The sequence below is a fragment of the Thermobia domestica genome, chromosome 12 (genome assembly GCF_964235325.1).
Source record: "Thermobia domestica chromosome 12, izTheDome1.hap1.1, whole genome shotgun sequence".
Classification (NCBI taxonomy): domain Eukaryota; kingdom Metazoa; phylum Arthropoda; class Insecta; order Zygentoma; family Lepismatidae; genus Thermobia; species Thermobia domestica.
Genome location: NC_137465.1, coordinates 101,311,984 through 101,435,576, shown reverse-complemented (window position 1 = coordinate 101,435,576; position 123,593 = coordinate 101,311,984). Strand labels below are relative to the sequence as shown.

The 123,593-nt window shown below is 35.5% G+C and overlaps 1 protein-coding gene across 1 annotated transcript; it reads left to right on the top strand.

The window, feature by feature from the left end:
* The first annotated feature begins 23,022 nt into the window (after nt 1-23,022).
* TfIIFalpha (transcription factor IIFalpha) lies at nt 23,023-76,663 on the top strand. Its single transcript, XM_081733872.1, has 12 exons — nt 23,023-23,359; nt 27,753-27,796; nt 28,011-28,145; nt 31,140-31,274; nt 34,910-35,080; nt 41,708-41,844; nt 42,408-42,524; nt 43,000-43,120; nt 52,477-52,709; nt 54,464-54,548; nt 67,666-67,830; nt 76,157-76,663. Exons 1-12 carry the CDS (start codon nt 23,345-23,347, stop codon nt 76,359-76,361), a joined length of 1,563 nt encoding a protein of 520 aa, XP_081589998.1. The 5' UTR covers nt 23,023-23,344; the 3' UTR covers nt 76,362-76,663.
* The last annotated feature ends 46,930 nt before the right edge of the window (nt 76,664-123,593 follow it).

Here is a 123,593-nt window from a genome sequence, read left to right as displayed (position 1 = left end):
TCTTTCTCAGGAGACAAAGCAGTAAGTAAGACTATCAGGTCAGTATCAGATCCTACAACAATAACTTTTGAAGCAGTTTTCAACTGTTGAATGGCCGTCATTACAATGTCAACATCTGCGTCTTCCTCTGCTGTAATTACAGTCAATCCCCGTTTCACGAGTTCAGACCCCAGAGCCAACGATAATCTCTTCTTATTGTTTCTATTACCTAAGAACTTGTCTTTTCCCGTGGCACAGATTGTGTTTTGACAAAAAATTATGTCTTGTGAAGATTTTTTCGCCGCTCTCCTGTTTTGTTCTTCATTTTTCGTGGTAGGCTCACTAGGGTAACCATCAAAAACAACGATAGATTTTTGATCATATTTATTAAGAACATGTGTACAATAGTTCTCTAAGACAGCTCCAAAGGTACAATTTTTTGGCCATGGCAGATGGTGAAGAAGAAACCCTCCGTCTACAATATATGTTGCATCCTTTACATCTAGTTCTTCGATGACTCCTTCTTCAAAAACTTTCATCAAGGATGATTTTGTACCTTTTCGAAGAGAAACTTCGTCAAACAGAGCTGGTGGGCGTACTGCCAATTCATATTCGTAATATGTCTTTAGTTTGCTGGCGCACAGGCACACAATATCCGATTAAAAAGCTGTTGAGAATTGATATTGACTTCTTTCGATCTTACTCTTGCTGACTTCTGTGCTGCCTGTGTCTTCACCTTTTTTGTGCAGTTTGAGTTCTTGGAAATTTTTACATTTAATTTTGTTCATGGTAGACAAACCGACATCGTATGCTTGATCACAGTTTATTGAATCATCACAAACAAACCCAGTGGCCAAAGAGACCAGTTCACCAGACAACTTTGTAAAAGGATTGTGTTCTTGTAACCAAGCTGTAAACTTCTGTAAGTCTGAAAAGTCTTTCTTCTTTCTGGATTCTCGTAGTTACACGTGCTGTTCGCTAAACTGCATTGCTGTTCCGAAAAAATCTTCTACAGCCTCATGGACTTTGAGAAAGAATGGTGTTCCAAGTACCCATTTTGAAAGAGTATTGTCAGTAATGCCACGGCCATGTGTCAGTCCTCCAACAGATTTCATGGGTCGCATCAAATCTTGTTCTATGCACATATCAGACCACGTTCCTGACCAGTACTTGCCTTTCCGCCTAATAGTGAAGAATCCTTTCTCCTTAAAAAGGACTAGTTATTGATTTGTGAGTTTTGATTCAAGTTTGCACATCTCTTGTGCATACAAGTGGGCGGATTTAGCATAGGGGAGATGTCCGGCAGCATGAAAATATGGGAGAATTTGAATTGTTGTATTCATATGTAAATCCCAGTTTCTGATCTTTCTGCAAAGATAAACAGCATTATAAGGTCAATTCACCTAAGGAGATTAACCCACAGCTTAATTGTTCTGCTTGAAGTTCTAATCTCCTGCAAGAAATCGTTAAATTTGCTCAAAGCTTCTTTAACAGCTGGTTCTTCTAGAACATCTTCTTCATTAAAACTCTTTTCAAGAAGATCTTTAGAAATATTTTCCAAATATGCAAGATAGCCATTTATTTCAGGAAAACTGCTCTTCATCACTTTAACAATCGCACAAGCAGAAAGGCTATATGCACGGACAGCTCTTGCGTATGCGTGACTATTCAAGTGTGGTTCACAGTCAGTTTACCGTAAACTGTAGCCCATAGGTCTTCCAAACCACTCCCCTCCATTATCTTTCCAATAACACCCATAAAAGACATTAATAGATGGAATCCTCCTAGCCTCAGAATAATTTTTGACACTTCACTGTTGGGATTTGCTGACGCTACAATTTCAGCCGCCTTTAAAAACAATGGTTGATCGAACGTAACAATACAGGCACGGCGTTGCTTCTGACATTGTTCTGCAGCATAACTGAGAGCAGAGAAAATTGTTGATGGATTGCTAGGATCCATGTTTATAAAGGAAATTCCTAATATATATGTATCCTCACAATCTTCTCTTCTACTCATTACGGAGGTCATGAATCCATATCACCCAGGCTGCATATCTGCGCCTGCAATCCACAAAACATTCATTGGAAATATGGGGTGTACCGTTCGACATTCAATTCCTCTGGTAACTTTCAAGTCATTAAAATCTTCCACAAAAATATTGGAGAGCCCACTATGGTGACTTTTTTTGGCATACGAAAGAATACGAATAGTTTCAGGATTAAATGTTCCTAACGGAGTTCGTTTCACCTCCACTTCTGTTTTAACACATTTACTTAGTGTTATGCATTTTATCCCTCCATGATATTTGAGGCGAAAATTTGAGCCCGCTCGTCTTCAAACTTACCTCGCTACATGGCTAATTTTAAGAGTAACCCCCACAATATATACACCGTTGGAAAGATAATTTTATGCTCTTTAAGATTTATTTGAAACATTTTTCCATATCACAACTCACTAAGGAAATATAAGAGGAAAAACAAAATGGCGCGGGCGATTTTTTTCATTTTTTACTCTTTAGGTTAAAATTGCCAAGAAACCATTAGGTTTATGAAAAACTTTAAGGAATACAAAATTGTAGAGCACATTTCACAGATTACGAGAAAAAAAGAAGCATGTCAATATGTCCATTAGTTTTGATGATATGGCCTTTTTTCTAAAACGCCCATTTTTTAACTTTGAGGGGGCGTGGTGGGGAAAGCTCCAGGGGGAGGGGCGGGGACTTTTGGGAAAATGTTCCTTTCATAGTGGTCTATCACTTGGGAGAAAATCAGCTTTACCCAAATTTTTTCCGAACTTTGATGTTTTTTGACCTTCATTGACTGGGCTATTGCCCTTTATACACTATAGGATAGATCCTAGGAAATATGTTACGATTTGTCCTAGAGTCAAAATCTCAACGTGTATGGTATCAGATCGCATGTCATTTCCTCTGTTCTTAAAGATCCTATGAGATTTCTCTTGTTTAGAGCACGCTCTATTTCGCAAAGAAAATTCGTAAGATTTTGACTTAAGCGACAGCGGGTGAGAAAAAGTGAAAAGAAAACAAATGAAACAAACAACTATGCGGTATGTTTTGCTAAATTATCTTCTGATCGCGCAGGTTTACTTTCGTTGCACCGCTCGAAATAATTATTGAAGAATTATAATTTGTCACTGATATCCTAAATGATTTGCGCTGAGCGACATGAAAATATATCATATGGCATAGATTCAAGGGGACCATTAAAAGCAATTATTGAAAAACTACAATTCTTTTACGGTTTGCCTATAAATACGGCGTCCGAATGTATATAAGAAAAACACATACTAACCTGTGCCAGGTGGTCAGTGAAAAGCCCAAATACTATCTGACCGAATCAAAACAGGTCGAAACGAGGGGGTGGGTCCGAAGGAAGCAGGCGCGTTCGCAAAAGTAGTGAAAACGAGTAGGTTTTGTCAATGTTGCAAGTTTGAATAGCACTTGTCATGGTATTATGCTAGTAGCGCTCCACTTGTAGACATGAATTGCAGCTTCTGTAAACTGTGCAGAAATAATCGGTGGTGGAAAATGTATCACCGGTCATCTTTTATATGCACTAACTTAGGTAAATGTTTCACTAAAGGGGTCCAGGAGAACGTAAAAAATACAAAATTTACAGAAGAAATAGAAGATACAAGTACTTAAACCTATCACACCCTAACCAAATCTAACTTAATAAAACTAAACGAACCTAACATTAATAGAAAAAAGCGAAATTATCATTTTTTGGAATTAATGCTGGACCCCTATACTAATATAATCTAACATAACCAAACCTAACCTAACCGTAACTAACCTAAACTAATGTGAACAGAAACTACCGAATTTGCAACATTTCTTAGAAAAAAATAGCTGGATCCCTTCTGCTAAACATTGTCCGTCACTTGCTTTAACCGTAGTAAAACACTTTTGATGATTTTACACTGATAAACCTACACTTGTAAACGTAAAATGTAGGTGTGTTACTTTGTATTTAATTCTATTGCTTGCAGAAATTTGTTCTTTATAAATATATCTTTTAGGAAAGTATTGAATTTTACCTATAAATCTTCTAAGATATGGTACACCAAAACTACACAAGCACCCTGCTGATTTTTATGCTTCTTTTTAGAGGTATCCAATTTAACAGTATAGCGCCTCATTAATATAAGTAGGAGGCAGTGTAGTTAGAATAGGAACTCATCAATTTTGTATTTTTTATTAATTTTGTATTTCATAGTATTTAAAATCGTCATTCGGTCAGACAGGAAAACACGTGTATGGCACAAAACGATGTGATTTCCTGCTAGACATGTCAAAACATTTTTCCGAAGATAAATCCTAAGATATTTCATAGGATTTATTTCGTAGTGTACAGAGACCAAAGAACAAAAGTGTAAGAAGAGATTAGATTCAATACTCAGGAACATCATAAAATTCCGTCTGCAAAATTGTGTGACCAGATTATTTAATAACAAATAAATAGAAACGATAATATTAATCATAATAATGAATAATTAGGTTTGTTTTGTAGAAGTTACATTGAAATTGGGGATTATTGAACAACTTATATTTTTAATTTCATAGATGCCATTAAATGCATGTTATTGCTCGTAGAAAATGAAAGACAGGAGATACTGCAAGTAAATGTTATGACGTTTAAAGAAATAGGCAAGTGTAATATCAATTGCTTTGAATTGCAATTAAAATGCGATTTCTTTAGCTTTGTTAACTCCACGGGAAGACAAATAATCAATACGTACCCACGGAAAGGGAAATATTATACGGTAGCATTTTTTTCTATGAACCAGTAATACATACAAAAACTTTACATTTCCAAATGAAACTACATACATTAAGGTATCACTTCAAAAAAGTGGGGCCTAGTTACCGCGTATTGGGCTTCCTAATCGCCGGCCTGAGTCCACGTCTCATATAGCCACGTTGCTGAAGAGGCGATAAACTAAAATTCAATCAAATTGAAGAGAACAATGTCTGGAATATAATTATATATATATATATATATATATATATATATATATATATATATATATACAGTATAACCTCGTTAACAGGAACTCGCTTAAGCCGAACACTCGGTTAGGACGAACAAAATTTCGGTCCCGGCATCGCTGTACGTTATCTTATAGGAAGTTTTATCGGTTAACACGAATTTCGGTTAGCACTAATTACGAACTAATTTTTAGTCCCTTGAGTCAGTAAAGGTTTTCATTTAACACGAACTTTCAATCCTTTTTTTGTTTGTTTGTTTGTTTGTTTCTTTTTAGATCATTTTTCTTATTTCAGATTTCACTCCAGATCGGTTTTTGTCATACAGTATTTATACAGACGAAAATTACCTTGTAAATAAGAGAAAAACCAGAAACAAGTATCTTTCCTCTCTTATGAGTGTTCATTCTGTCTTCCGTCAAGCGCTGAACATGCAGGTGGTTGGCAGACGAGCTGCTGGCGACAGCTCGAAACAAAACATCTCTCCCCTGTAACTCCAAACTGGTGACAGCAGTCATAAATACCTTTCCGTTACTAGCGGTACCCAACCTGCTAGCGGAGTTATCAATTTTATAACGTGACCTGGATTTTCTGCGCGGAAACTTTTTTTTTTAATCTTCGAAGATATAAAAATAAACTTACTGTAGTGTTTTCCCTTTTCAGAGGATGGTACCGAGACTGAAACTAGTCTCGATCTTAACTCGAATTTGAGACCGAGTTGTGCTTTTCGAAATCGAGACTAGACCGAAACTCTGTCTTGTCTCGATATAATTCTGTGGATGGTATCAAAACGGAGAATAGTCTTGGTCTCGTCTCGAATTTGCAACTGAGAGGAGACCGGGACTACTCAGTCTCGTCTCGATACCATCTCTAGTGTTTTCTATGACATACATAATAAACTGTAGTGGTATGTATAGTCTGTATACTGTATACTCATTCCGTTCAGTAGATACTTTTGTTTTCCTTTTCTTTGACACGTTTTCACTTTGCACTGGCTGTAACGGAGGCTCTAATACAACAGGGGGAGTCACATGTGCTTCTTGGTTAATAGACACTTCAGGCTGTTTACAGTCGGGCGAGAGGTCAGATGACAGGGTCGTTGCAGTAGTGGGAATCATCTTGGAGGTAGCATGAGGGGCACTGCCCTCTTTACTCTGCTTCTCGGATACAGCTGACTGAAGAGATTCACTTTTGAGGGGCAACTGGGGAAAATTCCTCTCATCCTGTAAATTAGGAACCGAAGGGGAGGGGGTGCTCTCTAGAACCATTGGTTGGGCAGTAGAAACCGTTGGCAACTGTAAATCGGGTGAAGAAGGGCAATAACTAGGAGTTTTCGGCATCTTACCACTGAAAAGTTCAGTCATCTTAAATGCAGTGGGAGCTGAAGTAGATATCACCTGTGGTTTAACTTTCCGTGGACAGGCACTTGCGACGTGGTTCGGGGCCAAACAAATAAAGCAGGTAGGCGGTTGACCTTGATACATGACACTAGCACGACACCCACGAACCACAATTTTAGAGGGAATATGTTTCCCTAAAATCATTTGAATGAGTCTATTGCCATTATAAACTGGAAATGGTAACGTACTGGACCACAGTTCCTCCGTGATATGTATCACTTGTCCATAGGGGCGAAGCACTGCACTAAGTTCATCATTAGTGATTTCCATGGGGAGATCCAATATGCGTACACGGGTATATTGTATACTTGCACTGGACAACTGTACTTGACTTATTGTGCCATTTTCATGCTCAAAATTCATGGTTTCCGGGTGCTGACGAAGAAAGGTGTCCACGTGATCTTGACATTTAAACTTGATGTACAAACTATAATCCTCATTATGAAGTTGAATCGCTGCAATATCCTGAATATGTAATTGCAATTCGGTAGTTAACCAAGCCTGTATCCTGGCTACACTGGGCCTGATAGTACGCGTCATCTTGTCAAATGCAATTCGAACTGTATTTTTACGTAAAGCATTCATTGTAAGTGGTACAAAACTATCGTAGAGTGACACAACAACTAAGATTCACTAAACAAAACTATTCAGAAATCCGGGTTAGGTACACTGACAGACACACTACTGAAATTGTATCAAACACAAAGGCCGTCAAGGCGAACGTATAACCTAGTTACAGCGGAGCTCACACACGAGGTGCACTAAACCGCGTCTCACAACGAACTGCGTCTGAGCCACCGCCGCCCCTTTGACCAATAAAGTAGCCATTTGTAACTACAAGTATAATATTAATTCACCATATGTTTATAATGCATAAAACAATAGAAATGTTCAAATCAGATGTAAAATTTTTCAATGTTCCATGTTAACTAGCAACAGAATGTAACCTACTCCGCAAATATAGTGATATCACGAGTTATAATATTGTTGCCATAATCGTTGTCTAAAAATATCCTTGACGCTTCGTGTCTATATCTGTGGACAATGTGCGAATTAGAAAGGGTGTGAAGAGGAAATCCCCTTTGGGAATACTTGATGTATGGTATAAACAACATGGAACACTGAAAGGTTTACAACTGATTTGAACATTTCTGTTGTTTCATCCATTATAAATATATGGTGAATTAACCTTTTACTTCTAGTTATAAATGGCTACTTTATTGGTTAAAGCAAAAAACAAAAACAAAATTTACGCGAGCGGGAATTAAACCCGGGACACTTTGCACAAAGCCGTAGATGCTCCTCACTCTCCCACGTCGACATTTGGTAACTTTATATGTCGTATCATATATGCGGCAAGTCGGTAACTTTAAGACGCTTTTTCGCCGTTATTTTTGGCTATTGCGCTCTCCCAGTTTGCAAAAGTAAAACTTTAAATTTCACTACAACCTCGCGCAAGATGGTCCCGAAATTCATTTACCAAAGTCTGCTTTCTCTTTGTAAGAGTAGTATCTGAAGTTGGTTAACCATAAATATACAGGGTGGTAGGTAACTCCACCGACAAACTTTGGGAGGTGGTTCCTTATATGAAATGAAAGAAAAAAGTTCTGATAAACATAGGTCGAAAAATGTCTCCTTTCAGAGTTATGAACCTCCGAAAATTTGAAAAATCATGTTTCGAAACGCCCTACCTTAGAAACTATGGGACCTATCTCAAGCGGTTTAAGGAATTACACAGGAACTAGTATGCGATCTATCTAAATATCCATATTTTATCATCCTCCGTTATCGGCGAAATGAACGCGCCATTAATACTTAAAGGAGTATCCCTATACCTCAACTTCCATTTTACAGTTCGTTTTGCCGATAACGGACCACGGTAGAACATAGATATTTAGATAGAGCGCATACAATTCCTTAAACCGCTTGGGATCGGTCCTGTAGTTTCTAAGGCAGAGCGTTTCGAAACGTGAATTTTCGAATTTTCGGCGGTTCATAACTCTGAAAGGAGACGTTTTTTGTCGCATGTTTATAAGATTTTTTTCTTTCATTTCATATAAGGAATCACCTCCCAAAGTTTGTCGGTGGAGTTACCTACCACCCTGTACAGTCTTCATCACCAGATCAAAGTTTCAAAACCGTAACTTCTCGTACGAAAGACGAGAAGTAGTAATAAGATAACGTGATGAATCACCAAACGAATATTTAATGACATCACACATACACACACAGACATATGAATATATACATAGATACATACATATACAGGGTGTTTTGTAATTCCTATTACAGCGCTTAGGGGTTGGAAGTAGATACGAAAACAAACGAAAAAATTTATTACACCGAAATTGAAAGCTACGTCCTTTCAAGCTACGAGCGCGGAAAAATGCAGAAAATTGAACTTTGAACATCAATAGCGCAAAGACTAATAATATTATATGAAAGGTGAGGTGAATTTCAGAGGAAACCACACCTGTGCAGTCAGGAAATACGAAGTTCAAGAGTATGGGGAAAGTACATACAGTATTTCGCAAATTATGTCAAGGTCTCATAGATAATTGTGGATTGAATGGAGCAAGACTTACTGAAATGTTGCGTAATTTCCCGATCATCCTGAATGTATTTTTCGGAACCATAAGTATATTTTTCTCTGAAATTCACCAAACCGTTTCTTCTAACACTATTACCCTTTGACGCTATTAATGCTCAAAGTTCAATTTTCTGCACTTTCCCCGCGCTGATAACTCGGAAAGATGCCGCTTTCGACTTTGGTGCATATAGAAATTATTAAACAGAGTATATAGAATGTAGGATTGAAACCCATTTTATCCAGTGTATAGACTAACTGAGCCTCAATAGGGGTCTATAGACCCTATAGCCCTCCCCTTAGATCCGCGCCTGTATCTATATCTATCTATCTATCTATCTATCTATCTATCTATCTATCTATCAATATTTATATAGGTATATATATATGTGTGTGTGTGTGTTTGTGTATGTGTATGTATGTGTGTGTGTGGTTATGTATGTGTGCGTGTAACAAGGGATGGAGCGTATACTCACCTAAAAAATTAGCATTACATCACTGATCATCACTGTATCCCTTAGCCTTGGCGCACAATCGTGGGACATTAAACTAGATACTTAATTTCATTTCAAAGCATATTAGTAGTGTTCTTCCTCCAAAACTAAAGGGAAATGTAGTATTGAACATCGGTAATACCGTACGCCATAGGTGTCGACTACATGGGTATGGCCTTGGCTCCGAGACTCAAGCATCCGTTGGAAATTTTCAATGTGTGCTCATAAAACTAGTATCGAAATAACATTTTCATGACATTGACAAAAACTTAGTGCATGTGACCGCAAGTTTCATTTCATGGGCGGATGCTTATACATTGAATAATTGTTTATTAATATAACTTTTAGCCTCCTTAGGTATACGGCACATAGAGAATTGAACGATATAACATTATACTACAACAATAAATTTATATTATAAAATTGAAAGTGACTATTTTTGTGACTCCTAATCTCTTGAACCAGCCGACCGATCTCGATCAAATTTTCAACATGGATAAGGTTTGGGCCTGAGAGTGTTTTCATTTAAGTTTGACGGTAAAACTTAGGACAGGGAAAAGGGGGAGTTATAAAATAATAAATAAAACTTAATAATTCTTGAACCAAACGACCAATCTCGATCAAATTTTTAACATAGATGAGGTTCAAGCCTGAAATGTTATCTGTGAGTTCACTTCGACGGAGCAATGTAGGGAAAAAGGAGGATGGGGAGATTTACAAAAATCAATATAAATAAAAATAAAAATTACTAAGTTTGTGACAATAACTCTTGAACCGATCTCAATCAAATGTTTAACATGTGTGAGGTTCGGTTCTGGAAAGTTTTTTAGAGTTTGTTTCACTTTGATGGTAGAACCTAGGGGAGGGGAAGAGAGGGGAAGATATAAATAAAATAAGTAAAAGTTAATAACTTTTGAAACATCCGACCGTTCTTGATCAGACTTTCAACATAGATGCTGTTCAGGCCTGGAGCGATTTTTTATCATTTTACTTTGACGGTGCAACGTAAGGGAGGGGGAGGAGGGAGATATATGTATGTAAAAAAATTAAAGTGCTGTCTTTGTGACTTCATCACTCTTGAACCAGCCAATCACTGGAGGTGAACGCTCTACCACTGAGCCCCCGCCATAGTTTTCCAGTTCGCTGAGTTGATTACTGATACTTCCGATATCTTTTACGACCAAATTCAGCCTCGTAACTTGGGGAGAGGGAGATATATAATAATCAGTGGGGGCTAGTGTTAGTGTTGCAGCGTTAGGCAACGACCAAAGTATTTCAAGAAAAAAATATTATCAATAGTAGTGAAGAACAGAAAAAAATACTTTTTAATACTCGCATATATACACTTTAAATAACATATTTTTTACTTCTGTAACTGTCCGTTCCGTTAATCCGTTTTAAAAAGCGAAAAATAATCCGTCACAGAGTCTCTAATTTATATTGTGTTGCAGCGAGCATACAACGACCAGATTCCTTCAGGGCGGCAATTGGAGCAAATGTTAAGTCTCCTTTCCCCTATCTCACAAGGAACCCTAGGTATCTATCAGAGCCCGATTTTCATGAAACTTTGCATATAGAGAGAGTATCTCGGGAAACTCACACAGCCAAAATTGTAGCTGCAGAGTACAAGACGTTGAGACACTAGGGCCCAAGAAAGATCAAAAGTGGAACGTTAGTACATTAAGGACATGGTGAGAAAATGCACGTTTTTCTTTAAAACTAATCATTGTAGCGACACGAAATGAGCATACATGGATACCAGATGGTCGATATGATCGTCTAAAAGTTATAAAAAGAGTATCCGCCATCTTGAAAGAAGCCATGTTACTGGTGTGATTGGTGTAAATGAGAAGAGGGTCATCCGATGCATTAATTTTAATGTAAATAGTCACAAAAACCTGTTGGTGAAGTCTGTTGTTGGATTACATTATTCCTGTGCTTCTGGTAGAGTGGTTTAGGTACAAGATAAGCAAAGTGTATCTCATGACACTCGACCAGATGCAGGGTATGGAGCGCTATAAATGGACTGATATGACGTTCTGATTTCTGTTCGAATTAGGCCAAGTCTAATAAAAAGTTACTAGTTAATGTCAACCATGACATCATTATGAAGATTGAACCCGTCATATCAGCACATCACACCAATTACATGCTGACTGTGACACAAATGATGTGCTAAAGTTACATTTTGCTCGGTTTTCTAGTTCCACTGATCCCACTCATAGCGCTCCATAATCTGCATCTGCTTGAGTGTCATAAGGTACACTTTGCTCATCTTGTACTTAAAGCACAGGAATAATGTAACACCACAACAGACTTCACCAACAGACCAGAGAAACAGGAATAATTTAATCCAACTACAGACTTCATCTACAGGTTTTTGTGGCTATTTACGTTAAAATTAATGCATCGGATGACCCTCTTCTCATTTACACCAATCACACCAGTTTCAACATGGCCTCTTTTAAAATGGCGGATATTCTTTTTATAACTTTTAACAGATCATATCGACCATCTCGTATCCATGTATGCTCATTTCGTGTCGCTAAAATGATTAGTTTTAAAGAAAAACGTGCATTTTCTCACCATGTCCTTAATGTACTGACGTTCCAGTTTTGATCTTTCTCGGGCCCTAGTGTCCCAACGTCTTGGACTCTGCAGCTACAATTTTGGCTGTGCGAGTTTCCCGAGGTACTCTCTCTATATACAAAGTTTCATGAAAATCGGGCTCTGATAGATACCTAGGGTTCCTTGTCAGAAGTTAAAGGGACAGGTCGTTGCAGTGCTTCTGCAACACAGCATGGTTTCCAGTGAACGAGAAGGTTTTTCGCGCTAAATAAGATTTCTCAATTTTCTTTCACTAGTAATTACAAATGGAATTTATTTTTATGCATTCATATTTTTAAATTACGGGATCATATTGAAGCAAATCAATATAATGACAATTAAAAAAAAGTGATTGCCGAATTGCAAAATAAGAAAGAAAATATCTAGTAGAGAAGAAAACAAATGAAAGTAGACCCGCATTTACAATTTAATTCTTAGCTTATATTGATAATGAAGGCTTCTTCTACAATAATTTGTGAATCAAATATTAATAAGTCTGTATGTAGAATCGCTACCCCCTCTGTGGATAGTATTTTAGTATAAACATATTTCATTTATAAAATAAGTATATTTGATACTCTTGATAATTTCCACAAAAACACTGTATGATGGGGAACGCCTCATTGAATTTGGGACTAGTTAGCAATGCTCAGGGGCGTAGCTACGAGGGGGGGGTCCACCGGGTCCGGACCTCCGAAAATTTCGAAACTTGACTAACATTTGTAGGCTTTCCTAACGAACTACACTTGTTTAAAGGAGCAGTTCGACTTAGAAATGCATTTTTTACAATTTATTTCCATTTGTAGAGTTGAAAATTCTAAAAGGAATGGTGTTTGTTTGATCGCGATACGTTCAGTCGTTAGCGAGTAACAGAGGAAGAAAGATTTTGTGATGACGTCATAGGTGGGCAAGAAGCGAGAGCAGGCTTACATACTTCACAGTGCCAAGCATTTCGTTTGTGAGAGGTGCGGTGGCACGTCCTAAGTGCGGTTTCCTTTTTCAGAACTGATTGCAAAGACTTACAAATATCATCTGCATGTAGAAAATGATATCTGATGGTGGGCTGTACAAACTTTTTTATAATATTATAAAACGTATCCTGTAAAGCATGAGTTCAGCGTTAAAAAAAAAAAAATCGAAACCAATATGTAAATAGATGGCGGACGAGATTGCTTTAACTCCTAAGTACCTTTTCTTTAATCATTCTTCCGATTCTCAAACATAAGTATGTTCATTTTCACGTTTTGTTGCAATTTTTAACGCTGACCCTATAATTTTGTGGTTCAAGGTATGTACAGGAGCGTAACATATGAGGCAAAAATGAAATAACATCTGTAAAGTTTGCCAGAATACGAAAAACACTTCACCGGTTAAATTTCTTTTATTCTCATAGCTGTCCGCGGAACAACTCTCATCACCCGTTTCATCATCATTGTCACATGATACAGAGAAATTAAACGATGGTTCAATGTCTTGAGGAACAGTCATCGTCACTGATTCCTTCTACAAGCCGGTATATTTCACTCCCTAATTCACATTGTATAGCTTATTTCTAAAGCAGTATCTTTAGAATCATAAGTGACATCGTCTCTATTACCCTCTAATGTCTCGTCTTGACTACAACCATCAATTGCGTCTTGTACAATATTTGTGCGTTGGTAACTGGACATAGATCGGTACTTGTTCAATGGCTCGGATTTTAAACCTTTTAAGAATATACTTGGAACAGCATTCTTTCTCAGTTTGCGTGTAAATAATTCTCCTGGCATTAGCCAGAAGTGGATCTAGACGCTAAAAGCTCAGGGGGGGGGGGAGTCAGAACCCAGACTATGATATGTATATCATGTTTACTAAAAACTTTCAAAAATATCTAAATAATAGCTTAAATTAATTTTGTCACTCAAAAACTGGGGTGCCTAGGCCCCCGGCCCCAGCCTAGATCCGCCACTGGCATTAACTTTTCTTTCAGCAAACTTGACTTCTCGAAGGCCGGCTCTTCAAGATGTTTGGAACACGGGTGATTTTATTTGGTACATTTTTTTCCCATTGATTTTCTTGGGCCATAATTTATATCGATCTGATGATTTCTCACGACTTAGAAACACAAGAAAAGATACTTTACGTCCTCAGCTTCAATTGCACAAGAATTACAACCGAAAACACAGCAGGTGTTAGGCATTTCTACTTCATTTCACAGACACAGCACGCGCTGTACTAACACGTGTTTTCTACTTCACACTAGTGTTTCTTTCAGAAAAAAAATCCGGGGGGGGGGGGAAGGGACACTTAGTATTCGGAGAGGCACATTATTTTTACACAGTATTATTATATTTCTTACATTATAGACGTATTATTTTGGTCTCCTCCGGGGGAATCTCTCAGAGCTCCGGGAGACAGTGCCACTTTAAAAACATTGTCTGGAAGAAACATTGTTTCGCACAACAAACGTAATTACTGCTCTCTACTCTTTTTTTATACTAATGCTATAGGAAAAACAACTAACAAAGACTTCCCTCAAGAATTCAACACACAGCAAGACTGCTAACAAATCCAAAACACAATCTATTAAATCCAATGCACTATTAAAGGTTTATCAGCTGCGTACAAGGGAGTGGTTGCTGACTCACATTGAGTTTCTCACGTATCCCACCAATGACGTCACGATTTACGATTCATCAAAAACAAATGCCTGTAGAAGCTGAACGAGACGGCCTATCAAGATATAAAAAAATACGGGTCTCTTATTTTTGTTTCTCTTTCTATTGCACCAAACTTGTTTTTAAGTCGAACTGCTCCTTTAACAGAGCAATGGTTGATGTAGGCTAAATATTTTATTTTACGCCTCAACATGTACTCTTTCTTTTCTTATAAAAAGGGGGGCGCGGTGGCTCAGTGGTAGAGCGTTCACCTCTGGTGCTTGGGGTCCCGGGTTCGATCCCAGCCCCCGCCAAGTGAACTTTGTGGTGGACAAACACCGTGCTCGTGGGTTTTCTCGGGGTTCTCCCGTTTCCTCCCACTTTCTTCATTCCACCATTTTCACTCATCTCTCATCATCACCGTCTCCTTTAGCCTAACCGGCATAACCGTGGGACGTAAAACTCACAGATTTCATTTTTTCTTATAAAAATAATCGTTCTATCATTTTTTCTAAAAATATAGGTGACAGTAATTAAGAATTACTTAGTGTGTTTTCGGGTGCAGTATAAGACAGGTTTCATATTATGTAGACGTATTGGACCTCCGTCAAATACTTCGGACCTTTCCCAGTTAACATTTCTGGGTGTAGAACTGGCAGTGCTGTTTGTTTTATTTTCTTTGATTTTTGGCTTCTGTTACATGCGGATCCTTCATCTGGCGGGTTTCGAGGTTTCCTTTCCAGAACATATCACATGTTTCGCCTCATGTGGAAGTATATTGTGTTCATCGTGCATTGCGTAACAACCAGACAGATGATTTAGAATGTAGTTTTTTTTACGCACATGTGTGTGTGTTGATGTATGAATATGTCACATTCGGAATTCATATACCAGCACCTCTTTTGTATCAGCTGGTTTGGTTTTATTGAGTGTGCTTTAATTCTGTAAATAACCTACAAATTCTGAATGAATTGTATACCATGACTTCTGTAAATAACTTACAAAAACATTGACCAGCCTTCAACTGAGGAAAAATTTACAATTAAGCCTTAGACAAAACAAGCAAAGGGCAATTCAGGAAAGTGTTCGAAAAAAAAAAAACAGTTTAAATTTACAGGATATCTTATGGCACTAGTGTTGTTTGCACCAGATACATTTTCTCAATTTATTTTAAATTTTCCTGGACAAACTGTGAATAAAGTGTGTTCAATGTACATTTTTGTATAACACTAATATCTGCTACGAATTCTCTTCAGTCAACGCTGAAGAGGAATTCGGATCACTGTCAGGGACTGGGTTTTGCTAGAATGAATCGTTCGCAATAATCTAGAAAAAATATTTAGTGAATCTACAAAGCTTCTGAAATTAATATTAACTGTACCTATGGCGTCAGCAAAAGAAGGAAAGTTTTTTTTTTCCACATGAGAAAGAATGGACACTTTCAAAGAATTTAATGTCCCAAGAAAGGTTATCATCATTGGTTATGCTTTCCATCGAAACAGACCTGACACTAAGAATAACAGAGTTCAACCAGCATGTATTAGACAGATTTGCTCCAATCAAAGAAAGGATAATAAACTTACTAATTAATTAAGGTGATTAATCGGATAAAATGTTCTGCATTTTTATTTTTTAAAAACAGAATTTTATTTAATTTAACATGTCACATAGCATTTGCATCTAAATTTATGCTGATTAGTTAATGAGTCAACTTTATATTTTCTGTCTCTTATTGTTCGTACTGCAACACCCGAAACCACAATCCACCGGCCGCCACTGATAATAATGATCAAAAATGACCAAATATTAGTGTCGAATCCACAGTTTTCGGCGTCGCTAAGGTGAACAGTGATACCTCCGATCCCGTTTAAATGCAAATTCAGCATCGCAACTTGGGGGAGGAACAAGATATATAAAATTATCGAAAATTACCATTATCAATGTAGAACTCATGGTTTTCGAGTTCATTGAGATGAACAATGACATTTCCGATGCCGTACCTCGCAACATGGGGTAGAAGGAGATATATATAAGTTTATTGAAAATGGCCGATATTAGTGCCGAATCCATAGTTTTTGGGGTCTCTGAGACGAACAGAGACTCTTCTGATGTCGTTTAAATTCAAATTCAGCCCCGCAACTTGGGGTGGAGGAGGGGAGAGAAATATAAAAATAATCGAAAATGACCGATATCAGATAGCGCTTACTAATAGTAAAAAGTGACTGACTAACGGAATATATTATTATTATTATTATTATTATTATTATTATTATTATTATTATTATTTTAAGTTTAACGCAACGAAGTGGGTAATTGATGCTAGTAATCCATATTCACAAGTGAGGCTTCAAATAACTTGGAGTTTGATGCCGTTATTTTGTATTTCCAAAGTCAAAAATATTTATATAAATTGAATTTACACAGAAGACAACGACAGTTTAATCGTTTTCAGTTTTCACTCAAATTATTCTAAAATATTAAGAGGTTTGATTATAATAATTATTATTATTTTAATTTTCTCCCTCTCTCTTTTTTAGTCAATATTGCTAAATAATCATCATCTTCATAATAGCTATTCTGCCATTATTGGCAGGTTACTTGCTGCAACTGAGAAGCTTCGACGTTCGGTGGTCCTCAGCTAGTCTCTTCGTCTTGACGTAGCAGTTTTCTGTTTTAATACCTTCCTTCAATAGTCTCCTTCGCTTCCTCCCTCTCTTTCCTTCCACAATACCCTCCAGCACGTCCCTCATAATACAGTTCCTCCCCAGCCAATATCATAACCAGTTCCCCTTCCTCCTCTTAACAATATCTAATATTCTTCTTTTTTTCCTACTGCTAATTTTTTAAACACCTTCTGATTCGTTGTCCGTTCAACACAGCTAATTCTCTCCTTTTTTCTCCATGCCCATGTATTGAAAGCCTGCATTTTTTAAATCCCTTTTGCGTAATGTCAATGTTTCTGCCTCATAGAGTACATATTGGAATCAATAAAACAAAATCTCAATATTTAATTGGAAGTTTGTCTAATACAAGGATTAGCTAATCGTGGTTGAAAAGAAAAACCTGACGCCTTTAGAGTGTAAAAATAATTTTGCAATTCGTGGTATTTCAATAAACTGTGCCGTCTGATTTTCTTTCATGCGTCTCAGAGGTAGCCTCCCCAGTTTGGGAACTAGTGGAGTGTTGGATCTGTTAAAAAGTTTAAACAGATTCCGAAACGTTGTGATTTAGGCATATCTTATAAGTAGTGAAGCGTGGGCACCCATCAAAAAAATAAAGGTCATCAGCTGTGTTGTAGACTATCATCATGCTTACACGACGTTAAATTATATTACATTTAGAAACATACATTGTATTCCCGTTACTATTGGCACAGTGTAGAGATTATTATTCCTTATATCCATAGTAAAATTTACCTATGAAAAGCTTGAGATTTCTTAAATGCAAGACTAGCAAGACTCTTGCATGCAAGACCAAGACCAAGACCAAGACTGGGTGTGCAAGACCAAGACCAAGACCAAGACCACCCGGGTCTTAGTCTTGGTCTTGCATTTGCTCATCACTAGGCAAACATCGTGCTTGTGGATTTTTTCGGGGTTCTCCCGTTTCCTCCACTTTCTTCATTCCATCTTTTCATTCATTTCTCATCATCACCGTCCCCTTTAGCCTAACCGGCATAACCGTGGGACGTAAAACAAAGATTTCATTTTCTTTTGGTACTTTTGTATTTTTATTGCCTTTACTTGAAACATGAAACTACTTTCGACAGTAGTTCCACTACCATATTAGCCTATGTTCCAAGAATGATACCTTCCTTGCTTTGGTAGCAGTAAAAGTCTCAACTATATTATCAGAATCCAGTGTATGCTATTTCATTTTCGATAGAAAGAATGGCTAGATTCGTGAATTTTTCCTGACTCGTTGTGGAACGCAAGTGTGATTTTATCAATTTCATTTTGGTGAAAAAGCTTTCACACGATGCGACAGACACGGGCAGTGTTATCAAAATCTGAAGAGCGGTTGCCAAACTTTAGTAAATTTCAAGCCCCATTGAAGATACATATTTCAGAATAACTTGTGGTGAAAAGTCAAATTGTTCTTTAGCTTTCTGAGCACACCGTAGTGAACGGATTAAATCCTTACAATCCTGAAATAATAATAGGCCATCCAGATCATTCGAGTAGAACAAAGCCAAATCAGAGCAACATGCTTTTAGCCTTTCCTCGCTCTCACCCTTCGGCCTGTGCAGTCACATTTCATTCTTTGCTTCTCCAGGCATGCATCTCCTTCTACTGTGTGTACCCACAGTTGTTTCATGCCCTGCAACTTCTTTCAGCTGTGGATATGATTACCTTGCCCAGCTCAAGTCTCCAGATATTAATGGTGTTAACCAGGCTCTGTAACTGAATAAGAGTTTGATTGAAACTCATATCCTGAGACTGAAGGCATTTTTGGATCCGATCAATATAGAGAGATTTTCAGACCAGAAATATAGTTAAGCGATGAAGTTAAATGACTGGATGCTTGCAAGAAGAAAAGCATCCCTTCTAGTATCAAGCGTTTCAATCGAAGTGTCACGCAGATCTTCCAACAGATCAATTACTTAATCCAATTGAGTAGAAAGTGCCTTTAAAGTTTCTGCTTTTGAACTCCATCTAGTGTCATTTTCACGTTTCAGACCAATCTTTACATGATTTTGCAGCACATTCCATCGGTGGGTAGATCTAGAGAAGAATACCAACAAACGTTCCATTGTTACCAACAAAGTCACCGCCAGAACGTTAACGTGCGCAGCATGTAAGCCACAAGGTTCAATGAATTGTTGTTACAAGGAATGAAACTGGCCAAAGGACTTATATTCCGTATCAAAGTTTGAACTCCAGACTATTGTTCGGCCATTGTAGCCTGATTATCACAAGACTGGCCTCTGGAATCTTAATACCGTGCCTATCACATTGAAGTTTCTTCAGTATTTCAGCAGAAATACTCTCAGCAATCTTTCCTTCGACAGAAATGAAATCAATAAATGCTCCCCGAACTTGAAGAGAATCACGTTGTATGTCAACAAATCGAATGATTTGTAACGTTCCATATAACAACATTCAGGAGTTGACTTAAATATAATGCTGAAGTATTTTGATTATTTGAACCAGTGGCGTATTTACGATTTTGTTTCGAAGGGGGCTTTGCCTGAAAATGTGAAAATTCAGCAAGATATTTCATATACTTTACTATAGTAAGTAAGATTTCGGGGGGGACTGCCCCCCGAAAGCTCTGAAGCCCCCTAAATACGCCACTGATTTGAACACTTGTTTTCCTATTGAACATTTTCTTCACTCTAAATTTGTGGGCTGAAATGTAAATTCATACACCAAAAAACAAGAGCAGAAATGAGGAAACCAACTAAGCAAAAGGGGTTCGCTCGCTGAAAATTCGAATTGTAAAGGACAAAAGAATAAAGACACCAGGAAAACAAGTGAATCAGCGACTATAGCGTCTGTACCAAAGAGCTTTTAATTAGGAATAGAATCCTAGTACCATAATAAAGCATTATATACGTTGATCCCTTCTTTCTACCCTTCTCTTGAACAGATATATGAATAAATAAATAAATAAATAAATAAATAAATAAATAAATAAACAGTGATAGTTTAGGAAGCAGGCTAGCAGACGGGGCCCCATTACTTGCATCATAAGACTTTAGAATGTAAATTAACACAACATACTTTGACTTTCATTATATTTTAATCTACACTCAGCTTTTCCTTTAAATTTCTCTGAGGTTATTGAACAGAATGAAACTTATTTTATTCATATTTTAATCCACATACATTTTTTCATTTAAATTTTTTTGGGGCCCCAAGAGAGTAAAACTTTTATTTTATTTATTTTTCATCTTCATTTTTTAAAATTTTCTTGGGGGCCCCAAGAAAGTGAAACGTCTGTTTTATTTTTTCGCCTCCATCCAGCCTTTCCCTTTAAAATTCTTTGGGAGCCCCCAAGATTATGAAACATTTACTTTGTTTTTCACCTATATTCAGAGCTTTTTCCTTTAAATTTCTTTAGGAGCCTTCAAGATAATGACATTTTTATTTTATTTATTTTTAATCTTCAGTTTTTTCTTTAAATTTCTTTCGGGTCCCCAAGAGAGTGAGGCCCGAAGCTTAGTTTGTTTAGCTTATACGGAAATCCAGCACTGATTAGGTTTATTAGACAGATATTTCTGTTGTTTCATCCGTTATTTGGAGGGGGCACCGCTTGCCCCGCCCTTATGCCGCCACTGATGCACTGTACACATAGGTCTATTAAGCCTGTTATAGACGAACAAATATTCCATCATATATTGTATCAAATATTTCATCAAAGTGGAATTTGAACATGTATGATACCAAGTTGTATGCAACTTTTGGGTTGGTTACAACATTTGATACAACTGTTCTAATACTGCTTGTAGACGATCCAAGAAAGCTTGAACAAGACTCTTGTTCAAGACCATTCAAGACTATTTGATGAAAAAGGCATCAGCACTGACGTCATTTTTCTCTTGAAATCAATAGTTTCGTTCAAGAAATTTCGTTTCGGTCCTGTTCTAAACAATCCAATTCAAGAGCATTCAATAGCCAATCAGCGTTCGAGTTTGAGTGCAGGAAAATACAAAACAAGTAAGATGGGGTCGTGAGACAGAGTTGAAGTTGAATAAATATCTTTTCGTTACTCTTTTCCATAATTATATGATATTCCAAGTGTGTATTATGATAAACAAAGCTAATATTTGCGCCGGAAGATATTGTTAGTATTTTTTGTTGATAATATTCACGATTTATATAGTTATAATCCTTGCATGCCCATAACTTTTTGAAATTTTGAGGCAATGAGAAGTATAAGTATTAATTTGAGAATTTAATATACAAGAATACCGGGTGTAGATTAAGAAAGAAGAGTCCATTAAATAAAAAAATATATAACTGATTTTTCTTGATTTAATAAGACGTTTTGTACTGTTATTAATCTCTGATAATATCAAATAATTGCGTACAGATTAATAATATGCTCACAAACTGAAGTATCCTGGAAATGATTACATGTTATCCTACTGTAATCTAAGTATTTTATCACGAAATCCACACGTAGTATTTGAGAAGTTATTTCTTAAGGTAGAGGTTGCTTTCACGTGTGCAGATTAATTTTACTAGTGCTTTCCCGTAAGGTACAAATGTGGATCCTATCATATGCTACATACAAGACTGTGCAAAAATAATAATAAATAAATAAATAAAATCGAGATGCTATTTAACAGTGTCGGGGCAGGAGCATTGAAGGGAGTCCACGGGAGAGTAGTCCGTACGGAGCAGGCGCGTCATCGACTGAGGTTATAGTACAAGAATAAGAATAATGTATAAATTAGAATACCGGTAGTGCAACAAACCCTTGACATCGTATTCACTCATTTGAACTGAACTATAGCTCTTGTAATGATTTGATACTGGTAACATTAAACTTCTAAACATAAAATACTGGTTTCCTACATTATGCAGACATGTTTCGACAATGGGAATTATTACGGTATCTCAGATAATCCTGCTTCATACACACTCACACATTTTAACAGTAAAAATTACTATTCGTTTGACGGGTTATTCTTAACCAGTACCAAAACAGGGATAAATTTGTGAAGAAAGTCTGATGCAGATATGGGCGGTAAGTCCTGTAGCTGAAAAATATTATCATTGTTTCGTTTGGTTTTCTGTGATTTCAGCCTTTTCTTTATCAGTCCTAGATGCAAAGCATAAATAACATCAAAATGCAGTCATTGCCTCGTGATACACACAATTTTAAGAAACTTCGATTTTTTCTTTCTGAGTATGGTTCTGTCATCAGCACGCCATTTGCAGAATCATATTTTTTTAAAGAAAAAAAAGGTTAGTATAAGGAACGATTTTATACCTAAGCAGCACTTTACTTTTTTTAACGTCACCTAACCTAACTCGCATTTAACGTAAAAGGGACATACTACTTAGTGAAAATTCGATGGGATTGCTGCAAAATCAATTGACCTGTTTTCTAAATTATTTAATATAATCTATTAAATTACAAATGCCTGCAGAAAGTTAAGAAAAATATGCTAATATTATAGCTATTCATGCGCAGGTCTGAACTAAATCACTACGCAGTTTCGCTTTCATTTGTTTTCATAGTTACAGTCTCTTGTTTTGGACTGCCATCTATTAACAAGAATATAAAACAGATTCAATACCTCTATGATCGTGTAAAAATTGTTTCAAATCCGTTCGAGACTCTTGTTCAAGTGTCTCGAACAATACTCCTTTGAACGTGTAAATTTGAGGTATTGAATGGTCTTGTTCAATCTTTCTTGGATCGTCTACAAGCAGCATAAAATAACATATTTCATGGAGTGATGATAGTCAAATCGAGTAGAAAATCGGTACCAGAGAATCGAGTATTTTAACGAATCGAATCGAATCGATTCTCATGCTCGATTGTACCCATGGTTAATGGTAAAGTGATATAAGTCACTTCAGAATTGACAACAGCGAGAGGTGGCTTTATATGTACTTTTATTTTATGATTAGTTGTTTATTTATATTCTGAACTGACAGATCGATAAGAAGATGAGCAGTAACCAGGTACTGTTATTAGTAAAAGTAAATAATTCTATATACAATGCTTTAGTAGTATTTTAAATGCAAAATATGTCTTCTGAAATTTCTTGAAGTATTGTGTTTGTGTACTAACATCAGAATGAAACGTTACAGTGGTAGGACATATTATCAAATGGTGATCGAAGCACAATTTGATGCTATCTCATATTATGATGGCATCTTTATATTCAAGAAATATGAACTTTCCTTACCAGGAAATGCACTCTTGCTGCTTTAGAAAGTGTTTCTTGACGGAGCTAAATTAATATGTGCAGATTGACTTTCCGGGAGCTGAGTATAAATACCGTATGTGGACATGGCGTAGAAACTATAGTGCATAAATCACGTACTAACCTGTGCTAGGTTGTCACACAAACCATGAACGCTAACCGAGTCAGGATAGGTGTTTTTGTAGGGAACTGGCGCGTCAGCGACAAGGGGTACGTCTAAACGAAAAAAGTGGAAAAACACTTCATATGGCATAATAACACATGTCTTGCATGTGATATAGTTTTGTAACGCTTGTATAGTAACTGAACATTGCCTTGACATAACACTTCACTTTATCATGTCTTATGAAGTATTACTTGGTAAAAAAAGCACGCTTTTTTCGTCTTTCTACTTGGCTTGTGTATAGCCCGCTCCCCCCCCCCCCAGTTCTTTGTCACCGGAACGAAGTCGCTACTACTACTACTTCTTATATCTAGAACAGAACCCAACCAACTCCTGCGGGGCTTCTAACCCGTTCCTACTACTAGTATTGCTACTACTACCGCTACTACTACTTATACTAAAGCCTCCTTATCACAAGATTTACATCTAAAATCCTTATAACATGCGATTCCGATTCATTATGAACTAATATGAATCGTTAGAATCACTATGATTCGTTAAAAATTCCCCGGGGGGAGCTGGCTATACTACTTTATTATACATGTGAGAGGTAAAATCGATATATTTTGATTACTTATACAACCAAGTTAAGTGCCGGAGGATAGGTTCAGAGGTGTGAAAATTACGTAAAATTTAAAGGAAAGGAAAGGCGAATTGGTTGTTTTTCATGAAATTCATGCTAACCATAGAAGTGTCGTGTGGTACTTTCAAGTGTTAGAAGCTGCGTGCATTTGGTACTATTTTGAATGGTGACATGCTCTCAGACATATGGTCTAATGAGGGAATTAATTCCCAGCATTCAAAAATGGTAATTGCATGTGACGGATATGACTTTTCGATTTTGAGTTTTATAACAACCAATGTTCGTGATTATTACGTTAGAGTTATTAGATTATGTGGAGCGACATGGTTTATTGAAAATGAGTAGAAAATGTTGCCCGATAGAGAAGGTATCTAACCTAGTGTTCTAGCGACATCCTCATTTACATGCATATTCATCATCACTGACGGACGCTCTCTCGCTACCGCTTGGGGTCCTGCTGCGCTCCTGCCCTGATCAGATTAGATAGCATTCGTGTTTTTTAATAGCCACCTAGCTTAGATTGACTTTTATATATATATATATACGGTAGGTTTTAGAGCATATTTGCAGACGTAGTATTTGTACACAGAACTGTAAAGTGTTCTTGAAGTTAACACTCTGATGTTATGCAGGGAATTTCCTCATAAATTATAATAATTTCATGTTTTTCTCCGTAAAAACACTGAATATATTTTGTGATACTAAGGGCTACAGTTTTGTGAATTGCAGTAACATATTTTTACTGTAGATTTTGCAAATTTATACACCCGTGTTTTTGTGCAGTATGAAGTATTTTTTCACAGTCCTCGTCTATGCGTTTACACGCCGCCGTTGACGCGCCTACTTCCTAAGGATCCAGCACCGTGCGAGCACCTTTGCCGCGCTTCAGCTCTTACTCGGGTTAGATAGTACTCTCCTATTCAGTGCGCGTCTAGCACGAGTTTAGGGCTTAACTAAAAGTTACATTTTTTCAAGTTGATCTCTAAAAGTTACTTTTTTGGGAGGTAAAGTGATTTTTTCGTGTGATTTATGTTTTGCATTGGCAGTTTTCTAAGAAAAGTATAAAAATAAATGGGAAAAGGCAGAAACTTGTTACACATTACTCTTCTAAAAGCTTCAGCACTTGCTGCCACATGTGAAACAGTTAGCTTTATTCTCACTTCAGCTTTTATTCTTTCTAAAGCACAGTGGATGGTTGTTGGATGCTTAAGCTTTCAAGGTGGGGTTGAGAACCCTTCTGTGTCTATTCTTTCTTCTATCATAATAGTCCTTTAGTTTTCTCGTAATAGTTAACGCACCGCTCAACGTTCTGTGTGTGTGTTTGTGTGGTTCATCATGTTCGTCTTGTGTTATGCTTCTTGTATGTTCTTCTAAAGAGTAGGTGATGAATTTGAATATTTCATGGCTTTGAGAATTCTCAGTGCTAAGTTAAATATTAATGTCTGGGATGAAGAAATTCGGAAATAGGCCAGAACTGGTTCCACTTACTCAGAAGCTTCTTACATCTGCTAAGTCTGCTTACCATAACTACAAAGCATACTTAGAAAACCTATAAAAGGAGGAAGCTCAACAAGAAGAAGTAAAGAAGGAAAAATGAAACAAAGAGAGAGATGATGGAGAAATTGACAAAGGAAAAAAGGGACATGATGAGATTTTGATCACTGTTTTGTGTGCTTTTGGTCACTTTTTCGTGTGCTTTTGGTCACTTTTTAACTATTTACAAGAGACCAGACCTCTATGAACCCTGCGAGTTGGTTTGTGTTCTTGGTTTGGTTCGTATTAACAATATCGATTTTATGGCGAATATCCCACAAGCTGTATTTATACTCAGCCCTGGTTAAGTGCCGTAGAGTGCGTCTAGAAATATGATACCTAAGCAAACCGAATCGAAACTACAAAGCTGAACCCAACAAACTAACCTAAATTGAGTCTTAACATGTTGGAGTTCGTCTTCATCACAAAAGCCCCCAGACCTTCTGAAGTTAATTTTCACTGACAATGTAGTGAAACTGTGCTGAGGAATAATTGGGAATAAATTTTGCATTTTGCCGCTGAGCGTCTTTAATAAGTCACACTGTCACTCCTCCATTTTTATAGGAAGCTTTTTCATGTGTGGTGGATTTAAATTAGAAGTTATCGTTTCTTTTTTCATTATTTCTGCAGATAAAGTGAGACGTGGATTCCTAGCTTTATTGTGCGTCATTACACAATATAGAGCAAGAATTTCACCAGAAACAGTTAGTCCTTATCATCAGATATTACATAAAACATTCATTTTCGTGTGTTAAACAGAAGACGATCAGCAGTTTCAGAAGGAAAAGCCTATATCATACAGTGGATGAAGTTTTAACGTCAACAACTCTCAACATGAGACACAAACTTAGGAACAACAATGACAGCATCTTTTAGATGCTGGGATGTTGTATTTTACTGGCTGATTATCAAACTGAAGCTTCTGAGTGGTACAATTCATAAAATATGTGGCAGATTAGTTTTACATAGAGATGTTCAGTACTTTGCTTCGGTACCGTTATTTCTGGCTTTGTAGGCGGAGTTCGATACTTCTTAAGTTAAGTATCTTCACAATTTCCTTGTGATCCTGAGTCAGCAGGAGAGTTATGTCGCCTGCCGAGAATTATGTGCTTTAAGTACATATGAGAACCATTCGGGTAAACATAGTTTTACATATAAGTTAGATACTTGTTTTTGTTTATGATATACACTCATGAGCGTTACTGTCACGTCTTGGAATTTTTCAATACGTCAATCCAGTTCTTTCTTAGTGATGCCATTTGGCATGCTGTGTAGGGTACAATCAAAACTCCTATTTGTCTATATCTTTGTTTATTAGTGAATAGTAGACACATTGGAGCCGGAACGTGTAACGTGACCTTATAATCTAGCTCTCTTTGAAGTAAGTGAAGTTAGTTTAATTGGTTAAATGCCTATTGTGTGCCTGCATGGTGTCTTTCTGCCAACTTCACTAGATTCAAATCTCAATGTTGCATGAAGATGTAAAGCAAAATCAATCACTCTGTCAATAGATGCGTAGATAACAGTTTTCTGGACTCTCTTTTTATTCTGCTTACAGTGTCATAAATCTATTTTTATGTATAAAATGTATGTCAATGTAAAAATAAGACTATTTCTCTATTTTCGCTTTTATAGTCCTTGCTAGTGCCACGTGGCCCTAAGGGAGAGCACAAAGAATTTAATTTCACAGTCATTCACTTTCATTAATCATCTGTCTTCTTTAACCTAAGAACGTAACCTTCGGACGTTAAAATGAAAAATGTCATTTCTTGTTTTTATCTGTAAAGTATGTTAGAGTGAAACTAACAAATTTTCCTCGTGAAATAGAAAGAAATTCTTTGTTAATTTGGTCCATGTATTTGTTTTCAGGCCAGTGCTTCTGCTGTACAGGAGTATCCAATACGAGTGCCTAAGTAAGTATTGAAGCAGTATTCTGGATTAGAACTTTTCTTCTTTTGTTTTATTAAGATTTTAATCACGTTAAGATTAAATGCCTTTGTATAAAATCATTTGAGCTTAAATTATATATTGTAGATAGTTTGTGAGTTTTTTGAAGCTACACAATTGTTCTGTTTTACCATTTGGGATTCGCAGTTTGATAATTATACTATTTATTTATTGATACAGGAATCCAAAGAAGAAGTATCATGTAATGCGTTTTAATTCCACTTTAAATGTTGACTTTTCAAAATGGAATCAAGTGAAAATGGAAAGAGAGAACAACTTAAAAGAGTTCAGAGGAACAGATGAAGAGATGCCTAAGTAAGTAATGTATGCTTTTAACCTTCATATATATATATATATATATATATATATATATATATATATATATATCTATATATATATATATATATATATGTAAAATAGCACATACAGATGGTTAGAAAAATAATGGAAACACCTGAAGAAAATGCCTAATTAATACGGCATAGTGCCACAGTTAGCATACAGAACAGCTCTAATGCGTCGTGGAGTGGAGGCGTATATGTTATGAATGACTTCCAGAAAAATATTGTACCATTCTTCATGCAGTGCAGTAGTCAGTTCTGCCAGAGGAGTTAGACTCCAAACAGATTTTGAGGTCTGGAAATTAGACTGTCAAAGAGAGGTGTTCATGAAACCACACCTCAACAGCTTCTGCAGCGTGATTTTTCATTTATTTATTTTTGTTATCTTGGAAAATTGGTTGGAAATAACCTCTGAACGTGGTTACCTAAAATGCCCGTATAATCACTAACAGAAATGCATCATGTGTACGCAATCTCAGGACCCACTGAATTGCGCTCCACAGCATTACAAAACTGTCGCCAAGTTTCACAGTAGAGAAAAGACACTTCGAAACATAAGCTTCTTTAGGCTTCCGTCATACATAAATATTGCCTGTTATTAAAATAGCGTGAAGAGGGACCCGTCGGCGGTCCACTTCGCACTTTCTCTGCACCATTTTCGTCACGCCAAAACTTTGTTAGTGATGATGACCAGTGGTTTGGAAATAACAGTCCGATCATGGATGTTCTAGTTATGTAACTTGCATTAGATTTTGCTTGTCATAAGAATGTTCCAGTCTCTGATTGAGTTCCGCAGTCACTTTTGCTGCTTACACTTTACATTTGATGATAATCAATGTTCGGTGATCCTGGTCACAGAGGCTTCCGCCCACTATTGATCTTTCGCTGATATTTTGCCATAAGTTCTGTAGAATCATCATTATCTTGGCCTTGTTCCTGTCGAAATACCTAACACGCTAATCACCTTAGATACACTTGCACCAACTAACCGCGCGCCCAACTTTACACTCATCAACTGCCAGACGCTGCACACACATTTCCGTATCACACATTTTTCATGTTGCAAACTTCAGATGTTTCCATTGTTTCGACATCCATTTATATGTGTACAACTGAAATACGTATAATCGTAAAATTTCGCCTTTATCTCATTTTTATTTTATTTTATTTTATGCACATTGTAGTGTTTTTTGCGCTTACATCGGTATAGCAGGTCAGTGTCTGCCACCATGCCAAGCTTGATCCCTGGATGAGTTCGGTGTATTTTTTTTTTTTCTTTTCTAAAATATGACCCAATATTTGACCGAACTCGGAACGAAAAGCCTGTTCAGCATATTTCATACGGTTAGATAGCAGGGTAAGGTCAACCAATGTGTCAAGTTTGATCCTGATCGGATGAGTGCAGTTGAAAAATCAAATATATATATATATATATATATATATATATATATGTGTGTGTGTGTGTGTGTGTGTGTTAACAAACATATTATGATTTTACGTTCTGTTTAACGTTATGCACTAAAGTATGTGTCAATTGTACATATTTATCGATTTTCGCCTTGCATCGACCGATGAAGAGAGCAGCAGCGGCTCCCAAAATGATGTCACTGAAATAAGCATTGGCAGTATAAGCTTAGTCATCACATCATTTAGTTAAAGATTTGCCATGTGCCACACAATTTCTATATTTCCAAGATTATTTAAGTACTTGTATATAAGTCCGATAGTTATTTTACTCCCTTTCACTTACATTCACATAGTAGCTGTCGAACAGTAAAATCAAGAATGCTTGTACAGGGTATCTATCGGTCACGAAAGTCACGAATGGCACGAAAAAGTCACGAAATCAGAAAACGGTCAGGAAAGTTTCGAAATTTAGCTTTTGGGTCACTTTTTTTTTTTTTTTTTTTTTTTTTTTTTAACTACAAATGTAAGTGCAGATTGGAAAATTTTGTTCTATAAAACGTCAAAATTCACCACCAAAAATGTCTGTGGTCGGCTTTAGACGCTACCAAATCGCAAGCAAAGTACGTCTCTATCGCATGGATGAAAATTCGGCCTAATTCGCTCTTGAAAATGTTAGGAAATTTTATGATTTGGTAAAGAAAAGGTCACGAAATTTCATTTTGGAATTTTAGTAGACACCCTGATTTAATTTCTATACTCTGTGTTCTCTGTCACCTTAAGAAAGCACGACGATTAAGCAATATCTTTTGGTTTCATGATTTCCTGTTGCAGGTTAGTATAATGTGGCTCCACTGGAAATATAACACTGGATTCAAAATAAAAGTGAGTGCTTCTGCAGGAAAAATGAAATAGCAATAAAGCGTTATTATTTTCTCATTAATGTTGTAATTTCAAAGCAAAAATTGTAGATAGATACGAAAGTTTCATGTACTGCAGTATTAATTCCCTGCTTTTTGTATTCTTTATCGAACGCCTTGGAATGTTTTGTTTTTGAATATTACATCAACGAAGAGTGTATTACTACAAATATATGCTCCACGATTGCGTCAGCATGGAATATAATGCTGATCCATTTATTGTCCTATAAGACAGTGTCTTTACGTGAGAATATGTCAGTTTCTTCGTTTTCTATTTAGTACTTGGCAGGAATGGTTATTACATTTCCTTTAGTATGTGTAGTTTTAAACCTGAGAACCTAATTCGCATTTTTTCACATTGCTTAACAGTAGACCTTAAACTGTTGAGTAACGTAATAAGTGTGTAATACTAGTACTTAGCGATTACTGCCATGTTTAGTGCAGTGAGACGGGGATAGAAAGTCAAACTTAAAAGACAAAATAAAATGTTCCTTGGAAGAAAATAAATCACGACTGAGATTTACACTAATTAAATAATTTCAGGGTTTGGATAAAATATAAATTATCAATCTATTTCGCTATAACAATAATTTGATAATAACCATAGATTAATTCTTATATTAAAGTACTGAATTTTGTTAAAGGTATGGAGCAGGAAGTGAATATGGAAGAGAACAACGAGAGGAGGCACGTAGAAAGAAACATGGAATTATCACGAAATCATACCGAGTAGAGGACCAGCCGTGGATATTGAAAGTTGGAGGTAAAATGGGAAAGAAGTATGTATTAACTAGTGGATATATATATAGTTTTTTTAAGAAATAAGTAAATAAATTAATAAATAACTTCTCAGAGCACGTTAACTTAAATTATTATGTACATAAGGTTTAAGTAAAGGAGGAATCCATATTTACTGTTGTCCTCACTTATTATTATTAAAACTAGAGACAGTTTGATAACTTGCATTATAAATAATAATAATTATAATGAAGCAAGAAAAAAAAATGATGATGCGAAATAGTTGTCTCTTGTTCGTTTCCATCTTTTTCTATACAGTATTCACATTCTGTCAAAGCCTAATACTTCTTCCTTAGTATCAAGATTTCAAAAACATATAATTGGAAATTAAGCTCGCACGAATGTAATATTCGACAAGTTCAAAAATTAAGCTGCTGTTTTGCAGTTCAATAGTAAATTGTGTTTTAGGATATATGCTATTGAAATCATCTAGGAGTGCCTGTAGTCCTTATTCTTTTAATTTTAAAACTTTTGTCACCAGCAAATCTTTAATACTTAACTAATTTCAATTGATCTTTTTGTAAAATGTACATTCAAAATGGTTCATAGGTCGAACCGGAACCGGTCATGCCGAAATTGGAGATAGGGGACTACCCGTAGCCAACTTGAAAGTCTGTAAATTTAATATTCAAAAGTAAGGTAATGTTCGGAGACATAAATCGAGTATTTTGATTTATTGTTGTAGGTCAATGGATTTGCTATTCCGGAAATTCACGGTGTACCAGATTCAAAGCTATTGAGTTATGTCGACTACGTCGATAGAAGGCAATTTTATCTGTTCTGTATTTACCAGAACGCATATATTCATTTTTAGTTTCTGACTCTTATTAATAGTATGCTTAAATTTTTTGATCTGGTAGTAACGTATCCAGTTAACCCTTTTTCTGTCAGAAAGTTGGGTGTTTCGTACTCTAGTTCTAAATGAAATTCCAATCTTATGCACTTCGGGTAAACCATAAAGGTTAGAAGTCGGGACTGTCTTTGCGAAGGTACCTACATCCAAGAATAATTGTTTAAGTGTAAATAGCGTCCTATTTTTCTTTGCTAAGAAGTATGTGTACTTAATCAACACTTCATAATCCAAACCAACTTTAATCCTTTCTGAAAGGAATAAAGATAGTTAAAATACGTATTTTATATATATATATATGTATATATATATATATATATATATATATATATATATATTCCTTTAAATAAGGCCGTGTTTTGCGACTGAGGAATTTGTGCACAAACTTTTACACTTGAATTCTAGAGTTCCTTGTACTCAACTATGAGATGTTCAATTTCATTTTTACTTGCACGTTGTCAGTAAACTATTTCTCTTACACTCTTCATCTCGTTGACACACTGAATTTTGTTGCAACATTAGCCTTCCTACAGTTCTTCATTTCTTTATCGAAACCATCTCCAGTGGAATATATAAACACTGTATGTTATAAATATCAATCTTAGTTTGTTGCCATTCGTGCACTTTGATTTAAATAATGTTACCTCAACATTTACCTACAAAATGCAAAATTCTTTATTTTTTTTACCTTCTACCTATGATGATACATGTAGGTAAGATCGTCAGTTCTGAGAAATAGTCTAAACGCTATGCCATCTTACCCGTCTAAGTAGCGAAACATCAAATCTGAGCCTTAGTTCCTAATTTACAAACAACTACATTTACCCAACTAATAGGTTTTTGAGTTGAAGCGATGAGAAGGAATTCTCTTTCTTTTTCGTCATTTGTTATAGATTTTCTGCAAGTGGTGGGGAAGGGCATGATGGCTCAGTGGTAGAGCATTGACCTCTGGTGCATGGAGTTCCTGATTCGATTCCCATCCAAATTAGTTCATGGTGTTCATCATGTCTGTAGTTTTTTTCGAGTACTCCCGTTTCCTCCCACATTCTCATTCCACCAATTCCTACATTATTATTCACTTGCTTTACTCATCCGTCTCCCTTAGCCTAAACTGACTCGTGGGACGTTAAACTGAAAGATTTCATTATTTTTCGTTTCAAGTGGTTTCTTCGAAGACATGATGAAAACAAAGAGGATCTTCCATAGCTCAAAGAATTAATCTGAATTGGACTACCAATTGTCTTGTAATGTAGAGTATGATTAGCAAGACTCAATGGCGCCCTATCTATTCATAGAGTCGCCAACAGTAGGTATAAGAAGTAGTACACTCTTTCTTCCTTTGACCTATTGTCCTTCCCGAAGCATAACAGCAATAAAATGTACTGAACGGATTTCTAAGAAATGAAAAAGATTACGTATACAGGCAAATATATAGCTGATATCCAAGATACAGAGATATATTAGCAGCATAGGAATAACGTTGCCTCAGTGCAATGAAGTTCCAAGATTCATAGGAGCCTACTTCCAGGGTAACCAGTAATATCTGTCTAATGGGAAAACGCATATTGTACGAAAAGAGGTCCAAGTTAACACGTTATAGTGTATTAGTAAAGGTGGACTATTTGCAGACTACATTTAGCTCAATGTATTATCTTAATTTGCTTGATTTTTGCTTTTTTTTTTTTTTTTTTTTTTTATAACTATAAGGAAAAATTTGCATTACACAGAATTTCAAATGGGAAAGAACTAAAAGGAAGTAATATTACCAAAAATAAACGAATACTGTACATACTTTTTTATATCATCATAAACATTGCTCCTTTACTGTTTGCATATTTCCTGCAAATTAAGAGAATCACTAATTGTATGACAATTAATCTCCATAGAGTATAATTACTGTTCATTGTTGAATTAACAGCAACCAGGCCTGCTCTCGATCATGCCTGCCTCTTGTTTCACTGGATGATCACCTGCATATCTGCATCAACTTTACAAAGGGTTCTTGTAAGCCTGCTGGATGTCTTCACTAAATACACTCTTGTACAAGACATGTATTAAACATTCGGGTGAAATACCATCGACAACAGCAGCATGACTTTGTCGTCGTCGTCGTGGGCTAGGTGTCGAGATGTCTCTATTCGGTAAAACAAATGTGTGACACAGCAGTCAAACACACGGCCTTGACAGGGTCAGTATTGAAACACACTTTCTCTGGTCCTAATTTGTGTAGTTCAGTTGCGTTTTCACTGCCAAACTGATCGGAACCAATCAAGCGAAACCAAGGTATATTTTGTTAAAGCTCTTTTGGGTAATTGATAGTCGTCGTTGCAGACTTCGTGACATGAATACTTTTCGAGCAGTCTTATATGAATGATTCCTACCTAGTGTTTGGCGTTAAAAATTTGTATTGTCAAGAATATCTCGTCTTGTTAAGCATCGATACACTTACAGAATATCTAGAATGCTCAGTCCTTTGAGGACGTTTAGGACTGCCTAAAGTTTTGGAGAATGTTACTAGTTTTATGTTAATGATATATTGTCGCTTTTATGTATCCCACTAACTTCGTTAACATGCTTGTTCCTTTTATTTAGTATTACTGATAGCGTTTTATTTTGGCTCCAACTAAGAACCGCGATGTTTAAACTTCATGATTATCATAAGTACTTGGTGAGTGTGATAAGATTTTTTTTTTTTTTTTATTTATTAAGAAAATGTACTTTGGTATATTAAATACTTATTTCGTTGTGTTTTGATTTGTTTTGCAGGTTTAAAGGCATACGGGAAGGAGGAGTATCGGAGAATGCTGCGTTCTATATATTTACTCATGCCCCAGATGGTGCTATAGAAGCATTTTCTCTTGACGAATGGTACAATTTCCAGCCAATTCAACGCTACAAGGCTTTGTCAGCTGAAGAGGCTGAAGAAGAGTTTGGAAGGTGATGTAGGAATTTTCTCTTTACATCAAGTAGTTACTTTTAAATACTTCCGTGTCTTTTTTGGTGGTGTTTCTAAAAATTCCAGTTAATCCAGTGAAAAATCTCGTTTCCGTCCTCAAATCAACAACTACATGCTAATCATATTTGAATTCGAAATCAGTCTCCTTCACTTTAGTTCTTTTTAACGTGTTGTTAATGCCTTACAAAAAGCAACTGAACTGAATTTATCGTGAAACAAGTGTTAACATCCGCGAACCTCATTGGCTGAGAGACGTCATATAACCTAATGACGTAGTATGATATCATGGTGTTAATGTCCTCTTGATCTTTGCAGGGGTGCCTTGACTTAGTCTTAAATTTTGTTAGAGGTACATAGGATCATCCTTTAAATTTTTGAAATTGCTAAATCTAAAAATTTGGTGTGGTATTATGAGACCGTGATATATATCTCTGTAAGTTTTATTGGGTCTACCTCTTTCCCTTGTATGAAAAAATAAATAAATAGAAAATTCAAATATCCAAGGTTTTTAACTTAATTTTTCCTCTTTGGCCCTTATCAAGTGAGATGAATATGTAGTTTAGGAAAGGGGCCCCTTGTCTTCCATAGGACATGGTTCCATTGATAATCCCTCCTAAATTTTAGGACGTGTGCATAAGACCACTCCGTAAGTTCGGGAAATGTTAGACAAAATTTACTAAATGTTTTGCAGGATTTCAATATATACTTCGGTAAATTTTATTGGTCCTGCTTGTCACTTTCTCTGAGTAAAAGATTGCCAGCAATATACATAATCAATGCAATACTCCCCATGTGGTTGGTTTTTGTCGTAATTTATCTTCCTTGATGAACTTTTATTGCATTACATGAGGTACATAGATCAGTTTTCTTTTATACATCATCCTTTTCCTTTAGCCTAAAGGTCATAATCGTGGAATGTTAAACTGAAAGATTTCACTTCATTTCTTTCATAGAATACGGGTACTTTGATGCATCCCTCTTAAATTTTGAAAGGGGTGTGTTTTGGTCCACTTTGAATTTGGAAATTGTCAAAAGCAGAAGTTGGTAAATTTTATCTAGAACCTAAATAGATATCTGTGTAAATTTGCTTGGTTCACCTTTTATCCTTTAATGATTAAAAAATGTAAAAAATATACATATACAGCACTTAATATTGGCGAGAATTTTCAACTTTCGGGGAAAATTTGAATTAGCATGTGGCGGGATGTTGAAAGTAGTGTCCGAAGTTCACTAAGATGAGGCTTCCTCGTAATATATGATCATATGGATGAGTATATTGGTTTCTTCTCTTGTATAGGGCAGGGGTACCATGACACATTTCCTTTAAAATTTTGCAAGATGTTTATTGTCCCACCCCTAAATTACAGAAATTGTTAAAATAAAAAAAAAAAAAAAATAAAATAAAAAAAAAATTGATATGGTAGTATAGGATCGAAGAATGCACCTTTTTAAGTTTAATTATTTATCTCGTTCCTTCTATGGGTAAAAAATTAGCAAAAAATCAAGTTTTGAAGGTTTTTGACTTATCCTTTTTCGTTAATGTCTTATCATGTTATATGGTTTAGTAGTGAGTTTAATTCTCTTTCGTAAGACATGGGTATAATGATGCACCTCTTTTAAATTTCAGGCAGGGTATACTGAAAGTTGTCAAAAAAAATATTGGTAAATGTTCTCTGGGATTCGAATATACTTCTGCAAAATTGGGTGGAACTACTTGTCCTCTTAGTAAGATCAAAAACCACGGTAATTGGAACAAAGCAGTCTGTGTCAAATATAAAAGTGGGAGGGGAGAAAATAGAACAAGTGAATAGTTTTCGATATTAGTAGTATTCTTAGTAATGACATGAAGTGCGAACGTGAAATAAAAGCAAGGATAGGAATGGCGAAAGAAGCCTTTTGGGGGGAAGAAAAGTTTGTTTTGTGGGACCTTGAATAAAGAGTTGAGAGACTTGTAACATCGCAATGCAACGGTATTTGTAGATTGGGAAACACTTGGCAATATTCTGTGTTGTGTTGCTTTTCCTTACTCTGCATAAACGTAATAACCAAGACGTAAAACACAATTTATATTTTTAACATGGGTCGCCACTTCTTATCAAAATAAGAAAACTTACCAAGGAACTAATTTTCCTTCAATCATTCACGTGTTTAGGTTCGTTGCTTCTTAACTTGAGTTGTTATAATTTCGTCGCCACAGGATACCTTATATTAAATCTGAACCATAATTATTGTAAAAATTAAAATAATAATAATAATAATAGTAATAATAATAATAATATATTACAGTCATTTCTGAAGGACAACAAGTATTCTATTTATTCGGTACTTCTTAAGGTGGGTCATGGTAATAAGTGGAAATTCGATTCAGGTGAATCCTAAACATAATGATCCAATTCGAAATTTTTCATTTCCCAAAAACAAGACTAACTTGAAGGCCTTTTTAGGGCTTGTTGGATGAAGAAAACGTTTTGTCTGTAACTTTTCAGAGTTAACATCACCTTTGTACGACCTATTAAAGAAAGTAAAGAAATTTCAATGGACACTTGAAGCTTTAGAATCTTTCGACAAATTGAGAGTCATCTTGAATTCACCTCCTGCGCTATCTCAGCCAGAGTTTAATCTAACATTCCATATCTATATTGATGCCACTGCCCAAAATCTCGCTTGTTATATAGCACAACATCCTGAAGAATAAGAAGAAATGTATATGATTGATTACGCCAGCAGACGTGTTAAAGGCCATGAGATGTCGTTATCAATATTTCAGTTAGAGTTACTGGCAGTGTTATTTTTCCACGAGCAGTTTCCGTATTATCTATTAGGAAGGAAAGCTATCATACATTGTGATAATGCCGAAGTAAAACATGCTCTGACTCTAAAGAACTTGGATCCTCGCACGACCCGCATGATTCTAAAACTGCAGAGATTTGACTTGGAGTTTGTACATTTACCAGGATTTGAGAACAGATTCGCGGACATTTTGAGCAGATATCTACCGGATGTCAAAGAAAAGGAACCTCAAATATACCGAGTAAATTTCATGTCACAAGAAGATGATGATACAGATAGAGAAAAGGATTTATGTTGTTGTAATGCCGAGGTCACAGATAATGATGACGTTTCGTTAATGAAGTTTCATCAAACGCAAAAGTTTTTTTCACTAAAATTTTAAAACAATGAAGTTTTTCGAACAAAATATTTCAATTTTTTATTTAATGCAAACTAAAATTTGAAAATAATTTTTCAAAATTAACTTTTCAGTGGGCACAAAAGATTTTCTGATGAAAATTTCAAACTAAAAGCTTCCTGCTCCTAAATTTGGGAATTTTCAAAAGTAGAAGTTGGTAATTGTTTAAATATTGTGGTGGTTAAACATGTGTCTTTCAATGGTAAAAGTTGCCAAAATTCAAAATCAAGGAGTTTGGCCTATTTTATCATCCTAACACTAAATGTTAGGGACAGTTCATAGTCTAAGGTCCTTAGTCAAATCTGATTGGATAATCCCCGCTTCTGATTAAAAGTGTCACACTTTAAGGATTCTGAAGTCTAAGGTCATGGTGATAAAACGTTATCTTTGGTGTAATCTGATCGATTGATTCTAATTGTTACTTTGAACCTTAGGATTTTCAGTTACGACTCATGGTGTAAGGCCATTGTAGTCGAAGAACTGAAAACCGGTTATTTTATTAATCGGATAATTGAAAACTGGATAAAATTCACGGTTAGTCGTAAAATGTTTTCTTGTAATATTTCTGCTTGGTAATGTTTGTTCTGTCAAAAAATGTAAAAAAGTTTTTATAATTACAGAAGAAATTTCATTTGACAGTCTTTTAAAATTTTTTGTTCTCTGACGGTTAGATTTTTTAAGTTTTTCGTTTGAAATTTTTCAGTTTAAATTTTAGTTCGAAAATTTTTGTTTTAAAATTTGTTTCGAGAATTTGAATGTTTTGTTTAAAAAATGTTGCTTTAAAATTTTATTTAAAATTATTTACACAGGATGAACAAGTCCTGGGGTCCCTCTCAAAATCTAACAACTAAAGTCGATAAATAAGAACTTTAAATGTACTTGATTGAACTCTTAAAACTTACCTAACAATATCAAGGTTTAAGACCATACACATCTAATCCGGTCTTAAATTAAGACATACACTTCACTTCCCAAAATTTAGGAATAGAATTTAATAGTATTCTTATGACAATGTATAACGATAAATGATCCTGTGAAGAAGGCCCACCAAATTTTTATAACGACAAGGTAACGATAATCACATAAAACATTTTTGTTTATTGCTGTTGAACAGTACCTTTTATCTTGGCACATAATCACTAAAATAACACACCTCAAAAGATTACGTGCGCATCCCTTCCTTAAAGATGGTTCTGGAATAATAATTTATTGATTATTCGTCGTCATGACAACGTAAGAACACAAAACTCACCAAAATTAACATATTAGAATCAATTTTGATTCTATTTCTTTTTTATCGTATCATCTTCTTCTAACTAGTTAGTGCATATTTTAAAATTACACATTGCCCAGAAGTATAATAAAAGATATTTAGAATTACATTGAAAATACAAAGATATTGTTACAAAAGTTATGCATTTAAACATGTTTATCAATTTTACAGTTCGTATAAGCGACTTGGAGGATCACTGATTGATCACATTCATTTGAACTGTATTATCGACTCTGATTAATAAGCTTTACAAAAAATTGTGTGAGAAAATTTTCAAACAAGAAATAATCAAACAAGTCAAACTAAAATTTAAAAGAATTAAACGAAACCTTTCAAACAAAAAGAGTGTTTTCTGCAATTTTAAAATCTTCCAATTTAAAATCTAAAGTTTTTTTTCTTTTTTTTTTTCAGAGCAATGATTAACAAGCAGAAATATAATAAGTAAACGTTTCATAGTTAATCGTTAAACTTTAGCCGGTTTCCAATTATTTGATTAACAAAATAAACAGTTTTAAACTATTCGACTACATGAATAGCCATAGGTTTTGAGTCGTGACTGCAAATGCTAAAAATCAGAGTAAATACGTGTTAGGATAACCAGTCAGATTGCCCTAAAGATAAATTTCCACCAATGACAGTCTACAATCTCTAAGGTTCAAAGCGTGACATGGTTAATCGGTAGCAGAGATCAACCATCAGATTGCATTAAGGACCTTAGACTTTGAATTATTCGTAAGATTCAAAGTGTTAAGATAAGTCAAACTTTTTCAAATTTGAATTTTGACAGTTCTTATCTATGAAAGAATATATGCTGAACAATATAATTTTAAGTATATACCCGAGTACTAGAGAACAGTTGCCAATTTTTACTTTTGACAATTCTCATATCAATGGTGGGAATTTTTTAGTTTCAAAATTTTTTGTACTCACTGAAAAATCAGTTTCAGAAATTTTGTTTTCAAATTGTAGTTTAAAAATATTTACTTTGAAAAAAACAATCAGAACCTTTGTTTTAAAACTTATTTAAAAAATTGTAGTTTCAAATTTTCATTTAAAATTATGTTTTCATTCTGTAAATTTTATCAACTTTCTTAGCGTTCTAATTTGTATGTAGATGGTTTCAGGAATTGAATTGACTCACGTTAATAGTGTAACAATTAATCAAAATCCATTTCGAGTAAATTTTCAACTAGCATTATCAAATTTGTGTATTCTGATTAATTTTCTATTCAGAAAAGCTAGCTTTTGTTTATTTCGTTTGAATTTGATATCTGTTTTTATCATTAAGTGTGGGTAAGAGGGAGCTTAAGATATAACTTGAAATCCGAATCACAAGTACTTCTTGGCTAGACCGTACTCAGAGGGCTTAACTCACAGAAGAACACATGCTGGCCACCTTGCGCCTTCTAGCATGTGCTGGAATTTAATTTTATTATTAAATATAATTGTGATACAAATATACTTTAAGTCAAATATTCTATTATACACTGTATTACGGTGGTGGTATTTTGTTTCATTTCTTCTTAGTTTAATGCCGATTTTCAGCACCTAAGCCACAGGAGACCTCAACTTAGAGCTTAGCATGTGAAAATATTTACTTTGTGATATTTATTGCTTCATTTATTTTTAGTTTAACACCAATTTTCAGCCTTGGGCATATAAGATGTAGACATACAGCTTAACATGTTTCGGAATAGGTTCTTCTACCGAAGGTCGAACCGGGGTTTGAACACAAAGGCGAGAAGACTGTCTAATTAGACACGAGGAAACTAAGTTTTAAATTATTCTAAATAAGAAATTCTGTTAATACAGCGTAAATTTATAGAAAAATATAAATATAGAAAGTAGTCACAAACTTCCGTCAATTCTCTCCTGCCATTAATCATGTAATAAATTACAATAGTACGCATGATTTCGAATTTCTCATTTCTGTTTCTCATTTAGAAGCCTTCGATGCTCGTTTGTTAATTTACTTACATATCTTCTACGGAATTATAAACATCTATTATTATAGAAATGATTAGACTTTGCTGAGGGAAAATTTTACAAAAACTATCAAGAGACTGAGAAAAATAATAGAAAATAATTTATGGTACGTTGAAATAGTAACTTAGATCAGAATGTAGAATCTTTCCTGTTTTTTCTCAGGAGGAACAAGGTAATGAACTACTTCTCGTTTATGATGAGACGACGTCTCCGGAATGAGGAAGAAGCAGATGGCGAAGATGGAGAAGAAGGAATTGGAAAAGGAAAAGAAAGGAAAGGAAAAGGAAAAGCTGCCAAAGGTGACAGAAATATCTATTATTTTTGTGAGTTAGTTGTTTCTAAAATAAATTATCCTTTCGTGCATATAAAAATCAAAATGGCATACTTTAATGTTCCGTAGTACTTCAATATTTTTAGTTGTCTCAGGACTTTGTAGTCCTTTGAATTTGTATTACATGCGGTTCAAGATTTCGATGTACATATGCATACGTATAAAACGTGTATGGAGAAACTCGTACGAGGCTTGTAGTGTTTTGCTTGGAAAGTCGTTCAAGGTAATAGACCACTGAGTAGACTAGAAGAAAATTGGGAGATGATTGAAAACAAGATCTTCGGCAAATATTATACCAAACGCAGTAGATACATGACAGGATCCAGTGCAGTTCTTTTGTTTCTGCGATGATGAACATCGAATTACTTAAATCATAGAGTTATTGTTTTATGTATCGAAATTTTATTTTCAATTTTGACAGTCATGCATAACATAAGACAATAATTTCAGTAGATATGCTAAAAGAAAAAGTTCACTAGTAATAGTATTTATGAGTTGTCATAAATGACTACAATGAAACTTCTGTTCCAGGCGACTTAACGATATCTGAAATGGACGAGTGGGTTGATTCAGATGATGATGATTCTGAAAGTGAAAACGACAATAAAGAAGACGATGACGATAAGCCAAAGAAGAAGGGGAAGAAAGGTAGTATAATTTTACTTTACTGAAGAGTTATTCACAAATACAACTTTTTTAGGAGGCCTTTAATGAACTTTCTCACCCAGAAAACAAGAAACTCTTGTCCATAATTACAGAAATTGCATCGTTCAGAGTAGAAGTTAGTGTAAAATTTCATAATTATTACTATTCGCGGCCCATGGCGTGAGCTATCTTTCGGAGGCAGTAGAGTATTTGAAATAAATAGAGTAACGGGAAGTATGTAGAGTAAAATGAAGTTAATAACTACATAAAAATAAAAGTTTAAAAGGATAACTTCATGTCAATTAATGAAATTCTAGAGCGCAGGACACGGGACGAAATATCTATTAAGAATAATTACATTAAAAGTGGACCAGGGTGCCTCCGAGGCACCCCTTGGGCTTTCTAGGGTTAAAGAATTTCGTTTTGTAGTTACGAAGGAACGACTACCGATATTAATTTATTATTACTTGTAATTTAGGACAGGAAGCGACTAAGAAAAAGAAGAAAAAGAATGCATCAGATGATGAAGCTTTTGAAGAAAGTGATGACGGAGATGAAGAGGGGCGTGAAGTAGACTACATATCAGATTCATCAGACAGGTGAGCAATGTAATCCAGACATTTGTGGTAGGTTATTAGGTGGGTTATAGGGTGCATTAATTAAAACATAATACTGGGTTTACAAATGACAAGGGACTGGGTTCAGTGTTGACCTCGGAAATATTTATCTGTATAGAGTTTTTAAAGTGACAATATAATGGAGAATTTGAATAGGATTAAACCAGGCATGTGCAAGTTGGAACAGGGTATGGGCAAATCAACGAAAACTGACGTCGAATCGTACGAGATAATGTATGACATTTTCATAAGAATTGAGTAGCCATATTCAATGGAATAACTCTTCGTCGTACACTAACATCACAGAGATACAAAAACTGTTTATAACAAAACCAAACCAAGATATTTAATTATTAAAGAAAGAAAAAAAAAAAAAAAAAAACTACTGACTTACCATTTTAGTGGAAAACTTGACCCCTCAAATTCTGAACCAGCTTCTCAATGTTTGATGGTACACTGGATGTTGTTCCCGCACGGAGATTGTTTTCAAGATGCCTTCAGGATCAATTATTCTTGCCCTCTCTTTGGATTTAACCCACTTCATGCACGAGAAGAATTGCTCAGATAGATACGTGCTGCCAACAGTATCATCATCCTCATGTTGAAAGTAGACAAGTTAGTCACTTCTTGGATAGAAAGTTTATCACGAAAAATCTTGTGGGCAGGTATCTTTAGATACTCCTTTTTAAAGCACGTCCTCGTGAAGTTCAATAAGTTACATAATAAATTGTCAGGAGCACTATTCACGTCAATCCTGAATAGTGGTGAGAAAGTACTGAAATCAACTTCGTCTTTACGGAAGTCGCTAAATCTGTCATTAACTTAAGCATATCTGCTAATGATTCTGCGTAGAACGCAAAATTACAGAATAATTTACGCGAGATTGCAACAAGGTGAGAAACGGACAGATATTTTTTATTTCTCATGTGATTTTCCTACAGATTAAGTGTTCGCATGTCCGTAAAGTACATGAGTTAATCTTGTATGTGCAACTTTTGAGTTCAGATCATTTAAGTGCCAGGTAATATCCACAAGGAACGCAAGAGCACACGGACACTACGCATCAGCTAATTGTGTGATAGATTTTCCTTTCATGTCCATGAGAAGTGCCACCTCATTTATCAAATTATAGGAACTCTGTAGCATCTTCTTCCTTAGTCACTGTACTTCTCAATAGTACATGAAATCCTTCTCCGTTCCCAGTTCTTTTACATATGCTTTGAATTGGCAGTGATAGAGAACTTTATACGTCATAAGTTGACACAATACACCACTCTATTCATGACGTGGGCATATTGAAGTATTTCGGAACAAAGTTTATGCTGGTGTAAAGTACAGTGGAGAAAATGCATACGTTATTGATGTCAATTTTTCTGCCTAATAACTCTTCCGTTATTTTCTTTACAACCTCTACATGTAGTTCAGTCATTGAAGGAGCTCCATTAGTCGATATTCCACATGGTTTTTCCCATTTCAGCTGAAATTCGTCAGGTACATATTTCACCTGGAAGATATCTTCCACAGCAGTACTGCCTTTCATAGGTTGCAAGACGAGCATTTCTTCTGTGTAGTGGAAGTGTTTATGCACACCTCTTATAAAAGTAACGAACTGAGTTGTGTCCTTGACATCACAGCTTTTATCCAAAGTTATTGATAATTCTTCGAAAGCATTGATGTCTGATACAGTATCGTCTGCCATGTTATCTTTGCGCCTATAAATTGTCTAGCGTGACAAACTGCTTTGTTCAAACAAGCTGCTTTTATCTGGACACAAATCATCTTGACCGCCACTAAACATGGTTTCTCAAAGGTACCGTCAGAATATTACTTGCATTGCTTAGCAATTTTTTCACTTACAATAATACTACCCTGGACAATTTCGTTAACATTACCGTTTTGTCTTTTAAAAAACAGTTGGTAACCCACATTTCTTCCGTTTCTTTTTTCTTTTCTTTCCCTTTTCCTTTTTTGATATTTTTTATTATTTCGTTTTCGCGAAGCTGTCCTTGCAAATCATCAAATCTTGAATGTTCTGAAGTGTAATTGCTTTTAATGTTATACTTCCACAGTAGTGCTGAACTTTCCTGCCAAATAAGGCAAACTGACTTAACCTCTCTCATTAACGAAAAAGTAATCGTGAGTTCGTCTCTCATTAACGAAAAAGTAATCGTGAGTTCGTTTTTATTGAAACACTTTCCTTTTCTTTATGTGACGATAACATTATTAACTAGGGCCTAACAAGGTGACATCACACAGCATTACACGATACCAAACAGGGAAGTAACAGACAACAATAAACATACTTACACACACGAGAAAACAAAACCAACTACAAATAAAAGGTCACCTTGCTCCGAACTGGACGCGTGAGCTTCACTTATGCAATGATTGAAGTACAAAGCCAAGTAGGAAAGGTGGAGATAAAGAGAAAGGTTGGTTTCTGTATTGTTTTCTCAGTGCCCAAGTTCCACACTGCACAATTGAGTGTTGGAAAAGTGCAATTCAGTTTAAGAAATACATTTTTAATAACGAGTTAGGCGGACTGTATAATAGAGTTCAGTAAGCCGGCAGTTTGGCGTGGCTGGCTTAAACTAATGTATTTCTGATACAGCGATAGCAGTATTTTGTAGAATACCATATTTGTATCATAAATGAAAGTAAATCAAAAATATGTTTTTTTTTTTTTTTTTTTTTTTTTTTATGAAAAATACGGAACTTAACAAACTTTTATATTTTTAATGAATCCTGTATCAGTTTCTTTGAATAAATGCTACTGAAGTAGTCTTATTGGTAATATATATTTTTTCACGATGTATTCGAAGATTGCCTTCTTCGAGACACAGACTCTATGGATTTTTCTTTTCTGTTCATAGTTTTCGAAGTTTAAAAAAAAAAAAAAAAAGTATTTTAGGGTCATAAGACCTGTTTATTTATATATAGGATATCCACGTTTTATTTAAGTAGAATCGCATTGCAATTTGCTACACAAAATCTTAGAAATACGATGCACCTATGGTCATAACTTATTACCGAAGTGAGCAATTTCTCCAACAGAAAATAGTATGTCATTGTCTCCCTTCATGACAAGATTATTTACTTTCGATCTCACATAAAACTCAAGTGATGAATGTCTCCTCAGAAACCTGAGTTTTCCGTTTAGGCGTCTGGTAAGTTCTCTGAACATAGTTACTACAGACTAAAATCATATTACTTGAGATTGGCTGTCGAATTTACGACAAAGAGACTTTGTCAGTTCAGCATTTTATTCCATCTGCAGAGAAAGACCCTCAATTGGGCTTTAAAATACAAGACCCGAACGTGCTTTCTGAAACTAGATAACTAGCAAAAACTGAGATTTCAACAGTACCCTCTTCCATGCTCTTCTATTTCTTCATAGTTTTCATAGCGTAGACCCAGAAATATATATTTGTTTCCCTACCCTCTCGCTGTATTGCATTGAAATATTGCAATTCCCTTCCCGCTCACCTGGCGTGGAGCTTTGCGGAACTCCAACATCTCTTTGCATGGGGCACTGAGAATTCTTATCCTCTTTTACTCAGCTTACGTGGAGCTTTGTGAAAACCCTTCCCTAGGCTGCCTGAGCCTTGGTACACCGTTTTTTACCCTCATTACTTAGTGGATTTTATATTGATCTTAGTGAATCTCTGTTCTATTGTTTTATAACAGAAATTTTTTATAATAATATAATATAAACATCGGCGTTGTAAGAATATAAGGTTCTGTGTCCTAACTATAAAGCATATTATGTAATTGAGTTTTTGCGTTGCAGTTTATTCAACAGTACGATTTTGATTTTTTTGGGTATATTTCAGACGTGTTTGTAACGAGTTTTAGCTTTCGACTTCTCATTTTTTCTGTGTCCGAAAAGTTTCCATTGACTGTCTAGTATGTTCTTTGAATTATTGCGTTATTAACAACTGTTTCTGCTGTCTGAATGAGTTTGTGAGTCTCAGCTCTAGACCTGTCGTTGAGTCTCAGCTCTAGCTTGTCAGGTATGCAAAGAACGGCTAAAATTTCAATATTAAAAGTAGGGCACTTTATAAAGCTTATTTGGGAATAAATAACTTCACATTAAATCAGCAGTACAGAATGAGAATGCTAAAGAACAGTGTTTATTATGTAGTTGGAAACATCTTAAAGTAGTGTTTCATCATTAAGATATACGATTACAGGAAAAATTATGTGTTTTCATAGTGACATAAATGTGCTAAAATATTAGTTTAAAGAATCGGGGCAGTATTTTATGTTCTCTAAATGGGCCAATCCCGATTACTCGGAACTGATGGTCACCCTAGGTATGCTGAAGTTACCGCATAAATCTTCACTGTTATGATTTCCAAATTAAAAGTTTGCAACTGTGGGTAACATTGTCTCTTGCGAATATATACACTAATATTGTCTTTCGAGGATGCAGCTTCATTAAATTCTCGCTATTCGTATGCAGTTAGTTATTTGTTTGCTTCTTAAATATTATTTAGAAAAATACAAAACTGTTATTGAAGAATTTACCTTCATATGTGTTACCTGTTCGACAGTGCATGACAATAAAACTCACAAATTTTCTTATTCACTTCTACAAATGTATGCTTAAATTTTCTTTAATCATAGTATTTGGGGAGAAATAGAGATTTTATGCAATATATAACCTGTGATGTATCAGGATATTGGTACATGGTATTGGTACAAACCTCGTCAGTAGCAAATAATAGTCCCAATGGCATAGAGGACAGTGATACTTGTTTTACATTATTGGTTCATTTGATCCTGGGCAGGTAAAATAGTATCCATATTCCAATGAAGTAAGCCAAGAAACCAAAATTCTTGTAATCATAATCCAATTGTTAAATATGTTTTATTTACCACTTGTGGTAACTTTTATTGCTTTACTTATTCCACACACACACACGAAAATATTTGTTTCCAGGTTCCATGCCAGTTCCACGTAAAAGTGTGGATTGGTTAACTTACGGGGGAGTTACACAAATAAGGATACGTAATTTTCAAGTACGAACTGGAGGGTGGGATTTTTGTCAGAGTAAAAGTATACTTTCCCTCCAATGAGTATGACTTAGGTAACAGATTATTGCGAATCCTATACTTGAACACAGTTACAGCAATGTTTACATTTAATTTCCATTGAAGTTACGCGATGTTTCCTTCATGCTTTCCTCGTATTGAGACTCCGTTACCGTATCCCGTTTGAACTCTAGTAAAGTTTCGATTGATTAACTACGGAGAGGTTACATCAAAATGAATAATAGCAGCGGAGAAGTAAATGTAAGAAAAAACACGTAACAGATTATCTAATAGTGACCTCATAACGCAGAGCTTTTGACCCTGACCGATCATTTCGTTCTTTCTTTGCATTTATCAGAAATATTTCTAATAATGAAAATTATTAAATACATTAAATGTACAATACCTTTTTACAAATATTTGAATATTTGATAAGTTTTTTGCTTAGTTATGAAATACAAATAATTCACGTATTTTAAATAATTAATCTGATTTTTTAATGTAAAAGAAATTGGATAAACATATATGCGTGGACTAACGAGTATTTCCTTATCTTCATCTATGGGAGATTTTAGAAAAACTACACATAAGTGATAATATTTTGGAAATAAATTTATTTTTAATGCGTCTGTTCTTCTGGTGCTATAAAAATTTTTTATATATTTACCTGTTAATATTTTTATACTACTCTGTTTCAGCTACTACCTAAGTATTAGGATATGAAGATTATTATATGCATGTTCTTCAACATGAAAATATGTTGAGGTTTTCAGGTTTCACAACTATATTGCAAGTACGTGGATTGTAAATAAAGTGCTTACAACATAATTAGTATAGACATGCTGTTGAACTTTGCATTGACAATCACATTACAGGCCATCGATATAATCTACGTTCTCCTGCACTATTTAAGTACATGGTGGTTGTCCTATGCTGTTGGTGAGATTGTTTTGTTGATCTCTTGATCTCTGTGGTGTATAGCCTTACAACGCATAGCATGGACGGGATATCTGGAAACCTAATGCCTTGTGTAAGATGATCTTACGAGTCTGGTGAATATGATGGATGTTTTAAGATTTCTGAATGTCACCTTGCTAACAATTGTATCACAGCCTCCATATGATGATTTGTTATGCAAACTGTAAGATCCTCAGGAAGCCTATACGTTTGCGACGGATACCAAACGCATTTAATGCTCGAAGAAACTCAGTACGTTGCGTTGATAATTCACCTACAGGTAAAGCATTATTATGCTAGTCATGGCGAACCTTGTTGGCACCATTGACTCTTTAATTTTGGCTCATATGCCTGTATCCAGATTTCGTCAATCGCAACAATCCTTCCCAGGACTTATCCTCTTCGATGCAACAGTGTCGATACTTCTGCACTTCAGTAAAGTGATGGAGATCCCAGTCTTCGGAATTTTCCACATGCGCAGTCTCTCCTTCTGCATATGCCTTATGGTTTGATGATTTGCTCATCTTCTACTGATACCTCTGCGATAGTTGAGTGACGATCAGTATCAAGGAAACCTCGCACTAATTCCAGTTGCTCCTTCGTGACAAAAAGATTACTGCTACGGTCCTATCGTGTAACCGTTGGATATGGTAGCTCATCGTTGCCTCGGTCACTTGAATTTTTATCCAAGAACGCTCTTCAAGTTGGGTAAAGATGCTTTAGAATTCTTACATAAAACTGACATTTCATCCACACACAGTACCACAGCTGCTCGCTTAATTGATTGCTTTCGACCCTGCACATCTTGAAAGTGGTTCGAATTGCCAATGTCTAGACCATTTTCGCGCACGAGCATGCTCATTGTTGCGTTCTGACAGTGTTTACAGTATTTTATTTATATCCTACGTACATAAAATGCTACGAGCGATTATGTTACGTTTTAGTGTTCCTCTTTTTCTTTTATTTTTCTTCTTCTTCTTCTTCTTCTTATTATTATTATTATACTATGTAACAAAATTTAAGTTTTTTCTTCCTTGTTCCTGGGGCAAATATGTTATATCCTAATTGCTTGTGACTAGTAAATTGGAAAACCTCTATTATTCGACTGAAAGTTTGCTTTTGTTATTTTTGTGGTGGTAATTGAGAAAGTAATGCCAATAGCACAGCCGAAGCACAGAATTCAGCAGAAGTGGATCTAGTTCCCAAAATGACAACAGATGGCACTGACTAAAATGCGTTGAAATTAGTTACGATGTATCAAGCCTGTTTGAATTACCTATAACCTAAATGAATGGCACCTCTTTAAAGACAGTTCATCTAGAAGCCGGAAGCTGAGCTGCCACATAATGGGAATAAATTGTCTTCCTTCCCTCTAGCTTACTCAGGCAATACAATGCAGTACCATTAAGACTGCGATAAACATTGCATTACGAAGAACATAGTGGGAGGCTATTGTGGATTTCAAAATTGTCATTTTTGGTGGGTCTACAGGCAGGCTGCACAAAATTCTGCTGTCATCTGTGCCTTTGAACAGCAGAGATACGACTTCTTACTACCGTAAGAGACACTGGGCACCACGGACTTAGTTTTCTTAGTGGAAGCACAGTGTCAAGTGGGAACCATCGCTGAATTCAAATAAGGTGCTATTTATCGTTATCCTGAAATTGAGTCCCATGATACAATTTGTAACAGCACTTGGTAAAAACTCAACAGGCCTTTCGTACTTTCGAGGCTTTTCTCCGAAGCTGTCGGGAGACAAAGGTCAAAGGCTGGTGTGTTCGTTGGATCCGAAATCAAGAAATTAATGAAGCGCAAAACATTCCCATCAAAACTCAGACCCACTGAAAAAAAATGCCTGGGACAACCTTGTTGCAATGATTTATGGCTTTCTGGGTAATCACAAGGCAAAAAATTACAAATATCTTGTTGAGGCACTATTAAGGAACTATCGCAAGATAAGGTTGCAGGATATAGGAAGTTACACATCCCAGATGTTCATCTTGAGAAATTCAACGAAAATATGGGAACATTCTCTGAGGAACAAGAAGAACACTTTCATCAAGATATCCTGCATTTTGAACAACGATACTAAGGATCATATAATAAACATAGGATGGGAGATTATGTTTGGGGATTAATACGTGAAAGTGGTGTGCTTTACGAGCGTAAGTGTAGTATCTAAGCTTTTATCTGATGATGTTCAGAAGATCGTTCATGTTGAGTCATATGTATTTTTTTTTTTAAATCTTTTTTTTCTTTTGTAAGTCAATAATATTATTCTTGACGTACGTGGAGAAAGGTTACTTCTATTCATTATTTATTTTTCAAAAGCAAACAATTGTTCACCTTCTACATCTTTATTCTTATGTTTCTGTACCTCAGTTTAAATATATGTACATTTTGAGTCATATCTGTGATCTTTTATTTTGTGTCAATCAACAGTATTCTGCACATTGCACAATGTTCGTTTTCTAAATTTCGTTGTCGTCCCCATAATAGCGAACTTTGATCTAATAAATCGGTCATTTCTTTACATCCTCAATACATGCTTCTAGAAAATAACACTATAAACTACCTAGGAGCAAGTTATGCTTTGCATATTATTATTTTACTTGCATCTTTATTCAGTGTACTATGTATATACAATACTAGCAGCGTTCACCCCGCTTCGCTGCGGTCACCCCGGAACGCAATAAACTTTGTTACTTAGATAATTTTTACTTTTTCGCTTTCAAGTGATATGATAAAAACCATAGAAGATTGCAGTAAATCTTAACATTATATCGCCTGTCATTTATGTTAACCCGCCCCGCTTCGCTGCGGTCATCCCGGTGCTGGCATATTGTAAAAGTGTCTGTAAAAATAAGCAAATCAATTAAAAAATTTTAAACAGAAGATTCAAGCTATTTTCCGCTGTATATCGCCTGTCATTTATGTTAACCCGCCGAGTGACACGGTCATGCGGGTTGCATATAAATACGTTTATTTTTACCTATGATGAACTAATAACAAAGGATTTGTACGTTATGGACACTTGAATGGTCAATTATCTCAAGACACTGGTAATTAAAAATTAAAGTGATATGATAAAAACCATCTAGGGTCCAAATCCTAATAACCCCCCAAAAATGAAAGAAATTGGTTCAGCCGTATTAGCGTGATGAGCGGACAAAGGATTTTGTACGTTCTCTTTTATATATATAGATTAGTGCTATAGTGGGCTTCTGGCTGTTTTAGCACTAAAACAAGCTAAATAAATTAAGAATCCAATAAATTATTATTATTATTATTATTATTATTATTATTATTATTATTATTATTATTATTATTATTATTATTATTAGTGAATCAGATCATGAAGAGAAAGTAGGTAAAGAAATGAAGAGTGTAGCCGAGGAAGATGCTCTGAGGAAATTGCTGACATCAGATGAAGAGGAAGAGGAGGAACAACAGAAAGAGGAAAGTGAAGTTGAGGACAACAAAGAGAACTCTCCAAGTAGAGAAAAGGATGAGAAGAAACAGAAGGACAAGAAAAAGCCAAAGAAAAAGAAAAAGGATGACGGAAGTGTTCTGAATGGTGAGTCTATTTCAGAAATGTAAATGAAAACTACTTTTTAGAAATTCATTCACTAGTATCTTATACTTTCAAAAGCCTTGTACTGATAATTTTGAATTTGTATAAATCAAAATTAATATCCTAAAGCTCTGTTTACTGTATGGTCGTAATTCCAATTTGCTAAAAGCTTTCAACATTAGGTTGTTTTCTTCTGGCGGATGGATTGTCTTCCTTCCAGTTATTTTCATATCCAAGTAAAGAAAACCTGTGTGCTTTTGAAATCAGTACAAGAGAGGTAAGTAAAACGTGAAGAAATTGAAATTATTAACTGCTTGCTAATTGCATATTGAATAAAACTATAAACTACTATCTGTTGCGTACAAAGAGTGAAAAAATGACTGATTGGACCAGGACTCGAACCCAGGACCTCCGGCATGCCGTGTCGATGCGTTAATCACTACGCCACCCAGTCGGCTTCCCAGAACACCCACTCACTCTCTCATTCAGGAGGTCGGTGCTCTCCACTCGGACCACGTGGGTTGTACTACAGACCCCTGCTACGATTGGACAATTCCTCTGTGTCCATATATTAAGCAGCTATGACAGTTGTGCTTTCATATAGATATTAATGAAATAGGAAACAACCGATTTTTTAACATACCATATCCTCTGTAGATGTGAATCCAATAACGTACAAAGAGTGAAAAAGTGACTGACTCTATAGAGGATATGGTATGTTAAAAAATCGTTAGTTTCCTATTTCATTAATATCTATATGAAAGCACAACTGTCATAGCTGCTTAATATATGGACACAGGGATTATCCAATCGTAGCAGGGGTCTGTGGTACAACCCACGTGGTCCGAATGGAGAGCACCGACCTCGAGAATGAGAGAGTGAGTGGCTGTTCTGAGAAGCGGACTGGGTAGCGTAGTGGTTAACAAATCAGCATTTTTCACTCTTTGTGCGTTATTGAATACACATCTATAGAGGATATGGAGTGTTAAAAAAAATGATTGTTTCCTCGTTCATTAACATCTGTATTATCTGTTGATTCAGTAAGTAAGATTTTTATATTCTGTCCATGTTCAATTTTATAACTGACGTTTCAAAGGCATCTGACTGCGTTTATCATTAAAGTTGTACTAATGTACTCATCAGCAGTTATTGCAACTCTGATGGTTATGGCAATCAGATGTCTTTGAGACCTTAGTTCTAATAAAGTTAAACACGGGTAGAATATCAAAAGTCTTATTTATTGAATTACAAACATCTCTGTGAAAATAATGGGAAATATATTATGTCTTAAAGTTTGTGTAAAGAATTGAAAATCTGATAAATGAAGAGTTGACAAGGGCTTACTTTGTATCAAATATTGCAATAATTCATCTTTGCATTGATCGAATATAGTTAAATTAAGTAATGGAATATGAATGTTCTTTTGTTTGTTGTTTCGTTTTGATTTGATTTTCTTGGAAAAGAGACGTCGAAAGTGAAATGGAATATTCACAAATAAATGTAGTGTAATTTCAGTTGCATGAAATTGAACATTTAGAGTTAGTTACATACAGTTTGTGTTTCTATAGGACTAATGTCGGTAAATTTAACATAAATTCTAATTTGGCTTTTAGTGTTCTCTTAATCATATTTGAGCAAGATTGATATAAGTATTATAACAAAAATGGAATATAGTATAACCTTTTATATTATACAAAGGAAACCTAATTCTCTCTGTTGGGTTACGGTTGACAATATATTTGCATTTTTGTTTGCAGAATCGTCTTCAGATTATAGTTCAAGTAGCTCGGATTCCGAAAACGAAACTGCGAAGAAGAACGGCAAGAACAAAGATTCCAGCAGGTAAATATCTGAAAAAAAAATTAAATATTTAGAAAATATTTCACTCAGTAGAAATCAAAAATTTATTTTACTCTAGTAACGTCGCAAAAGAATGGCTCAGTGATAGAGTATTCACTTCTGGTGCATGGGGTCCCTGGTTCGATCCCAGCTCGCGCCCAGTGAACTTTGTGGTGGACAAACACCGTATGCATGGGTTTCCACGGAATTTTTCTGTTTTCTCTCACTTTCTTCATTTCATTATTTCATTCGTTTCTCATTATCACCGTCTCCTTTAGTTTGCCCGGCATAACCGTGGAACGCAAAACTGAGTTCATTTCATTCTTTTCACAAAAGAAATGAAAATCTCTAATACTACTTGTCGTTTTGTATGTTGATAGTGAACTAGTACCAGTCTCCAATAAAGACGAAGCTGAAGAATTTCTAGAAGAATTGTAAAGTTACAGTTCAAGGTCACTTTCAGAGATGTCGCTTATTTTTTAGGTACACAAATAGACAAACAGAGCAATGAGGATGTTAAAATAAGTCGACTTCACACAAGATCCTACAAGTTTGGAAAGTGCAGAGCTGTTAAAACTCCTGTGTTAAAAATACCAAATTCATTTTTTTTTTTAAAAAAGAAAAAAAACAGTGTTTCTTCGTTATCGTCAGGCAGTAGGAGCACCTATGTCTGCACCATGTTGAAACTAGACCAAATTTAACTTTTAGCATAGATGCTTTCTCAAAATTACTAGAAAGAGGCGTTCTAAAACTCAAGAAAACATTTCGCTGTTTAGCAGGAACTATTAGTTTAGATATACTGTATTGCTAAGTGTGTGAGAGAGGACTTGTGGAGTATTGTAGTGGCTCAGACTTTAGTGATTGTAAGAAAACAGGATGCTCAACTACAGGAGTGGTTGTGCTATATATAAAAGATGCAGTTTGTTGGATTAGTCAAAGACAAAGTATGGTTACTACGTCGACTATAGAAGCAGAATTAAACACAGCGAAAGAAGTAATCTGTTTAAAGAATTGTTTTCGGAAATTTTAAATTTAAATTAAATAGCATTTAAGGTGCCAACTTCGCAGCCATGAAATTGTCAAAAAAATTCTGAATTTCATACGAGAACGAAACACGTACAAATAAAGCAGTTCCGTGTTCGAGTAAAAGTTACACATGGAGAGTTAGGTGTACAGCAGCGGTTAACAAAGTAAAGTGTTGATAGTGACGTTTTCTGTGTTCGAAGCGAAGTATTAACTAAGCTTTTGAAGCCCTTCTGTTGACGTTATATAGTTAGTTGACGAGACTACCGCTATAGGGAATGAGATGTTACAGTTAGACATAAGAACGCATACACACACAGAAAGATACATACAAAGATAGAATTTAAATGACGGTACAGTAGTTCTGATCAAGAATTTAAATGGCGGTACAGTAGTTCTGATCACAAGAGGAGGGTATAAAAATATCGAGTAAAAAGATATTATTAAGGGGTTTTAGTAGTGTATGGATGCGAAGAAAGAAGACTTCAAGTTGGAAAAACAAAGAAAGAAAATAAATAAATAAACTAGTAATTTATGGATAGCACTAGAAAAATGTGCTGGAGGAAAACTGAATTGTAATGTGCCTGTGAACGTTTGCCATTGAGATGGTTTCATACGTATTATACTGTTGTGGGAACTGGATAATAAGGTAAGAGTAGACTGCTAAATTAGTTGTTAAGTTACATTCAATCGTTGACTTTTTGCCAACAAATTGACAACGATGATATAAATCCATCTCCTTGTGTTGCTAAGCAGATGTGTAACAAACCTATATATGTTTTATCTACTGCACGTAGCCCGAGAAATATTTTATTTGTTTTAAGGATGGGTCAAGATGCATAATTCTTTGTTCCACCAGTGTAGCTGTTTACAATGAAATGATGCTATTTTAAACCATCAGCGCAAATTTCAAAATAACTTTGAAGGGGGGAGGGTTCGGGTATATTTGTTACGTTGTCAAGATATCCAGATCCTAGCGCCCCCTTCAGTATCAACTAGAGATGCAAAAAAGCCGGATTTTTTTTTGAATCGATGGTTTTTTCACATAAAAAGCCTGCTTTTTTGGGAAAAAAACGAGAATTTGGGAAATTTGGGCTTTTTTCATTTTCATGATTGTTCTTTCTAAATAGCTTTCTTATAATATATTCTATAGTTAGATAAGAATTCCATGACCTAAATGCCAAATTTCGCTCTGAAATTCACCATCAAGATGGATGGAACACATGTTTTACGGATTAAAGCTAACATGAAGAATGTAGTATTCGAGGGCAATTTTAGAGGCTATTTAGCTTTATTTTAACTTTTGAGTTATCGACATTTTTTTTTCTTCGCTAGATCATTTTAGTTTGTCATCCGTGTTTCATTTCTAAGAGTTAGTACTCTAGCTTCTAGCGCAAAAGTTAAACTTATGGTTTTCTATATATCCGTCAAAACGTACTTTCACATTTCTGTAGCTGTGCAATGATTTAGCAATGATTTTCCGGATACAACTTTGAATACCAATTTATACAAATAATCAGTAGCGGATTTAAAAGTACTTTGGGAGGAGTTTCTATGATTGTTTCGTTTTCTAAAGTCTTAATTTTATTTGGGAGGTGCTTGAAGTTTGAGTGTAGGCATAACTAATATTTCATTTCGTTTATATGTTTAGCAATAATCTTTCGAATACACCCTTGAAGATCATTTTATACTGAAAATCAGTGGCGGATTTAGAAAAGTATTTTGGGAGGAGTTTTTCTTACTGATGTTTAGTTTTTCTAAACATTCGTAATTTTTATTTGACGGGAGCTTAAGGTTTATGAGCAAAGGCATAACTAATAAATATTTCGTTTGTTTTAGACATTCCGTAACTTTGGGGAGCAGGCTTCAGTCCGAAAGACCGCCCCCCTAACCTTTGCAAAACCGTCACTGCTGGTAATTAGTAATAATAACGTTTTAAACACAATAAGATTGGAAGTCGGCCAACTCACAGTACACGCACTATTTCTACATTCACAGATGGAATGAAGAAAAGCTTTGTCAGAATGGTCGAATGCTGGATTGAATCTCGGACTTCCCGATAGAAGCGCAAAAGCTAACCACTCAAGTCATGTTTGTTGTGCAGTTGTATTTAGCTTAACTTAAATTTATTCCGTAGTCCTTTTTTGTGGGGGGGAGGGGGAGGTCCGTAATGATATGTTGAATCCCTCTTGTTAAAAATTCAGAAAACTTGAGGATTGGGTAAACCGTGATGGTGGTTATATAAAACTTAACTGTAGAATTTCAAGAATATACAGAACCAAAAGCTCTAGATGTGCAGCCTTTGAGTGTATCATATAAATCTAAGTATTTCTCTTATGTTTTAATTTTATTTTGTTTCAAAAAGAGGATATGGAATGTTTTGAAGTAAAAATACTACATAAAATTTTGCTAATTATTTGTGTACTTTTTAAAAGAAGTGTTTACTTTTAGGGTTGGCTGGTTTACACCAGCTGTTTTTTATATAACTGGTTTAAACCAAAAAATAAAACGAACGAAAAATGCGAATCGTGTGAACTTCATGGTGACGTTTCCACATATCAAGCCATCTGCATTAGTTTTATTTCCTTTTTACCTTTTAATCAAGGTGTCCCATGTTCAATTCCCGGTTGAACCACAACTCTTCTTTTATGCGTAAACCAAGTAGCGGTTTGGATGTCACTTTAAGCGAAAGTCTTCTCCTTGATAACCTCGGTATTACGTAAGGATGTTAAACCTAAACATACGAAACGAAACCAAACTGTATATTTCTGCATGCCTGAATGCCTGTTGTTTTATAAAGAAGCCAAGGTTGCTTAAATATATTGATAGAAATTGGCAAAATTTATCGATTGCCTACGTAGCTTCCAACATTAGCTTGCACTGGACTTTCCATGATATCTACATACTAAATTTGTAATTTAATACCTCAGTTTTAGCGTACTGATTATGATACGTTGACCTTTAAATTTTACAGGCGATTTTCCTGTTATTGTTTTACATTTAAAGTAATGACGGGATTTTCTCGATGGCTAGGGCGGGAGTTTCTCAATTAAAGAAATTTACTGACCGGACTTCTTTAAGCTTATGGGACCTCTTCCAGCATAACCCCGTTGTTGCATAATAACACCAAGGCGAAACAAACTTATTTCTGTGAATATGTAATATAAATACATAAAGCAAAACATCTAAATAATAAAAAAAAACTGGTTTAAATAAAAAAAAACTGGTTTAAACTTCCCCCAATAAACTGGTTTTTGGCATTTTCAAAAACAACCATGGTTCTTTCCAACCCTGCTTACTTTTGTATACAGGTGGTTAAAAAATTCTTATTATATACATTGGTTAATCCTTTGGAATTCATAATGTAAATATGTTGAAGTAGAATTGTTTGAAATATCTTTTCGAAATTCATGGTTTATTTTCGAGGTTTTATATTATTATCAGCAATTAAATGACTTTTTGTGTTATAGAGAAGCGAAAGAAAGTCTGCTTTATCAATTTAAAGCAGGTTTTTGAGAAAAAACCGAGTTTTTTTTTCTTCCAAAAAAGCCGTTTTTCCCGAGCCCTTGCATGTCTAGTATCAACATCCATGCTGTAAACCAGTAGTTCTCAACCTTTTCGAGGCTAACGCCCTCTTCAGTGAATGCGATTGTCCTAAGCGCCTCCCTCCCCCTCTGTCATCGCAATCCAATCCAGGGTTAACGTAAGGCTGAACGTATCACACGAAACAGTCTAAGAACCAGAAAATGGCTTCAATCTTTAAAATCAGCCTTGGATAATATATATATATATATATATATATATATATATATATAATATGAGCGGCTTGAACAAACATAAATATATGCCAGATTTTCTAACTTTCGAGTGAGCTGTTGACCATTCCCATGCAATTCAATGCAAGGAGACATATAAAACAAGTTTGTCCTGCCTTCTGCAGGTACATTTTCGAAACAAAACTATCTACATGCTTTTCTGGGGTTCGATCACAACCCATACCACCCAGTAACTCAATTTCACCGGAGTTGTGCTTACCATTATGTTCGCCTGAGCCACTCTATATCTCACAGCACACCACTCTACTACTATCCATTTCCCAATTGTTCAGAAGAAAACGCCCTTTTTCCTCCTGATGTGAGAACAGATTGGCACATTGTTCCTATGGTTATAAGCAATATCAATACTGATTGTTCATTATTGAAAACTGATAATTTATCCATTTTTTGTTCCTCAGCAGTAGTAAATCTTTAGCTGCTGATTGGAAAATAATAATGAATTTTTTGATAATTTGTAAACTGCATGAAGATTTTAGTCCAATAATAACAAAAAGGTCTAACAGATCATTAACGAGTTGACTGCCAGAGCGAAATCGTGTAAGGTACATCGTGGGGCCACTTTTATTGGAGGAAAATATATATCAAAATGCTCAAATAATTTCTGCGAAAAAAAATTCAGGAGCCGGAAACCAAGGATGCCAACCATATTTCTGAGGCCAGAGAATGTATTTCACCATTTAAAACTTATGTGCTTGTGCATCACCGGCGATCCACACGGCTTCAGAAACGTATGCAAAGCCTGTGGCTCCGCAAAGTACACCCACTGTGAATCACCGGTGAGGCACATAGCGGTCAACGTGTTAAATCGCAAACCCCTCCTAAATAGTCTGTCGCCCCTTTTTGTTCCAGCGATCCCTTTGGAGACGAGAACACCCCTGGGGGTCATAGTGCCCACGTTGAGAGCTACTACTGTGAACTAATCTTAAATCCAGTACCTAGGAGAATCATAAACGTAAACTAGAAGAGGCATCTTTGTATTACTTCTAGAGAAAATTGTCCCATCAAAGGGTTGAATTAAGAAAATGGGTGCTTAAATGGAGTTGAAGATTAGTGTTTCATTATTAAATAATCACCCTATCAGTTAATTTAGTTATTTATATGAATTGTCTTCGTTATTAAACACACATCTAATACAAACTATTTTATGTTAAATAGATCTATACTAAATAGATATTGATTGTCTTTTATGACAGAACCCAACAAAACACTTTTCAAGAAATGTTGAAATTATCACTTACAAAAATTTACGCGGAACAAAGACATATGTACTGATTTCAACACCGTCTTTGTTTTGGAACTAAGCAGGATCGCTTTGGACCTCAGAACACTTTCTTTCAGGAGCTCCTCCGTGGCTAAGCGGTTAGCGTACGCGCCCTTGGCGCGGGAAACCCGGGTTCGATTCCCGGCGGGAGCTCATGTGGTTCGGATTCCACGTTAATCAGTAGGTCCACGTCTCATATAGCCTCGCTGCTGCAAAGGGACGTTAAACTCAAAATCAACTCAACTCACATTCTTTCCGATTGTATAAGGTACAACTATATTGGCGTTTACTATAGAAATGTCGGAGGACCTAAAAAATTATACCATTCCGCACAATACTACTGGACCTTTAAAGTAATTATCATTGGCAAAAAGCTTCATCATGTGTTGATTGGAAAAAAAGCAAAAATAAAACTAAACGTCAGCCTCCTTCAATGCACCAGCTTTTGTGTTTCCGAAATAATTAATAATATAATGTATTATTTGGTGATGGTAGTAGTAATATTTCAGTGCGGTGCTTAAATGATATATCATAATACAGCTGCGCAAATTCACTGTGATTTTATAATAATAGATTGATTTCTTATATTAAAGTTCCTACAGTGTTTAATAAAGGGAAGACTATGGAAATTGTTTACCTGTTTATGCAGTAATTTAATTTAATTTATCGAGACAATCGTTTTTGTTTATTATCTGCAACCATAGGCCTTACCTGAGACGCTGGTAGGAATCCAGAATTTACTCCATTTCTTACACAGCTCTTTACTTTTATTTGGTATGTAATGTTTCATATGTAATTTACATAGTGGTTTTTAAATTACTTTGAACAATATTTGGAAGAACTATGTAACAGAATCACGTAGCGCCTAACATCAATTTGACTTTATGCGCGCCGCCTGTACGTTATAATTAATTTTAAAAAACTTTAAAATTTAATGAAAAAAAATAATAAAAATTAACCTTTTCGGTGTATATAATTCACTTATTAGTTATAGCTTGCCCAAAACAAAAGAGAAACAAAAGAAACTGCAAATAAACTGAAGTTATATTTTCATAACTACGTATCAGAAACCAGGTTCTTGAGTTTTGACGGCTAACCTCTCTTCATGGAACTAAATAAATTTGTAATTAATTTAAGCAATCTAAAAGAAATATTCAATTCATGAAAAAATGTATTCTTGTTAATAAATTAACGCAAACCATCGTTTAATTAAGTTATTTGTTTATTGTTTATTTCTTTCTCAAAAAATAAAGAAATAACGTAAATTTCCGAATCTTTGCTCAGCATATTGCATAACGAATTACTTGGAAACTACACACTTGAACAATATATCATTTCCATTTTTCTGATTTAAATTATATAGCTTTACATCAATTAATTAAACAAAACATTTTTAGGAAGTTTGTATTTAAACAACCTGTATTTACCAGTGGATGGTTAATTTCAACACATTGTATATTAATCTATAATGAATCTTATTCAAAGTATATTTTTTTTCTCAATTATGTTAGTAAGTTGCTACAGATACAATGAAACAAAGCTGGTATTTTATGATAGCTAATATTTCATAATTCCCTTTATCTCAGTAATGTTAGCAAGTATCCTCGGATGCAATGAAACAAATCTAGTATCTCGTATATGGTAGTTAATATTTCGTAATTCCATACGAAGGAAGGGAAAAAAAAAAACTTCTGACATGAAGACTACAATACCGTAAGAGTAACAAATATTTACGTTCAACCATTCCTTCAATACCCAACTGTAGCAGAGATGATGATGATCATCATCTAACGACAAAGAATATTATAAGCAGCTCCGCCATCACGTAAACTTCTAGCACGTAACTGATTGGGATTCTCTTTTAATACATTCAACCTAACGTATACTTTGAAAACAATAATGAAAATGTTCCTCCATTATGAAATAATGCATATTTACAGATGAAATTATGAAGATAAACACATGCATCTCGCCCAGAATTTTATATATATATATAAAGGACACCAATCGTCTTTAATATTGATATTACTATCTGAATTCAAATATACACTGCTCCACAAAACTTAAGCAACCCGAGAGAACGTAGTATAAGCGACGTGTGGGGCCCACTCAACACTGGTTAGTGGCATGCACATACACAGAGACGCGTCAAAGACGAACACACGTTCTATTGCATAAGCAACACCGTTTCAAGCGCGGTGAACAAATTATGCCATGAGGCGTACACCACAGCCTAGTAGTGTCCGAGGCTCCAAGCATTGTGTTAGTGGTTCTTGTGTGGGGTACACACCTTGCAATGACTGATAGACGACATTTGAGTGACTTTGACCGCGGGCGAATAATTGGGCGGTTGGAATTGGGTCGATCGCAAGTGGAAGTGGCGCAGGAATTCAACGTGAACAAAAGCGTTGTGTCAAGGCTGTGGAGTCGCTTCCAAAATGGAGATGAAGTCAGTAGACGTCATGGAGGAGGCCGTCCGAAGAAGACGTCGGCCGTCGATGACGCATTTCTCACAATTTCTGCCAAACGTAACCGGCAAGAGTCACGCTCTCAACTGGCCAATGAGTTGTTTCAGGCTACATAACAACGCGTGAGTCGTGAAACTGTTCGTCGTCGGCTCAACAGAGCAGGACTCTATGCAGGAAGGCCTGTGCTGTGTGCGCCATTGAAAGTGGAGCACAAACGTGCGCGTTACACATGGTGTCAGGAACATGTTGCATGGAGGAACACCAGTGGGCGCGTGTCATGTTCTCCGATGAGTCGAGATTCAGTTTGTCGTATGATTCTGGTCGGACTTTAGTGTGGAGAGAGCCAGGAACACGCTATCATTCAAACTTCATTGCTGAACGGCCTTCCTATGGCGGTGGTTCCATTATGGTTTGGGGTGGAATTATGCTGAATGGGAAAATGGACCTCCATATTGTGCAACATGGCACTTTAACAGCACAACGGTACCGGGATGAAATTCTGAATGCACATGTGCGCAATTTCCGCGGAGCATTTGGCCCAGACTTCCTGTTCATGGATGACAATGCCCGCCCACACCGTGCACATCTTGTTTCCGACTATTTGGAGAGCGAAGACATTACGCGTATTGCATAGCCTGCATATTCCCTGGACTTGAATCCCATCAAGCATGTGTTGGATGCTCTTGGACGGCGAATAGTGCAGTACAGTCCACCACCAGGCACTCTCCCTGACCTGGGAGCAGCTCTCCTGGAGGAGTGGCAACATCTGCCACAAGACTTGATCAACACTCTGATTTGCAGCATGGAGGCCAGATGTCGTGCCTATAGCTGTTCGTGGTGGTCACATACGAGCATGTGGGCCATATTGACTGAATATGCCCTCGCACAATCCAGCTTCACATGTTGAGGTATTGTTGTGCTGAACTTTTTGGTTACTCTGTACATCCTAACTGTATTGTTGGTCTTCACTTGTGTTGCATTGTGCATCTAGACCGTCGGTTTCTTCATTATACTTGGTGCAGTGATGGTGTCGTTTTATTTTCTGCCACTTTCTTCGAGTTGCTTAAGTTTTGTGGAGCAGTGTATATAGATCAATGCTCCTATGGACACTCGACTACTTTTTTTTTTTTTTTTTTGTTCATTTTCTAACAAAATATTAATTTGCTCTACAATTCACATCTGTTGGTACTACACAAGAGAAACTAATAGACATAAAGCGAAATTTGGCTAAAGATATATATATATAAGATCAGTTTTAATCAATTTGTCACTGGTGATTTCCTGAATATTGAAAAACAACACTGAAATATCGTTGTTATTACTAAGGCAATTATCGTGACTACTTGCTACATGGAATTGAAAATTAATCAATTAATATCGTACAAACTTATTATTGTGGATTAGGTATCTTGTCAAGCATATTTGATTTTTATGTATGCGAGAAAAGTGCATACTATTCTGGTCATTTTGCTGTTTTGTGGTCATTGTTGATTAATAGATCGTGACGAGAGGCGGCACGAATTAATGATGCATTATAGATACCATTATGCCATGCATTCTTACTAAGTTACCGTAGATATGAAAGCGAACCTTGAGAACAAAATTTTAACTGGGTTCTGGAGCAACGAGAATATTACAACAGCATTTATGCATCCTCTTATGCACTGCAGAAAACGTTCTAATTATTTGTTATCTGGATGAACCAAAAGTTTTAGAGCAATCTGTGCTTATAAATCGTGTTCCTTATGCTCCCATAAACCAATACTGAATGCTTCTTTTTCACTAAACTTTATTTTCCGGAACATGTTCCAAAATTCAAAGCACCGCATTCATCGTCATTATTGCATTGTTTTGTTTTCTAAAAAAAAAGTTGCACTAAGCATATTAATCATAATCCGCTTAGAAACATAATTCGCGATAATTTTACACACCTGATATTTCAATGGTCATTTTACCAAATAAGAAATTTAATACAGAACGTACCATTGTAATAACGATTTACTTATACAAACAATGAAGTATAAATTCTCAAAATATTTACTTGCAATTTTATAAAACAACACGCCACTTACATACTGTGTATTCGTCCGCGTTTCCCCTTTTCTAATATTATCAACAACTTTTTCTTTTGTGGACAGAATCTACGAAATGTAAAGCGTGCCACACAGTTTTAAAAAGCACGGAAAAGCACGTACAGAATGAAAAGAGCCACACTTATACTAAAAGTTAATTAAAGAAATAACAGTATTTTTTTTCTGAAGAATTCTTTTATAAATATTAAAGCGTATGGATATTTCTGAGGTTCCTGAAATTATTTATGCAATTGTAAAGTGTACGTAGGCGTAGAAAGTAATTTTCCACCGTTATGCAGTAGGTTAATTACACATCGAAAACACAAAAGCAAGAAAACATATAGTAACATAACAAATTACCAACTCACAATATGTTTGTTCAGGTCTACTTTAATCACTTCAAACGAAAGGAGCTTTATACCTGAAATACTATATCTGGATCCTTCCCCTTAGAATTGTGCAGCCTTTAATATAATTTGAGGTCCGTTGCAAAGCAAATTAGTAGAAATGTAATGTAACGGTAAATTATTCCGTTACAGCTAGAAGATAGTAAAAAAGTTGTTGCCGTTCTTGACGTCCCATTAGTCTTGCGCTCACAGAAAAGAACGAAATGACGCCCTGCCAAGCAATCGGGAGTTAATTTGACCATCGCCCTTCAGTTATATAGGCACGATGCACACGTACAGCAGTCATAATTCGTTCAATATCGAAGGGAAACGGCGGTGTGTTCGCGTGTGATTGTTGTACACCGTATGACTAAAGTGGGCCTATCAGCTGCCGCATCAAGTCGCCGCATATGCCAGGCGTTTGGATAGAATTCACGAAAAACTCAAGGTGGTGTATCCATGGAATGAATGTCTGTCGGCACAACATAACAATCAAAAAGTTACTGGGAACCGTGAGCTGGTTCGCACTGGGTCAGAGGTCCCGGGACTTTACTAAATCGGGGATGGCCGCTGTGAAGTCCTTGGGCAGCTACTTGGCGTATGCCCTTTGTTTAATTCTGTAGCGAATTAGACGAATATGTTGGCTGTATCGACACACGGAGAAAACTCCTAGAGTTGAGGTGCTCCAGGTGCGAGCTGGGTTGACCAACTGGTCAATGTTGGCAGATCATTTTAACATGTGATCAGGTTATACCACCTGTATGGGTATGCAACTTAAATGTTAAAAGAATTTGCGGTAATTCACAGTTCACTGGCCACAATGTAGACTAAGACGACGATAGTTCCATCGTAAGAACTTTAAGATAAAAACTGGCTGAACAATATTGCTAGGCGACAATGCGGCTAGGTCGCATCTGTCATGCTAAGTATTACCATAAGTAATTGAAGAAAACACTTAATTTAGCTCCAAACAATCATATAACGTAGTCTTTGCATATTAATGGGTAAGGAAGAGACACTGAAGTATTCAAGTAATTGAAATACGATTTTCATACGTATAGTTCAGTAAATGAATGTTGTCTTTTTGACTCACTAAAATCTTCTCACCGCGAAACAGCATTTCACATATATGTATTTGTGAACGAGGAAAGACTTTATTGTTCTAATTCATGGGAGAGAAATCGGGTTGTTAGCAGTTCCCATTGAAGAAAAGAAATTATTTACGTCGTAAAAATGAAGTATAAATCAAAGAATAGTTTCTGTCTTTCCAAAATATACATAGCGTCCACAAAAATTACTTATATAACCTGGTGACGGTTATACTGTACTTGCACGACAATGCGAAGCTACATGTGGCAAAGCGGATTCCGGAGATCCTTCAGCAACTTGGCTAGGAGACACTCTGCCATGCACAATATTCACCAAACCTTCTGCCAACAGATTACCACCGGTTTAATTCCCTCGACAACCACCTCCGTCGGAGATCGTTCGCAAATAAGGAAGACCTACGGAACACACTCACGGACTTCTTTGCATCTGTGACTACCGAGTTTTATCACCAAGGTATTGTGCAGCTGCAGAAACATTAGCAAAAGGTGTTTTGTACTGATGGAGATTACTTCGAAACCTAAAGGTTCCTACCATGTACTGTATTGCTCTTTGTTTATCACTACTTTAGAACGGCAAGAACTTTTTTTGGTTATCTTGTATTTCAAACATGTGTAAGTGGAAAATCTACATACTCCTTCACTAATAAAAATATGTTTAAAAATATTTCGTTCCGAAAATCTCTTCTCGTGTTGATTGATGTTTCTGGACTAGATTTTTTAAATATGTGTCACTTTTTTCCAGTGAAGAAGAATATGTGTTTTCCACTAACATCAGTTTGAACATAGCTATTTCAAACAGTTTTTAATTAGTTAAAAATCCATTGTGTAAATTCAAGATCAAGTATGAAAGGTATGGGCTGTAGCCACAAGGCTAAGCATGAGAGCAATTAGATGACGATAATTTATGAGAATATTAATTCTTGTCCGTCATAAGTATGAATTAAGTTAATTAATTTTGTTTTCAGTACGAATAATTCTAGATCAGCGACGCCAGTGGTTCCTGAGAATTCAGAAGATAGGAAGAGAGGAGCATCAGAAGCTCTAGGATCGGAACCAACTCCTTCTAAAAAGCCCCGTCTTGAAAACTTTTCTTCTGCCGCTAGTTCTACATACTTGCCATACGGAGCTGCGTGAGTATTTTTGTTAATAAATTTGACTTTTCTGATACAGTTTGTATACAGGACGCAACTATTATGTGAATAGAAATGAGTACTTTCCTTTTTTAATTGGAAAGGGTAACCTTATTAATTAACTATACATATTATAACTGTGTGTATTGAAGTGTTTTAAAGTGCATACACTAATTACTGTATTGCTGCTAAATTGCAAATATTAGCTTTTTAATTTGATATATCTCGGCTTCTAATTAACGTACCGAACTAAGACTTACGGCATTGCAAAGCCGTTGTTTGAAGCATTTCTTAGATATATAAATTAATGGGATGTACTAAAAATAATTTTCGAAAATTCGAATTTGAATTTTCAAATTCGAATTTCTCAAAAAAGGGCAATTTTAAATTTGTAAAAAAAAAAAAAAAAAAAAAAATCTTATGTGTAGGGTAGGCCTTTATAAAGATACAGTAAAAATATAATTTTGGGATCGTTGTGAGATCGAGAGATACAGACTTCGAAGGAAATTGTGCGAATAAAGAAAAAATGCCTTACATTCGCATAGTGTCCACTGAACTTTCCTTGCGCTGTAACATTTGGTAATCATTCAAACTACTCAACTGTAGCACAGGATGCTGGATGTTGAAGAAAAGGAGAAGGGCTTAGTCACTGTATACGTTCTATCACGGAGTACAAAGGCATGGAGCCTTCGTGTCCCTAGAATTTCGTGAATATCTTCAAACGTTTTTTGAGAAATACATCAGTAGCAGCATATTCTGAATGAGTAACAAATAGGGACTCAATCCCTGATATACTCTTCTTTGCCCAATCATAAAGTTGTAATGGTTCCAAGATTTGATCTGAGAATGGATGCTGGAAGCTTGCTTTTCTTGCCAGTTTCTTCACTGCCTCCTATACCATCGCAGGGACTTTTACCATAGGCTTTGGCAAAAAAGTGCCACTAAACCATCCGGAAAGGAGAAAATTTTCTCAGGGGCAGTACTGTGTTTGCTTCGAAGAAATTCCACAATCTTCTTCTGAAAAGAGTAAAATGCCACAGTATTATGCTCAAGACAGTCAGATATTATACGCGTAACCAAGTTATAGTGGTCATTTTTGTTACCTTTGGTATTCCAGTGAAATGATTGTGCTTCATGTTGTACAATAGTCATAATTTTCCACGAAGTCACAAACAACAAATTCACTTTCAGAAATTTTTCCTTTAACATGGTTGAAAAATGAATGTTGTTGCTTTGCTATGACGTCATGATAAATTTCATTTAATTTTTGACAAAATAGCTCAATAAATTCTTATTATGGCTCCTGAAGTGTTCTTAATGTATATCTATCAACAGACAACCATTGACGGAAAATCAGTTTTGATTAAATTTTCCTCTAGGGCGTCTTCCAGCAGAGTTTTGATGACGTCAGTTCTTTGGCAAGAACAACAAGTTCCTATAGAACAGTCCTCAGACTTCATGAGATGTAGGCAGGCCTTGTAAGTTATGGAACCACTGAGTTGATTTTGAGTTTAACGTCCCGTTCAGCAGCGAGCCTATATGACATGGACCTACTGATTAACGTGGAATCTGAACCACATGAGCTCCCGCTGGGAATCAAATCCATTATGGAACCATTGGTGAGAATTTGTAACTTGGCATTTTCTATCATTAACTTCACGTTTTGATGTGTCGTGCGAGCGCAAACAGTGTGCTCCAGCTAACACATTTTTTCGGGCTAAGTTTTGCAAATTTGGAAAAGTCTATGCTCATATAAGGATACTGCTATATCTCCCGCAAATTACACAAAAGACGTTTAGAAATTTTTAACTTTCTTTCCACTACTGTCTCTTACTGAAAGACAGTCTTTTATGCCTGGCATAATCCTAGAAATGTCAGCAATTCGGAATTCTTTGACGGCCTGGGCGTTTTCTAGTGAAAGAACTTCAGCCGGTTCGTTTCTATTATTTGTATCTCGCGATCCCATCACGATTCCAAAATTATAATTTGACTGATCGTCATAAAGACCTAACTTACATGTAAGATTTTTTTCACAAATTTAAAATTGTCCTTTTTGGAGAAATTCGAATTTTCGAAACAAAAAATTTAGCATACCCCCATTGATTTACATATCCGGAAAAGGTTTAAAACAACGACTTTGCAATGACGTAAGTTTTAGTTTGGTACGTTAATTAGGAGCCGAGATATGTCAAATTAAAAATGCTAATATATGCAATGTTTGGACCAAAATTGGAAATTTCAAACCATAAAATTTCGGAAAACTAGTCAACCTAGAATGTTGAAATTTGATATTTTTCAATCTTGCTATGATATCTTCGTGACGTAAAAATCATCAAATCCGAAAATGTGAGGGGGGAAAAATGTGCTTTTTTGTGTTGATTTTATATGGAATGACCCTGTTGTTCTGACCTTTACATTTAATATATGGATTAAAACGCTAACAGTGAGCGTATTGACATCTACCGTTCACATAATAATGAATTAATGATATTTTCGCATATGTTTTGGCATTTAGTATAAATTCAGGTACTACTTAGTGCTGTTAATGCTGGACTAGTACTCTCAAAACGTTGGACTTACCTCATGAACAAATCATGTTATCTCCATCTCCTTCCGAAAAAGGGAAATGAAAGCTACTTTAGAGCCTATTCTGCAACATCTGCCGGAGGTATACTTTGAAAAAGAGGACTTACTTTTATTAAGAGGACTTCTTCCGAGAGAGAGAGAAGGGGGGGAGGTACAGTGCTATGTTGGGGCTTCATGGGAATTTAATATTTACGGTTAGTGCAATATGTCATTAAATATTGTCACACTGCAAGGTGATAAAATCAGGAAGTGAAGTTACATAATCCTTACTAAAAGTTCGGAATATCATGAGAAGGAAGCAACAAAATAAAATTCCACTAACTTTTTAAAAGAAATGAGTATACCGGTTATATGATTATACGAACTTGATTGTGTCACACTGACATAAATCTGGAAATATATACTATTGGAGAAGACATAAACAACAAATCTGAATATCACTAAGTAGGAGATGGACAATCATTTACACAATACCTGAATACCTTCAATCTCCTATGGTATTGTGCACTTTTGTGTGATCATGTGTCGCTCCTATATATTCATGCTGATTTATGTAAGAAGCAGAATAAATTAAACTTGCACGTTATTGCATATTACATGTGAAAGATGAAAGATATCGTTTTCAACATACCCTACATATAGTGTAATATAACACTAAGATTGCAAATAATGCATCTCTTGATGTAAATTGTACTTACCTTTGCGCTAATTTTCATTAAAATGGAAAGGTTTCGGTATTTCTTAATACCTTAATCTGTTCGGATTAGGTTCATTTTTCTTCTTTTCGTGTTCCTTAATCTTCAGTTATGTGTTCTCTTCCGTCATATTAGTTATTTTTAAGAGCATCAAATGTAATGTGTGTAGACTTTTTAATAGAGTTTATTTTAAATTACCATGTGTTATTCCTTTATTGTTAAATTTAAATTTACATTCCTCACATTCTCATTTTTTCCGTAATCACATTAAGGAACTTCGTAAATCACTTAAGGAGGGATGTCCGTATTTAGGATAAAAATTTTCGATTTTTGAAAAGTATCATTTTCAGAATCTACAGTCTTTGACGTTTTACTGCGGGAAGTTTCGTGTTCATATGACATCAGATTCCCTTCGAGAAGTGCAAATTATTATGCACTTCCGTTGTATTTTTAGGCTTAAATATATCAATTTTCAGTTTTGTCGTTCATTCCAGGTTGTTTGATCATCCTACTTTTCTGTAATGATGTAGTAAATATATTTTTGCTTTGTCATTCCGAAAAGAACACATAAATCGTGTTGCTTACTGTTATTTACTGTTCTGCGTTCACAGTTCTTTGTTTTCCTTATAAGTCTGTGTTAGTAAACTTAGTGCCAAAGAAGTTGATAGTTTACACGTATATTATGGGAAAGCAATCAATGAAAAAACGTTGGCAACCTTCAGGAGATGAAGAAAGTAGTGTGGGCAAACTTTCATAAATATTCAACTGACGAGAAACCAACTCATATGCTTTGTCCCAAAAGAAAAAAATTTGGTGTGGTTACAACAGATCTCAAGCAACTGGAGAGCATTATAAACATAAGCATTCATTGCCTTCTCAGTGACAGATGCTATCAAACCTATCTACAGAGATCTTGCGGATCCCGCCCTTTTAGAAAAATGTTTGCATGAGAAAACACAGAACCCCAATGAAAGTTTCAATGCACTGATATGGCAACGATGCCCCAAAACTACATTTGTGGGATCTAATATCATACAAATTGCAGTGTATGATGCTGTTCTGTGTTTTAATAGTGGCTATGAAGCAAGAACTGGTGTTCTGGAAAAGATGGGTATGTCAAACGGTAAATACACTTTCAAACTTTTGCAAGATATGGACAGAAAGCGTAAAACAAAATCTAAATTTGCAATTCTGAAGCTTACCAAGGAATCAAGAATGAGGTAAAGAAGGTGTAGGAAAGCTGAAGAAGAAACAGCCGAAGACGAAGAATATGGTTATGGTGCTTTCTGAATATTGTGATCCGCCTTATTGATGAAAATCCATTGTAAATTTTAAACTTTTAATGTATCAAAATTGCATTTTTGGACATTCATGTACCATTTTCTCACAAACTATTAATGCTAAAGTAGCCAAATTTTGCACAAATTTTACTTATATGTACCTCTAATTACTGAACTATAATTAAAGCATAGTTCCTTTATTTCTCCCAATTACTGTTTGGTGAATATAGAAAATCTCATTAATAAAATTCTTCGAATTTTTTAAAAAAATAATCATTAGTTTGTATGTAACATAGAAAAATAATCCTAGTTCGGTAGCATTACCTGCTAGTGTAGGGTGCGTGGTGTAAAATTAAACGAATCCCTTCAGTAGTTTCCAAGAAAAAAGTGCAAACACTTTTCGAGCTGTGCTAAAAATCTGAGCCCATGCCATATGCATAAAAAGCAAGACAGAGGAGAAAAATTAACACAGAGATGTTGAACTTCTATACACATCTACCGACCAAAAATTAAACTTCCGCAAGCAATAGCAAAGTGTGGGTTGGCAAATTTCTCGTAAGAGACCAAAACACGAACATCCCCCCTTAAGCATCATCAAACTCAAACCTTTTCTGTGTTCCCTACATTTAAAGACGAGGTCTCGGGTTCGATTGAAGGTGCAAGAGCATTGAACGCATTATAGTGGTTCATATTCCACTATAAACTGTAGTCCCGTCCTATATTGCCGTTGTGTTGAGTTGTACCGTTGTGTAAATAAAAAAAATAATTTTTTTCGTATTTACTATTTTCTGATTTTTTTTTATTTCAATAGTTTTTCTTTGCAGTTCTTTTCTTAAAGCAATAATGGACATGAATAATTCTTCCTCTTTTAAAAGAAAAAATCCTGTTATTAATTGTGCTTTGTATTGCTTGGGTTTTCCATATAAGCATAATTAGTACCCTTGTATTCCTTTCACTTCTATGTAGTTCTTCTGGTATGATAAGTGAACCAACGAAATCATTCTCTGGTGGTTATTATATACATATTTGGCCACTTCGTTCAAGTGCTACATCGCTGACTTTCTGAGTACTAGATCGCTGACATTGACATTGACCTTAGTCTTTCAGTTATAATAATAATAAGAAACCGATCTATATAGACGACATCTTACAAGGAACACTTTATTTCGTTGTATGTTTATAAGGTAACATTCTCCAAAATTCATTCGAGGATGCTAAGTGCAGCTGTGCTTTGTTGCACTAATACAGCTTCACAAATTGAAATTTCACAGTAGTATGATACAGTACGATGTAAATCTGGAGCCACCCTGTTACTTTTGAAATTACTGATTGATTTTAAAAAATTGAAATTACAGGATGCTCAGTCTGGGGTAAAAGTAACATACTGCGATCTTGAATTGAGCTTGAATTTTTTAATTGTGAAAAGAATCTTGTGATAACAATTCTAGCTAAAATTCATCAAGAAAGCCAAAAACCAATAGGGCAAAATTCTTTCTAAATCTATTTAATCATTTATTAATTTATTTTTTTAAAAGGGAAATTTACTGCTGTATGTTAACCATTATTGTACGGATGATTGTGCTGAAAACATCGATTGAGCATCACGTTGAATTCGACGTGAGAGCGCTGGGAGCAACACCAAGATCAGTGAAACAATTTAAAGCATGTTACCCGGATGGGTCCCGTAACTGACCACGAGAACTGCGTCCGAAGTCTGTAACAATATGGAGACTGTCACTGGTGCGGAAAGAGCTAAGTGCTTGTTTTAGTTTGAAGAAACGAAGTCAGCAACGACTATATAACATAAGTTTCGCACACAATACGGCAAGGAACCACCCAGCACACGAACAGTGTACAAATGGCACCAGGCATTTGTTGAAACAGGTTGTTCTGTGCAACACACAAAGGCTCTATGGCGTTCACTCGTGACTGAGATGTAGTGGAAACAGTTAGGGAGGGTTTTGTCCGCAGTTCTCGAAAATCTACACGACGTGCATCACAAGAAACTGGTATCCCTCGGACTACTGACGTGTATTGCGTAGACGTTTGTCCATGAAGCCATACAGACTGTCCTTGGTTCAAGCACTGAGTGAAGCGGATAAACATACCCGATATGAATTCTGTGTTACCATGTTGGATCGCAGTAGTGGTAATGAGTCATTCTTGAATAATGTATTCAGTGACGAATCAACTTTTCACCTTTCTGGTCGAGTCAACACACACAATTATCGTATTTGGAGCACGGAAAATCCACATGTGCACGTGGAGCTGGTTCGTGACAGCCCCAAAGTGAATGTGTTTTGCGCTGTTTTCAGAGCAAAGGTGTATGGACCATTCTCCTTTGCTGAGAGCACCATCATCGGCATCGCCTATCTTGATATACTCCAGAACTTCCTTGTTCCGCACTTAGATGAAGATGACCACGATGGCTACTTATGGTGGCAACAAGATGGCTTCCCGCCGCACTACCTGATAGACGTAAGGGAATTTCTTGATCAGCGTTTCCCAGATAAGTGGATAGGTTGTGGTGGACCAATTGTCTGGCCACCACGGTCTCTAGACCAGATTACACGCCATACTCCCACAGATTGACTTCTTTCTGTGGGAGTTAGTGACAGATAAGGTGTACACCTTCCCCTACCTGATAATGTTAATGAACTGAAATATCGCATCACAACAGCCATCGCGGATGTTACCCCCGAAATGCTGGCAGGAAATAGACTTTCGTTGGGATGTGTCCAGGATGACCGCAGGTGCACACATTGAGCCATAATGGATTTGTCATTAAAAAAAACTAACTTGAAGTGTTTTGCAGTATAATGAAATATAAACCAAGTCTAATGTGATTCCAGTTATAAACCCTATAGTATCAGCAGCGTGTGAGTTTTGTGGTGTGTGATGGAAGAGTTCAAGATGATCAAGCGGCCCTCTGCATATGAAATAAGATCTGTAATGCAGTTGCTGACTGTAAGAAATGTGACACTGGCAAAAATTCATCGCCAAATGTGAAGTGTACAGTCCAAACCCCATAAATGATAGTTAAGTTCGTAATTGGGTGAGACGGATTAAGGAAGGGTGGGAGAGCGTTAATAATGAACCACAATCGGGCCAGCCCTCTGTTGTGCGTGCATAGAGATCAAGATTTCTGAAAACAAAATGTTCACCATTTGCATTCTATCAGGGAATGTTCCTTTAGCTTCGCATTCTGTTCTCTACAAAATTGTGTCGGAATGTTTGGTCTCTCACGCGAAAAACTTTTATGACATGTTTCAACATCAACTGAAATTGTGTTGAAACTTAAATTTAGCTTAAGATACGTAGAATCTCCTAAAGAGATAATATACTCCAAATGTTTATTATTATTATTATTATTATTATTATTATTATTATTATTATTATTATTATTATTATTATTATTATTATTATTATTATTATTATTATTATTAATAATAATAATAATAATAATAATAATAATAATAATAATAATAATAATAAAACGTTCCTTGTATTTCTGGTAGAAAGGTGAACGAAACTTAAAATGTATTTCTTGTCAGTCCTATTGAATTTGGATTATTATTACTTAGTTCCATAAGATTCTACTGTATATTATCCTCCTCATTTTTTCTTTCTTTCTTCCTCCCCGATAGTATTTCCCACGCAATGCTACATTTTTTTTTTTTTTAATATACTTGAAACTTACTATTAGTATTAATCATTATTTGTATCTTATTAGTTAAAGATCAGTGAAACTCTATTTGTTTATAGGGAGTCTGGTATCACCGAAGATGCTGTTCGCCGCTACTTAATGAGAAAGCCAATGAGCACTACAGAGTTGTTGCAGAAGTTCAAGAGCAAAAAGACAGGACTGACTTCGGACCAACTTGTGAATGTGATGACACAGATTTTGAAAAAAATTAATCCCGTACAACAGACAATCAAAGGCAAAATGTACCTATCACTGAAATCCTAGTCAATTGGATTTCTTTTATTTGTTTTTAGTTGGAACTTCAATCTTTTTGATGCTATATTGTCATACGAAATATTGTACACGCATAAATCGGAAGGAGAAACTTTCTGCAAAGACTGTTATTATAATTTTATAATATACAGAGTAGTCTGTTACAAGATTCTGATGTATTTATACGCAGTCTGTGCCATTAGAAAACAATTTGTATAGAAGTTAAAATCCGATACTTGTCTCTATTCCTTCAGTATGTAAATATATGCATTTTGTGTAGATATTTATCACAGAAATAACACGAGTTCCATTTCTTTCTTTTTTAAATTTATTTTTGTACATTAGCTTAAAATATGAAAATCCTCGGGTCCAGTCGTAGTATGTAATTAACGTGCAGTTAATGTAAATATGTATTGATGTTCGTGGAAAAGCCCTCAAGTTAGTCGTTCAAAATCGGCATTTGTTACCCTCTACAACATTGCTGGATACCTATCTTGTTTCTGCATTGTTGCAACGGGTAGCGTCAAAATAACAGAACTGAAGATGATTTTTCGTTTATGGACTTAAGCTGGGATTCTTATGTAAGTAGAAGATACGTATATTCATACACCTTTTACAAGAAGGTAGTGAAATCATGATTGATCCTCAGTAGTCTATAACAGGGTTGGCAATTTAGCTTATATCAAGTTAGATTTAGCTTATTTGGAAACTAGTCAGTGGCTAATCGCTTATAGCTTTGAAGGGTTATGTGACTAGGTCTGTATCACATTAATTCTTCCTTCTGTGTACTGCAATTCTCCGTTACATTTTGTCGTACTTTTCTTGTTAATTTATTATATTTGCACATTACTTTATACAGATAACGGCCATATGCCGTATCGGTGCCTTAATATGCCTCATGAATGCAGGTAAAAGAGGAAACAAGTGAGTGAAGTGAGAGAAACATTAATTGTTTGCACTTCTCTACCAGTACCCGACCTTTCGCATTCCTTTTGTAACTATTAATTTGGTATGTTACGTATCTGGTTATATTCTCATGTGCGTTCATCATTCGAAAATGAAAGAAAGATACTATTACTTTTCAAAAAATACACGTTTTATTGTCCTTGGATTCTAAGATCAAACTCTACCTTTTGAAAAAATGAATTACTTTACATCTTAGTTGTAAATTTTGCACTTTTCAGCCATCTTGTGCAATTAAATCTGTATAGTTACAGTAGTTCTTGCTACTTTTTCAACAGAATTCGGTAACTCTCAGAGACATTCTAACATTCTGTAAAATGTAATCTTGCAAGGCTGGAAAATGTAAATTTAACGGGATACGGACAAAATCTCGCGGCCGAAGCAGCGCAGCCCAAAATGCAGCTTAATAAAAATTCAGTGTAGTATAACAATATCTGCTGCTTTTCTTATAAGTAAAAAGAAAAAAGGAAGGAAGAGCTTGGTGTGGTGAGAGTAGGGGCGCCAAATTCTAATTCGCCCCGGGCGCCGAAATCTCTAGCTACGGCTCTGTATATATATATATATATATATATATATATATATATATATATATATATATATATATATACCACTCCTCCCTTTTGTTGTGCCGACAAAGTGAAATTATAAAAGACATCCTAGGCTCGAAACTCATATATGTTGAAAATTTGATTGAGATCGGTAGGATGGCTCAAGAGGTATAATGTAACAAACATAATCATTTAATTTTTATATATATAGATTTCCAAAGCATGCATTAGAATTTTTCTTGTCATTATTTTAATGTAATTATGTGTTATTACTAAATATATACATATAGTAATATATAGAACATTCTACATTGAAGAAATCGTCGTGAAGAGGTTTTATCCTGACGACATTTCTTCCCAGGCGACACTACGTCTCGCTTAATTTGGACCAGGCGAGATTCTGTGTCGGGAGATCATTACAGCGAGGTTTTGGTCAGGCGAGATTTTGGGTATGGCGATATTTTAAGGCGCGAGATTTTGGCCAGCCTAGATTTTGTCCCGCAAGGTTTTGGGCGGCGAGGTTTTGGCCGCGAGGTTTGGTACCCAAACCAAATTTAATAATCTTGGAAAACCAGGTTCATCCTTTTCTTAAAGGTATTGACGAAAACTCATGGAACTTCTTTTTTAAAGGAAAATATGCCTATTAAAGTTTAATTGTTTCGAAACAACACTGACGGCATTTTGGAGGTTATTCCTGACAAAAAGGTATAAAGGATACTGTGTGTTGAAGTGCTTCTTTCGACGCTATGACCAACCAAAAATTTGTCGCAAAAATACGTTAACAGCTATAACTCCAAAACGACAGTCGGATAAAAGAGAAAATTCGTTACTTTTTCTATCATAGGTTTCATGTACAATTGAAAGTGCATGTTGAATGCAGACGAAATCTTCTTAGGTAAGGAGGTGATCAGAGGACAAAATCTTCCCTGTCAACATTTGATTCTTGTTCTTTTTTTTTCTTAACAGAGCCTATCAATATAACATTCAATGGATTATTTTTTAAAATTCGGAGTATGTTCATGTTGAAGTCAGTGAAAAGTCCATTCCTATTGCGTATTCTCTTCTGTAGAACGAAATTCAAGAGACTTACAGCGAGTTTAGTGAAGCGTCGCATTACTGTGCCAGGAAAGCTTGAAGTTGTGTCCTACAGTATTTGTAATGTACATCAAAACTGTTGCTACTACACTGTTACTGAAGTATTTGGTGTAAACATAAGAATTCGATTGATTTGTTTATTTACTAACGACAATCTATTTTGCACAAAGATGATCAAGACTTAGGCCCATATTCATAAGCACTCCTTGAACTGTCCCTTGACTTGATTTCAAGGCTTCCTCGGATAAGTGTTCCTTGAAGTTCAAGGACTAGTTGAAAAAAAGTCATATTTATAAACCTTCCTTGGCTGTTCCTTATCGAAGGTTGATTTCAAGGTAGAGTCAAGGAAAGACGTCATAGAAGTGATGAGGTCATAGCCAGTAGTCAATAAGCACTCGTAAAATAAAACAAGTACGAAATTCGGATTTTGTAAATTATTCCTTTCAAACTGCTATGCTTCCTCAATGTTTTGTTGCTTGCAACCTTCCATTCTTGTTTAATATTTTAATGTATTATGCCAGTGCTTGCACTTAATATGATACGCCCGAATGAACAAGCAGAAACTTATCAACAAAATGTGCATCTACGATTGGAGTCTTTAAATATTTAAGTAATATTTAAATAAGTTAAGCAGAAGCCTAGTAAAGCGAACACTGTTACATAAGCACCCCGGACAAAAAATTAGTTACCTCCGCGCGAGAGCAAGGCTGTGTCGGCAAACAGGTACAGATGGCGTATTTGTTGAATCACATGGCCAAACGTGCTTACACTGCCTCGAGGCGATCAGAGGGCATTACTGTGTAGTGACACAGAACCGATCGAAGCGGTGTGTGTGCGGCAAGATGAGGAAGAGCGCGGACGTGGCGGAGTGGCAAAAAGGGGCAATCGTGTTTGGCCGTGTCCATGGTCACACAGGGATGGAAGTTGCCCGATTTGTTGGTGTTTCGCGGCGGACTGTTCAACGTGTCTACAAGCAGTGTTGTAACACACGTGGCCATGAAACATGACGCCAGAACTGTGGTTGGAAAAAGATCCTCACAGATCGGGCCCGAAGACGGGTTGCCAGGCTTGTGAATCGAAATCGCTTCCAAACCCGCCAGGAATTACTGCAGTCCGTGAATGCAGGCCCAGTCCAACCTGTCAGCGAGAAAACATTGCGACGGGAACTGCATGCAATGAACATATGGAGTCGGGTACCTCGCAAAAGGCCACTGCACACACATGCACATAAAGTTGCTCGTCTGCAGTGGGCCAATAATCATCAAACATGGGCAGTAGCAGACTGGTGCGGTGTCATATGGTCTGACGAATCACGATTTTGCCTGTATTCGAATGACGCCCGGCGTCGTGTTCACCGACGGCCACATGAAGCATTTCACCCGCAGTGTGTTTGTCAGATGCAGGCCGGGGGTGGGTCTGTCATGTTCTGGGGGTGTTTTTCGTACTATGGGGTAGGCCCACTCATTGAGGTGTGGACGAGCAGGTGTTGCCCTCCAGTCACTTTCTTCGCGATGACTTTGCTGTAGACATTTCCATTTTTCAAGACGACAACAGCAGGATTCACAGAGCTGGATCCATATGTGACTGGTTTGAGGAACACTCAGTACCCTACCACACCTTGAATGGCCCGCAAAATCGCCGAACTTCAACCCAACTGAGCATCTGTGGGACCAGTTGGAACCAGAGATGGCCATTTTGCACTGGGCTCGCTCGCGCTCACCTGTCGCAACTGGGCTCGCGCTCACTTCTCTCAACTGAGCTCGCGCTCATCTATCTGGACTGGGCTCGCGCTCGCCAGTCTCAACTGGACTCATGATCACGTCTCCCAACTGGGCTCGCGCTCACTCGCGCTTGCACTCACTAATCTTATCTGGGCTCGCACTAACTCGGGCTCGCTCTCACCTGTCTCAACTGGACTCGCGATCACTTCTCCCAACTGGGCTAGCGCTCGCACACACTGACCTTATCTGTGCTCGCGTTCACTTCTCTCCACTAGGCTTGCACTCACCCGGGCTCGCGCTCATTCGTGCTCGGGCTCAGTTCCCTCAATTGGGCTCGCGCTCACGTATTTCATTGGGGCTCGAGCTCACTTCTCTGAGTTGGGCTCGCACTGACTTGTTTCATTGAGACTTGGACTCAATTATTAAGCACGAGCCCAGTTGAGCGCAAGAGCCATACTCGCGAGCTTGTACACCTTAATGGGCTGATTAATGGCGTATGCCCCCTCCAATTTCAACTCCTGATGGAGTTTTTACAATTATTCGGAGTTTTCTAACTTCTCCTATTTTTGCGGCAGCCCAAACCATTATCTAAATCGATTTTTGGTAAAATAATGTGAATCACTTTTATATCGATTTTCATTGCAAAATATACGTGGATAGAGCTATCATTTAGTTATAAAATAACGTTTTTTCTTATCTCATAGAAATATCTGACACGTTAATACTAAACTTCGTTAAAACAGCGATTTTAACAAAATGAACTGGTCCTACAAGTCGTAGGTTGTTTATGCAGCTGAAAATTGAAATACTGTTGATTGATTAATTGATTATCTTTCACCGTCCTCTTTCTTCAGCGAGGCTATATGAAACATGGACTTACAGTTTTAATGTGGAATCTGAACCACTGTCATTCAATACTTTCCCACAGGGAATCGATCATCAAAGTCGCGCGTGCTAGCCACTAGACCAGTGGGAAGGCTTGTAACACTGTTGTCCAATGATTTTATTAGGAATAAATTATAGGTGATTTTTTTATCGTTTAGTCAGCGTAACGAAGATATCCAAATTACAGTATGATATATTGATTGTGAATGTGATAGTGCAAGTATTGAACCATTGTGTGGTCCAAAATCCAGTATACACCTTCTGAACCCCTGTCAGCAAGGCATTCAAAGTGTTAGTGTTGGAAAGTGTTCGTGCTCTGAAGAATGTTAACTTTCCCCCGTCCCATCCCCATTGTTAAGAAACCAACTATCCAGCCCCGAGTCAGTGAAGCGGAAATCGACCTTGGCCGATGATAATTTTGTGCTCAGGAACTGCATGAATTAGTAAGTACAACAAAATTAGTAAATCCCAGGTATGTTAAAAGCAGACCTTTCACCTTCAAGTTTTATTGTATTGTCAAGCCTCGAAGCTCATTCATTGTCGTGCTCTGTAAATAATAGCTATGTTTCCGAGACCATGCTTGAAAATCATACACTGAGAAAAAAGTATCTGTCGCGTACGTAAAATCGTATGTTACATTTGTAAATCCTGTAATTTTTGGACTGCAAACGTACTACAAACGTACTGCAAACATATAACTGAAAACGTATGTTTTATAATACTTTCTGTCAGTGTTCCATGTGTACGTACTTTCCGTATGAAACAATATGGGTGGTCAGGATCTCATAAACAAATGGACGTATATAACATACATATATGTACAGGGCCGGATTTAGGGGGGGTGAACCGGTGCACGTGCACCGCCTTCGTTGTAAATATACACTGTCTAAAATGAGAAACTAGCAGTGAAAATAGCAACACTTTCCGAAACTTTCTGCCTCATGTTTCCGTTTGAGGATTAAAAGAAAGAGGAGTTTTGAAAAAGCAATAGTTTAAGTTGATTTTCTGAATGTTCAAGGAAATGGATTCACCAAGCAAAGCAATATAACATTTGTCAAGTAGGAAAGAAACAAGCCAGGAAGAGAGAAGAATTTTTCCTGCATATCGTTTGCGAGCCTCTTATGTCGCGGACATAAGCTCACCACTAATAATATAATTGTGTTATAATTAATGCAATAAAGAATACAGCAATGATAACTAACTACATTTATAGGTTAATTAATTTAATTGCAAAGGAAAATAAACCTGAATCAAATAAATACAAGTAAGCAATGGAAAAATGGCAAACGGAAAATATGACAAAAATGAAAACTAGACTTTGAATATTAATATGAATTAGATTTTGAATATTAAAATATAAATTGAAAACGACTTCCTTTTACTGAAGAAAGCAATCCAACAGTCCTGTTAGCAAGCAAATTCTATTATGTAAGTTTCATCCCTAATCATGAAATTATTTTAATGCAGTTGATGAATTGTAAGGCTTATAAGAAAAATTTGGTTCGAAAATTTCCACGGCCAAAATTAGGCTTACTGTCACCTACTTGTAACATCCCTATTTTATTCTGATATCTGATAACTGCTATACGACATTAGTAGCTTTACTTTCTACCGAGTTATTTGGCCTGTTTGTAATTGTAGCCAAAAGCTAGATTTTAATATCCAGGGTATTTTATTACAAGTTTCTCAAGGTCTGCCCACGTTTAATACAACGCAACTCCGCAACGTCCTTATTCCTGATAGATCTATATATATAAAAGAGAACGTACAAATCCTTTGTGAACTCATCACGCTAATACGGCTGAACCGATTTCTTTCATTTTTGGGGGGTTGTTAGGATTTGGACCCTAGATGGTTTTTATCATATCACTTTAATTTTTAATTACCAGTGTCTTGAGATAATGGACCATTCAAGTCTCCATAGTTCATCATAGGTAAAAATAAACGTATGTATATGCAACCCGCATGACCACGTGACTCGGCGGGTTAACATAAATGACAGGCGCTTGCAATTTGAAAGCGAAAAAGTAAAAATTATCTAAGTAACAAAGTTTATTGCGTTCCGGGGTGACCGCAGCGAAGCGGGGTGAACGCTGCTAGTAAGTCATATAAGACTGTCGGTGAGCTTATGTCCGACACCCACATTACGCATAGATATCTCTTGTTTTTAACTAACACACAGATTCTTAGGTTTTAATTTTTATTTATTTATATATTTGTGAGAAGTCAGCTTTAGAAGTAAAATTAGTAGAAATTTAAGGAGAGATTACAGGTATTCAACATTTGTGATATTACAGAACTTACAATAACAAGAGCTAAACGTTTAGTAAAGGAAGTAACAGGATCTGATATCAGTGACTATAAGTGTTGGTTAAAACCATTTCATAATAAAACAGCTACCTCTGCGGAAGCTAAAAGCAAACTAAAAGGAAAAGGGAACTTTCTCTGACCCCTTTATATCAGTTTGAATGTAACACAACGAAATAATAGTACTTCAGAGGGTATTGCAATATCAATGGTCTCATAGGCTCCAGTAATACTTGTAGGAGTTCCGGCCTATCCTACGGGGACGTGCTAATCAAAACATTAAAAATTAGCAATTTTTGAGAAATTTTGGTAGTGTATACCTCCAGAGCAATAACTTTTGGCCTATGTTTAGCAGAAGGGGTCCAGCTCTTTTCTCTAAAAAATCTTACAATTTTGGTAATTTCTGTTCACATTCGGTTAGTTTAGGGTATGGTTGGTTAGTTTAAGTTAGGTTAGGCTAGTTTAGGTTACGTTAGGTTAGTTTAGTTTATGTTATATTGGTGTAGGAGTCCCGCATAATTTTCCAAAAAATGATAAAATTTCTCTTATTTCTACTAATATTACGTTACATTAGGTTAGTTCAGGTTACCTTACCTTAGTTTATGTTAGGTTAGGTTAGATTTGGTTACGTTATGTTACGTCTAAGTACTTGCAACACTCATTTCTCCTGTAAATTTTGTGTTTTTTTACGTGATTCTGGACCCCTTGTACTAAACATACCCCTAACTTATATATATAGAAGGAAATGTAGAAATATATTTTCTATTTTTTTTTTAATGTACTTTAATCGGAGGGGGCTTGTAAAAGAAGTAACACGGATAAAAATTAAAAGACGTTTTGGTGCTTCAAACTAAAATAAGAAAACTTTCCTACTATATTAATTGCCGTATACAACAATCAGGACCGGACTTCAGCAGATTGGACCGATTGCTCCCAGTCGGGTCCCGTGCTAGAGTGTAATCTAGTATCCAGTGCCGTCTTAGCAGCATAATGTTCCCCTGTGGAAACCAGTGTGGCTCCTATGACTAAATTCTGCAAGTAATACATGTAATTAATACACTTTGCTCGCGGGACACTCGACCAAGTGATCATCAGACTGTTAGATGGCTCTGTTAATCTTGGCTTGTAAAGTGCTCACAATAACATATTGTAATACATGTACCCACATGCGCAAAAAATTGCGCGTATACTGTAACTCACGATTTTTCGCATTTATTCCATTTTCCTTACGTTTATGAGTAAAATTCAGTTATTAGTATGTGGAGATTATAGAAAGCTATCCATCTAAGGAGATATTTCCAAAAAATAATAAAAATATAAGCAAAAAACAAAATCGCGCTCGGTTTTGTGTACACTGGCAATCATGCTTTCGTGGGATTTTCAGTAGCAGAGCACAATTGCGAAGGAAAATTGACAATAGGCAGTGAACGAGGGGCGATAGGCTAAGGAAAGAACTGGAAAGTGGAGTAAAATATTGAATTTATTGGTTTAAACCTAGTGTCTAGATGGTTTGCCAAATATAACTAAGATGTCGTACGAAAATATAGGATTAAACAGAAATAACTCTTAAGGTTCGAAGCGATACGCACCATGGTTATGAGCACTATATGTTAAGGAAAAGAGACCAAACAAAACGTAGTCTCCGTGATTATGTGGATAGAGTGGCGGACTAGCAGTAATTTTATTATTTTGACACGAGATTGAATCCCATCCCATCCCATATATATATATATATATATATATATATATATATATATATATATATATATATATATATATATATATATATATATATATATATATACACCCTCCATTCCAAAAGAAACCGAACGTTTTAAAAAAACAAAAAAGCAATGTACATTTTGGAACAAATCATTTTTATTAATCAATGTATTCCCCTTCTGCATCGATACACATATTTGCACGCTCCAACAAGTTGTCAAACGACTTCTCCATGTCCTTTATTGGAATGGTCTTTAGGACGGCGGTCGTCGCCTTCTCAGTGGCATCAATCGATGCGTGCCACTTTCCTTTCATCGCCAAATGCAGTTTCGGGAACAGATAGAAATCGCACGGAGCGAGATCTGGTGAATAGGGTGGATGATGCAACCGAATAATGTGATTTTTGACCAAAAATTCAGTTACAAGTCGCGAACGATGTGATGGTGCATTATCGTCCAAAAGAGTCCAACTGTCGATTTCGCGATATTCGGGCCGAATACGACGAATTCTTGCCAGCAAACGCTTCATGACGCCCAAGTAAAACTCTCCAGTGACTGTCTGGCCGGGCTGAACAAATTCTTTGTGGATAATTCCTTTTGAATCGTAAAAACAAATCAGCATCACCTTAACTTTTGACTTCACCAAGCGACTTTTTTTGGGTGTTCCTTCATCCGGCGCTCTCCACTTAGCACTTTGCCGCTTTGTTTCGGGCTCATATTCAAAACACCACGTCTCGTCACCAGTTACAATCGATTTCAAGAAGTTTCGATCCTGCCGAGCACTTTTAACGATGTCTTTGCAATGCGCAATTCGATCAACTTTTTGGTCTTCGGTGAGTTTGTGTGGTACAAACCGCGAATTAACCTTCTTAAGGCCCAAAACTTCGGTCAAAATGCGGTATGCGGTTGTTTGAGGAATGCCTAATTCCATTTCAATAACTTTCACCGACGATTTTTTGTTATGTTTGATGAATTCACGCACTTTTTCGATGTTTTCTTCCGATAATCCGGTTCTGGGACGGCCTGATCTTTCGTCATCATCAAGCGTCTCTCTACCCGATTTGAATCGCCTGAACCACTCGTAAACTTGCGTACGGGATAGACACTCATCACCATATGCATTTTGTAGCATTTGGTGCGTTTCACTAAAAGTTTTACCCAGTTTAACACAAAACTCAATTGCAGCTCGTTGTTTGAAACTCATTTTCCGACCGATGTACACAACACACTGACAGTTGAAACGCAATAACTTTGTTGCCGTGCATCCAAATGTCATGACATTTATACTAGTTGTCAATGAGGGACTACGCCATCTACCGGTGAAATATTACAACAGATGGCACTAGCGGTACTATTTGTTTTCAAAAGTTCGGTTTCTTTTGGAATGGAGGGTGTATATATATATATATATATATATATATATATATATATATATATATATATATATATATATATATATATATTACAAAACATTATAGGAAGTGTATAATTTTGATGTTAATAAGAACCGAAACAATATAATGAGGAAATAACTTATTGATAGTATCCTTTAATCGACATATTTATTTAGTATTAGAATACGTGCAGGCCAGGGAGTAATCTACACACCCCCAACACCCCCCTAACACCCCTCCAAATTTCTTTACACACACCCCTGGATGGAAAAGAAATACTCCCCCAAATCCAATTGTATTAATCAGTATCATAGGGTCAATAGGTTATTTATTACATCAAGTTAAAAAAGGTTTAGCGTTTAGGAAAGAAGGCAATATTCTTATTTATTTATTTATTTCACTTCGTGACCTCGTTCTGATGTACGGCTTCGAGAACCACATGATCTCATTGTTTCGGGTGGTGTTTCGATCGAAACAATTGACAAAACAGACCAGCTGATACCTACCCTTCTGGGCTCCGCGGTCGTTTCCGAGAAAAGATATTGATAGACAGATGCAAATGACTGAAATTGGCAACGTCTTCAGCGGTCATTCACCTACCTTCTCCTTAATAAGGAAAAATGTGACAATATAGTAATAATCCTATTCCAGATTCAGTTGTAAGTGCTACTCTGCAACAGGCTCACAACCAAAGGGGGGCTAGGGAGGGCCTGGCCCTCCCTTAATTTTTCATGTCCCTTCAGACCTCAATACAATACACAATTTAGATATTTGTAAGATAAATTTTTTAATGACTTGGCCCCTCCTAACATATTCATGCCCCCCCCCAAAGCTCTGTGGCTGGTTTCGAGCCTGCTCTGCAAGTGGTGTATCAACGGACGGGTTTTGTCAAAAAGTTTTTAGAAATGAAGAGATCATCGAAGTAAGAATTATATATATATATATATATATTAGATTGAGTCTAGTGTTATGCAGGAACGCATTTGGCGCTAGCTTAATTTTTTTATAAAGTATATTTTTATTCACGTAAATTCATTGAGTGGAATAGGGCTCATAGCGAGTCACTTTTTTAACTAAAATTTACTTCTTTTTCAAGTTGGTCACTAAAAGTTACTTTTTTTTTCAAATTTGTCACTAAAAGTTACTTTTTTGAGAAAAATATAAAAACAAATGGAAAAAGGCAGAAACTTGTTACTCATTACTCTTCTGAAAGCTTCAGTACTTGCTGCCACATGTGAAACAGTCAGTTTATTCTCACTTCAACTTTTATTCTTTCTAAAGCATAGTGGACGGTTGGTGGATGTTTAAACTCTCAAGGTGGGGTTGAGAACCCTTCTGTGTCTATTCTTTCTTCTATCATAATAATCTTTTAGTTTTCTCTCGCAATAGTTAACGCTCTGTTGAACGTTGTGTGTGTGTGTCTGTGTGGTTCATCATGTTCGTCTTGTGTTATGCTTCTTGTATGTTCTTCTTAAGAGTAGGTGATGAATTTGAATATTTCACGTTTTTGAGAACTCTTAATGCGAAGTTAAATATAATGTCTGGGATAAAGAAATTCGGAAATAGGCCAGAACTGGTTCAACTTACTCAGAAGCTTTTTACATCTGCTAAGTCTGGTTACCGTAACTACAAAGCTTACTTTGAAAACCTAAGAAAGGAGGAAGCAAAAAAAGAAGAAGTAAAGAAGAAACAAAACAACAAACAAAGAGAGAGGTGATGCAGAAATTGACAAAGGAAAAAAGGGGCATGATGAGATTTTGGTCACTTTCTCGTGTGCTTTTGGCCATTTTTGGTCACTTTTCAACTATTTACAAGAGACCAGACCACTATGAGCCCAGGGATTATTGAAATTAGGGTATATTAAAGAAGGGAAAACAGAAAGATACAAAATATTTGTAAATTGAAAAACTGGTTTTCTAGAAAACAACTAAATCAATGAATAATTTTCTTATGAAAGATATTCAGAGTGAATAACGTAGCCATGAAGGGGCAGGAACGGAGATTAAGAGATCAAATAATATTACAACTATTGACGTTAACAACACGATTAGAATACTAAAATAATGAAATTAGAACTATGTACAGTATAAATTACTAAACGAATGTGATTTCAGCATGGGACGAGGGGATTTTTTCCGAATTAATATTTTGGAAAAATTTCACCCACTAAAACTTGCTGGGGTTGAATAAATTGAAATAATGGCAGAATTTTGCAAAATAATTACAATAATTTGTATGTAATCAATTCACGTGTAATTACTGGGTAAAATAGTAGAGGTTAATTCCTAATACAGTGAAACCTTTCTTAACGGGCATATCTCAATAGTGGACATTTCATAAGAGAACAAACTTTCTTATTCTTCCATTCCATAAATATGTGTGGTGTGGTGTTATGAGAGAGAATCCTTCCATTTAGGGACACCTCACATTTACTGACAAATAATCGTGTTCCGCCCATGTCCGTTTTGAGAGGTTTCACTGTATTACTTAGTTTCATAATAGTAATAAATGTTCAAATGTGTAAACTTAGTTTATTGAACCTACCACTGCGAAGAGCTGATATTATTATTATTATTATTATTATTATTATTATTATTATTATTATTATTATTATTATTATTATTATTATTATTATTATTATTATTTGTAGTAGTAGTAGTAGTATAGTAGTACTAGTAGTAGTAATAATAGTAGTAGTAGTATTGCAATAATTGCGTAACAAAATATACTGTTTTCTTGTTTGAGTTTGTTTAAAAATTATATCACTATTCTGGAAGCAGACCCCCCCTAATATTTTGAACACACCCCCAAGTAAAAATTTCTGGCGTACTTACTGTGCATAATATTCATAATGTTCAATAAATACAACAAGCAGACTTAATAAAACTTAAGCGAACTTATTATTGCCTGGACATCACTGCCTTTTAAAGTTTACAGAACTGAACTTTTGAAACTGTACTCAAAATCTGAGTTATATATTCTCTCTTGGCTAATGTTAGAGTAAGGCCGCGCTAAGAAGAGCTCTGACAACTCTCACGTGCGATCAAGCGCGGTTGCCACATTTATCTTCTGTAACAATATAAATATAACAAGGGGCACATTTTGTGGAAATGAATCATATATGTATTACAACAAAAATATTATTTAACATTATGCCTGACGAAAGTATTAGACAAAAGAAACAAACAAATTAGTATTGCGTTAAGATAGTTTACAAAATCGTAAAGAACACAACCGTTACTTCTAAACACATAGGGCCTTATGCAGAGTCGTTTTGACATATGATTAGCGTCATACTAAATGCCTGACTACTGCATGGAAACATATGTTAGTCGAACTCTTTAGTATGAGATCGGGCTTCTTCGTAGCTAAGCGGTTAGTGTATGCCTTTGGCATGGGAGACCCCGGTTCTATTCCCGACGGGAGCTCATGTGGTTTGGATTCCACGTTAATCAGTAGGTCCACGTCTCATATAGCCTCGTTGTTGAAAGAGACGTTAAACTCAAAATCAGTTCAACTCTTTAGTATGACACTAAACACGCGTCAGAACGACTCTGCTAAGGCCCATAATGTTATATCTTTTTTAAAAAATGAAAACTACTTACGTTAGAGAATGGCTTTCAATTGTAGATAATTTAATTCCATTTACTGTAGAAATCTTACGCTTTTTTCCTAGGGTGGATAAAATTTCCGTCGGTTCAGCGAGGTATTTCAGGCACTTCTCTTTTGTGATTCTTTTCACAGTTGTAGGGCTAATGTATAAAGCTGAATCTACTGTTTCAATCACTTTATTCAATGGCAATAAAGGACCGTCGTTACGTTCTTTCTCCAAATATTCCCTAAGATTAAACACAAATTCCCGTTCTCTTTAGCCTAACCGGCATAACCGTGGGACGTAAAACTCAAACAAATTCCCGTGCCTGACTTATCAAGGGCACCCCCTTTCCGCACTTCTTACGCACTCCAGGCATTGTGTTCATAAACACAAACATACACACATACACATGCTAAATTTATATTTTAGGTCTATGTGAATAATACGAATACAAACTATGTTCCACTGATGAATGAAATAACAACACAATATTCACATCAATGCACTGAGATGATAGCACAAAAAATCAAAACAACCTGACAACACAAAAACTTTCACAGTAATGAGTAGGTATAAATGCGACAACACTGTTCGGTTACCATGGAAACAACCTAGTGTTTCCAAATGTATTTTTGTGGGTCTAAACCTATCCTCCCATTCACATATTGGTGAAAAAATGTCTTCTACGAAAAGACAAACATAGCTGGATCACGTTCGTTACTTTCCAACCACTCAATTTCTAAATCAGTCCTTATGAAAAGCTCATTATAACAATCTCTGTAATATATAGAGTATGTAGGTACATTTTTTCCTTATGTCAACAAATTTCCTACAAAGATCATTAGAAATTATACTCATTTCAGCCTGACATTCCAAATAATGGTTCATTGCCCTTGAACTTTAGAAGAGCCGTACAGACTCACTACCCTCTTCGCTTTCAATTCCACGAAAACCTACTCCCTGCGGCGATAGGGAGGTGGACCGGTTGTTGTTCCATGTAACCTCACTTCTATTTACGTAGCAAATTTGTCAAAAGGACAGAGTTGTGTCAATAAGTGGAAAAAGAAAAAAAGTATTCATTATTGTGGCAATAACTTTAGGCCTAGTGGAACTACGTTGTGCTGGAATGTTGAGGAGTAAAGTACGATTATTTTTTTTTTTAAATATCTAGTTTGTAAATATTTCAACTTATAATCTGATTCAATCAGTGATAAAGTAATTCGATTCCTTTATCGTCCTGTCATGTGGTCGCTTTGATTCTTCTTGCTATGACGGTTCGCAACACTGTCGTCAACTTACATGATGTTAGATCTGTCAGAGCTCAGGTTACGATGGCCCTAGTCTAACGTATATGCTGGGAATGCGTCCGTAGTGAGCAGACACGTTTGTGAAGGTAAGCGAATAATTGAAGATTTGTTTCAGCATTTACTAATACGACTTATTCTCCGTATCATTGTCCGTGTCTGTATAAACACGTCAAGTGGAGCGGGCTTTTTAAAGTTAACCCTTCAGTTTTCCATCTTTCTTTTCGCTGTACAGTTTGCTGCCCACGCCAATAATGCTGTCTGGAGAACTTCAATGTAATTTTATACTTTGTTTGATAACGTAGCACATAGTGAATAAACACAGATGTAACCTAACAGTAAAGTAATAGTAAGTGTTGACTTCCTTATCTCCGTCACGGAATCGATATTTGAAAAAAATCGTGGGGAGTGCAGCATTAGCGAGGAGTAGAAGCGCAAGCTCGAAATTTGAATTGAGAGTTTTTAAATATTTGACCTTCGATTTGACTTTGATATCAGAAATTGGAACAAGCAACAATCCATTTCTCGTATGATAGGCTAATACGTAGATTTAAAAAAAAAAAAAACGTAAGTCCGGTTTAACCGATAATTTTAGTGGTTTACATAATACTGAAATACAGGGTGAGGCATAAGTCGGTTAACACTCCTGCGCACACGAACGGCTTGGCATTCACAATCGGTTTATGGTATATGTTGTTCGGGTGGTTAATGGACCATATCGCGCGGGACAGTTGCCATCGCGGCCATCTTGGATCCAAGTTTGGGTTTTTAAATGTGAAGGGGTATGTGAGGTATCATTTGACTCGAACTCATTCTCAGGGAAATAGTAGTGCAGTCCATTTTCACCTACCACTATTGGTTAATAAGTTATTGCGTCACAAAGGTTTGAAAATTTGGCACTTCAGCATGTTTTCTTTGTTCCAGGTGATGTAAGATGTCAGTAACAATCCCAGAACGAATCGAGGTCGTGGAGAAGAATGGTGGACGATCTGCGAGAGTGATTGTGGCTGAGTTTAATGCATCCCACCCAGAGAGAGAAAACATCTCACACGTTGAGTGTTCGTGTTGTTGAAGAAGTTCCATGAGACGGGCACGGTGCAGGACAACGATTAATCTGGATGCACACGGACCGCTACTGCCGATGACAAGGCGACGGAAGTGATGGCTGCTGTTGTGAAAATCCCAAAACGAAGTTCTCGTCTTGTGGCATCCATAACAGGAATCAGTCAGCTATCAGTGGCACGGGTGCTGCATGTGAATAAGTGGCACAAATACAAGCTGCAACTCCAGCAGCGGTTAACAGAGGATGATCCAGACAGGAGAGTTCAGTTTGATGAATGGGCCACAGAAAGGTGTGAGGAGCACCCCATGTTCCCACAACGTGTTCTTTTCAGTAATAAGGCATTATTTTTCGTCCACGGGGAGGTCAATAAACACAATCACATATACTGGAGTGACATAAACCCAGGTTAGCGCCAAAATAGCAAAGAGGTGGGATGGGAAAAGGTGATAGTGTGGTGTCTAATCTGGGGGAAGTGCATCATTGGAACGTACTTCATCCACGGCTCCCTGACTGGTGAGAAATATCGTGATCTTCTCGAAGATGATGTGTTCCCTGCTCTTTTGAATGAGGACGATGATTCCCTATCCTTTTTCCAGCAAGACGGAGCTCCACCTCATTATGCGTTATGTTCACGCCGATAGCTCGATAGACAATTTCCTGGACATTGGGACGGGTGATGGGGCTGATAGAGTGGCCACCACAATCCCCAGATCTTCCTCCGCTCGACCTCTTCCTCTGGGGCCATCTGACGAACCTGTTTTATCAAGAACCCATCTGTGGTATCCACCATCTGACGCAATGAATTCTGCAATATTGTGAAGCCATTGACCCTGACATGCTGTTGCGACTCCATGCGGATTGGTAAAGGCGCCGTGCAGTGTGTCTTCCTTAAGAAGGACAGAACATAGCTACGTGAGATCGAGCTCGTGTTAAATGATACCCCACATGGCCCCCTTCATAATTAAAAATCCTATGTTGGATCCAAGATGGCGGCTTCCAAGATGGCCGCCATGGTAACCATGTCGTGCAATATGGTCCATTACCCACCCGAACAACATATACCATGAACCAAAGGTGAACGCCAAGCCGTTGGTGTCCTACAGGGATGTTAACCGACTTATGCCTCAGTCTGTAGGTTTTCTTCCGCAAGGCTGTGTGTAATAACGCAAAGTAGATTTCAATATGAGCGGAAAAATGAACATATGCTTGTGACCATGGCTATCACTCTGTCGAATTATTAAGTAAATAAACCTTAGAGAGCTACGGGCACAAAAGTAAGTACACCATTCAGAAAGGTTAGGTGTGGTGTGTGCATGTCAAAAATATGCGTATACATAGTTCTTGTCGGTAGATTTATTGAATTAATAAATCCCTTATTTATTAACGATGTCATATCATATTTATGTGTGTGGGGTAAGGCATTGTTGTCTCATTTTGAATTATTGTTCCTTCAGACTCTACGTCCTGTTGGCCTAATTTTATCCCTCCAATATAAATTATCTAATTCGCACACTGTAAATAAGTAAACACACGCCTGGTTTGAAGCAGAAGATCCTGTGTTCAATTGCCGTTTGGGGTTCACAGAGTATATGTGGCCATGTTGCTGGTCTCCATTACAACAATACACTTAAAATAATACACACACACGAAAAGGGACCAAAGATACACAAACACACACACACACACACACACACACAATCACGATAAATAATTTTTTTCAGACGTTACGCTTCAAGACCAAAGCTACTTTTTGCAATGTAAACAAATTGTGGGGAACGCCTTGTTTTCAGTCGAGTTCTTGTTCTTTATATGATTTTTTCAAGAAGAAAATGAAGTGCGATTTCCTGTTTTTCATTTTCGGATGGTCTGGTGGAAAATTTCGCTGTGGAAGGCTGGAAGTGAATCAATTGTTATTTTGCGATTAGCTTTCCTTGCTTCAATGGAATTAAAGTTGCATATTTCTGTAAGTGAGCCAGCAAGAGGTCTCTGACAGCTCGCAATGACGTTGCAACTACTCACGTGTCAAGGCTTTCTTTCGTTGCATCTATAATGATAATTTAAGTCAATGGTGCAAGACAGAGTGGCCGTGGTTGGTAACAATGGTGCAGGACTACAGAACATGCATTTACTATCAGTCATAGGAGCCCAACCCATTTAAAAAGTGGGGTCTAAATACTCAATAAACCTAAATAATAATAATAATAATAATAATAATAATAATAATAATAATAATAATAATAATAATAATAATAATAATAATAATAAAATGCTCTAGAGAGAGGAAAGTATGGAGGAAAAATTATCTGAGAAGTAGGGGCAAGTAACCCCTTTTGATCCATGGCCTAGGCGCCTATGCTGTAAGTATACAAAATAATTTAAAACAGGCAACAAAAATAGATTTTACACCATAATAATAACAATGATATATTATTATTATTGTTAATATATATCATTACACCACATAACTTGCTAGCGCTCTTCGAAACACAAATCTATGTAACAGTAAAACATAACGCCAAAATTAAATCATGACATACTATCTCGAATCACACAATAACTTGTATATAAAAAATACAATTCTCGATTTCGACACCACACAACCTTACTAGCATGCTCCGTTCTACCGAAATGCGCCGATCTCTTCTGAGCAAAAGATAGCCTCCGTTCGGATGCTCCGGGATTTTTCTGTCGAGACGGAAGTTCGCCAAGGATGTTATAAAATAGAGGATCTGCCCATACCTCGAAATCGTGAAGACATACAGATGGTGATCAGAAAAATGAAAACACCTGTAGTTGGCAACACGTCAGATGTATGGGTTGGCAGTGGTGTCGTGGCGCCCGCAGCACCGGACCGCTGGTGGTGGTGTGTTAGGTTGGTCTCCATACTAAGTCAGGCGCAGTGGAACAGGAGTGTCCAGTGGCTGCAGCAGACGGAGGTAGTGTAAAATGGGAGACCTCTCAGATTTTCAAAGAGGGCAAATTGTTGGTGCGCGGTTATGTGGAGTGAGTATGACGGCAGTTGCTACTGTGTTAGGTGTGTCGCGTGGAACAGTGTCGAAGGTGATGACGGCCTACACAACACACGGGAAAGCCACATCGGGGAAGCGGAACAGTGGGCGGAAGGAAATCATGAGTGACAGGTCACGCCGGGTATTAAAGCGCATTGCCACGCAGAACCGTCGTGCCACTGCGGAGCAAGTGACGGAGGAACACAATCAGCACCTCCCCCACCATGTTTCGACAATCACATGAACTTACGGGGTCATGTTGCATGGGCCAAACCGCTCATCAGGGACCATAACGCTTTCGCACGCCGCAAATGGTGCCGCGACCGTGCAACTTGGACCGTTGAGGACCTGAAACGTGTGATATTCATCCTTCACCCTATTCCCAACCACGGGCCGTGTTTATGTGCGAAGAACGCCCAAATAAGCTTATGATCTGCAGTGTCTCCGCCCAACTGTGAAACATGGCGGCGGCTCGGTGATGCTGTGGGTCGCCATATCATGGTTTTCATTGGGTCCTGTGCTCAGACTTAGCGGACGAATCACTGCCAACGATTATGTCGCAATTTTAGGAGACCACTTGCATCCTATGAACCGGATCTTGTTCGCGGACAATGACGCCATCTTTCAGGATGATAATGTACCCATTCACACAGCTGGCGTTGTTGCAGCGTGGTTTGAGGAACATCGGGATGAAGTTCAACACCTTTCCTTGCCCGCCCAATCCCCAGATCTCAACATAATTGAACATCTGTGGTCCGTCCTCCGGCGACGATTTCCACCTCCATCCTCTCGCACAGAACTGGCCGATGCCCTGCACGAGGAATGTTGTAAAATTCCACTTGCTACCATTCACGACCTCTATGCCTGCATCCCACGTCGCATCAAGGTTGTTCTAAAGGCGAAAGGTGGCCCGACACCATATTAATCTGGTAAGTTGAAATTTCGTTCAGGTGTTTCCATTTTTCTGATTACCACCTGTACGTCACAGCCATATGTATCCTATGATCGGTGATTTTCTTACTTGTAAAAGGTTATTTCGGGTAATTTCTTCTCACACCTATTTGTACATCCATACGTGCAGCATGTAAGCATTGTATAATATAACACATCTCTCCAGACTTGATTCTGTTCTGAATTTCTTCAACGCTATAGTCCGTTTTCATATTCCTGCACTTCGTTTATTATCTAAGAAGGAACTCTGGCGACATCTTAATATTCAGACTCCTGAAGTACGCAGAATTATCTCTGACCTGAAGTATCTACATAAAATAGTTAATGGAAACTTAAGATCGGAAATATTACTTCAGGACAGAAAGGACTTTATTGTTGTCTTTATTGTTTATAACAGAAAAGACTTTATTGTTGTCTTTTTTTCATTTGTTAACATGTCCCTGTGTAAAATGGCAAAGTTATGCTGTACCTGGGAATTTGTTCAATAAATAAATAAATAAATAAATCTGAAGCAACGACTTAAATAAAAATAAACGACAAACACACTGCATGAGTACATATGAAGATCGCAATGTTTTGAGCCAATATATATGACGGTCTTTCAGTTACCTAACAGAATGAAGATACATATGGGCAGATCCTCTATTTTATAACATCCTTGGGTATTGCGAGGTATAGTTCAAGACAACAAGTGAAATGCTGCATACGCAATTACGCTAGTTGGTGTGGGGAAAAGTTCCTCCACAAGACGGCAGACAGTAGTATGATGGCAGCGGTTCGTCAAAGAGTTTTGAGTCCCGTTTTTCTTAATGGTTTTGAGATGTTTGACAAGGTAGAGAAAGCGTGTAAGGTTAAATAGTTGACCGTTATATCCTTCTGAGTGTTCGGTGGAAAGTGTGATGACATTAGATGATGTGAATGATCTTTGTTGTGTCCACGCACGAGCATGGTCCCTGTGCAGGACCCCTCCTATTCGTTGAAGAGTGCCCCTATCCACGACCCCTCCAGGACTTTGTCCTTCTAGAAAATAATTTTAGGACCCCTGCTAGCAGCTGAAGAGTGGTCCTGTATTGCTCAGGACCTTTAAAATGGTTGTTTGAAGAGTGTTCCTATGCAGGACTCCATTCAGGACCCCTCCTAGCCGCTAAGAGTGTTCCTGTTTTTGTTTAGAACCCTTGAATTGTATGCCAGAGCATACTCATTGATAGATTTGTGTAAGTGTACTAAACATGAAAACGAACCCGGGACTTCCACGCCAAATGCGTGTACACTAATATTTTAACTAGCTTATAATTATTCGAACACTTTGTCTTTTTTACATATCCTTTCCTATGGAAAGTCGAATTAGAAACATTTTAACCAGCTCGTAATAATTACTCGAACACTCTGTGTGAGTGTACCAAAATGGACATTGAACGCGGGATCCCTTTGTGAAAGCCCTGAAATTACTCGCTGTTTACTTATTTTTCCTTCGCGTATTATGTACAATAATACTCCTTGTTAAAAGATGGGAAGTCGGATTAGAAGGAGGAGGAACATTTCTTTATTTATTTGTAATATTTATTTTATTGGATTATTTACTTTGTAAATTCAGAACACTACATGTGAACATGTGAAGAACTCGTTGGTAATAATCTGAAAAACTTCGCGAACTTGTGGAGGAAGAACTGGAGTGGATTAGTAGGGAAGGAATAATGTGGATTCTCTGAAAGACGTCGGGCTTTTGTGAGGTGTAAAATCTTTATTTATTTATTTGAACAGTCATTGAGTGTGTGCGTACTAAAATGTGTCAACATGTGAAGAACTCGCTGAACACTTTATAATTGTGATCCAATAAGAAAAGAACTTCAGATCCATTAAGAAAAGAAAAAGAAGATCCAGTAAGATATAAAACTCGGTCTTTGCACATCCTTTATGGTTAAAGTCAACAACTAGAATCTCACAGAAAGATTTTCTGTTTTCAGGGGAAGTGAAAGTTGCTGACGCAAGGTATTGATCTTAATGCTACGTGACATCACAGAATGATGCCGACGCATTAGCGAACAACATTGGCGCCGCGCTGGGTAGGCGTCAGAGAATACCGACAATTAATAGAAAACAACTTTGATAATGCGGTGGGTAGACATCACAGAATGCCGTTGACTAATAGAAAGGAAGCTTGGTTCCGTGGTGGGTACGTATGAGAAAATACTGGCGAAGAATAAAATCAAATTTAACATTACCGAATACCGACAACAAGATAGAAACGAACTTTGGCATTACACTCCTTTTACTTTTACACTCTTTATGCAAAGTTATGCTGTACCTGGGAATTTGACATTACACTTGGTAGATATCAGAGAATACCGACGAAGAATAAAATCAAATTACTGTACAACGGTATGTAATTACCAGTTATGCTGTACCTGGGAATTTGACATTACACTTGGTAGATATCAGAGAATACCGACGAAGAATAAAATCAAATTTAACATCACAGAATAGCAACAATGCGGTAGGAAAGAACTATGGCCTCACGATGAGTACACATTAGAGAATAATGGCGGAGAATTTAACTTCACAAAATACCATTGGGAATTGAAAAGAAATTTGACATTGCCAACGGTAGACATTAGGAAATACTGACCTGAAATAGTAAAAATGCGTTTTATATTGTAAATAACTTATTTGCACTTGATTAACATTAATGTTAGAATAAAATAACAGATTTCTTTTTTGAAAATATGTGTACCAATTATTTGCAAATGGATGACATCCAAATGATGAGGTGAATAACAGTATTGATGAAATGTTTTTGTTATTATTATTATTATTATTATTATTGAAAATACATGAACGGTATAATTACCTGGATAACGTTAATAAAGGAAAGTTTATTGTAACTAAAGTTTTGTGTATGAATTTATTTTTAGAACATAACGCTATGTTGTTGTTTTAAGAGAATAAGTGATCACGTGAATAACATGGTGGCATGATATATGATTTCCTTATACCGTATAATTATGAAATTTGGGAAAGCGAAGATTGATTGTTTTGAAAAATATTTTATATCTAGTAATAGGGAACCGTTTGAAAAATTTGATTTAAAATATCACGTGGTATGACGTCGTTGGTAAATTTTTCTTTATGTATGGGTTTCGAAGAGAAGATGAGCATAGAATCGTCATGGAGTCCTTTGACACTTAGGCGCAACGAGAAATTGAGCTTTGCAATGAGGTAGATTGGGATTCACCGTTTGATATTAATGAAGCTCCAAAGAAAAAGTTTAAGTTTCAGAGGGTTTTCCTCAACCTCCAGATGTCATTATAGAGGAGGAAATTATTGATTTAACGAATGATCCAGTTTTAATTCCTACGTCTCCAGTAGGATCAGTAGCACTATCTCCATCATTATTGGCGGTAGATCCGGCATTAGCATTCTCACCAGATGGGTTACCACTAGCAACAGCATCACAGGCTTCACCAGTACAAGTAGGGGTAGCACCATCTTCAATTTCTCCAGCATCGCCATCCACACCACCATTAGCACTAAAAATTCATTGAAATTGACCTTACCGGAAAGACCAGCATCTCCGGACCTATTCAGTGAAGGGGAGGCAGGAGACATTCTTCGCTTCTTTGAGGAATTGGATGAATGTAAGACAAATTCACCAGAAGCAATTGTTTCACTAGTGGATTTTGTATGTTCACCTAAAAAATATCCACTAGATTTATAAGTGTGGTGCAAAGAAGAAGAAAAGTGTGAGTGTGATTGTTCATTGGGGTTTGTAGATGAAAATTGTATTAAAATGTGTGTTAAGGAGTGGAATCCGAATAATGTTTTATTATGTGAAGGGTGTGTTTATAACACTGCACGACAAATGTTGCACCGCTGTCTTTACGTTGACATCGAGACATTAAGACATTAGAAAGTGGTGCATTATGGTAAAAGACATTGTCAGAAATGAAATGTTTAATATATTTTTGAAATCACATCCAAAAAGGACTAATAGATGTGTATTTGAGAAAAAATATTTGAACTTGATAAGAAACCCTGTATATCTGACAAATTTAGTACATATTTTATTAACAAAAGGCGAATCGTATTAACGTGTATAATATTGTAACCTATGTTGTTTTATTTTTATATGTAAATATTATCTTTTACTTTTTAATAATTATATATATATATATATATATATATATATATATATATATATATATATATATATAATTGTATGTTTGTGTACTTGTTTTTGATTGATCTGTGAATAAATATATATAGAAATTTTATTTCAGATTTTTATTTAATAAAAACTTTTCTTGAATAAAAGATAATATTTGTATATTACAAGGTGAAACACGTTATAAAAATTTGGCATTTGATGAGTGTTCTTTTACTACTACCACTACTTTGAATTCAAAGTTCTTGCAGAACTGATTGAATAAGTTATTTGAAGGATTAAACTATAATTTATCTGTTAACATTTTAACAAGAACAACAAAATTCTTGCAGAATTGAATGAATAAAATTAAGAAAGTAATTTCTTACATACACACACATGTTAAAGGTTGTTCCAACAAGTAATTTTTCTCCTCAGACTTTTTCATGTACGATAATATTTATTGTATTTATACATAAATAAATAGTAAAAACGAATAATATAAAGTGATAAAAATTTTATTTAGAAATTTCAATATCATATTCCTTAAAATATTGTTTAATGCAATCAATATTTATAATATTGTATGTACAATTACATGTTGGCTAGTTTAATGCTGAGTTAACTTACATACATTGCTTTCTAATTGATTTACAAAAGAGTTTTTATTTTTCATTATTATTATAATTTACAACTTTTAAAAATACATATTATATGGTAAACTCTTTTGTAAGATTAACTCCGTAATTAATTGAATATTCTCTCTGCTTAGCAATATGTTATATAATGCATACATAAATATCCAATCATCAATTTCAATATCACTATGTACTGTTGCAAATTCTTCACATAACTCATCAACGGTTTGCGCATTAGACAAAGCACGCCAGGCGTTATGGCATAACATATCATAGTCTAAAATAATGCAATCATGTTCATCTAAAATACTGCAATTTGCAAAACAACCGTAACAATAGTTTACGATGTGGCTTCCATCGTGCAATACACAGTAACACACACTGTTCATCTACTGAAAAAGAACTGCACTGATATTCGCAATCATCATATGCATTAACGGAAACACAATGATACTCACACTGAGGATTGTTGAAACACATGTTTATCCTGTTGAAGATACGCTTCTCTTAAATCAGAAACATGATAATCATTAAATGTAATTTCTTCATATGTATAGGTAAATTTGTTTATAACATACGGTATAATATTCACATCGATATATTTCACATGTGTTTTCAGATACTGTTTTAATATTTGCTTCATTGTTGATTTTCTAATTAAGAAATTCCACACAGTAGTATTTAATTCTTCATCAGTTTCACTTCCACAGTTGTGAACACTATCGTTTTCATTGCGAAGTTCACAGCGTTCACAAAGTAGAGGTTCAGAAAGTTTATAATTTTCTAAAATTTGTTTTATTCACTTACTTGATTAGAGGTACATTCATACTTCATTTCGTTGAATATTAAAATGTTATCAGAAATGGTATTTTGAACTACTACCTCCTCTTCAAAGGGTATTTCATATGAATATCTGAAAATTCGACAATACATGGCATCGGCATTATTTCTTGTGTAGGATATATAATTTTACATGTGTCATCTTCTTCAGGAATATCAGGATCATTTGGATGTACAAGAATAATTTTCTTTTGTTTTTCAAGTTCAAAATGGTTTTCACGTGGTGAAATATACTTAGGGTTTACGCTTTACTTTGAGATAAGGAAAGATTGGTTTGAATCTCACCTTTCCTTTGCTCATTATGAGAAGATAAATATGGTCTTATATGTAAAGCAGTATTTATCTTTCATTTTGCACGCGCTGAAACACCTGGCTTTTGATTGTACATCTTAACAGTGCACAAACCACTTTATAACAGTAGCAGTATCACACCGACATCCTGATTTATAGTCACAATCCTGCGCAGAAGATTGCGCGTTATGAAATCTAATTCAACATGTAAGGTTATCATCTTAAGTATCTTAAATACATTTCTGTTTTTATACACACTATTTAGCTATAACAACTTTTGATGTAGTATTTAATTATTACCTGGTTCCTTTTAAATACGAAGACAAACACAAATTATTATTTTTGTACTAGTTTTAATGATTAAACTTACGTAGCAGTAAATCTTATGACTTATTCTTCATTACAAGATGTCTGAATTCAAATTCATTACACTTACATCGTAACCATAGCAACTACATAAGAAAAAATTGACAATCGAAAATAATTTACATATATCTCTTTTCATTATATAAAATTGCTCACATAATCTGCCTCTGATTCCTTTTCTTATAAATTGGCACAGGTAAATTTTATACAGGTAATACTTTTTTTTATAATATACAACGTTATCGTTGTAAATGGGGCCCGAATGCGGACTTCCGTAGTAGTTTGATTACAGAGGGAAGAACCCTGGAATGATAACCTTAAGACACTTACTTTTTGAACAGCCCCTGTATAAGTACCATCACTCTAATATAAACAATTTAAATATATATACAATACAATACAGTTTTAAATGATTTCTTGATATGAAATACAAATTAACAAATCTTCAATGAATAATTTAGAAAGAAACTTTGCAACAAATCTACAAAGAACAAATTCGAACGAAATCATTGTTGAAACAAATCCCCTAATGAGCAAATTCAAAATTATCTTTTTTGTAATTATTGGTGAATTTATAAAAGATATGGTACATTAACATCAAATAAGACATAATTCTAAGATATATCAATTGAAAACGCAATATCAAAATGACACGTCAAATACAATGAACTGAATTATATATTTATATATTCACAAAACACTTCATTTTTTCCTTTTAAAGAAAAAGGAATTCCTTCGTTAATTAGTCTCAATATTAGCTTGTATCATGACCTCAGAAGGGACTAAAGTTCGGACTAAGTCCAACCACCGTTTTCTAGTCTTCTCAGTAGGTTTCCAGAACTTAATTTCATCGATGTTTCGTAATATTTCATAATTGCATGTGTTTTTAACGTACATTTTAATAATAAATTGAACGAAGAACAGATTAACCATAGACGTAAGCAAAGGTCAATCTAATAAATCCGTCGGACGCCTTTTTTAATGGTTCAAGTTATACGTTCAAAGGGCGCATTTAAGCAACATTGTATAGCACAATCTTGTGTGCGTTCTTGTCTTTCACAGGATGTTACCATATTTTGATTCCTATTTACAAAATTCCTGCCATCAGCAAATCGATTTTGTGAAAATCTGCGATAATTATTATTTCTGTTGAAATTTCTGTTGCCATTTCTAAAGTTTCTAGTTCTATTTCTGCAACTAGATTGTGTTTGATTACCGGTACCATTATAGTTATTCCCTCTATTATTAAAACCAGTTACATTAGAATGATTCTCTGGTTGCACATTAATATTACTAACAGAAGCATACTGAATTGGATTACGTCTAGAACTAACCCGACCTCTATCCGGAATTCTATTATTATTATTATTATTATTATTATTATTATTATTATTATTATTATTATTATGAATTAGTGACTCACTTTCATAATTCTGAATAAGCATGATTAAATGATTGAAGTTAATACACTGTGCAGACATTAACAATTGTTGTAACCTGTATGGCAGCAAAATTCTAATGGATGCTATAATACGGGATTCAGGATATAAGTAGGATTTAGAGATCTTAGCTCATTGTACGTTGATACCACAAACTCAGTAATACTTCCATGGAGTTTTGGACTGTAAGATTTGGTTCTTAAAATGGCGTCTCTGTTTGCAATCATGAAATCATTCTCATAATTTGACAATAGAGCATTTTTAAAATCAGAATATGTATACGAATTGCTCCTGATAGCTTTATACCAAGTTAAACAAGGCGTAGCAACACATGTGGCAGCAATTTTAAATATTGGGACTCGTCTATACCTATCAGCTCACACTCTTCTTCAAATTTTTCAAGAAACGATCTAGCAGAGATATCCTCAGGTACGCCACTAAATGTAGCAAGTGACTTAACCTCACTAAATTTTATGCGTTTACCTGCAGTGATTTTCGTACGCCTGTTAGAATTACGTCGGGATGACTGTCTCACTCTTCTTTCTGCATATGTACTTTCCTCTTCACCGCTTGATGACGTGTTGATTTTCACTACGATGGTGACGATTAGGTTGACGGTTAGAAAATGCAGAACGTACTTCATTCCTATGTCCATCCTCTTGTGATGTATCGTCAGGGATACCTTTCTCTTTCAACAAATTGACCTCTTCCTGTAACCGCTTAATATGGTTCTGATGCACACATACTGTGGATTCTAAATCATGTATTGAACCTTGAAATTCATTGACCTTTTGTCCTATTTCTTCTAATTTTCCGTCATATCGCTCGAATCTGGTCATAATGCACTGGTTCATATGAGCAAGTTCACTTTGAACAGCTTTCCATTTGTTTTCGTGACATAGTTCTATTTGTTTAAACTTCGCTTCGAAATCTTGCGTTTTGTAACGCGCCCGTTACAAGTAACAGGAAAAAAAGAAATTATAAAAATAAAAAGTAAATCTAAGGTGCAGAGTGATTAAATAATATTAATGTATTTAATATAATGTGTTAAAGGAGACTTAAGCTTTAAAAAAAATGATCACTTTTAAAAATAGCAGAAAAAGACAAAAATGAAATAACGCTTGTGAGAAGATTTCCTTTCTATTCACAATCAAGAGCTTCAAGGTCTTGGCTTATGCGCTGGTTGGCGTCTGCGCATGGTCACAGCCTTGCCACCGCAAGCAGCTTGCCTCGGCTAGCTGACTTGGGTTGGAATATCCGAACGTGCAACATCTGGATTGTTTGGTTGTTCGAATGGATTACGAATCGAAATGGACGTTTGGGCTTTGCTTCGCTTTTCCTTGTTCTTGAAGTCGTTATAGAAGTGTGTTATACTGAAGTGAAATAAGAATAACCCTAGTACGTGAGGATTATGGTAATGGTAATATTTCATTTGGTGCAATATTACGTGTTTTTGTTTGTTCTTCAAAAACTAGTGAAATTAGTGTTACTTAAAAAGTCGATGAAAGTATTGAAAGGGAGGCTTGGCTTAGCTCTTTCTGTTTCTGTTAACAAGCAAAATACAGAAAAGTGCTTTGGTAATACTCAGAATCACATAATTATAATTGTTTCCGAATTATTTCTCAATTTTGTGAATGTGGGAAATTGTGGATTAACGTCCCACTTTTCTCAATTCAGTTACCATTTAAATTGGGATTGTTAAAACTAAACCCTGAGCATAACCTCACTATATAGTGGATTATTCTTGTTTGATAAGAGAGTCCAAGGCAGTTGAGGGCAGAAAAACTACGAAAATCAAAGGTAACAAAGTGGAAATTCAAAGGTGAGTGATTTTTCAATTTTTCTAGTACATTGTTTGTCTGCGTCAATTATGTGTTACAGTGGGTTGTCCTGTTGATTTCCATTTGACAAGATTTTCCGCGAATTATACAGAGATTTAACGCGAGTAAGCTCGGTAAATCCAGGGGAGCAAAGGTGGAAAGATTATACCCGAAACCTTGGAAGTGTACTTGTTATCCTGTGTTCTTTTCAGGTTTGAAGTTCCTGATTTTGATTAAAGGAGTAACAATCGAAAATATTATTAATTCTGATTTGATTACTTGTAAACTGAACGTAAAAATTATTTCTTTTTTTTTCTAAAAAGTAAAAATTGTTTGACGTGTTCGCACTGTTTGAGAGTAATGTTTGACCGGTTTATGACTGATAATTTTTTGAAGTTACAACGTATTGGATTGAAGGTAGTAAAGTCGATTGCGGTAGCTTTCCGTCGTGACATTTCATTTGCAAACTAATTTGCTTTAAATTAGTTAAAATAGTACTTTGTGTGTTCTTTTTTTTTTAAAAAAAAATAAGTATCTACGGAAACTTTTCTTTTGATTTGAATGATAAGGAAATCTTCATTCAGTATTGATTAAAGCTGCGAATTAGTTTCTTGTTTAGAGGAAAGAAAAGATACTTGTAGTAAACAAGAGGTCCTTGACTGGCCTGAAGTATTGGTATTAAAGTCAAACAAGAGAGGTCCTTGACTATATTGGATAATATAACTCAATGTTCAGATATAACGATTTATGACACATCGGATGATACTTTCTTGAGATTTTTTAAAAATTTTGTCACTCCTGAAACTGCATGGATATAATAATTGATGAATCCAGATTTTGACTTGGTAGCGAGGAAAACACAGATTATTGTAAAATTTTGTAATAAATACTTTTTCCTAAAATTGTTGTGTTGTTATTTGTTTATATAATTAATATTAATTTATGTGTTATAACACCCTCTGGATTTCCGAATTGAAAATAACAGCTGAGCTTTCTAGGTGTTTGTGCGTGTAAAGCCTCTTCTGCGGCCATGTTGGATTAGGTTTTCCTACCATGTCCGACAGGCTATGGATGGGGGCGTTACAGTTTGTTGATTAATCTTTTTCTCAAGATCTTCCTGGAGCTCCCTAATTTGTTGAGTTTGTTCTTCCTTGAGTTCCCTAATTTGTTGAGTTTGTTCTTCCTTGAGTTCTCTAATTTGGTGAGTTTGTTGAGTTTGACCTTCCTTCATTTGTTGACTTAATTGCTTTAACATATCCATAACTTCATTAATAGTTACAGTTTGCAACATAGTTTCTTCTGTGCTATCAGTCGTAGATCTATCGTTATTCTGTACACTAGCCATATTTACCTTTCGTTCTATCTTTCTTCCACTACGTAAACACGTATATTGAATATTCATAAGTCTCTTTAAATAAACTTAAAACCCCGTCTTTACTGATCTTCAAGACTGTACAGGGTCCCGGGTTACGTTTCACCATACAAATGTAAGGTTATCATCTTAAATATCTTAAATACATTTCTGTTTTTATACACACTATTTAGCTATAACAACTTTTGATGTAGTATTTAATTATTACCTGGTTCCTTTTAAATACGAAGACGAACACAAATTATTATTTTTGTACTGGTTTTAATGATTAAACTTACGTAGCAGTAAATCTTATGACTTATTCTTCATTACAAGATGTCTGAATTCAAATTCATTACACTTACATCGTAACCATAGCAACTACGTAAGAAAAAAATTGACAATCGAAAATAATTTACATATATCTCTTTTCATTATATAAAATTGCTCACATAATCCGCCTCTGATTCCTTTTCTTATAAATTGGCACAGGTAAATTTTATACAGGTAATACTTTTTTTTATAATATACAACGATATATATATACAACGATATATATATATATATATATCGTTGTAAACACGTCAGAATGACGTCACTAGTTTTTTCATTGATTACGATAACTTAGGAAACATATTAACCTTATGAGGATTTTATGTAAGAAAATAGTCATTTTGTATTGATGTAATAAATTACTATTTACATGTTATAAATATTGTCTTAAAACAATAAGATTACACAATCTAAGAAAAACATTTCAGTGCTTTACTAAGATATACATGTAACACTAGACTTGTATTTGAGCTATAAAGTGAGGCTTTACTTGTCGCGAAACAATTGCAGACATTGTGATACCTTAACATACATATATTGTACTCCCGAACTACATAAAACACTAAAGGCTGGATATAAAATACACGGAAAAAAAGAAATCAGGGAATTCGAACTAGTTAAAGAACCTTAGGTTTTTCCCACACCATGTCAAACTAAAGGAGACGAAAAATAATACAATAAAAAGTATCTTAATCAAGAAAACATTTAGTTAAATGAAAACCATGGATTAAGGTACATAGCCAAGCTATTCCTCAATTTTCTCTACGGCAAATGGAGCGGACTTGTCACAATCGGCGATTCTTGATCCACCAGAAAAGATTTACACCTACTTATAGGTATTGCAATACGAACTACATAACGTGCTAGTTATCAGGGGAAAAAGCATGCTGTAGTCAAATACAAAAACACTGCTAATTTTATTTTCAGAGCCCCAGCTCTTCTTAAGTGGAACGAAATATTTAGTGACTCATACTATAAGTGTTCTTATGAGTTTCTGTAAGAAATGATCCACCAAAAGGAAAGATCGGAAACGAAATGAAAGATATGAGTAAGGCTTAGGGATTATGATTTGTTGACGACTGTAAACCCGAAAGACGTTCTTTATTGCGACACGGACAGTATGTACCACTACAGTATGTATCATGTATGTACACCCATGTCCAAAATTATTGTCGCATGTCTATAAATGTGTTGTAGGAATATCATTTGATAACGATTTGTCCACTATTTCTTATAACGTTAGTATGTGTATAATCGGCAAAGACATGTATGTGGCAAATTTCATGTCAAAAGAGCAGTAAATAAGAACAATAAAACGAAAATAAAATTTTCGTTTTCATTTAGCAACATTTTATTTTACTCATTCTAATTTTCGTATTTATAATTCTTTTCCTATGAAAGTATTCGTATTTATAATTCTTTTCCACAAATATACATTTCCCGATTATACACATAATCTCAGTATTAAAAGTACCCTGCAAAATCATTACCAAATTATATGCTTTCAAGAAGACAGTTATAGATATGCGACAATAATTTTGGGCTTGAGTGTAAAACACCATGACGAGAAATCTTCACTTACATTAGTCACCTTACTTGGGTGAATTAACCGACAAACTTCCGGAAGGGTGGAAAGCTTACAACATTTGTGAGATTAGTGACAAAAAATTATGTGTATAGGATAAAAGAAATTGGGACAGGAAAACTACACTATGCATATAAGATACAGGACATCACTTTGGATTATAGAACACGCGAAGAATTCAATTGTTTGCATTTTTATAACTTAGTCCGCGGAAAAATTGAAAACAAAACGTTAAACATTCCAAGCAGAATTGCACGTAAGAATGGATTTATAATTGTATCGCAACCAGAGACAAAGACAAATCGATGACAGTGAGATGTGAAAAGTATAAGTACATGATATCTTCACTTAAGACAATTAATTTATATGATGAGGTCGTAGCGAAAATGCTAGGTTTACCTAGCATGAGCAAGTATTCAGACTTTTGTGGAAGTACCTAAGACAATGATTAGCACATTAATTTCAAGTCGCAGAAAAAGCAAATTTGAGAATATATATATATATATATATATATATATATATATATATAATGTAAACAGTTAAAACCCACATTATACGGATAGTTAAATCCCAATACATTAAACGCTGAACACCTATGTTAGGATTACTATCAAGAGCACTGCCTCAACGATAAAAAAACCAATATACTTAACATGACGTCCAAAGAAGAAATTGAAACCGGAGGTCCTCTTCTTGCGTGACACAAATTGAAATGAAAAATATTTTATTTGAAGGATTCATTATGTTAACCTTTTGTAAAGGAAAATGTAAGAATCAAACTGAAGATCTTCAGAACAGTAGAAAACATGTTTAATAGTAATCTTTAGAGTACACATTGTGAATTCTTGCAACGGAAGAGGTGAAACATGTAGCACTAACAAGCACGCTGATCTCACTACTCATCATGAGCAGAGTACCATCTCGCTAAACAAAGATGTATACCACTACTACATCTCAAAGAACATTATTCTTGAAATGGCATTGGTCAAACACAATCATAGCCAAATACATGAATTAAGCAAACCAAAAAAATAACCAGTGACGCAGATGTAAACATCTAAGAATAGGAGAAATGTACTATGAGTACCAAATGTCACATATGAACGAAATATACTGAAACGTGAGTGAAAACAATTCATTATTTTTTATGAGAATGCTTATTATAAGTTAATTACACATATCTTACGTCTGATGAGTAATCAGAGCTAATATAAGGATTAAGATTGTATCATCTACCAGCATATTTGGAATAGGGTTAACAAGATAATCAGAATCTTGTGTTTGATTTTCATTACATATAATAAGTATATATATTTATTATTTTATATGTATTTGAAGATATTAATAGTATTTATTGCCCATCTCCTTAATATATAATCACTTATTTCTGGGTCAGTATCATAATGATTGTTATTCGATTGCCTCCATATGAAGTCTCTAACTGCTATATGTACAACTTTACAGTTTTTGTACCAGATTTACCCTTCCTCCTCTTCATTATTAAGAGCTATCCAGTATTTTTACAGTGTACACTAATCATTCTAGACAGTTATAACAGCAAGAATAACTTATCACTTGAAGTAAGGAAATAATAATGAAAATATTCACTTCTACAAAACTTACCTATCCACTCCTATTCAGAAGAATTGGTTAATATTACTGCATTGCACTGCACTTCGCACTAAACTTTTTAAAACAATTATAAGAGCAATAATCACTTGTTAATATTTTTATGATGCCAAACACTGTAACTTTATCCATTGAAACAGTTCTACTGAACTTAATCCATTGAAACAGTCTGGATGTTCAACTTTATACATCGAAACAGTTCTATGAAATCTTGTATTTTTTTCAACTGTAAACACATTTTATAGATTTAATCACAAATAATATTTTCAAGTAAAAACCTTTTAATATTTTTCTAAGAATATTTTTATCAGTTATAAATCCATCATTTTGAAACGCCTGTTCATAAATATTGAAAAATTGTTGTAGCTTGTTAAATGTTTTTCGTGTATTTTCTGAAACTCGCAAAATTTAATCTTGAATTTCAATATCTGAGATAATGTTTGTTACATTTGTTTTTAAAATATCCTTATGGATGATCATACATTCATGTTTAATAGATTGTTTATATCTCTTTGAACACCCATTGCAAAGTAACAAACTTCTTCTCTTAGGCTGCCACAAATGGAACATCTTTATTAAACATTGAATATTTATTTAATTCCGATTGTAATAAAAAATGACTATATGATGATCGCACATTTTTCGTTTTTTTTCACCAATGCCTACAAAAAAGCAAAAGCAGAGGCAAGACAGTTTTTTCCAAAATAAAGTTCTTTTTTAACGCTGAATTTTTCTTTTCTATTTCTTTTTTATTTACATGTATATACACGAAGAAATTTCCTTAACCAGTAAAACTAGAAACGAAGATTGACTAGAAACGAGAAATGACGGGAATACACACACACACTGATTTCTTTCTTTTAAAAGTGGTATTTATATACTTTTCCACACCTCATTACAGCATTGAGCAAATTTTAGCGGCTTCTTTATATTAAACGCCCACCTAAAACGGGTTTTTCCTGCAACCAATAGATTTCTTTTCTTCTTTTTATGCATGGCTTTAAAATGTAATCTTACGTTTTTTTCATGCATTTACTTTTTTTCTAAAATTTGCACTAGTGCTCCATTGAAAATGCAATTCAGTTCCTTGATGTTATGTATTTCATCAATACGACAATGTCATAACACATTGTCCAACCTCATAGGATAGGTATAATTCAAAATTTAGTTGTTTTTTTTTTTTGGATAAACAGACTTAATTTATGAGTTATTTTTCAATTACTAATGAGTTTGCCAATTGTGAAGAAATAAAAATTATACTTTGTTAATTTTACCAAATCTTATCTTATAATCAGACAATAACTAACTCTATAGTTTACGGAAGCCGGAGGTTTCAATACAGCGTTTACAAAAGTTCTCCATTAACTTTTATCCTTAGGCAACTGGTTTTAGTTTTTACTCTGTATTCCTATTTCTGCGAAATTATTTTAATATTGTTCTCTCACATAGGTCATCCTAAAGCGCTATTTTTCTCTTTAACCGGTTAAAAATTTTGAAAAGCGTTTATACTTTTTCCACTTTGAGTACATGATCTGACTACCTGAGTCTCCTAGCTTGGTAATCCTAACGCTGTTTGCTGATTGATATAAATTCTGCAGTTCATCATTATGAAATTTCCGCCCTTTCCTCATTTCTCATTCGTCTTGCATCCATCTTAGGGTATTGTTTTCAAATACTTTTAGTCTATGTTGTTCTTCTTTCAGGGTAAACGCTCAACGTTTCACAAACATATAGAACGATAGCAGGCATGATTATCATTTTATATATATTTTAACCTTTAGAAATTTACGACAACAACAAGAGATTTTGAACTGAATTCGCTGCTTTTAGTTGACATCTAATTTTTCGTGAACCATTTTTTAAGTGTTCCTAACAATAATTTTTCTTACTTTTAACCATACTTAAGTTTTCTAATGGTCATTTTCTTACTTTGAGCATAGCTAACAATTGTCAGTAATCTTTTTTTCTAGTTTTGACTATCAGACATTTTTAAAGAAATATAATAAAATGTTTAGTGATATATCATAGTTGCACTGTATGCTTTTACTGTATCTGATGATATCAATTTTAGGGTTACACCAAGTATTTATGTGTTTGCTAAAACCATTTTTCACCTTCAAATCTTTTACAATTGATAAATTTTCCAAACATTGTCTAACTTTTCTTCACAACTTATTTCATCAACATTAAATCAGCATGCCTACTGTATGCTTAAATGAAACGAATCCAGAATTAATTCCCGGTAGGGACAGTTTGTGAAAAACAAAAGAGTGTAAAAACGTGTTCAGTCGTTTCAAGTAAGAATTTTCCTGGGTTTTGTCTGTTAAAGCATGTAAATGCAAGTGTGCTAAGTCCCAAACAGGTTCCTCCTTCTCCACTTCCTAAGTTCCCTTTTCCTTTTTCTGCACTCGTCAAGGAACAGTCCAAACATTGCAAATGTTCAAAACTCTAAATCCTAAATATTTTTAGATTGAGTACAAAATAATATAGTAAAAAATATATTATAATAAAATATCTCGTTCTTAATAATATAGTGAAAAATGTCTAAGTTATAAAATTTTCAAGTTTCCAGCTACCTCTCCTTCCTCACGTGTATTGTATTGTATTGTATTGTATTTATTTCTTTTGTAAGAACTTACAAGTACGAGGAATGTCCTCAAGTAAGTGTAACATGCGTCATATGTACAAAAAATTTACATGAGTAAAATAAAGTAATATTACCTTGTCATGATATTTACGTACTCCTCAATCGTATAACAAGAATTTTCTAATAGAAATAATTTTAACTTTTGTCTGAACCTTTTCATATTTGCTTCATACTTTATATCAATAGGCAACATGTTGTACAACTTAACACCACCATAACTTACACTTTTTTGATACATTGCTGACCGGTGATTACACAAATGGAAATCATTCTTAGTTCGCGTATTATGATTATGTACATCCTTATTTGTTACGAATGCCGATGCGTGTTCTTTCAAATACAAAAAGAGACGATACAAATATAAAGTATCCAGAGGTAGTATATTGACCTCCTTAAACAAATGTCTACAAGAAAAATTCGGCTTCTTATCACAAAGTATTCTTATGGCTTTCTTCTGAATTTTGAAAACATTAAATCTCTGACTTGAATTTCCCCAGAACATGATACCATATTGCAAGATAGAGTTAAAACACGAATGGTACAAGGTTTTAGCTAATTTTAAATTTACATTTTTTCTAATAATCCTTAGTGCATAACATATTCTATTTAATTTATTAATAACTGACTCTATATGAAATTCCCATGTCAGGTTATGATCTATAGTAAGACCTAAAAACGAACAGTGTGTTGTATAGTTAATTTTATTTTGGTTCAGATATAGGTTAGGGTATATAGGTTTACTGCACTTGTTATGAAAATTTATAGCAATGGATTTTTTGTACGAATATTTGTTAATTTTTACGGATAATGTCTGTTTTCTGATCATTCAAAGAATATCTTTATATGTTTATGTGTGTATGTGTGTAGGTAATAGGCTGTACATCAGCAATGTGTAGGTCTTTAGGTCAATCCCCAACACAGACAGTCATATCTCCCTTCATTTCAGTTATTTATGTATTCTTTATTCTTTATAGTAGCTTTTTAAAAAAGTAAAAAAATTTCAATTCAAGTATAACTTCTGAGTGCGAGTTTTTTAAAACCTTTTATCTTGCCGATACGTGATAGCTTTAATTATATTACGTACAATATGTAATAATCATAACTTTTGTAGTTGGACCTGCAACATTGTGTTTCAAAAAATGAGAAGCTACACAAATGTTTTGAAATTGTCCCTAATAGTTTTCCAAAGAATTGTTCACAAAATCTATCACCATCTTAGGTATTGATCAGTACTACTTGTAATTTTTTATGGATGAGAACATTAACTATTTTAGCTACTTTGTTCTACTAGATAATCTCCTAAGACCACATATCCTTTGCAAACTCATGCATAAATTTTTTTCTTGCATTTTCTGGATCGGTTCATTAAAAGCTCATTTTATGCATTCTATCGTTCCATGCAGAACCATACTGCTTACTGAATTCAAACTTTTTTTCAAAGTGATACCTTTTATTCATTTGTTTTCAATTGTTTTCATTTTTGTTAGTATCACCCGTTTCCCATAGCTTAAAAGTATATTTAATGGCGCAAACGATCAAAGCTACATAGTGCTACTCTCACGGTGCAGGGGCCATTTTTAATTCCAGCTCGCGCTCATCTTGTTTCTGGGTTCCTACCACTTTACTCATTCCGGCAATTATTTCATTATTATTATTTATCTTAAAAGTGAAATTTTTAAACTGATGTGATATAAAATAACGTAGTCATCATAACCATAGGAAACTAAAACTTACAGATTTCATTTTCATATTTTCGAATTCTGGGTAATACCTTTTCAGTTGTTTTGTCGTTATTAGATATCCAACATAATAAAAAGTAAATAAATAAATAAGATTGTTTTCTGCCTTTCATGTTTGGAATCCCAAAGTTGAAAAGATTCATAAGTCATACTTAATATCTATAACTTACCGTCTTCCTTTCTTTTACACCAATAGTATGATTTCCATGACAGTTCATGTATGTATGTATGTGTTTCAAACTAGTTGGTTAAGTATTGTACACCTTTCATGTTCCATCTAATTCTTCATGGTATCCATCTTCATGGTATGTTCTGTTCATGGTATTCATCTAATTCTTTTACATGTTAACAGTAGCAAAAGTTTATTAGTATTTCTTCAAGAATAGTACACCTTTGGTCGTTAAGTAATTGGTTCGATACCCAGTAAAGTATATTTGTGGTGGACAGTACTATGAGCATGGATTTTGTGTAGTTCCTTTCACTTTTTTCGTTCCACCATTTCATTTATCATAAAAGGACATCGTACCACAAGGCGGGCTAATACAAGCTATCGTAACATTAATAATCGTAGGACTTTAAAGTAAAAGAATTCTATTTTATACTATACATCTTCTTAAGGAGGTACATGTTGGGTCAGTGGCAAAGTGCTTACCTTTGGTTCTTGGACTCCTTGCTTTGAACCGTAACCAAGTAAGTTTGTGATAAAAAACACCATATTCGTAGGTTACCCCAAATTTCTCATTCTACCAGGGTGCGAATTGGCGGGGGGGATGCCAGGGATTTCCCCCTCTGACAAAAATCTTTCCCACCCTGGAGAAGAAAAATTTTATCCCTGGCAGGGATAACTTTTCCCCCCTCTGGAGTATTTTTAAGTGGACATAAAGATAAGTAGGTCTACTTTGCGTAGCTAACCTAAATATTACTTGAGTGAAAATTTATGAAAGATCTCACATCTCAACTGTTTTGTACTTGTTAGTGTACATATACACACACACACACACACACACACACACATATATATATATATATATATATATATATATATATATATATATATATATATGGGGGGGAGGACTGGGTGCGCATATGGGTGAAATTTATCCCCCCCTGGGAAAATTTTTCAATTCGCACACTGCATTCTACCATTTCATTTATCATAAAGAACATCTTACCACAAAGTGAACTGATTACAGTTAAGCTAACAACCGTAATCGTGGAACATAAAACTCATAGATGTCTCTTTTTCTTTCCTTGAAGTTTGTTATATTTGAAACCAGTTTCTTTCAGATATACCAAATAGTATGTGTAGTAAACAAGCAGAAATAAGTTATTTTTTTTATCAATAGCTCAAAACTCTGAATACTTTAGTACTACTAGTACCAGTACTACTACTATCAGTACTACGAGTACCAGTACTACAGAGAAAAAAGAAAAGAATTAGTATTCGAAAACATTGTTTAATTCTTATTGAAGCAATATGTGGTTCGCATTCTTAATAAAATAACTACGAGCAAAGTCATGTGAACATATATATAAATGTAGCCTTGATGCTGAACGGGATGTAAGAACTCAAATAATCAATTAATCAATCTTTACTCTTACATACTCATTTCAGCAATTATTGCATCTCTGTCTGACTTCTTTTAAAATAGTGATGTGACATAGAATAACCTAACATATATATTTATGAAAGTTTAAAATAAAAGATTTCATATCTAATAATGTTCCAAGAACTCCATCATGATTCTGTAGGTTCTTTGTTGTGGAAAACTCAAAATTAATTTCCAGTAGGAGATTATGTGGTTTGGATCCAAAATTAGCCTATATGATCACGTATTGTGTAGCCTCGGTGTTAAAATCATTACGTATACTCTTTTAATAATATACAAAACATAATTTCTGGTGGTATCTCGTGAGGTTCGGATCCAATATTACCTTATATGACAGCATCTCGTGTAGCCTCGCTGCTAAAATCATTACGTACAATCTTTTTAGGATATACAAAACATATAATCTTGGTGTTCAAAGGATGAATAAATACCATTTTTGATGGTAGTTCGTATGGTTCTGATTGCTAAGAAAATCTGTACGAGCAAAGTCACGTGAATATATATATATATATATATATATATATATATATATATATATATATATATATATATATATATATATATATTGTGGCAGTATCCGTTTTTAAATTAAAATATCATGTATAATAATTTTATTTTATCGATCAATGTTTATTTATTTTGCGAATATCGCGTTTTTATAAAATAATGAGGTGAAGGTAAATAACAGTCAAGAGTTGAGATTAATGCAAGCTGAGGCAAACGTATTATTTAATGGTCAGCAAAATTATGTAAATAAAATGTTCTATTGAGAGTCTGCGAATGCAGGAAGACAATGCATGTAATGCGTCAATTCCTACATTGACTAAATTCTGTAAATTATGAAAAGAAATTGTAAGCTTTTGTGAACATTTCACACATTCACGGATATGAGGAAATTGCTTAGAATCGGGAAATCGGAGTGTGTCGAGAGTTGCAGTTTTTGAGTCTTGACACAAGGAAAGAATTTGTTTTTCCAAGTGAAAGGAGGTCACACGTGCCGACCAGCAGACGACAGGAGAGAATTCTAGAAGGACCAAGTTGAACAAAACCAAGAGACGGGAGGTCTTCAGGATCAGTCGGAGCAGTGGAAGAGATCGGTCGGATGAGTGGAATAGATCAGTGGGACAGATCAGTCAAAGTGATCAGTTAGAGCGACAGAGAGAGCGAGACAGTCAACGGACAGTCAACCGACAGTCAACCTAGTATTCGATCGTGTGAGAACACTTTAAGTAATCTGAATGGAAGCTTCAGGTTCTTGAGAAGTTCTAATATTCTATCTACGGAGATCGTCGATTCGTCTATAGCATTTGGGAGTGAGCCAGACTCAATGCTTACCAACAGCACCTGTCCATAAGAAGTATCAACTTGGCGATACTGGATACAACACCGAGGTTATCAGCGAGCGTCAACTGGAAGAGATAAGGTATGTGTTACTCCTATTCAGGGCTCAAAGGCTCAATGCTCGATAGGCGATACTCGACTGGCAAAGTTTCCGAATATCCGTAATCATTACACTTACATTCATCACCTTATATCAAAGAGAAATACAACTGTTATTTAATTATTGAAGTCAATGTTTCATTACCAGAATTCAATCCCCGATTGGTATGTGTCGAATTAGTAAACCTCTCGCCTATGTGTATGAGAACTTGCCCACTCATTCTAGATGGTGAGTGGAATGCATCACTCAATTTGCATCCCCAAATTAGGCACGTACTGAGCTGGGTTGTCAATATATATATATATATATATATATATATATATATATATATATATATATATATATATATATATATATATATATATATATATATAGCCTTAATGCTGAACGAAATAATAACAATGTCAAAATTCACCCATCTATCAAAAAATTACCATGATTTCAAGTAAATTCTACAGTCTAGAAAAGAAAACTAATATCTCATGTATAAATCACATAATATTTACAAATAATGTTAAAATAGCTCAGCACTGTTAAGTAATATAAGTTTAATAATGATATTACGTTAGGTTTTAAAGAGAGGTATGAAATTCAAAGAAAGAAAAACAGATTTTTCCATTGCGAACACCAGCACAACACATTTATTTTATAAGCTTTTTACAAATATCTTTTTAATTTTTTCTCGCAGTTTTTTCCCTCAGTAGTTCTATTTCTGAAGTATCTCCCACTTTTCCATAGTTTTCACTAAAAGTTCATCTTCCTCATCATTTAGTAATAGAAACTCTTCATCAATATTTCCTCCCTACCGCACTATTTCTATTGCTGCTGGTGACACTTCTTATTCGCCAACTGGTACTGCTAACACGTTTTCTTTTCCTTCCCCCCTGGTACTGGTACTGATGCTTTTACCAGTTTCACTATTGGTAAATACCTCTTACGTTTATTTTTATTTTTTTAATTTTTCCTCCTCCTCTCTTCCCCTTTTCCGTCCCTCTACATCATTTAACAGGTCATATATTTTTTGAAAACACTCAATGTGGTTAAAAGTAGTTAATGATGATGGTTGTGCGTTCATGTTTTTAAAATAAAAAGTAAAAAAAGTGTTATTTTCTACATGATAACACAAATTATAATTACTATTTTTAAAATGTGTACAATATACACCTAATAGTAATAAAATTACCATAGTAAGAATTCCCAACATTAATCTTCCATAAACCCTAGTTTTTTTTAAAAAATATCTTTTTACCGTGGAAGTGTTGTTTCATTTTTTTGATAAGACACGCATAAGAAACTTTCAGTTCTGTAAAAGACCTAGGTGTGATTCCCGGCATGCATTCTTGTGGGTCGGATTCTCGATCAATTAGCACAAACAATATACAGCCTTACTGTTGTAAAACGTAAATCTAATTCCCGGTATTAGTTCAATTGGTTTGAGTTGTATAACACAAATAGTGCTTTTATAAGATTCGACAAGATATAGCCTCAATGCAGAATACATTATACTCAAAATCAGTTCAACTCAATCTTAGCTAAAACTATATTGCTGGCAGCGCCATGTTGTATATAGCACCGCTGTTGAACATTATATTAAACTGAAAATCAGTTAAAGTCAATCTTAGCTAAACTTACATTACTGCTGCCGCCATGTTGTATATAGCCTCGCTGTTAAATCAAAAATCTATTCAAGTTAATCTTAGCTGAAACTTATATTACTAGTAGAACCATGTTGTACATGGCCTCAAAATTAGCTCACTCCTAAAAAACTTTCCCGGTTGTAAAACTTCTATAATTCAAATTATTTCCAGCAAACAAATTATTGATTTAAAAACTCAAAAGTCCAACGAAAAGTCGTATGTTTATAACAGTGATTAATACAAAGTGATGTAATAACAAGCGGTGTAGTGATAAAACATTCAATTCATATAATTAGGGCTCTTAGTTTGATCCCCCAAATTCAAACAATTAATTTAATATGTTTTTCGTAACAAAACGTCTCGGATTTGTGCAATTTTTATGGTCAAGCATTGTATGCATGGTTTTTCCTGAAGTTTTCAGTCTCCTATCAATTTTCCATATACTTTTTCAATAACATTCATAAAGCAAACTACAAAACCGATACAGTATCCTTCAACCTAACTGGAGGCGTAAAACTTAAAGATTTTATTTTAGTTAACAATTTCTGTGCTACTTCGAACAATCGTAGATTGTGAAAATATTTAAAATTCTTATAGAAACTCATGTTATTTATTGGATCGTTTGCTCTGGAAACTCCGAACAATCGTAGCTTGTGAAAATATTTAAAATCCTTATAGAAACTCAATGTTAGAATAGATTGTGAATGAACAAAATTTCTAAAAAAATATCAGTGTCAATACTTTAACAATATTAATATAATAATGATCAATTAATAACACGATCATGTATGTCAACAGTTGTGCTAGTAGCGACAGCTAGTATCAAATTTTGAAATAACTATTCAGTTTACTGTGAAGTGGGAGTACATGTGCACTTTATCTCTTTCTGTTTAGGTATGTATACATCTTCTGTGATCTATAAATTTATTATTATTATAAATAAATAACAAATTTAAAATTGTTGTACCTAATTAACATTTTAACACAATTATACGGATTTGATAATTAGCGGATCTTGCATATTGTTCCACCGGTTAATGATCCCTCCCAACTTTAATATGATCACCCTTTTTGTATTTTCGAAAACATTGTTTCTCTTATGAGATTTCATTGAAAGCGGTCCGTCAAAATAAAAGTTGCCAAAAGCACATGATCCAATTTAATATATATAACACGAAAGAATACAAGGCTGACTTTTTAAATAAGAAACGAAATAACACAAAAGCAGAAATTGTACTAAGCGATCAGTAAATAATTAGCTCGTTCACACTTTTTAATATACGATCACAAAATAAATTTGTTCAGAGCTTGTAATAAAACGATCCGTAAATAATTACTATTTTCGGAACTTTTTGTCTTATCACACAATGTGTTCGAATAATTTAATAGTATTTTCGAAACACTTTAACAATGAGCTTTTAATGTGATCACACAGAGTGTTCGAGTAAATTACGAGAAAATAAAAGATACGAACCAACATATATGCTGAGCTTCCTTCGGCATGCAAGCCGTAAAAAGAGGAAATAATTTTCATAAAACACATAGTGTTCAGCACTATAATCTATTCAGCACATTTTTGGCGTTCAAAATACAAGTTCAAATCCGGGATCGTAAATCAGTTCATTTTTAAGGGAGAAAGTTCATTTTTAAGGGAAAATATGATAACGTACATACATCTAGCAACCCTGAAATTGACAAATGACTACAAATCACATGAAATGTACAAAGTAAGTATTCAAATTGTCCACCATTTTCTTGATTTATAAGTGTTTATGTTTTATCATATTTTGACACATTTCTGTTGGTTACTGTTCCGATATTCCCAATTTCCTGTGAAATGTTTCTTTTCAGATCCTCCAATATCCTGGGTTTATTTTGGTATACTTTCCCTTTAAGTAACCCCACAGGAAATGGTCAGCAGGCGTCAAATCTGGAGAGCGACTGGATCATAAATCTTTGGAAATCAGACGATAGCCAAGAAATTTGCACTGCATACGAAATGAATCGTTGAATGTGTGACAAGTTGCTCCATCTTTTACTTATTGATAGAGATGGACATAAGATGTGACACGAATACTTTTGCGAAAGAAGAGAGGAGACTTTGGCATTTCTCATATCTCGTCTCGCGTCCATCCCTATTTATAAACTGTTTGGTCTTTTCAATTTCGAAATGTAGTTTCGCAGTGATTTTTATACACTGACGGAATAATTTCACACGCGTCACAGTAATGTTTCTCCTCAAACTTTAGAACTTGTTCTTGCTATGTGCACCCTTCATCCACCTAGACCTAGACATCGAGGTAGCGGCCGCGACTTAAACCTCAACCTCGATCGCGAGGTCTCTTCCGTATGTTCGTACCCTAACGGTCCAACAATATGAAGCCTCGATATTGCGTGCCACACCCCCATTTTCGGAAGTGTAAGAGTTGATCATATAACTGATGTGGGTTTTCAGTGGCCAGAATCTCGAATTCTGGTTGTTTACATAGCCGTCTAATTGAAACCAAGCTTCGTCGGTAAAAAAATGATATTCAGAACATTGACACTACTTCCGATTAATGGTTGGAACCAACAACAACAACACAACCGTGATGCAAAATCCACCTCTTTCAATTCATACACAACACCATGAATTCTATATGAACAAAATTATAATTTCCGTACAGCTCTGTGAGCAGTTGACTTGCGTAAATCACATTCTGAGGCGAGCTTCCTGACTGACTTCTTCGGTGATGCCACAATTCTTTGTGCAACACGCTGCATAACGTCAGCCACCAAAACAGAGGGGCGTCCTGAACGTAACCTGTCTGCTACTGATCCAGTCTTCTGTGCAAAGAAGATTTTGGGAACTTTACACTAAATGCTTCTCTTACACAAGAATATGACACTATTCGGAAGTATTGTTCACAATATACAGTATTCCTGCGTAGTAGAGAATTTCATTTTTAAGAACAAAACTCTTCAGCACAAGTGCACACCATCACCTATCGAACAGCGAACAGCTAACTGGATAGCAACTATTCTAGGCACATGAAACAAATAAGAAACTAATCGCTACATTTCAGGGCTGCAAGGTGTATATACGTTATCAGATTTTTCCTTTAAAAAAATGAACTTTCTCCTTCTTCACTAAAAGTGCCTTACTATGCTAGCTACAGGTCAAACCCATCTGTCATTGACAC

Coding starts and splice junctions, on each gene's coding strand:
- TfIIFalpha (XM_081733872.1), top strand. Junction 28,146..31,139: donor ACAGATGAAGAGATGCCTAA/GTAAGTAATGTA, acceptor ATTTTGTTAAAG/GTATGGAGCAGGAAGTGAAT. Junction 35,081..41,707: donor GCTGAAGAAGAGTTTGGAAG/GTGATGTAGGAA, acceptor GTTTTTTCTCAG/GAGGAACAAGGTAATGAACT.